Genomic DNA, 121,466 nt, shown 5'->3' with positions numbered 1-121,466 from the left:
ACCACCTCTGCGTATCAGACGTTGGGGACAAACAATGGGTCATTGTCTTCATGTCCTGCTTGTAGGCTTTCCTGAAGTATCTGGATAACTCAGAGGTGGGAAACTTGTGTGGCTCTCTGGATGCTGTTAGACTCCAGCTCCCATCGCCTCTGACCACTGGCCATGCTGACTGAGATTGTTGGGAGTTGAGAATTTATAATAACATCTGAAGGGTCACAGGTTCCCCATCTCTGGGATAGGCAGAAGACCTTTGGTCTGTTCCACTAAGACTAAGGGTATTGTGCTCTTGAAAATAAGTAGGAGATGCTTTTGAAGTAGTACTACATGCTATCTGCAGATCAAGCTGCTGCAAAAAAGTACAGGAGCAGGGCCAGATAAGAAAGGTGGCAACTCTTCACAGAAATTAATGACGGGAACCATGGAACACTAAGCAACATCATAATATAAGGTGGTTCATTGACTGATTGGTCCAATGTAGATGCAGGGCCTCTCCAATATTGACATGTCGAAAATGGCTAGCTGAGGATGTGCATTTTCATTTGTTTTGGCTTAAGAGGAAGGCATTTTGAGCCAAGTGGCTGGAAGTTCGGGAAAGGCAAATGTGTTGACACTGCAGCTGACTCAGTCAAGCTTCTTCACTGCTTCACTTTTCTTCGCTGGACACAAGCAGATCATTCCAGAACACCATTATGAATGCGCTCAGGTCTGTTGCATGACTAGCTAGCTGTCAGGTGCTGACCCATTCATTCCCTGTGTCAATGTCAGATTCCAATGCCATTCTGACCAAAAAATTGTATATGAAATGAAAGGAGGCGCCATCTTGTCCTTTGCCTGAGGCGCCAAAATGTGGCAAGCAGTTCCGCCACTGTGCTCGTTTTGCGTATAAAGTAAAATAATTATATAACAGCACGGGTTGTCACAAGAGACTGATGCATTCTATGAGCTGATATAGCAAAGTACCATATATGTTGATGACTGTCTAATGGTTCCATGTAAGAATGACCATGAAGGACAATTACCACGAAGTTCTGGCGAGATTCTAGTCTAGGAGCAGGAGCAGGGATCAGAGCCTACAAATGACAGCCTTCCTTGCAGTTCACTTGACTCACATACCATTCGCTTTCAGGCATCGGATTTACCTCACAGAGCACCATCGTGTTTTCACAGGTGTTCACTGGCATCACTCATCTATTCATCACAGCTGTCCAAGGTGTTCAATGTGACAGCAGTTTCCCCACTTCAATATGTAGGGACAGAGAAAGAGCAGTATGGGGAAAATAGGGTATAAAACCTGTGCTGTCACAAAGACCCCGCATTTATCAGGATTTAAGATTCCCCACATTTATCAGGATTTAATTCCAGTGTGGTGTAGGCAACTGATAGAACAGAGTCTGGGAAACTCAGGTCTGGGGGGTGGGGGGCAAATGAAGCTCTTGAAGCTTCTCTGTACAGTGGTACCTCGGGTTACATACGCTTCAGGTTACAGACTCCGCTAACCCAGAAATAGTACCTTGGGTTAAGAACTTTGCTTCAGGATGAGAACAGAAATCGTGCTCCAGTGGCACGGCAGCAGCAGGAGGCCCCATTAGCTAAAGTGGTGCTTCAGGTTAAGTACAATTTCAGGTTAAGAACGGACCTCCAGAACGAATTAAGTACTCAACCTGAGGTACCACTGTATGGGCGTAGCCAAGGGGATGCAGGGGGCAGCTGCCCCCTAGATCAAATAAAACAATAGGAATACTTAACTAACTGACCAATCATGACGGTTCTGCCCCCTAACAAAGTCCTATCCCCCCCCAATCCGGGCTATGCCCATGCTTCTCTGCTGGCCCTCAGGACTCCCCTCACTGGCCCTTCTTTCCAGCCTCTTTGCGTGTTCATGCCCAGCTAGAATGTGTCTCTGAACTTTAATCATTCCTCCTGCTTGCCTGGATGGAAGCTTAGAGAGGAGTATGTGAGTCTGTGTAGAAACCAGCCTACTGCACAGACTTTAGGATCACCAGGAGTTGAGGAAATATGCCTCTTTCCACCTGCACCAACCAGCGGTTTTTGTGTGACAGAAAGATATACACCATAATGCAAAGCAGTGATGAGACAGTATGCTTAGTGAACAGCATGTATGTCTTTGGTGACTCCCAGTATCACCAACCACACCCCCCATGATGCTCAACAGTACCCATTGCTTTGCTGAACTTTCTCCCCTCATCGAGTTGTTGAAGGCACAGCACCTTACCATAAATAAAAATAAAATAAATCCAGTTGGTAGAGCATGAGAGTCATGGATTCGAGCCCCATGTTGGGCAAAAGATTCCTGCATTTCAGGGGTTAGACTAGATGCCTCTTGTGGTCCCTTCCAACTCTACAATTCTATTATTCTAAATCTGACAGATCTCTGAAAAAATGGCCACAGTGGTTGGTTCAACAATAGCATTGAAGTATTTCTGCACAATAATATTTTCCTAAATTATCATTATATTCTGTTTTTCCTTTAGAAAGCTTAAGATTGCTTACATTGGGTTTTCATTTAAAGACTGCCCTGGTCCCCATTTCCTTAGCTTCGCCATTGTTACAAGGCTAGATGTTCCTGGACTGTACACTGGGACTTACATGCAACGACATTACCAGTTATAGCACATGACAGTAAATCTGAAAGTCAGCCTTAAGTTACCTCCGAGACTGGCTGTATCTTTTCCAGCTTCAGGGAACAATGCCAGAGGTTAGTCTCCGAGAGGGGTGCATGTATTACTCAGCAAAAGCAATGCCTTCCTTATAAGGGAACATCATGACACAGCAAAATGTGCTGCTAAAGCCTCAAAAGGAAATGCTGAATCAGAAAACAGAAAGTACAGCTGTGTGCAACAGGAAAAAACAACAGCTATTCTGAAAGCGGTAACAGATTTGTTTGTAGAGGCTGAAAGGCCTCCTTGTCAGTGCAAGGGAAATGCAAGAGGGAATGGACAAAGGTTAACAATTATTGAGTGAATTCAACAATTAAGAAAGCAAAACTAGTTTCACAAGTGTTTTGGTAGCACAATTACGTTTGCCCACAGCCAGGCAACTCACATGTTATACTCCTATGGGGCAGTCATTTGTTTTTCTACAGACAGATCAAACTTTGAGCTTGATGTTATGGTTCACATGCCAGGAAAACAGTGAGGAATTCCAAGGACATTTTCCATTAGACATTTGTGTAGCAGATTGTGCTGAAAATAAAAGCTGGAATTCAAAGCAATCAGCTTTCTAGCCATCATGATAATTAACAAATCTGCCAGAACTGCTGAGAAGAGCAGAGGTTACAACATACCCCACTTTACATGGCAAACTGTGTACTTACTCAGTGCTTGTCTATCTCCTCCAGTTCATGAGAAATCTACAAATGATCTTTAATGTAATAAAAAGGTAAAGTTACCCCTGCCCGTCAGGGCCAGTCGTGACCGACTCTAGGGTTGCGCACTCATCTCGCTCAAGAGGCCAGGAGCTGGCACTGTCCGAAGACACTTCCGGGTCACGTGGCCAGCGTGATGAAGCTGAATCTGGCGAGCCAGCACCAGTGCCGCACATGGAAACGCCGTTTACCTTCCCGCTAGAAAGTGGTCCCTATTTATCTACTTGCACTTAGGCGTGCTTTTGAACTGCTAGGTGGGCAGGAGCTGGGACCGAACGACGGGAGCTCACCCTGCCGTGGGGATACGAACTGCTGACCTTTCGATCAGCAAGTCCTAGGCTCTGCGGTTTAACCCACAGTGCCACCCGCGTCCCTTTAATGTAATGCATTCAGTCAAACATTAAACAATGCATTCCATGAAATATAGACCATTTGATAGAGTATGTTTGCTACTAGTTGTGGCTTTCTCTATCATGGCTGAAGTCCCAAACTCATCTACTTGAAAGTAAATTACAGGAAAATAAATTGGATTTATGAATAAACACGGTTATATCAGGGTGTAAGAGGCTGTACCTGATCTTTTATTCTCACAGTGTAGAGAGGAGCTGTGAAGTAATGATCATATATTTAAAATCAGGAAAGTTGTGGATTGCTCCAAGTCATCAAATCTTTGGGAAATGCTTGTATTAGTAATGGCCAATGGACCCCCAATTTGCACACTGGAAAGTTTTCCCTTCAGTCCCATACCACAGCAATAGTGCTTCCTGATGTGCTTCTCTCAGTCTCCCTTTCCATCATAGTCCTGTACTTTCGCACTTGTTCTAGACCCCCATTCAGCAAAATGTGTGAGGACACACAGTGTGTCAGCTTCACCCCAATGTCCTCCTGTACATTGGACCCATCTCTCTACTCCTGATCTTCACACATTCAGAGATTCTTAATGTTTTCAGCTAAGTGTACTGACGATCTATCTTCAGACCATCTGGAGACTGGAGTTGGCAAGGCTGATGTGCAAGGGGGTGTTCAGGATCAGACAGGTGTTCATGGTGCCAATCACCTGAACACACCTATAGTTTCAGTCATTATGGTCCATGTTCTAGTAGAACTGTAATTCCTGGGACCTTAGCAGAGCATCACGCACATCCTTGCAATGCCTTCCCTTGGTTTGTTTCATTTGCACAAAACCAGCAGCGTTTTCCCCTCAGGAAACTGTCCAGATTAATCTAGCCAAGCCATTTTGCAGCCTGCTGTAACATACACATGTGAAAAACAGCCACAAGAACATCTCCTGTTAAGATAGGAGCCAGCATCTCCACTTGCAAAAGTGGTTTGATGCCTTGACAATGAGTCTCCTGTTGGGGAGAAAAAGACCCAGGTGTGGCTCACTTGGTGGGTCAGAGCTGCATCAATAGTCTCCCAGCAGCAATGTTGCTGCGACTTAGTGAGAGGAAGCTGTGTGGATGCACTTGTGGGAGCAGCCAACAGGTTCTTCTAGTGCATCTTCTTAGCTTTGACCTTGCCACCAGCTCAGTCCTCCCTTCCTCGTTAAGTGCCAACAATACCACTGCTAGGAAGCGATTGTTGCTGTTCTGCACCATGGCATGAGCCACTCCTGGAGGGACCACATAGCTTAGTAGAGAGCTCATGTTTCTTTGCACACAGAGGGTTCCAGGTTCAGTCCCTGGCTTAGAAGGGTCAGGTAGCAGGGGACATGGAAGACTTTCCCCCTTAGCTGCCAGAGAGCTGTTACCAGTCAGAACAGAATAGTATTGCAACAGACCGAGTTGGCAGAATGAAATTGGCCAGATTGCTGGATCTGGCCTGAAACTGCAATGCATACACACTATGCATGCCCAAATGATTTTGATTACATATTGGTTCACCTGTATAATATTTGTCAATCACTAGATCATATAGGCTTCAGAGCGTCTGAATCAGCTTAGATGGGAGGGCATGTGGTTCTGGGCTAGACTCACAGCAGATGTGAATACAGAGCCTAAGACTGGATTCAAGTCAATCAGTCATTGGCTTGGAACTGCCACAGATCACAAAGGCAGCTTGATAGGCGAGGCTCATTTTTGTGTAGGTGTGAGATCAGGAAAGTCATTGGAACGGAAAGGAGCATAGTGAGTTCTAAAGGGCTCCAAGGGAGGCCAATAACCCTGCTCAGTTGGTCGAGCAGGAGACTCTTAATCTCAGGGTTGTGGGTTAGAGCCCCAAGTTGGGCAAAAGATTCCTGCATTGCAGGGAGCTGGCCTAGATTGCCCTTGTGGTCCCTTCCAACTCTACAATTATATGATTCTACAAAATCAGGAAGCTGTTCCACTGCAAGCTGGAGGTCAGGTCATTGTGACTCCTTTAACTACTGCTTGTCCTGCCATACCAAGGAACACTATCCTTAAAGGTAAAGGGACCCCTGTCCATTAGGTCCAGTCGTGACCGACTCTGGGGTTGCGCGCTCATCTCGCTCTATAGGCCAAGGGAGCCAGTGTTTGTCCACAGCTTCTGGGTCATGTGGCCAGCATGACTAAGCCACTTCTGGCAAACCAGAGCAGCGCACAGAAACGCTGTTTACCTTCCCACTGGTGCAGTACCTATTTATCTACTTGCACTTTGATGTGCTTTCGAACTGCTAGGTTGGCAGGAGCTGGGACCAAGCAACGGGAGCTCACCCTGTCGCGGGGATTCAAACCGCCGACCTTCTGATCAGCAAGTCCTAGGCCCTGGTTTAACCCACAGCGCCACCCGCATCCCTACACTATCCTTAAGCAGGCTCAAAAACAAAAAGCATCTCTGATATGACAGAAATGACCTTGATCCTAATGGCAGTATTAATGATGCATCTGGAGAGAAGAGAGCACACAATGTGTCCCAGGTAATTATTGCTTGTGTGATGCAGGTGCATATGAGACATCTCTGGAATGAGCTGATGTACACCTTGCTGATGTACACACACACACACACACACACACACACACACACACACACCAGTGACTCATCGTATTGACATATATGACAGAAGCTGGACCGACACACAATGCAGGAAACCGTCCTTCAGGGCTGTGCTCTGAAGATATAATAGGCATTGTTCTTGAAGACGGGGAATTCCTCTGGACATTTAGGCTCTAGCCGTATGGACTCTTACTCGGGACTTAAGCCCCACTGAACAGAACGTAACCAGGCAAAAGCCTTCGCTGTGAGCTGGAAAGTGGAAAAATGAACTGGGGCTAAGAGATCTGCCTTCTGTGCTTTTGAAATAGTAACATACACTTCTGGTTCTTACATTACAATCCTAAGCATGTTTACTAAGAAGTAAGCCCTACTGAGTTCAGTAGGACTCAGTCCCAGGTAAATGTGTATAGTATGGCTTTCTTGTCTTCTCAGATTAAAAACTTGGCTAAAAGCAGAGGTAAGACACGCAAGAATAAAATATGGTTATTTTTTTGTGGAGGAGGTTCGTTTGTCTTTTCTTGTTTCTTGAAAATTCTATTTGGTTTATATTTCATTTGTTCAAATTGCATTAGTTTTGAGTTCCATGAATTAGCATTTCATCTTAATATTTGTCTTGGAGTGTTTCTCCGCTAATTTCCCTTTTCAAAAGAAAATTGCTGCTCATGGACATCAGATACACACTTTAGTATATGTATTTTGCCAGAATAAAGTGCCAGTTTTGAAGAATGAGTGTGTTTAGGGTCATGCATTGTTTCAGAAAGGACAAATGAGGTAGATTCATGTTTAGATGTGAACTGAATTGAATTTCTAACCCAATCACTGGCTCTTTAATTACATCTGTTGAGAACACAGAATGAGCTATTGGTTTGCCTAGATGGCAATGGTAGCTGGATATAACGTTGCTGCAGATCTCTCACTCTTTCATGCCAGCTGAGCAAACATGTTCTTAAAAAAACAACCCTGTACTATTTGACTTGTCCTAAATTCAGGGAAATATTAGACATGACCTACTCAGAGTCACAAAAGTCATGACATTGTTAAGTAAATCTGTATAGCCGTCTTTCTTGACAAGTTCAGAATCCCTTAGAAAGCTTACTGTTCCTGCTCATGCTGCGTTGCATTAAGTGTGGAAGTCTGCCAGCTTATAAACCAATGCAACCCATCTCAGTTTTTTAAAAAAATAAATCTTTCAACAGAGGACACAACAGGGTAAAAACTCTGTATAAGAAATAGGTGTAGTTTTAAGGGCATGTATTATTCATACTTCCCCTGGAGCATTCATTAAGGAACAGAAAGAGTTAAAGGCACAGCAATCAGATCGCTTGGAAAAATAGTTGTTTCTAGATCATTCTGAAGGTATAAAAAAGAAGTAGGGATGTGAGCCAATGCATACAGCTGCAATCTCAGGAAAAGCAGCAGGAAACCATTTGATTCAATACAGGCTCACATGTTCTCACCACAGTGACTCAGCAAAAGTGGCCTCAAAACTGGAACAGCTTACTCAGCAAGTGCGGAGAGGTAAACAAAGCCTACCATGACACAGCAAGATGTAGAGACAGAGGCATGACTTGGAAGGTTCTTGAGAGGGTTAGTCAGCACAATTCAGACCATTAGCTCTTTCTCTGTACAGTGTGCTGTTGTTTTGTAGCTGGAACTCATAATGCAGAAAATATGGCTGAAGGGCTCCTCCAGATTGATGTGGGTTTTTTATGGGTCAGTAAAAAGGGACAGCAAATAGGAAGAGTTGGAACATGGGGATGAGTAGCAGAGCATCCATTTGTCCTAACTCCTTATTCCCCCGCCCCGACAGTAAGCCTGTACAATACATAAGGATCATGTTGTTACACCTCCCCTCTGGAGGAATCCTCTTTGGAAGTTGACTTGGAGCTCCTCAAGGCAGACAGCACAGAGGAGCAACCAGTGTCAAAGGGATTGTGAGGCACAGCAGGGGAATCGGGGACTTCAGGGGTCACAGCAGCTCAACCTCTTCCTCAAGACAAAGATAACCGCTTCACAGAATCAGCAGCAGAAGCTGAACAGCTGTCAAATCCTAAGGAGCTCAGGCACTTAAAGGTGAAGTCTCAGCCAGACACTAGAAGACCGAGTGTGTGCCTGAGGAGCAAGTCCTCCAGAGTAAATGTATATGTGAGTAAGCTTCACAGGTAAGATGAAATATGCAAGCCACATATTTCTTGTGTGTTCTGGGTGAAGCCTTGGAAGGTCAGGTTTCAAAGTCTTCTTCTTCCAGGCTCAGAGTGGTGGAACAACATCTCTGCACCTTGCCACCTTGATGGTCACTAGACCACCCCTTGTTTGGACCGTGGACTGTAAGAACATAAGGTGGGCCTTGCAGGGTTAGGCCAATGGCCCATCTAGTCCAGCATCCTGCTCTCACAGTGGCCAATCAGATGCCTATGGGAAGCCCCAAAGCAGAACCTGGGAGTAAAGCATTTTCCCTGTGATTCCCAGTGCCTGCCATTTAGTGGAGTTGGAACATAGCCATCCAAGCCAGTAGCCTCTGAGAGCTTTATCCTCTGGACCTCACTTCTTGTGTTAAAGAACTGCTTCTTGTTCTTCCTTCTTCTTTCGCCCTCCCATTTAGACTCCAGACTATGGAATGACTCTTATTCTTGGACTTTCTCTGTTAACTCTTAGCTGCTCACCTTGAGGCTTGGTCAACTAATCTTGGGCCATCATGAAATAATGATCCAGTTCTATGTGGATCATACAAGAGAAGAGGGGGAAATAACCTTCCTGTGGGTTAAAAACGGTCATGTGAACTCAGCCCTAAGAGTTCCACTGGCAAAAATAAGAAGAGGAAATAATTTCCGCTACAAGCAGCAGTTATGTGAAAACGCAAGGGAATATACTGATGGACATATCACAAAAGTTGATACTATCAGCAGTTTCTATTGAGTTCCAGTTCCACTCAGATATGCTCAGCACTTCTAACAGTGGCAGACCATGGCATCTCAGATGTCAGTGGCACTCTGTGCGGTGCCAAAATCTGCCCCCTCCCCAATGCCTCTTGCTTTCTATTGAAGTAATAGTGGCAAAGCTTGCTCTGGCGTCCCAGAAATTCCATGCCCAGTGCGATTGCATTGGCTGCACTCCCCAAGAGATGCCTCTGCTTCTGAAAAGCTAGGAGATAAATATCCAGTATTTAGGACTGCTGCAAAATGGGATAGTTGGAGTGCCTAGAGTAGACTGTTCCACTTTAGACTGCAGGGAAGTCGTAAGACCTGAAGTCTTAAATGGTGTAGACCATTCAACTCTTTTCAGATTGTTACCACCTCATTCTCTTGCATATGTAGGTAACGGTAAAGGACCCTTGTATGTTTAAGTCCAGTCAAAGGCAACTATGGGGTGAGGCGCTCATCTTGCTTTTCAGGCCGAGGGAGCCGATGTTTGTCCATAGATAGCTTTCCGGGTCATGTGGCCAGCATGACTAAACTGCTACTAGCACACGGAGGACTGTGACAAGTGCCAGAGCACATGGAAACCTTCCCTCCACAGCGGTACCTATTTATCTACTTGCACTGGTACGCTTTTGAACTGCTAGGTTGGCAGAAGCTGGGACAGAGCAACAGGAGCTCACCCTGTTGTGGGGATTTGAACTGCCGACCTTCCGACTGGCAAGCCCAAGAGGCTCAGTGGTTTAGACCACAGCATATGTAGAAGAGACTGAGATCGAATAAAATGCGTAACAGCTGGATGGAGGGAATAAATCAGAAAGAGCAGCAAACCAAAATGGAATAGGCTTGTCCCTGTCATTCGCATGCAAAATTTCTTAAGAGAAAAGGTCGTTTGAATTGGGGAAGTTCTGATTTCTCAACTAAAGCTGTTGTGTCTCTACTTGTCTGTTATATCTCTGAGAAGCCAGAAAATCAAAGGTTTTAGAAAAAAGGTCTTAGAAACCAGGATAATTTTTATTTTATATTAAATCAAAGTTCTGCGGAATGCTCTTCTTGGGAAGACATGTCTGGCACCTTTGTGGTCAGTCTTTACATGCCAGGCTAAGACCTTTATGCTTCCCCAGGTCTTCAATGTTGCCTCTTATGCTGGTCGCCACCTTTTAAGTTGGGTGTGTGTGCAGGACCCCCTCTCCCCCTCTGCTCACTGCTTTCCCCATTAGTTACTCTGAGCCAGAGAGGAGAGGTGTGATTTTGTGCCCTCTGACACACCCCTGCCCTCACTCAGGCCCGTGACAGTTTTATGTATTTTGTACTGTTACTGTTTGTTGTACAAACCATGAGATAACCATGAGTTATATCCCATAGACAAACCATGGCTTCTCTCCAAAATTTGGTTTCTTCTCCAGCTGCTAGTCTTGGGTGGTGTGTCTGGACAAAGCACAGCGAAGGAAGGATGCTGGGTTCACATGTATCATGAAGCCATAGTTAAAACAAACTAAAGCTCGTAAGCCACCAATGAGCCATGGCTTTTTATCATGGTTTGTTGCCAGTAAACGAAGCACAATTAAACCACTGGGCACATAACACTAAGTTATGATTTAATGAACCATGGTTTAGCATTGCGTGTGAAACGGACCATTGGATACAGCAGCAGCAGCAGTTCTAGCGACCCTGTAACAACACATCTCTGGTGCCAGAACAATGCAAGTATAGAATTGCTTTGCCCAATGTTTACAGAATCATAGAATTGTAGAGTTGGAAAGTAGCCCAACATTGGCACATCAACATTTAGGGTGAAACTTAACCGCTTTTTCATATTATCCCAATTACTGTAATCGTATATTTGTACCCGAAGTATTAAATGCAAAGCTCCTAAAGGATTGCCCCTTATGTGAATGCAGCCAGTGTTGCAAAACTGTAGTTACCCTCAAAATAATGAGCCAGCTTTGCTGTATTATAAAATTGCTTAATATTTTAAAATGACATTTGCAGTTTTGCTTCTGCTTTCTGAAACTTGCGCTGTGACACGTCAAGCATTGCTCAGCAGTCAAATAGGGTACTGCTGCCTCTATTTTCTGATAGAGCTCTTGTACCTTCACAAATTCTTTACAAGGCAGAAATAACACAGGAGCTGTTTTCCCCAGCTTGGAGAAGTAGTCTTAAACATTTTTAGAACATAAAAAGCCTGTAACAGCTTGCCTGAAATGCAAAATAGGCACACGATCATATGCAAGGTAATCCATAAGACGAGGAAGACAAAGAACCGTAAAGTAAGCTCTGCTGACCTCTGCTGGCCTGTTTGTTTTGGATGCAAGCTCTTTTACATGGACAAAGAACAAGATTTCTGCATAGAGAAAAAGTGCGAAACTTTTAAGTCTGTCACAAGAAGTGGCAATCTTACCCGGCTGTATTTCCCAGGACTTATGCAAGTGGATAGGTTGAGATTGGCCAATAGCTCCTAGCATATAGTGGCATGCCTACATGTACACTCTATGTAACTTTATGTACATGTAACTTTATGTACACTCTGTACACGGATTTATTGGGTTTCCTGCTCTAAACAGAAGTACTTTTTTGTGTGAGAAAAGTATAAAAGAGTGAAGCGGCTGCCTGTGAACATTGGCTTTCCCTGAGCCCTGAGCCACTGGCGATGGTGCCTGGTTGAATGGCTTAGTAGAAGACAATTTCCTAGAGACATTTTAAGAGGCACTGTGGCTTGGCCCTTCCATCCCCACTGCAGGGAACTAGTTCAGCAGTCATGAATGGAAAGCTCTGGCTGGACAGAGGAAGGACAGAAATCTTATGCTCTCCAGGCCTACAATTTTTTTGATCAGGAGTAATGGCTGATGAAAATCATTGAATACACAGAGATGGCAAAACTGATAGCGGTGATAAGAGCCACAGGTTTAGAATCTTTCAAGGAGGACTGGAAACCTTTTCCGGTCTATCTAAAATAAAACTTCTCATATGCAAAGTCCACAGTGGGGTTTGAAGTCTAAGAAAGAAAAAAAAAATAGCAGAACATATAAGAACTTTGTTTAAAAGAATGAAACTGGATATGATGGAATTTTAAAAACACAATTGCATGTAATTGCAATTATAAACACCGAGGTTGAGTGAGCGGGAATTCATCAATTTTGTAGACTAGGTGAGTGATGAAGTGTACCTTTGAAATGAAATGAAATATTAAAAGTGTGTGTGAGAGAAATTATTTTTAGTTTGGATGTGATGGCTCTAGTAGTAAATACAGATAGTGTCTGATACCAGCAAGAGCACCATTGTTCCTTTCCTTCCACTGCCTTCCCAGACAGGACTCTGTTGAGGATGCAGAGCCACCATCTCTTGCTCAGAAGCCCAGAATCTTCTCCTGCTCCTCCTCTTCCCCACCTTGCAAGGTGGCATTTTATGCCAGGAGGCAAGGCCCACACTTCAGTGAAAGCACGCACATCTCTAGTGAAGTCAAATATTGTCTTTAATAAGGAATATAAAAGGCAAGTCTCCCAGTTACATGGAATAATTCGGTATTTCACCCCAACAAGCTCCACCCATTAACACAGTGAACGCTGTTTCCTCGGTGTGTTTTCTGATAATGCACAAAAAGTGTCCAGCCTCTGCAGCAAAGAGGGATAGTTTGTGAGGAGGAGCTCTAAGGGAAGGTTATGGCAGGGATAGAGAGATCATGATCAATAGGGGCCGTATGAATTAATTTCAGAAGAGAGGCTGCCTCCTGGATGTTCCTGTTTAGGAGGCAGGAAGAACCCAGTTTTAGAAGGATTTGGTACCACTGAGAAGACATATGCCTCCTTCCCTGTGTTGCTTCATGAGAAGGTACCTGGGATGGCTACAGTGAACTTGGGTGTTCTCAAAGCAGTCCTTACACAACAGGCAGTGTTGTAACAGAGGCCCGCTGGGGTTGTTACCCTACTACCAACAGTGTTCTCTGGTCATACAAAGGGTTTCCATCGTTCCTGCTCAGCCAGGGGAGGGCAAAGGATGGAAAAGACACAGACGAGCTGCTCTGTTTTACAACGCAGTGCAGCTGCCTGTAGGGCTGGTAAGAAACTACAGAGCCCACTACCGATTTCCAGCATGGCTTCTTAATAGTCTCTTCATCACGAAAGGAACGACGAAACTGTCTTGCCCACAAAGGAGGAAACCCAAGCCCGTCGACTCACCAGGCGGCGACCCATTTAGCAGCTCTGCAAACCCTTCCCGCTTGTTTCTCTCTTGCGCCCCCAAATGCAGCAATGATTAATCTAACCCCAAAGCAGCCTAGAAAAGGAGGCAGGAGGAGAGGAAAGGGGTGGTGGGGGAAAGGTGTCTCTTCCCCAACACACTCTCCTTTTGCTTCCCTCCTCTCCTACCCCAAGAAAGAGGAGTGCAGTGCAGCACACAGGTCCTCTTGAAACCACAGCACACCAGTCCACAGTAGGGTTCATAAAGCAAACATCGCCTCCTCTTCTTTCTCCTTCTTCCGCGGAGGGCCAGAGCTGCTGTTGGAGGAAGGAGCTCCAGTTGGGGGACTGGGAAGCGTAGGCAGCCGTTCTGCCACTTTTGCTCGCTCTTCCAGGAACTTGTCAAACTCTGGCAAGGAAGAAAAAACGGAGAATGAGCAATCAAATCAAGAGTTGGAAAAGCCCCGACCATTGCTTCTTATGTAATCGTTTCCATGGACTGGACACATCTATAATTCCAGATATATTTGGAGATTGATAGTTCACATTCACTGTTCAGGGGTGCCAATTATAAACACAACGCCTTCATGCAGGACATTTCTACATGATTAAACATGGGAGCAACACATTCCAATAGACCTGTGCAAGGAGAGCCACATTTTGGGATTTTTTAAAAAATCCCATTTGCTGAAAAGCCATTTGCACAGATTGCTCATTCATAGAAAATGTTTTTTTATATATATAAATGTATAGACATGGAATCAATCAGCAGAAAACATCCCATGCCTGAAAGAATTCATTGGAAACGTAACCCTCAAAGGCAGGGCACAGGGTCTGTTAACAACTTGCCTTCGCTGGTGACACCCTTTGGATCCACCGTGTCGTTTCCCTGAGAAAAGAGAACACAAGGAAGTGTGGAAATTATGGCAGATCAAATGAAAGTGTGCAGGGCTTAATTACATGGACAGAAAATCCAATTTTTATTGGGACAGGGACCTAGTGTGTGCTTACTCACCTTGGTTTCCATCACCCATACCAGTAGAAACAGACAGCATTTTAAGGCAGAAACAGGATGACATGTGGATACCAAAAGTCTACTTCCCCAAACTACCATTTTAGTCAAACAACAGTCATTGCATTTCAGAAAGGATGAAATGCAGAGAAATTAGTTCTACACCAACATCAGAACAGACAAGACAGTGGAAAAAGCAGACCCTGTTTTAGCCACTAAGTGAGGAGGCTGATTCACACAACTAACTTTCCTGTGGCAGGCAGCTTCAGCTATGTTTTGCCTGCATTTGGTTCATGGCAAACTAGTTATTTGAGAATTGAAAACTCAGGTCATGTTTAGGGTTTACGATGATGTAATCCTGGACTGGGGTGTGTGGAAATGAAATGACCCAGGGCAGATAGTGTGGCAATGCAAGCCACACCTTAGCTCAATATACTGCAAGCAGCGGGTGCTTATAGTAGTTTGCAAAGTAATAAGAATGGGAAGGGGCATTAGAAGCAAAGGAAACTGCATAATGACATGCCAGACCAGTGATGCATGGAGCTCAGTGAAGTTGGCCGCAGAGGCAGGCACTGTAGTGCCTTCCAGATGTTATTGGACTCCAACTCCCATCAGCCCCAGCCAGCGTGGCCAATGATCAGAGATGATGTGAGTTTGAAGCAACATCTGGAGGGTATCACACTGGCTATTTCTGCAAAAGGGTTTCCGAACAGGCATCTTCCAGCCCCACATGAAGATGACAGGGATGTCAAACTGTGACCTTCTGATGTGCTTTACCCCTGAGCTAGGACCCCAACTCCAGAGACAGAACACCCAAAGGCTGATTCTAGGTAGCTCTGCCGAGCATCTATTAAAAAAGGTAAAGGGACGCCTGACCATTAGGTCCAGTCATGGCCAACTCTGGGGTTCCAGTGCTCATCTCGCTTTATTGGCCAAGGGAGCCAGTGCACAGCTTCTGGGTCATGTGGCCAGCATGACTAAGCCGCTTCTGGCGAACCAGAGCAGCGCACGGAAACACTGTTTACCTTCCTGCCAGAGCGGTACCTATTTATCTACTTGCACTTTGAGGTGCTTTCGAACTGCTGGCTGGCAGGAGCAGGGACCAAACAACAGGAGCTCACCCCGTCGCGGGGATTTGAACTGCCAACCTACTGATCGGCAAGTCCTAGGCTCTGTGGTTTAACCCACAGCGCCACCCGCGTCCCTGAGAATCTATTACAGATATTTAAAAATAGAAAACTGCCTCATACCATGTCAGACCACTGGTCCATTTAACTCAGTAATGTAGATATTGACTGGTGCAGCTCTTTGGGATTTTAGGCTCTACCACTCACCTAATAACTACATTCATAATCAGCCATCACTAATAAGTAAGTGCTTTGGCTATGTTACTTACCACATCAGTAGAGAGCCACTGCTCAATATCTTCCATGATGGCAGCTTGGGGGACGGGAACCTGGCAGAGAAAGGGAAAACAACAAAGGAAGGAAGGAAGGAAGGGAAGAGCATGAATGAAACCCATTCTTGCAAAAATGCTCTCTTAACTGACAGCCGCTTATTTTACTCAGCACTGTTTTTAGGACCAGTATCTGATGGGAATCCATTTCTTAGCTAATTCCAACATCACTTGAGAATGGTTAGATGATTCTCAGGTTCACCTTTCAAATGGCCTAGGCCTACACCTGACCATGAATGACACTGATAAACAGCTATGTCACGGACTGGGTCTCATGGGTGATATCAATTAAGTAGTAGTTTTAGTAGTGACCCTCAAAGATGGCAAAGTTGTTCAGCCATAAGATCTATCGTGCATACATAGTATTATCCAATATTATGCCACCTTGTGCAACTCTGGGGAAAAGGGCAGGATATAAATAAAATAAAATCAATTGGGAAGCCCTAGCTGATTTTTAGTCTTTATTAACACAACATGAAAAAAGTTCTTATTTTGATTCTTAGCATGAAACATTGTGAAGGGGCAAGCATTTTTTAAATCCAGGATTAGATTTTGGTGAATTGTGACAAGTTGCCTCTCTCAAGTTGCAATGTATTCCAATGAACTTCAAATACCACAGAGCAAACTCCCTGTAGCCATGGCATTTCAAAAATATCAATATTGCAGTCTTTTGCATTCCTGGTCAATTCAGGACACACCATCCTGTTTTTCAAGCTTTCCTCCATAAATCAAAGAGGACTGGAAACTTCTGATTTTATTGAATGAAAGCAGCGAATTTGCACATGCTGAACCACATTCTAGTGCCACAGGAAAGTGCCTCACTGGATTTAACATTTTGCCACCACTTCCTGATGTTAATGCCACTCAATGCTCTCTCTACCGCCACTGAAACAGGTACATCATTATTAGTCAATTGGGATGTGGCATGTCAGATCTGCTAAGGATTCTTCATTCACTTTCTCTCACCCTTCCTGTTCTTAAAGAGTTGGTTTCACTTTAAAGTAAAATTCAGTGAGATTGTTAAATGCAATGCTGTCTGGACCCCTGCCATTCATATTGTCACTTTAGAAAATTGCTGTGTTTACACCTCCAATTTGGAGCACATCTTGGGTCTGGTGGTAAGCCCAGAATTGGTGGACTGGCATGCAGAGTCTACCTGGCTTATCTGTGAACTCCTGGCTGTCTTCAATGGATGGCATGCATTGCAGGTTGCCTTCCTGCATGTCTCCATCTTGGGTACTTGAATGTGCCTGCCCATCTCCAGCATGCCACCTTCAAGTTGCTTAAAACAATTTCGTGGAAGATAATCAAAGAGCAGCTAATGGCCATGACCTTCATTTGCTCTGCTTGTGAACTGTCAGCAGCAGACGACTAGTTATGGCTAGAAACCAAATGCTGGATTATCACTTTATGGACCCTGGTGGGACCCAGGAAAGCATCTCATACAATCTTAACACCCATGGAAACATAAGGCCATGCTAAGACTATTGGACTTAGCTGAGAGGGTGAAGCTGACATGTGCAATTAAGAGAAAAATCATTGTCAATATTTATTAAAGATTGGAAACTCCTTTGAATGAAAAAGAATTGAAGTGGATTTGTATGAGGATTGAAGAAATTATTGGTTTATAGGAAGGAATTATTGGGTGTTATCCTGGAGTGGATGTCTTGAATATTTTTCTATATATAGCTGACAGACGAAGAATCAAGAGTTCTATTCTTTTCTTTTTTCCCTCTTCCTCCCCCGGCCTTTTTTCTTTCTTTTCTTTTCAATCTATTTTTGGATTGTGTTTTTATTTAGATTAGTTTCTTGGCTATTTGATATTAACCATTGTATACTTTTTTCAAACTTTAATAAAATCTATTGAAAAAAAGAAACAGAAGGCCATGCATAAATTCTTTGGTATTTTAGGGGAAGAGCTGAGCTATTGCTACTGAGCATATAACCTGCATATGCAGTCTAACAGAATTCTGTCTTCATCCTAAACAGAAAGGAAGAGCCTGCATGATACATTGGATTGTCTGGAATTATACTGCAATTCCAGGAAATGAGGAAGAGGTAGGTATGGCAAGGAGAAAGGCTAACTTCCTACAATGATTCCTTCCAAAATTGGACCCTGTGCTAACCCAAGTTATGGGAAACTGCTTAAGTGAAAAAAAGTGATCTCCATAATGATGAATTTTCAAAAGTGAGGTTTTCCCTTTCACTGTGAAGAACTTCTTCTCCCCCGCCCTTGTCAGCAATTAGATGATCTCCCAAATTCACAGATCCTTAAATGCAACGAGGAATTTCTGCTTAAAAGAGAGAGAGAGTGCAAGAGCACAGAAGAGAACTAGTAATTCCCATAGGTTACCTTAAGGAGAAGTAAAAGCAAGCGGTTTCTTGCTATTAAGTGTAGGAAAGTTTGCTTCCAAATCAAAGAAAAAGTGTAAAAGCAAAATGTCAGACTCTATCTCACCCAAGAAAGAAAAGATCCCTTTAAAGCCATTTCTCAAAAGCCTGAGCTATTCTTGCCTAACCTTCTTTCCTCTGCCAGGGTAAAAGCTCTCCATCAGACTGGTTAGCATAACTGGAGATGTGCTAAGGTTTGAGATGGAGTGGCACAATTTTAAAAAAAGAAACCAATATCTCCTTTATCCCTAGAAGAGCTTTCCAGGACAGGGGGAAGACAGGATTACACAAGCCAGTTGGTACAGTGTGTGGGCACACCTTGGACAAAGCATCTCAATGGGTCTTCTAATCCTGTAGCCATTTCCCTCCACCGGTTCAACTGTATATATTGAATTTGGAACCACAGAAATCAAAATGACAGACAGCCCAATACTGATCAAGTTACTAGTGTAAGTTCCCCTTGAGCTGGCTCTTATTGGGCATTGTCGAGAGAATAAGCGAAAGTGGCAGAAACCTGAAAGGGTTGGTGCTGCATGGAGGATATGGAAAATGGTGTGTCATTCATGAGTTCCCTTCTGTGATGTGGCAGCCTAAGAGCTGGCCAGTAGTACTAACCCCTCATCCCATAGATGTTCTCACCTAGTGGGAGAAACATCTCTAGTCTCCAGTGCAGGAGGAAAAGACAGCAACGGATCATGGATATTTCTTGTAAAATTATGGTACAGATCCCTGGATTGTGAAGCTAGCTGAAAAAGGCTGGGTGGGGGGAGGTTATGTTAATGGATTCAGAGATCAGTTTTTATCCCACTAAGGCAGGAATGGAAAATCTCTAGCCTGCCAGGCCTAGGGTTGCCAGATTTCAAAAAGTAAAATTCCTGACACCCGCAAAGTTGTTGAGCTTTTTTTTAGGAAGACCCCAAAATTGCTAAGCATTGTTGTTGAGCTTTTTAGGGGAGACCTCCCCCCCAAATAGTGATGTTAAGCTTTTGGACCTGTTTCTACTGCTTTTTCATATATCCAGGTTTTCCCTTACATTTTGACGCTTGGGCAAAATTTCCCCAATACCATTTTTACACCTGGAAGCCAGGACATGTCAGAGGAGTTTTCCTGACATATGGCAAACCTAGCCAGGCCTCTCTTTGCTTCTGGCACTCCATTATATGTCCCTATCCCAACCTGCATTGAACTGGCTTCATGGCCAGACTGCCATGTTTCAATTCTGTGTGCTGATAAAGGAGCTCTTTTCTCAGTGCACAACAAGGAAGGCAAAGTAGAGGCATGTGTGTCAGACATAAAGCATGTGATGTACCTAAATATGTATGCTTTAGCCCCATTCATTCTGTGTGCTGGCCCTGCCCACTTTGGGCATGAAGTCACAAACTACTTTCCTCCAAGGGAATCCCCTGAGGGGAAAATATTCTGCACTGTTGCACTATGTTGATGAGAATATAAGGCTTAAAAATGGTTCCTTGTTTTCTTTCATTGTGTTAAGATTTCTGCAGTCCACGAAGCCTTGTGGACGGTGGATTTTATTACTGGGAGAGGTTGCTTGACTTCCAGCCCAGCCACATTACTTTCTCTGATGTCTGTCCCCACACACTGTTCAGCCAACACCGCACCCTTGCATAGCAGCCTCTATTTTGCTCTTCCTTGGCAGCGACACATTCTCACCATTCCTTGGCGCATCATCCAGTTTGCGATTGGGGCTCCATCAGTGGAAGCACCTGGCTCCGGCTAGTTGAGAGAGAGTTTGCTTTCAAAGCAGCTGGAAAAGGTGGGAAATGTGGGGCAGGGTAGGGAGAAATGCAGATGCCTTCCAGGATAAAGGGCTCATGAGCTCAGAAGGGAGAGCAGCTCCCCCCTACAAATTAAAGAGAGATGGAAAATTTCCTACCTCCTTCCCATTTTTGTTGAACACAAACAGAGTGTGGGAGAACCCCCAAACTGAGCTCATAGCTTATGACCACAAAGATATAGTTGCATTGCCTCTGGGGACGGAAAGGTGTACAACCCCAAACCAGTTTCTTTCCCTATGGATGGGAAGGTCTGAGTTGAAGAAGGATGGCCTGCTAGCCTTCTAACCCAGACCTTGAAAGGAAGCAGGATTTTAAAGCCTGTGTGATCGTAGTTAGTCCAACCTCATATAGTTAACAATGCACTGGCCCAGGGGCTAATCTGGCTGCATTCCTTGCCAGACTGCTCCACACCCTTCTCAAGTGGCTTAATAATATCTCTTGACAGAGAGACAGAGAGACAAGAGAGAGAGACAAGAAACCTCTAATTTTGTGTGGCTGGAATGTAGCCTACAGTATGATGGCACAAGTCATATCCTTTGGTCTGCCCACCTTTGCCTCTGTGGCCCCTGGAAGGTTTCTTAGGATGGAATGTGGCCCTTGGACTGGAAAAGCCCCCCCCCCCGGGTGGATCCCCTAGAAATTACACCCCCAAACCTCTTTTTACTGATTTTTGTGATTTTAAAATGCTTATTTAGTTGCAGGCTTTTAAGGCTTTACATCTTGCATTTTGATAGCTGCTACTAACTTGTTACAGCTCAGAACCATTTTCAGCAGTAACTGAAAATGACTGGAGTATTACTGAATTATAATTATTTTTACTTTTTCGGCTTACTGATCGAGAATTGTTTCAACAGGTTACTAGTTCTCTGTATGTACTGAATTCTTAAATAAACTGCTTGATATGCTGATGCTTGCTTGTTGTTGTTGTTTTGTGCTGTGCAATTAGGTACTTATGATTTAATAGTGTGCAGTTGCATGTTCTGCCACTACCGCTGTGGGGACAGGGGAGATGTGTGAGTCCATGTTTAGGTGTTAATGAGAAAGGAAAATACACGAAACTATGTAATTAACCTCCAAAGTTGCTCTGATGAACTGAGTGAGCAATGACCTAGGTCCTACTCCCACTAGCTCTAGTCAGCATGGTCCATAGTCAGGAATTTTGGGAGTTGTAGTCCCCCTAAAAACCCCATACGGAGGGCACCATGGTATACATGGACCTACAGCTGATGTCTTGGGAAGGCAGGGGGCTCATCTTTTACACTGAGTGCTCATGGAATACTTTTATAGTTAGCAACTCACCGCTGCTGTGTTCTGTTGCCGGGCATCCAAGGCTCCAGCTAGTCCTTGCCTGGCCAGAGGGTCTTCATACTTCACCCTGGTAGAGAGAAACAGGTAAAAGAGAGAAAAACCAAGCGGAGAAGCTACTGAAGGTTATGCGCTGTGGCATATCTTTGAAACTAGATATAGAAAATGGATGTGCTTGGGGATCCTGCTTTCCCTACATACACAGGATTGTTTACATCCTTTGTCATAAGGAAGAATGACTGAAATCTGGTGAACGTCAACCCCACACTCTCTCATTGACAGAAGGCCAAGCTGGAATAATTTTTGTGAAAATGTTAATATCAAAAGGCCACTTACTAATCATTCAGCAATTTTTCAGGCTGAATGCACATGTGCTAGCAAGAGCCCTAATGGGCTAGGATAGTCTAAGTGATCATTATCTGAAGTACTGATTTATTTCTAAATGGACACTCTTTGCCCTTCGTGACATAAGCTCATAGCCCAATTGGATCAATCGCAGCACCGTGATGCCATTGGGTCTAATATGTGATGCTGATTAGGTGGGATCACTTGAGGAGGGAACGAAACAGAGAAAGAAACAAAGAGCACCAGGGCAAGAGCAGGGGAACGGTTGTGAATAGTCACAGACAACCATGGAAAAGTTTATAGCATTATAAAAGGTTTTCAGGTTCCAGGTGGTGGAACCTGGACATTGCCTGTTCTAAAGTAGGTCTGAACCAGTGGAACATGGCTCAGTTGTACTTAGGAATCCCAACAAATGTGACGATTATCTATTTGGCTGCCATGAGTGCTCAAATGCATGAAAGAGTGAGCAATGCAATTTATAAACAAATAATAAACAAATCCCTGCAAGGCAGGTTAGTCTGAGAACCAGTGACTTGCCCAAAAGGATGCCCTGTGAGCATTATGGCTGAACAGTGGATTTTAGCATGGCTCATCTATATCTATACCCAAAGCTTTTGCTATTATACTACCTTAGCTCACACATGTATATATGCCTAGTTAGAGATCCCACTAAAACAGGGACAAGCCCTAAAGTTGCACCAATAATCCATGAGTTTGGGGAGAGTTTATTGTGGGTTTTGCCAACAAGGCCTAGCGCTGTGAGTGTCAGCCTTGGTGCTGGTGTCAAACCCAAGCTCAGCCATGTACCAAATGGTTCTAGGCAAGTCCTTTCTCTCCATCCCAACCTGTAACATAAAGAGGGGCTGCCCTCAAGGGTTTGAAGGAAGGTAAAATGATATAAGGATATGTGTCTATCACGCACCTTAAGAGATAGGATATAAATAGAGATTATCCCTTATATGCATACTAGGATACTCAGACCATACACAACCCCTTCATTGCTAATATACACCACACATCTAGAGTTGTGTGTAGAAGTGGAACAACAATGACAACAACAACTTAAAAAGAACATTCTGTGTCCAGACCTTCCAAATTCTGGACCAAGAAAATTTCTGCACCCTATAGTGTTCAAATGAAGTACATATGCATAACTTCTCTTATTTTGTACAACAGATGCTGTGATCTTTACAATCTTGCATGGTTTAGTCTGGTATTGCTAATTATGAGCGGAGTCAAGGAAATATGGAGGACACCGAAGCTTTAACCCAACCACCACTCCACCTCCTGAGATTTCTACAAACACTGCCTCCATGCTTTCAAGCAGAGCTTTATAGACACAGGGACTAGAAAAGTGCCATTTATATATGAAAAATTGAAAAAAAGAGAAAGCTGGGATTCTCAGAAAACTAAATTCTGCACTCCTTATCACATTCTGCACTTTTTCTATGCTATTGCAGAACTGTGACATGCACAGAAACCTGAATGCACTTCTGTTCTACCTAAGCACATGCCCTTAAAATACATTCAACATCCCTCCACATTTCTATTTTGTTTCGGGAGACACGGTGGGCAAACTTATGTGGTGCAGATGGGCTTGGACAGACTTAACTGTTTCTTATTAATCAGTGCATGCACAGCTACAACAAGACCTCTGCAAATATCACGACTGCCCCATTTCCTGCAAGAAATACCTTCAGTTTCAAGACCACCCCGCCCACCCTTTGCCCTCACCCTCCAATCTATGCAGATTATTTCTTACACAGGAAGGCCAATGATTCCTTGGACGATGACATCCCAGTGGTGAGCTCCCCCAAGCCATGTCTCTGTCCCTCCCATGGTCACCGGGAACCGTTCCCTGCTGGGGCCAAGGGGTTGGGCCACTTTTGCTCAAACTTTTCAAAAAAGAGCTCGTCCGTGAAGGGCCCGCTGTGCACAATGGCGTCAAGGATGAAGTAGAGTGCCACCACCATGCCGCTGATGAGGCAGAAGGGCAAGAAGGGTTTGAGGTGCTGCCAGAAAGTCTGCAGACAGATGTTCATGGGGCTCTGGGAAGACACACGAGCCAGCTGTGGTGGTTGCCCACAAAAAGGGTCTCGGTCTGGAAGTGAAGCCGCAGGAAGGGAAGGGAAAAAAGGCACAGGAGAGCATGAGGGGCTGTAGAAGAGACAGTCCTGAGATGGCTTGCTGGCAAGAAAGTTAAAAGTAGGAGGCAGATAGTCCAGTTGGAGAAAGAGGAATAAATAGAAGGAGCCTCTTTATCGGAATGATCACACCCGTCACAGGAGGATCAGGTTTTGCTGGAGAAGTTAACAACGCTCAGTTCCAGGGTTGGGAGGAGAGTGGCCGGAGTGTGCGCCAAGAGGTTGGGTTTCAGTATAAGATCAGCTGCTTCCAGCCTTCTCGCTCTCTGCCTTGTTTCTTCAAAAATCGACTCCACTCCGCACTCAGCAAACTGTTTGCTGAGAACAACATTCGGACAGCATCCTTCTCCCTGTGTCTGGTGTGCTTGACTGGCGCTCTTTGGGAGGGCAATCTGTGAGTCAAGAATTATAAGCCCTTTCAGCGGCAGAAAGAGCTGCAGCAACGGCAATTAGAAGGATGCTGGCTCCCAGCCCGGTTTGCTAAGTGTTGGGGGTGGAGTGCATTTCGTGCTCAAGCGTAACCGCACATGCCCAAAACAAACATCTGTTTCTACAATCAGCAGGGGTCACTGAAAGGCTTCTTGCAGGTTTGCATTACCGAGCCTAGGACTTTTCCCTCAGACACATCTGTGGGTTTTGGAACTACAAGGCCGAATTTGCCGAGTACAATGGAAAAGACCAGATCTTCCACACCTAAGTCCTCTACAGAATAACCATGCTTAGCATTATATACTACTTCCTGAGCATGCAGAGTGCTCTGCATAATTCTAACCAGTAATCCTTCAGGCAGCCAACCTGAAAGATAGGTTGCAATTATAATTAACCCCATATTGCAGATTTGGGGTGGAGGGGGAAAGGGTGGCTGTGAGAATAGTGGCTGCCCTGAAGCCAACTGGTGAATTCATGGCTGAGGTGAAATTGGCCTCAGGAACTTTCTCGTAGTGTTTAGCTGAAGTGCCAGACTCAACCTATTTGTGGGAAGTAAAGGAGATGGGGAATGTTTCAAGGTAAGATCCACTCAGTAGTCACTGGCCATCAATTCCTCATCCCCTTGATGTTCCACCATGATGTCCTGTTGCACAGGGGAAGCGTTCTGGGGAAAACATTTGATGGCCCTTCTTCCCAGAAACCCCCACAGCTCAATGGTACATCACGGTATAGCATGTCAAGAGGCTTCTGGGGGAAAAGACTGTGGCTGTCAGAAGGAACACTGACTGCTTCAGCTGTTACTACCATGTGGTATCTGTGAAATAAGGCATAAGGATGTGAACAGAAGGATGTGAACCCTTGAAATTGTCGCCAAGTTGCTCAAAAAGTTTTCATTGGAGAACTTTTGGCCTACTCTTACATTTCAGCTCTCAAGAAATCTAGATCATTGTGGCTGGGACAGCAAGAGCAAACAAGGTATGTGACTTAAGATACAGATAATGTATGGTGCAGGGGAAAGCAAACCTCCTCTTTACAGGAATATTCATTCGCTGCTTTAAACTCCCCCTCCTCACATAGTTCAAGTCATTTTTGTATGTGTGAGATTTGTTTTCAAAATTAAGGAGGAAAGGGAAATTCCAAAAACTTGAAATTTTCACTCTAGGTTACCCCAGCGAATTTTTAAAAATGCATTTATTTACTTAGTACCACAATAGCTATTTCCCTCTGGGGACTGTACAACAAAATACTAAAGCAAAATATAAAAATTATATGAATTCTGTAATGGAAAGAAGCAATGCTAAGTAAAGTAGGTGTGCATCATGAGATGAGGTTTGTCTCCTTTTCCAGGCTACAAGCATGGGCAACCATAAGAAGCAAAATACAAGTACTGGGTATGGCTGGTGTTTACTCTCCTGGAGTATTATCTGCAGCACTGAAACACAGCTCTGCTCTCCATTTGGCCCACGCTGTTAACAATAAATTATCTATTTCACTGCTGCTAAAATTCCTGGAAGCCATTAGAGAATGACAACATAACAGACAAGGGGAAAAAAAGAGTAGTGGAGAGAGTTTAAGTGCTAATAAAAACTCAAGTCTGCCTTCATTAGTTCTGGTGGGGATGGACAACAACAGCAGCAATAAACAAAACCAAAACAAATCAGTCTCCTAAAAGACCAGGGTTTTAAACAATACAGACAGTCTGCTCTTGAACTCCACCACCAAAGAACATTCAGACTGGAAAATCAAAGATGGGTGTGACACTGGAAGATTCACTCCTGCACTACAAGCAACCCTGCAAAAGGGAAATGGAAGCTGGCGAAAGAGCAGGGACAAACATGTAGGCTTTTTCCTATCCAGAAAAACTGAGCATAAGCAGGGCTGAGCCAACACCGTTTGGAAAACAAAATATCTGACAGCAATTCACTGGAAATAGAAACTATTTGTCCCCAAAGGGCTCTGCACTGACACTCAAGTCCCTAGCGGGCTTCAGCTACACCTGCTGAGTACAAGCTTGTTTGTTTGGTATCTCTTATTAAACATACTATTCATCCTACAAGCACCCTTGATTTCAGTTTCTCCTTTTCCTACTTGTGATACACTAGAATTTAGGACTTATCTATTTGCTTAATCACATGGAAAAAATATCAAAGGGCAGAGGGCCATAGTTTCTAGCAAAACAAGTCCTGCTTTTGAAAAAAATAAATAAAAATTCTGCATGGATATAAACCATACTTTGCACCGAAAGCCAAATTCCTCTGTTTCTATACATTATGCAAACCTGCATAACTTCTCTTGTTTTGAGTATGAATGAATGAACGTTCATTATTAAGCCTGATCAGCCAGCATGCAACTCTTGTATACAACACCTAATTTGCTGCAGCAGGTGCTGTCACTTACTCTTTGCGCTGATCGGCCAAGTTGCTGCCTCGGGTGAGTGCAAACATGTCAAACTCTTCCTCCAGCTTGCCAGAATTGTTCAGGGACTGCAGTCCTGCACTGACGCTGCCGGAACCCAGATCTGAAAGGTGTAAAAAGTCAAGAGCAAGGTAACATCTAACACACGTTCAGATCAGCAAAGCATAATGTGGTATACTAAGATACCTGTCTGAAAATAGGATCACAGGAGGTTTCATTTCTTTTTGCCGGTAAGGATAATTTTATGAAGGGTTGCATGCGCCGTGCCTCCTCTGTAAACTACCTCTTCCCTCCCTCCAACCCACTCATCCTAAGTGCTGCTATCAGGGTAAGTTATGAACATCTGCATACATTTGCTGGCTCGGCATGATTGATTCTGCTACCTTATATTAAATTAATTCTGAAGTTTTTAAAGCAAGGACTGAGAGAACATAAAGAAGAAAAGATACAGCAGCTAGAAGACAGGTGAGCTAGTGGCTCCCAGAATCATGGGGCTGGGGTAGTGGGCAGACAAGGAAACCACACAGCAGAAGGGACACAAGTAAGTTACTCACTCATTTCTGCAAGCTGAGATGAGAGCGTGGAGGCGGCTTCTGGTTTTTTTTCTACTGCATTAGGTCCCACATCAATCAAATTGCTTGCATTTTCTGCATTGTTTAGCTGCTTAAAAGAGACAGAAAATTTGCTTCACTATTTTGAAAATGTTCTCACAGCATTTCTAACCAATCATCATCACCATCATTTATTACTTATATCCCACCCATCTGGCCAGGCTTCCCTAGCGTGGTTCTGCTTTGGGAGGCCACAAGTTTTGAATAATTGAGGAAATCTAAAACACCAATCATCTCCCAAAAAAGTCTGAGAAATTTGGAAATAATGGAATCAGCCCCACCAAGAATAAGACAAAATATCTGAATCCGCCACACTGAGGACTGTGCCCCTTGGTTCTAATGTGCTACTATCTTACCCTTCTAAGAAACATGAATAATAATAATAATAATAGTATTTTTTTATTTATACCCCAGCCACTCTGGAAGGCTTTCAACAGATCATTAAAAACCTTGTTAGCATGCATTAAAAGGAAGGAACACTCATTCACCTTAGCAGGCTGGCCAGATCGGAGCCGTTCGAACCTATGAGAAAGAGAGAGGTGAGCAGATGAGCTCAGGTGGAAGGTTTACACAAGCTGTTTTGCTTGCAAGGGGGTGTGGGCAGGGGAACGAGCAGGGGAGGGGCATGGGAATACCGTTCGTGGCGCAGGAAAATGTTGTTGAGGTTGTCATTGACAATGAGCAGCTCCTCTGTTAGCTGTTCATTGAGGATGCGGGGGATCAGCTCCAGCACACGCTGCTGCATCGCTTTACATGTCCGGTTCAGCTCCTACCCATGGCAAGAGAACGTACATTGTGAAAACTGAACCAAACAGCCTAGGTTAACAAGTGGCAGCTAGTAACCAGCTCGGGCTAAAAATCCGTTCCTACTGCTCGAGTCACTGGTGTGATGGGTTATTTTTGTTGGCATAGGCTAAGCCCACATCAGCACTTGCTGGCCCGAACCAAATTAAGTCCTAACTCACAGCAGCAGAGGCAAACTTGTGTTGCAGCCATTTCCTACCTGGAGCAGGTCAAGGTCGGAGGTTTCAGCTTGTCCTGGCACAAGCTCCGTGAGCATCTCAGACATCACTTTCACATTCCCATTCACCACTTCCAACTCGCTGCGGAGTTTCCCAATCTGAAAGCACAAATACACCCATTAAGTCCAGCTGGGCTTTCCACTCTTAGAGAAGGACGCAGGAAATTACCTTGTATTATCAGACTATTGATTGACCTAGCCCAGTATGATCTGATCTCTCCAAAGACAGGCTTTCCCCCATCCTGCTGCCTGTGATGTATATCTGTGTATACATACGTATGTGTGTTTGTGTTTGTGTGTGTGTGTGTATTAGGACCTGGCCATACCCTTGCTAAACAAATGAGACCTCTGACACTGCTCCTTCAGGCACATTTTCATTACTGTTGTAACTGTGGAACTTGCAACCATGGAAGAACCAGGGTTCCTTTTAATGAAATAGTCTCTTCTCCATATGAGGAATCGAATGACTTGTGGAACACCGGGGGAGGGGGACCCCCCAAGCTGGATGTATTGCAATAATATCACTACACTGTAGAGATGTAAAGGCCTAGAAAAAACCCGGAAAAATTGGAAAAGTGTGTGGAATATTCAAACTATATCAAACTGTGTTTTTTTCAATTTTCCCGGAAAAAAACAGCTTTGGGAAAAAACAGCCCCCCCCCCCAATTTTCCTGTTTCCCCCCAGGCTTTCCCATCTCTACTACGCTGAAGTTGAACCTACCTGCTCTGGTGTCGGTGTGATGGGGGCATCTGTGGCGGCCCCTGGAGAGACAGGGAGAGACACAGGATGCAGAATAGACTCTATTGCTTGAGGGGAGTCTGCTGCTGGTGAATTCACTCCGGTAGGGGAGCCTGAGGTATATACAGTCTAGAGAGGAATCCGTAAAATAAAAGAGAAAGTGATTCAGTAACAGCTCGAAAAAAGCAAAGGATATTCCCCCCCCCCCACACTCTATTAATTCACCCAGCAATGTTCTACGGTGTTTTCTGCTCTCTTTGGCGTTCCCCTGAGTAATTTGTTTATTAATTACATTTATATCCCACCTTTATCTTCCAAGGAGCTCAAGGGAGTGTACATGGTTCTCTTCCCCATTTCATTCATACAACAACCCTGTGAGGTGGATTAGGCCAAAAGATGGTGACTGGCCCAAGGTCACCCAGTGAGCTTCAGGGCTGAGTGTGGATTCGAACCCTGCTCTCCCAGGTCCTAGTCCAACACTCTAACCATTACGCCACACTGGCTCTCCAGTAACGAGCTGGACATGAAGCCCGCCAACCTCCTTACATTCTCTGGGCTGACCATTAATCCTCCTCTATGGCTTCCAAAACAGACTGCCCTCACTGAGATGCACCCCAGCCACAGGTCCCAATGAGCTGGCGGAAACTAGGTTTTTGTCTCCATATGTGCAGTGAGGACTCTAGTAAGCTTCAATGGACTGCTTGCTTTTTAAAACTGAAGAGACTGAATTAGGTCTTGTACTAATGGAGAAATGGCTGAAAATATACTAGGGGCAAACCTTTCAGGCCAGCTTTTCTTCACCATTGTGAAGTAGGAAACCACTTCAGACAAATATAAATGTTTCCAATAATCCAAATGTTGCTATAACTTATAACATAGCACAGAAACCTATCTGCATTATACCTGAATGCAACAGCAGTGCATACATTATTGCTGAAAATGATGGAAACATTCATAATTTCTACACTTTATCTTGAACACAGAATCTGGACTCTCAGTTTGTTCCTCCTTTGCTAATGCCTTTCTCTCTGGTTCCTCACTCTGCACATTAGACCGCCTTTGTATTTAAGCCCTCCCCTCGTCGCCATAGACCAGAAGCAACAGCATGCAGGAGAGTGCTTGGGATTCCATGCAGGCTTGTGAACTGGATGGCGGAGAAGGGGGAGCAGTAGCTCATTGCATCTCTTCCCCAAACATGAAAACTAAGTGGGCTGCCAAAGGTGAAAGAGAATCTCCCTCCTCTGTCCCTAGAACAGAACTGCAGCAGGCTGGTGCAAGAGGAATGGAGCTCTCTGCCTCTCTTCTGCCAGTCACTAGCAAACTAGTAAATATGTTTGCAGGCTAGTAACTTTTGTGGGGTTATTTGCAAGGCTGCATTATACTCTTCCAGGAGCTACGGGCTTAAAAAGACCCTCATGATGAAAGAAAACCTTACCCTTTGTGGTGTATGGATGGGTGAGAGCATATCCAGATCAGTCATGGGAAACTCCAAGCCTTTCCTCCTCAGGTCCTCATAAACAGCCACAACTCCTGTCAGGTCTGGTGTACTACGGAATGCATCTGCCCAGGACTGCAGAGACAGAAAACAGGTACCGCCTCACAGTCTCATAATCTGTCTTCCCTTTCTTAAATTCTCATGGGGGAGAAGAGCAGGGTGTGTTATTGCTAAGAATCTGTAAGAGCACAGAAAAATTGCATAATGTGGTATCGGGAGCAGGATTCAAGTTTCCTGAAAATCTCTGCTTTATTTATTTATTTAGCTTCTAGGCCTTATGGCTTCAAATATACGTATTAAAAAATGTGTCAGCTATGTCAGCTGAAACCTCAGCAGTGGCTGAATAATATGTTTGGTAGCTGAAAGCAGGCTTCAGTGCCTTGTCTGCCTTCTTCTTCCTCCTACCTTCCTTCCTCCGACACTGGGATACATTATGCAAAACAGCATATGCTGCAGAACACATTATGAAAATAAGATATTTTATTATGCAAATTGAATATATCTGTGTGTGTGTGTGTGTGTGTGTTGCAGAATTCAGCTTTTCTTGACTTGGGTTTTGGATTGTAAAGAGTGTCACTTTTTACTTTTTAAGAAACAGAATACACCCAGACCTGAAAAAAACCTGGGTGTGTGCCTCAGCCCAGGTTCAGACTCAAAATAACTATATATAGTGTGGGGGTCATGTTTTAATTCTGTGTCGCTGTTCGCGTGCAGCATGATAGGCAGCCCCTGAAGGGCAGACACAGTGCTAGAGAGATTAATGCACAAAGTAGCACCTTGCCATACTTACATTTGAACTGACTTCCTTTGCTCCCTTCTGTTTAATTTGCTGGGAGTTATTTACCCGCGAAAGAAGGCAACTGTGCACACTTATGCAACTCATCTCATGCACTCACCTGTATGAGGGTCAGCACCTTGTCGTGTACAATGGCCGGAGGATTGTTTTTGGGAAGAATGGTTCGCACCAGCACACCTTCTACAAAATCCTGGCTAGCAACCAGCGTGTGGAAGCGGTGGCCACAGTTTTTGACACATGTTTCAAGGACCTGTAGAACCAAATAAGAAGTCAGTGAAGGTGTTTTAGTTCCTCCTTCCCATGCAATCCCAACTGGAAATATCAGTATTTCCACTGCAAAAGTTCCAAATGGCAGGCAGGCATAAGGATATGTTTTGGTACCCAGGGTATTTCCACTTGCTTTTGATTAAATAAAACACGCACAACATATTTTTGTAGTCTTTTGGTGCTTTCCCACTACTTAATCCAAGATTTAACATTCCAACTCAAATGTTATGCCCCCTTTTTTGGATATACCTCTGAAAGCTTTTTTGGATATACCTCTCAAAGACTTCAGATTGATTTAGCTACTGAAGTAAACAGCATCAAATGATTATAATGGCACCCTTCCCTATAACTCCCCCTGCAATAGATGGCAAGAAGCAAATGCAGAAGACTGTTGGGTTGGGGGTGGGGTGGGAAGAAACTGATGGGTTCTTGTGCTTATTGAGAAAGGAGCATCATACTCACTGTCAAAGCCAGCATCACCTCATGGAAGTTCTTATTCCCTACAATCCTTTTCTTTATGGCTCGGAAAGCATCTTTGGGGCTAAGAACAGAAGAAACAAGATTACAAAAGAACTAGCATTGGAACAGAGACAAAATATGCAGCTGGAATTTGGCAGGCCATAAGGTTTCATCAGTTGTGTTCCTCAGTCGCTACTGTTAAGAACCCAATTCAACCAGCCAATCGAGTCTGCCAAGCTAGCCATTCCCACAATGTCAGTCTCTTATCCCCAAAGCGTATTTGCTTGAATTAGAGGCAGAAATGCAGATAGCAACAGGAACAAGAATTGCAAAGAATGCAAAGAGCAAGCTACAGATAGGTACATAAATTTAATAAAAAATAAGTAACAAAAAGATGTGCAAGGAAAAGTGTTATTTATGAAACATGTCCAAGTAAAGTCCTATATTGTTGTGTCCTTTGGAATGAAAGAGTCATATATAACATGCCAGAAAGGGACAGCTGTTGGGCAAAATCAGAGAAGAATATAAACAGCCCACCTACTGAAGAATATCCTGTTTCAAAGAGCACATTCATTCTGCAAGCTTGAGATCCATTCCACTGGTAGCTTTACAGGAGTAATAGTGAACATGCTATCTGTTGCCATGTTACGGAAGATGAAGAATTCAGAAAGCAAGACATACAAACCAAACGTTATTTATTTCGGCATGTCTTGCTTTCTTGATACTTTACAAGTTTTCTGGATGAAACCCGAAACTTTAGCAACACCTAACAAACTTTTCAATACCAAGGCAAGAAGCTAATTATCTTTGCCTGACTGTGTTGTGGGTGGTTTTCTTTGGCAGGGGTGGGGGGAGAAGGTGGAACAAGATACATTGCGGTATAGAGAAAGAGAAGCAGAAGACAAATGTAACCATGCTAGGAGGCAGTGGATTTTGAGAGCAGTTAATGATGATTGGGGGCTACCCAGTGGTAATCGAAGCCCAACTGCTGTGCTGTTGCCTGGTAGCAATGCCAGAGGACTCACAGATGTGGGTAAAGGGTGGACCAGCAGATGACAGCTTGCTGAGGGTCCCCTCAAACCTGGAGTTAGCCATGAATAGGATTACTAGCCTTCACCAGAGGGCCTTCTAGGTAGTGGCGCCCGCTCTGTGGAACACCCTCCCATCAGATGCTAAGGAAATAAACAACTATCTGACTTTTAGAAGACATCTGAAAGCAGCTCTGTTTAGAGAAGTTTTTAATGTTTGATGTTTTATTCTGTTTTTAATATTCTGTTGGGAGCTGCCCAGAGTGGCTGGGGAAACCCAGCCAGATTGGTGGGGTATAAATATCAAATTATTATTATTATTATTCACATCACCAATGACAGCATATTAAAAGGGCTTCATAATGTTTACTCTGCTAAAAAAAAATACACCAATGAGCCTTGCATCTCCTGAAAACAAATACAGTGGTGCCCCGCAAGACGAACACCTCGCAAGACGGAAAACCCGCTAGACGAAAGGGTTTTCCGTTTTGGAGGCGCTTTGCAAAACGAATTTCCCTATGGGTTTGCTTCGCAAGACGAAATGTCTTGCGAGTTCCTGCGGGTTTCCCCCCCTTTCCCTAAGCCGCTTATCAGCTGATCTGCTAAAAGCCGCTAAACCGCTAATAGCGCTAATCCGCTAAGCTGTCAATGGGCTTGCTTCGCAAGACGAAAAACCACTATATGAAGAGCCTCACGGAACGGATTAATTTCGTCTTGCGAGGCATCACTGTAAATAAAGGCAAACAACCGCCCATGGATTAGACCACACCATCAGATGCACATCTTTCACTCTCACAACAAATTCAGATGGGGAGCTCCTGAGTAGCCTCAGGTAGGTCCCAAGCCCACAGCTAAGCTAGGATGCAAACCCATTTTCCCCCAATGTCCAAGTAAAATATGGAACTTACTAGAACAGACCCAATGAGCCATGATGGTGTGTGAGAGAGATGCAGTCATGCTGAGCTCACGGTGGGACAAATGCCTAGGGTTGGAATAGACACAGGGGCTGCAAGGCAGGTGCAAGGAGATACAGCTGACAGGACAACGCAGCCTGAAGTCATACCACGTTGCAATAATGAAAAGAACAAGAAGGCTTCCTTTATTTTCTGTGTGGGGAGATATCTGCAGCCACGTAAGCACTGAGCTGCATTCCAGAGAGGCACCACTCCTATTGCATGTTGTTCTTGCCCTTCCTGAGGTCGCCAGCAAGCCCACTGAGAGTTATTTATAGTGTTCAGCATGGATGGGTTTGGCATTCCTCAGATTTCTGGATGCCTCAAGCTGGGTTGTTCAGGGTATGTGTATAAGAGAAGAAGAAGAAAAGATTGGCAGGGGGAAATTAAGGATTTGGATGGACTGGAAACTTCACACTTCTTCTTTGCCCCTCTCTGCTATTACTGTACTATCCGTATACCTGAGAGAACCTCAGTTGGAACTGCACTGAATGGGCCAGCTGAGATTTTTCCTGTCTCCGTAGTCACCAGCCTGGAGAGTATTAGACTCCCAGCGAGGGAAAAGAAGGCAGAGACAGAGAAAAAAAGAGAGAGAGAGAAACGGAGAAGGGAAAGGAGGACAATAAAGAAGGAACCCATCGAGCAGTAAGCTGTCCTTGTGAGAAAAGGAAAAGAACAAAAAAAGGAAATGCCAGTGAAAGAATGCAAGACAGAGTTTAATACTATGTGAAAAAATTACGGGAAAGGTCTAATGGCATATCTGGCAGCTGGTGGTACAAAAGGCGGCTTCAAGCAGAATGTTGCTCTGGCAGCATTCTCTTCTGAAGGTGTCAAGGGACTTGGGCTTTTAAGACTAATGACTTACAATGCCAACTCAAGAGATTTTTCTCTGAACACTTTTTCCACTCATACACATTAGCGTAGTAGACTGACGCAAGTCTGTCAGTGAGCATGTGGATAAGGCCACTTGTCTTGTAAGCAGCACTTGCTTCCTTACCCTTCTTCTGTCTCATTAATGATATCACAGATCTCCATGTTGAGGGCCCAGTTTTCGTTCTGTAGGGAGCCATCAGTAGCTTTCTCTGGAGGAGGAAGAAAACAGACAACATCCCTAGATCTGCTTTTGAAGTATAGAATCGTAGTTGGAAGGGACCATGAGGGTAATCTAGTCCAACCCTCTGCAATGCAGGAAACCTTTGCCCAATGTGGGGCTTGAACCCACAACACTGAGATTAAGAGTCTCTCTTTTTAAATTTTTATTTATCATTTTCAATTTCATAATTTAAACAATAACAATAATCCAAAAGTAAAACACACATTTTTTTTTTACTTCCCTTCCCCCTTCCCTAGTTCATTTTATTATTTTCTTCTCCACTACATATTCTATTTCTCCCCAATATCTTCTTTTTCACCGTTTTTTATCCCAGTAATTCTTACTGCTGAATGTACTCTATCACTGCTAACTTTTTAATATGTTTACAATAATTCTCAAAACAATCTATAAAACATTCTTCTTGAAATATTTTTTTCATCCTGATCTCTTATTCTGTTTGTTAATCTTTCCAGTTCTTTATTTCTCTACATTAATTTCGTCTGCCATTCTTCCTTCGTTGGTATTGTATCACCTTTCCACTTCTGAGCACATGCCATTTGTGCTGCTGTTGCATACATAACAGGAGATTTCTGATCTTTAAATACACTTACATCTATTATACCAAAAAGAAAAGCTTCTGGGTTTTTAACAAATTATCTTTTAAAACATTTTTTTTTTCAGCTCACTGTAATGAGATTAAAAGTCTCAGGCTTTATGAATGGCAGCTACAGCAGAACTGAGAATGGAAGAAAGGAAGAGGCAAGATTCCAAATATACACCCCCTGCCCAATAATCTTTTCCCACAACAGACCTAGAAATAGCCTCTATATGGTCAAAAGCACTGGCAGTCTGTGAGGTCACCATGACATCAGTAGCCTGTGCTGGCCACCGCGAGCCACTCAGCTGCCATGTACCTGAATGGTGGCAAACCCAGCAGCTGCTAAACCTTTGCATCACAACACTTTCTGGTACAGGCAACAGGTCCCCATCTCTCATGTCGCCAGATGCTGGTACAGTAGCCTATAAAACAACTGCCTCCTGAGCCACTGCTGTTCCCAGGTCTCCACCTAGCGACAGCTTCTGACTGTAACCAGCCAACACCTGAGCCCTATTCCAGCTTTCTCTTCATGCCGCTGGCTTCAGGCCACTCGCCCTCTGGCAGTGCAAGGATTCTCCTTGCAGTACAGCATCAAAGACACGGGAGGGAAGACAGTGACTTCCTTGTTCTTCTGTTGTGTTGCAAGGAGAATTGCAATGGTGCGCTGAAGTGAAGCAACAGGCAGCTAACATGGCCAGCAGCTAGGAGCAGAATCTCCATGCTGCAAGGCCAGAGAGTAGGGTAAACAACACGGGGGAAACACAGCAGCCTGTTTGTAAACTTCCAGAAATATCTACAGTGACTTTTGTCTTCTGGGTTTCTGGGGGTTTTCCTGTTGTTATTCTCTCTGTTGTTATTCTCTCCTGTTGTTATTCTCTCCTGTTGTTATTCTCTCACAGCTACAATAAACCTACCATTAAAATTATGGACTGGTCATTACTTCATCAGAGGGCAAATGGGCAAACTTTGGAGGGAATCAAATACTTTCCCCCCTCACTGTAGGTTCTTTCACATTCTTAAGGGCTCCCAAAGAGGCCCCATAAATCAAGCCAAATCAGGAGTAAATACGTGTGAATGTATAAGGAGGAGGGAAAATCAAGCTTCTTATTTCCATATGGATCTTGTCCTATGGGAGCCTTCTCATGAGAGGATAGCGGCTCGCCTTAAGACAGCAAATTCTGGGATACTCATTACAAGGCAAATTGTTACATAGTATTTTCATTATACAGTGGCACCTCGGGTTAAGTACTTAATTCATTCCGGAGGTCTGTTCTTAACCTGAAACTGTTCTTAACCTGAAGCACCACTTTAGCTAATGGGGCTTCCTGCTGCTGCCGCACCACCGGAGCATGATTTCTGTTCTCATCCTGAAGCAAAGTTCTTAACCTGAAGCACTATTTCTGGGTTAGCGGAGTCTGTAACCTGAAGCATATGTAACCTGAGGTACCACTGTATTTTTACTGGGGGGGGGTGGGATGGGGAAGAGACACACCAAAATGTCATAGATTAACTCTGGTCGTACAAAAATGGAGAAGCTGTTTAACTTCTTAGCAACCAAATGAGTGGGATGGGTAACAGAATGCAATGAGGGCAAACCCAGTCTTCGTCTGATGGTGTCTCTTTCAGTCGGTGTTACTCACAGCAGAATGTTGAACAGCAAGTTGTTATTACCAGCGTCTCCACCCTGTAATCAGCTCAGCCTTAACCCCTTATGGCAAGTGGGCCCAGTAAGTCTAGGCAGAAGCCTGGACTGTGTACAAAGAGAAAATGGATACCAGCCTAGCAGCAGTGGCACATGAAAGTCTGCAAAATATTAGGCTGAAAGAAAGAGGGAAACAGAGAACAACTCTATCTATTGTTCACAGTAGCATGTACCAGTGGCCAGTGGAGTAGTGGGACAACTAAGCATTATACTTAGAAGAACAGGTTAGGATGGCCATCAACTGTACATGGAAGTGCTCCTCTGCCTTTGACAGGTATAAGGTAAGCAGAACTTCCAACACTTGACTGCACTGCAAATATCAGAAAAAGCTTTCCTAGGAGAATTTCTGAAGCTCTGATGAAAGGGATGGAGAGGCAGACCTATCACTGCTGTCTAAGGAGTAGTCAAGGATGCCAATGAGATAAGGAGGGCTGGAAGTAATCTGCACGGAAAAGGCTTGGCAACAAGAGTCCTTGAAGGATGGTACAGTCGTACCTTGGTTTTCGAACAGCTTAGTTCTCGAACGTTTTGGCTCCTGAACTCCGCAAACCCGGACAGAGTGACTGTTCCGGTTTGTGAACTGTTTTTGGAAGCCGGACATCCGATGGGGCTTCCGTGGCTTCTGATTGGCTGCAGGAGCTTCCTGCAGCCAATCAGAAGCCGTGCTTTGGTTTACAAACGTTTTTGAAGTCGAACACACTTCCAGAATGGATTTCTTCCAAGGTACGACTGTAAATGATAGGTAAAATACATAGCTGCTAAAGTCATCAGATCTTGACGATACACTGAAATTCTCTGTATCAGAAGCTAGCAGTTTTAGTACCTTTTTAAAACAAAACAAAACAAAACAAAACAAAACCCAAAACACACGTGAGATAATTTTAATTCTATTTTCTGAGTATACCATACTCAAATTTCATTAGGTTATTAAAGTGAGGGATACCACTTTTGAATACCTCTCTGTGTAAAAAGACTCACTCACTGAGCTGCTGAAAAGGGGGATACTTTAATATTCCTCTTCATTACATTTCCCTCTGCCTCGGTTCACTTTGCTAACCTCTACCCCAATGTGAAGAGATCTATTCAAGGTCCCAAAATATTTACTTTCCAGAAAGGAATGCAAACAAACTGCACATACTCCTCTAGCTGCTCAGGAAAGAGGCTTACTAATAAGAAGAAAAGTCCAAAGGAGCAGAATTCAGCCAAACAACTAGATGACTATTAATCCACCAATTTAGAATCCAGTTTTATTATGGCCAACAGCAACAGCTTTGGAAGTTGAAACAATTCCTTGTATTTTGACGCATGTAAAGTGCACACGGAAATCGGAGCAGAGACCAACACCAGCCAGTACATGGTGAGACAGGAGTGAGATTAGCAAATAAATCCAAGGACAACGCGAGCAACAATATATAAGGAAGGCTGGGCATATGCTGCATATCCTAAGTAAAAAATAAACACAGAAAATCCAAACTGCTTTCAGAACTAAGGCTGCACATTTTCGCTATGCACAACGATTGTCGGACAGATAGATATAGAGAGATACAGATATATTGCAGTATTTCACCTATTTTAATGAAAGTAAATGTCCACATGTTAAATTCTACACAACTTTCCATGATGTGTTTGCTGGTCAGCACAGAACACACACAGGCAAGGTTTTACAGTGGGTGGCTAGCATTCAGTTCAGTGGGGTTTACTGCTAGGTTTATTGAAGCCCAAGAGCTTAACCATATTCTCACTAGGGACCATAGACTCATATTTTAGACTCAGCCGCATACCTGCAACACTGATATAATACTAGCATAGCTTATAGGATCGTTGGAAGAGTTGCTGTGGTAACAACTGGGAAGCATACTGAATCCAATTTTTCAAGTGTCCTGTAATAATAATTATTATGATGATTATTAAGTTCTGAAAGGAAGTAAATGTGATAGAACAGACATCTGTCTGTGAAGATATAGGCCTGGGACCTACACCTACGTACCTAGACCAGAAGTATATGGATGCCAGGATAGAACCTTTGCCACTGAAGGTGTTAGTGGTGTTAGGACATGCAAACTGGGGACAGAGCTCAGCTGCCATCTTGGGTATAGGAAGGCCTCCATGAGATCTTTGGGAGAAAGGGGCTGTTCTTCTCCAGCCTAGGTAAAGGTAAATGGACTCCTGACCGTTAAGACCAGTCGCGGACGACTCGGGGGTTGCGGCACTCATCTCACTTTACTGGCTGAGGGAGCCGGCGTTTGTCCGTAGTCAGCTTCCGGGTCATGTGGCCAGCATGACTAAGCTACTTCTGGCAAACCAGAGCAGCACATGGAAACGCTGTTTACCTTCCCGCTAGAGCAGAACCTATTTATCTACTTGCACTTGATGTGCTTTCAAACTGCTAGGTTGGCAGGAGCAGGGACTGAACAACAGGAACTCGCCCCATTGTGGGGATTTGAACCGCCAACCTTCTGATCAGCAAGCCCTAGGCTCTGTGGTTTAGACCACAGTGCCACCCGTGTCCCTCTTCTCCTACCTAGCATAAGACAAAGGTGGGCATCATGTAGATGTAGACCTACCACCCCACAAACCCCTTTAAATTAATTTTAAATAGCCTAAAATAGTTGACTGAAGTAAATTAACTCAACAAAATATAAAGTATATTATTAAGTCAAATTATTTTTCAGTAATCGATTATAAAGGAAAACAAATTAAAATCGTTATCAAACACACTTCTCTTCCAGACCCAAACAGAACATGCTGTTATTACTACTAATTCAACTTATCATCTGTTTTATGGAAACTGTCAGTGCCATTTCCAGCAATTAACAATCCCTCTGACAGACCACAGGCATTCAAGTGGAAGTGGTTGTGGGTGAGTGTGGGTGGGTGGTCCAATTCTGACACCTGACAATCTAGCTCAGAGGTTTTTTTTAACTGACTGATAGGGAGTCTCCTGAAATACCTATATGCAAAACCCTTCAACATTCAACTCAAATTGTATCATCTCATTGATCCCATCCTTCATCTGAGTGAATGTGGGATTATCAGATGAAAAAAGAAAGGAGGGAGCATTACCACATGGGACCTCTGGAATGACCTTAAAAACAGAGAATGAGCTACACACCCACTCAAACACTATCTACAAAAGAAGTGGGCCACAGGGCTGCTGACAGTGCTACAAACCTCTTCTGTCACTCTAACTGAGCATTTTAAAGAGCACCTTTTTAGACGGACGCTTCATACAGCTGGAATTTTAATCAGTTCCAGCTTCTTATTTGTAATAAATCCATGGGATGGATTTTGAGTTAGTGATGTTTTTTTTTAAAAAAGGGGGGGGGAGGAAATCCTGGATTTTACCGCTTTGATGAAGATTTACATAAATACAAAGGCTATTCATTGGTCACATGAAGGATCTGGATGCTGGGCTCTGCTTCAAGAGCTGTAATTAGAACCATCCACACCTTCTGAAAACTAACCCAGGGCAACACGGCTTCTGCAGAGAAGGGTGTATCAGACAGCAGACACAGGAGCACAAATCTCACTGACAACAAACATGCCAAATTGTAGGTTAGCAAATGGAGCACTCCAAGCTTCAGCTTGTGCAAGCATCTCTGGCTTACTTCAAAGTCAGTTCAGGAGGGTGTCAGTTTGCCTCCAGGGTGTGGCGACTGGCAATTTTGTCACACAACATTTAAGTGTTATGTTTTACAGGCTGGTCAGGTTATTTCAGATTTCAGGGGGCTCTGGTATGCTCTATAACTGAAGCATTTACTAGCTGTTCTCAAAATAAAGGCCCGGAAGGATGCATCAGTGAAAATTCTCAGTGCAACTATCAGATTAAGAATTTATTCTAAAGACAGGGTAGAACATCAAGGGCAAGATTATATTGTTAACACACAGCAGTGGCTGCAAATTTTGCAGTTGTAAAACATGGATTTTAAAATCGGACTTTAACCCTAGCTATTCTCTGTGATATGGTTCAATGCTGATTACATTGTTGTAAACAATACATGTGCCTCCCTTGAAAGAGGGCAAAGCTTTTAAGATGGTTTTGAAACTACAGAATAGGGATTTTAGAAATATTACCTAGAAAGAAATATTGCAGTATTTCATTCAGTTTCAAATCACTTTTACTCAAATGATTCATCGGGCACTACTTCACAATAATCCTAATTGGATAGATTTAGTCTTCATTCAGTATCTTATACATTGTTAAAGGTAAAGGTAAAGGGACCCCTGACCATTAGGTCCAGTCGCGGACAACTCTGGGATTGGGGCGCTCATCCTGCTTTATTGGCCGAGGGAGCCGGTGTACAGCTTCCGGGTCATGTGGCCAGCATGACTAAGCCGCTTCTGGTGAACCAGAGCAGCGCACGGAAACACTGTTTACCTTCCCGCTGGAGCGGTACCTATTTATCTACTTGCACTTTGACGTGCTTTTGAACTGCTAGGTTGGCAGGAGCTGGGACCAAGCAACGGGAGCTCACCCCGTTGTGGGGATTCGAACCGCCGACCTTCTGATCAGCAAGTCCTAGGCTCTGTGGTTTAATCCACAGCGCCACCCGCGTCCCTATACATTGTTACTAGGAGATATTTTCTGAAGACAGACATTCTCAGTACAGTACAGTACAGCCAAATCAGTGTGTGCCATGGGAATAAAATAAGTAACTACGAAGAGAACTGTCATTTTATGCTAGCTCTTCCTCATGTTTCAACTTCTGAATCATCCTTCATTAATCAGTCACAAACACATGACCAGTAACCATTTAAAGGGATTAAGTCTACACTGGACAGAAAATGCACGATTTTAACCACGTAATATCTCTATTGTCATCTTAACTTTTTTTAAAAAATAAAATAAAAAATACAGTAATCTCCACCTACTGGATCCTGACTCACCAGTGGGTCTGATAATCTCCAGAATCTTCCCATGCACTATGGAAGCTTCAAGTGAACATAGCATTGTCAGAAGATTGATATGAATGACAGAACAGAGCATTTAATTTCTGCCAACCTTTAGTGCATCCTTAACTAATGAAACCTGGAGAAAATATACAGGATTAGGCATCCCACTCCACTCCACCCCACCTTTTTGGTGTGGGGTGCAGTGGCAGCCAAAATTGTGGTACCCCAAAGCTCTGTGCACAGTGCAACCAAACTGATCACACTCCCCTAAATCTGCCTCTGTGGTGTTCCTGTTTATGTAGAGTTTACAAGGAATCCCGAGGGATTTATCTGACCTCAGCTTTATAATCACTTGTAGCACACCTCCTACAGATACCACTGGATTGCCTCAGAAATAAAAATTTCCCTGCCTTCCAACTCAGAGCCAGTATCAGCGATAGTCATCTGCTAAACATCCTAGCAGGCCCGCCACCAGGATCCACCACGGGCTCTCTTTTTGTGGCTAGACAACCCAAAGTGTCAGGCAGCTGGGTCTCACTGCTGTTTAAATTTCCCACAATACCCAGTGCAACACTGCCAGCTACCCAGTGCTGCTCCTGCCATCCCAGCACATGAGTGCATGGATGAAGGGCCACAACCTGTGCCTACCCCATCCATGTACACAGTACAGGATTTACATATAAGCTAAACAAGCTATAGCTTAAGGCCTCACTCTCTTGTGCCCCCCCCCAAAAAATTAAAGGAAAAAAACCCACTGGAAGTACATTTCCAATATATAAGATAAAAAACAAATAAAATAAAACCTACATATAAAAGGATGTCACATAGAGGAGGGAGAAAGATTGTTTTCTGCTGCTCCAGAGAAGCGGACACGGAGCAATGGATCCAAACTACAAGAAAGAAGATTCCACCTAAACATTAGGAAGAACTTCCTGACAGTAAGAGCTGTTCGACAGTGGAATTTGCTGCCAAGGAGTGTGGTGGAGTCTCCTTCTTTGGAGGTCTTTAAGCAGAGGCTTGACAACCATATGTCAGGAGTGCTCTGATGGTGTTTCCTGCTTGGCAGGGGGTTGGACTCGATGGCCCTTGTGGTCTCTTCCAACTCTATGATTCTATGATTCTACATACAGCAACAGTGTTTTGTGATGTGTATTACTTTGATAAAATACATATTTTGTTATGTGCAAATGGCTTTAGATACCTATTAGGTCCATAAATTACCATATAGCATATATTCAACACAAAAAACAGCGACAATTTGTTGTTGACAAAGGACAGCTGGACATATAAAGGGCCCCATCACCTTCAGTAGCTTAGGACCTCATCAAACAAATCTTGTTTTTATTATTGTTTGTAAGCCGCTCTGAGCCCAGCCTTGGCTGGGGAGGGCGGGGTATAAATAAAAAATTATTATTATTATTATTATTATTATTAAACCTAAATCCGGCCCTGCATGTACACATCTAGTGGTTCCCTGGAAAGAATATCAAGCCTGTTTCTCTGGAAAGGCGCTTTTCTCTTATGTCTCTCCTCCGAACAACCATATGTGACTAGCAACTTTTAGGACTGTCTTTTGAGATCTCTAGGTCAAAAACAAGCTTGCCTGGAATGTTGCAAGGAGGTGCAAACAGAAGGCCCGAAAGCAGCACCTGCTTAAAGTGGCCTGCCAACAAATGCCGTTGCGACACCCGCAGCTTCCTCCACGCCTCTACACAGAGCCACTAGGTTGGCAGCCGAGGAGGGCAGCGGGACTTTCCCCTCAGCCAGGTACCGGTACTTTACAACCTCTCCATATTGTCCTCAGGCAGCCCCCTGCTCCCCTCGCTTTGGGAAGGTGGCCGGGGCGAGCAGCAAAGAGGCTTTGGCTCCAGGGGGCGTGGCGCCCACTCGGAGAGGGGCGCGGCCCCTTTAAATGAGAAAACTTTTTATCTAGTGCGCGAGACTCCTCCCGTCTCCCCCCCCCCTCACCACAAGCCCCGATTGGCTTAGGAGGGCAGCCCCGAGAGCCCACCTACTAGCTCGCTCCCCATTGGCTAGCAGTCGTTGCCGATCAACATAATCCCGTCTTCTCATTGGCCCAGGTACCCTGAACCCCGCCTATTCACCGTAAAGGTAATTCCCCCCCCCCCCGCCTGAGGTAAGAACCTCGACGGGAGAGGGGGAAGGGAGGGAAATACGCGCAAACGCCACAGAAGCGAATTTGCGGAGTTGGTAAAAGGAGGGCCGCGGCGAGGTTTGGCGTTCTTACCGATGCGCTGCCCCACGGGAGAGCTGAAAGGGTTGCCCAGGAGAAACTCCATCGCCGCTGCCGCACAGCTCAGCAGAGATCAGCTGACATGGCCCGCGAGAGCGCGTCACGTGACCTCCTCGGGACCGAGAGAGGCGTGTCCGCGGACCTCCCTCCCACCCCCGCCCTCGTGACGTCAGCGCCCCGGCGCGTTCCAAGCTGAACTTCAAAGGCGATGTTGTTGGGGAGCTTTACGGAAGGGATGACTCAGCGCAACAAGGGAAAGAGCCCGATCCCAAACATGCTCGCCGGGAGAGCAAGCCTTAATGACTGTGGGACTTGCTTCTTTGCGAGCATGCTTGGGAGTAGAGGTTTTCAGCGGAGAGGTCGATTGGTTTATGACGGTGGCGGGTGACGTCACAGAGGATTGTTAACTGGGACACAAGCACGCCCACACTCTCTCCACCCTTCCCCTGTGGTCTAATATGTTCCTTAGGCAGTTGCTGCTTTTGTAATAGAAACGTGGCCAGTGCAGGTCTTTTGCAATCGTACCTGCGGGTTTCATGGATCGTTGTGGCGCCTGCCAAACGAAAAAATGTTTTTCCTCCGTTACCATCCAGACTAAAGCAGCACAGGAGCAAAAACCCCAGCAGCTGCTGAAACTGTAGCAAACTAGCTTGGAGCTAGTCTTGGATTAAGAACAGGATACAGATATGATTGGGAAAGACGATGGGCTTCATAGCCTGGTGCTTAGTTGGAGAGGCAGGTTTGTCTGTTAACACAGCAATTAAAAACACACATAGAAATTTTAAACTGCTTCCAGCATTCTCGGTCACTAGGACTTCCTTTGGGAGTGTGTTTAAATCCTGCCTAACCACAAAAAACCTCACAAACAAAAGAATCACGCACAGGAATGTTTGCTTGAAGAGTAAATGGTTTCCAGATTTGACAACATACAGTATATAGGTGAACCATTGTGTTCTTCAAATGAACACACTAGGATTCCTCATGGCTGTTTCATATCTAGGCAATTACAGCACTGGACAGTATTTCAACTTGGGCAGCATAGCAGGCACAAAGTCATTGGGAATCACAGAATTTGTAGAGTTGGAAAGGACCCTGAGGATCATTTAGTCCAACCCCCTGCAAAGCTGGAATATGCAGCTGTCACATACAGGGATCAAACCTGCAACTTTGGCATTATTTTAAAATATTTATATGCCACCTTTCTGAGTAGCACTCTTCCAGAGTAGTTTCAATATTAAATTTCAAAAATAGTATCGATGAAAATGTGTAACATAAAACAAAATAGTAGTTCCAGAGAACCAGCAATTCATGAAGAACAGGTTAGGAAAAAAGGTCTCCTAGCCAGTGTTGCTTATGTAAAGACACCTTCTGACACAGTCTTAAACCTTCTGACAAAGTCTTAAGAATTACACAGAAACCCAATTGCAATCAATGAGTTAACACAGTGACCGTTACTGGTAGATCATACTGCTTGCTTTCAATCTAAAGAAAACTGGTGGAATGAGTGAAAGTAGAAATATACTGAGGCATGTAAAAATTACCAAATAGAGAACTTATATAGTTGTAGACAGGGATGTTGTAAAACTGATTTTTTTAAAAAATAAGTAATTTGCCAAGACCAAACATCTCATAGATGAAATATTGGTGGTCATGAGGCATATGAAATTAATCAAGATTCAAGTTCCGATTTTTAAAAAAGTTTATATACATTAGCAAAACATTTATACAATGCAATTTGGACTAGATGGCAGGAAATAACAAATGTAAAAAAGTATGAGGGGTATATCCAAAGCTCTCCAGTACCAAATGTCACACAACACAGATTATACAAATGTTTACAAATTTTAAATAAAAATACATCAGTACATTTATCTTTTAAAAAGTCAAGTTTGCCATAGTGCAGATGGCAGAACTGAAGCAGAGCCCCTTCGACTGTTTGACTCAAAGGAAGTTTCTGACAATTATCTAGGTTTAAAGTGATTGCGCCAGGATTCTCTTCACCACTCAAATGTTACTTGAGACACAAAAGGCTCTGTAAAAATCAAGACGTTAGCTCCCAGCACATGGGCTTGTTTACAGAATAGCACCTAATACAGCTAGCCTGTCCCCCTTGGGATTAACTAGGGAAAACTTGTGAAGAAAGTGAGAACTTTTTTATTAAAACTTTGCCAAGAAGTTTGGAAAAAGTGGGCAGAAATAGTTTTCATACATTGAGCCTGTGATCCTAAAGTGGGTGGAATACGTGGAATGCAAAGGTGGTTCTATTGCCATTGTCAATTTCCTACTGGGCTTGAGCCAGCTGGGCGGAATGTGGGTAGGGGCTTTTAAACTGCCAAGACCACCCTAGGGGTCTGAAGACAGGGCATGGAATTTATTTATTTAATTTGCTAGTCCTGGAACCAAAATTATCCCACTGTCTGCTACTTTTAAGTTTTCTAAATAACAAGTGGCAAGGGAACTTAGGGCAGAATATAAAGTTTTCAATTTTTATTTCCATCCACCATCCAAATCCCACCACTACTATTTCCTTCATTGTCAGCCTATGCTTGAAAACGGCAGATAAAATGCAATTTTGGCAGGGTATCCAGGTAAAAACACATAGTTCTCATTTTCAATACATGGTTGGTGGAGGGAATTTTTGCTTTCATTATAGCTATATACAGAAATATACAATATAAATTAATCTACTACAGATGCAGTATATGAAAATGTAAATACACATGTTAAAAATGCCACACTTCATCCTAGGTGAGAGAGAAGTGCTTCCTCAAAGAGCAACAGGCACTCAAAGCGCTAAATCCTGTGGCTGGGATAAAGGACCTGCCCTCTCATTGTCTTCCTCTCAGCTAAAAGCCCTTAAATTTCAGCTTAATCACTGCCTCTACAACACACATTTCAGCACCATGAGAGGAGGACCACGTCAGTTCACTGCTGGTGATAAGCTATTATAAATCAGTATGTGAACTGTAAGGGAGCTGGAGGAGCCCCGGCCCTCAATCTTTTATGGTGTCACCTTAGGTACTAGTTTTTGAAGGGTACTGGGGGTGGGGGTAGAGAGATAGCAGAGAGGAAGAGAAATTAGCTAAAATCAGGAGGAGTTGAAGGTGGGGCTTGTGGATCCTCGTCTTTAGAATATCCCAGCACAGTTCTAAAATACCACAATCCATTGATTAGTTACAACCTGTGAAGAAATGATGCAGGCTTTCACTAGGATTTACTACTTATCCATATTAAAAAGCCCTTGTTTCTCCTAAGAATTTGAGAATTCACTCACCACACCTGAATCTGTATTTAGCAACCTACTTACAAGTGGAAGATTTAATGAGGATTCCTGGTGCCAGCACAAGCCCTCAGCAAAACACTATCCCCTCAACTTTCTTTCCCAGCATTATTTTAACAACATGCAAGCCAACCAAACTTCAACCAAACTTGCTTGACTTTTCCAAGTAAAACCAATTCATTAAAAAAACCACCAACCATATTAAGGCTAATCTATCAAAATATTTCCCAACTCTAATTGTAGAGACATCCAATCTGAGACAAAACTGATTCCCACAAATTACGGTTGAAACTTTTCGTAAAATCAAGCAAAATAGTTACAATTCTATTTGATATATTACAGATAGAAAAACTCAAAGCCCTATACATTGTCCTCTGGAAGAATACTAGGATAGTGTATCTGTACACACTTCAGTTACTTGGCAGCAGGTCACTTCCCATTATCCTTTTCCTGTCAGAGTCCAGGCATGATGTATGCAATGTTGTCCAATGTGTTTGACTGGAAAGGTAGCCAGGGGGAGAGAGAGAGAGAAATGCATATTAAATTGAATCAGTATCTTATTAAAAAAAAACCAAGCATGCTTTTGACATTAATGCAGCAGAACAAATGACTTAGGAAAAACCAAACACCTAAAGACATGACAAAGGTAGACAGAGTGCTTCCTCTGGAGATGCACAAAAGCCTGCAGATCTTTCAGAGGTACTGGGGAATATTTTCATTTACCCTGGGCTTTGATAGCTGTCACTAAGCCAATAAAGAAATCTTTCAGCACCAATGATTTTGTGGCACCCAATTCTGTAGAAGCCAGGGCCACAACATTTGGCTGGTCTTGGTAGCTGGACCAAAATCTGTGGTCCTCAGGACTTTCAGCACATGAGCAATAAGCTCCATGATGCTTGCAGGGGTTTACTCCCAGGAAACTAGCCCTAAGATTGCAGTAAGGTCCTATCTAATTCATGTCTGAGTAGACAGTAAGACTGGGTCACTGACTGTGTGTTTTATCTTTGCTACTCATTGCCAAAATGGTCACCTCACCCCCCAGAGCCAAAGGCTTTATACTGATCACAGAGACTCAAAATGGCAAGACTCAGCCCTCTGTGGAACTGGAAAGGGGAACAGATATCTTTCTGTACTTCTGTTGTAACCCCCAAAGCTCATTGCAAGTCTTAAGAGATGATCCCCACTGCTTCCTCAACTCCAAGATGGAGAAGAAAGGACAATGGAACATTCACCATGGTTAGCAAAACTGGACTGCTGCTCAAAATTAAGTTTTACTGATTTTCTGCTTTTTAGCACTGAACGTATTAGCTTGCTGCATTGTGCTTTAATTTTTAACATGGAAGGTGCCTTGAGCATCCTAGAAAAGGCAGGATATGAATATTTAAAATAAATTCAAGACATGTTTTTATAAAATTGCAGTTCTTACATAACACAGCTGCCTGCTGGTAGAAAATATTAACAGCAGGTTGCAGAAGGAACAGCCTTTAATAAATGTTTCAGCTGCCTGGGACAAATGAAGCAACTCTCCACATAATTAGGTGTGCTTCACAGCCAATGTGCTGTGATGGTTAAAGGGTTAGTTTAGAATGGGGGGGAGACTTGGGTTCAATTCTCATTAGGTGAACTTGAGCCTGCCACCACCTCTCAGGCTAACCTTTCCAACAGGGTTGATTTGGTATGTTGCCTTGTATTCATTGGAGAAAAAGTAGGATATGGATGCCATATTGTTTTCTATCCTCTATTGCACTATCCTTTTTTTTTTTTTAACTTTACACAAGCTTTCTTTCAATAACAAAATCATTATTTATTTATATCCCACCTCCTCCCCCCCATGAGCTCAAGGTGGCGTACATAGTTTTGCCCCTTCTCATTTAATCATCACAACAACATCCCTGAGAATTATGTTAGGCTGAGAGACAGTGGCTAGACAGTGGCTAGAAAGGGCTCAGGTCCTCTACAATTCTATGACTGGCCCAGGGTCACCCAGTGAGGTGCAGAGCAGGGTTGGGATTTGAACCCTGGTCTCCTAAGTCCTAGAGGGACGCGGGTGGCGCTGTAGGTTAAACCACGGAGTCTAGGACTTGCCGATCAGAAGGTTGGTGGTTCGAATCCCCGCGATGGGGTGAGCTCCCGTTGCTCGGTCCCAGCTCCTGCCAACCTACCAGTTCGAAAGCACGTCAAAGTGCAAGTAGATAAATACTACCTCCGACAGGAAGGTAAATGGCGTTTCCGTGCGCTGCTCTGGTTTGCCAGAAGCGGCTTAGTCATGCTGGCCACATGACCTGGAAGCTGTACGCCAGCTCCCTCGGCCAATAAAGCAAGATGAGCGCTGCAACCCCAGAGTCGGTCACGACTGGACCTAATGGTCAGGGGTCCCTTTGCCTTTTACTCCTAAGTCCTAGTCCAGCAGTTTAACCACTACACCACACTAGTCCTCTAAATATTCTATGCATATACAATGAATACAAAATCTGGTATGGAGTGTATATTGCATCATCTCACATACAAAAAAAGTGTGCTTTGAACACAGGAAAAGGTGGGACTGAAGTGCAACAAGGAAGACATGTGGACACCACCAACAAATTACATACAAACTGCATGTTCAACCCAGGCAATGGGTGCCAGTATTGCACCCTCCATATGTTGTAAAGAATACAACTCCCATTGTTACTGACCATTGACCATGCTTGCTAGGGCTGATGGGAGTTGGAGTCCAACCACAGCTCGAAGGCACCACACTGGCTACTCCAGGATTAAAAATACATGATTGTGCAGAAGGGCAGATGGAAAAAAAAATCACAACTTGAATCCTGCTAAGTTCAATCAGCATTTCCTTTCTAGAAATTCCTTAAGCTGTGAGAGAAGAGGGTACTAACACGGGAGTATCCTACATATAAAGCAAAGTGCTGAATGTGTGCTACAATCATGGCAAAAACCATGCCTTTCATGGGCAGAGGGAAGCGGTAAGAAATAGTATGAGACCTTGGCATTCCAAAACAACACAGAACTTACCAAAACGTGTTTGGGGCAGCCGTTTAGTTCAGGGAGCTGGGACGTCAGGCATGCCAAAGGGCCTAGAGCACAAATGATTGAATCTAGGAGCACTGATAAACTTCCTGATACAGCTACCATACCCTGGGAAGGAAAGAGATTTGTCATGATGTCAGTTTGTTATCTTTGTCTTAGGCCCAGCACGGATTCTCTCATTCTCATGGAGCTGGCAACCCTGATTTGCTTATTGAAGCGCTCTTCCCTTAGAAAAGATGAAGCTCAAATGCAGGAATGAACGATCAGAGATGGAAGTTATACTTTCTCATTTTTGAAGTTATTTCTGGCCACTTCTACTCAATACACCATGGCTGCAACCCTGCGCCCTATGCTTAAAGCACCAGGCAGAATGATAAATATGGGAACACAGGAGATGACAAAGCAGCTTTGCGCAAGATGCCAGTAAGGTGCTCCGACCCTGTACTTCCTTACTGTGATGCTTAAATGTTTGATGTGCTGCTGCTGTCCTGCTGTCCACTGTACCTGGAGCTTCCATATAGTCATCATGACTACAAGCCACAAATTAATGGCTATATGAGCGGTTGGAAAGCCTTTCCAGCTCAAGGGCTTCATTCTGTTCAGGGAAGCATATTCTAGTAAAGGGCAGAACAATGTAAATCTTATCTCTGTACAAGAGGTTGGTTTTTTTGACACCCCCCTCGAGTGCCCATCCAGGCAAGCAAAAGTCCTTCTCAGAGTCCAAGGACTCATTCCAGCCAGACAAAAACAAGCAAGAAGTCTATCAAGCAGGGCTGGTGAGAGGCATCACTGGGGAAGAGGGTGTATGGCTGGGGAGAGTCCCAAGATTCACGGACAGTACTGGAGGGTTGCATTTGGCCCCTGGGCTTAAGGATCCACACCCCTGGGCTGTTAAACATCCATGTTCAGAGGCAATAGATCTCAGTTTCATATCCTAGCAGGGTTTCCCAAACTTGGGTATCCAGCTGTTTGTTTGTTTGTTTTTTGGTCTACAACTCCCACCATCCCTAGCTAGCAGGACCAGTGATGATGAGAATTGTAGTCCAAAAACTGCTAGAGACCTAACTTTGGGGAAACCCTGTGTTATACTAAGAACATAAGAGGAGCCTAAGCAAAATAAAAAAATTCCTTCCAGTAGCACCTTAAAGACCAACTAAGTTAGTTCTTGGTATGAGCTTTCGTGTGCATGCACACTTCTTCAGATATCTGAAGAAGTATCTGAAGAAGTGTGCATGCACACAAAAGCTCATACCAAGAACTAACTTAGTTGGTCTTTAAAGTGCTACTGGAAGGAATTTTTTTATTTTGCTTTGACTATGGCAGACCAACACGGCTACCTATCTGTAATAAGAGGAGCCTGTTGAATCAGGCCATTCTGGTCTCTATTCAGGGTCCAACCACATACCCATGGGAAGCCCAGAAACAGAGCCTGACTGTAGCAGAAGTAAGTCATATAAACAAAGTTGGAAACAAAAAAATCACCTGAAAGCAAAAATAAATAAAGAATACGAATAAAGGGAAATGTACTCAGGAATTGTATACCCAGACACGAAATGTAGTTAAACTAGTAAATGAGGGTAAAATCAATTTGGGTGGATTGTTACTTCATGCTACTTTACAATGCAAGAGCTTTTCACTCTTAATGGATTCATCATTTCAGGGCAAACTGTTTGGTTAGCTGCCAAAATCCCCATTTGGGCATTTTAATTTAATGTCATTAGCAGTAATGCAGGGCGTGTCATCTTGTTCTGCGCAGGCAGTCATCCCAGAATGATGCCATGAAATGGCTGCGGGTAGTTTGTATAATAGACTAATGTGATCATCAGTTTCCATCTAATCCCTCAAACGCAGCAGTAGCCAAGCAAGAGCTGTGTCTTATATGTATTTTGGAAAACATTTATTCTGCTTTACATATATAAACCTTAGTTCAACCAAACATCTTGACATAGAATTGGAAACCATGAGATTTATTTTTTTTAAATGATAGCAACTCAGGAATGAAGCTTGCTTAAAGCTGCAAAAGTGGAGTCTTGATACAGTGGTACCTCTACTTATGAACACAATTCGTTTCGGGGTGCCGTTTGCACCCCGAAAAGTCTGTAAGTAGAGTGTCGCTACTACGCAATAGAGCACTTATGTACGAAGCGCACAGAACGCTTCTGCGCATACACGAAGATCACTTCTGCGCGTGCAGTGAACCCGGAAGTAAACACTTTCGGGTTTGCCGCATTGGTAACCTGAAAAGCCTCAACGTGAAGCAAACGTAACACGAGGTATGACTGTACACAAATAAGAGCCCTTGGAGCAAATAAAGTTCCAGCGAGTGGTGTACACACTTGTTCAATTTGGCACTGAATGCAGTATGCAGAACAGGCAAACTTGTTCAATTCAGCTTATTCCAATTACCGTATTTTTTGCTCTATAGGATGCACTTTTTCCCCTCCAAAAATGAAGGGGAAATGTGTGTGCGTCCTATGGAGCGAATGCAGGCTTTCGCTGAAGCCTGGAGAGCAAGAGGGGTCGGTGCGCACTGACCCCTCTCGCTCTCCAGGCAGCTATCCGCAAGCCTTCTGAGCCTGGTGGGAGTTCCCGCCGGGCTCAGAAGGTTTGCGGAAAGCAGCCTGTTCTGGGGGCTGGGGTCAGGGGAAGCTCGGGCTTCCCCCGTCCCAGCCCCACAGCTAAAAGCCCCAGGAGCAGCGACGAGGTTGCTCAGGCTTCCCTCATCCCAGCCCCGTGGCTAAAAGCCCCGGGAGCAGCGGTGAGGTTGTGTGCAATCTCGCCGCCACTCCTGGACCTGTTTTGGGGGCTGCGGTCGGGGGAAGCTGTCTTGGCTTCTTTGCTCTTTGGGGCTGGGGGGGGACATAATTTTTCCCCCTTTATTTCTCCCCCTAAAAACTAGGTGCGCCCTATGGTCCTGTGCACGCTATGGAGCGAAAAATACGGTAGTTATCTGAAGTTTGTGAATAAAATAGCTCTGTTGTTTAAAAATGAAATGACTACATTCACGTGCGAAGGTTCCTGCACCTACCTCTGTCTCCTGTAGCCTGTGGCCAATAAGACTTAGAGATTCACCCAGCAATTGCAGATGTGCAGCTACATCTATGGGATCCGTTTCAGGAACTTTGACAGGTGATGCAGATAGCACTACAGTGCTAGATGGAGACTTCTTATGGGGTGAAAGTGCCCCTGTTAGAGAAGCTGAAAACAGAAAGTAAAACACTTATTTCTGCATTTTCCATATTACGAAACTGCACAGTTTACATAGCCAAACTGTATGGCCATAGAAGTTCAGCCCACACTATTTCTTTAACTTTCTTTATTTTTAATGCAGTTTTATTTATTTATGAACCATCTCTTACATTTCGCTCTAGCTGATTCACAAACATACCACAAAACAGCTAAAAAATAGCTTTCAAAACAGTACAAAAAGCAAAAGATAGGTGTTCATTTTTTACTGTTTTTAAACCTTTTCATCCAGAGAGAGAAGCTTGTTGAAACAAAAATGTGTTCAATTGTTTTGCAGCTACAGTAGCAACAGCCTTAAGGAAACTGAGAATCAGTCTGTCCTTAATTATTCAGGTTTCACACTGTTGGCCTAATTTGTACAGATCTATTGGGAATTTGCTCCAATAGCATTTTTTTAGCAGCTTTATATTCTGTACCATATACCACACGTGGAATAACTTTCCCCAGAAAGATCTTTTAAGTGCAGATCTTAGATTATCTCCTCAAAGCAAGCATAGCTTAATATGACCTTACTTATAGGTTTGGAAGTCCTGTGGATACCCAGGTATGATTTTGATTAAACTGCATTCCTTAATATTTAAAGACCTTAAAGTATTCCAAATTACAGTGGTACCTCTTTTAAGAACTTAATTCATTCTGGAGGGCTGTTCTTAACATGAAAACGTTCTTAACCTGAGGTACCACTTTAGCTAATGGGGCCTCCTGCTGCCGCTGCACGATTTCTGTTCTCATCCTAGGGCAAAGTTCTTAACCCGAGGTACTACTTCCGGGTTAGCAGAGTTTGTAACCTGAAGTGTTTCTAACCCAAGGTACCACTGTAGTATTACTGTCTGTGTATGTGGCCTAGGCCTTCTATCAAACAAAGTAAGTTTTGTTTTAGCATAGTTCAAAGGTAGATGTTCTTTTTTTCCAAAATGAAAAGAATTCAAAATCTTAAAAGGGTCCCTCACACTAAGCATGGATGAAGATACAAAGGGCATGCCATCTGCATAAAGCAACATGGAGGGTCTGCCCTCAAAAACTGTGTGGGATAAATACTGAGGTTCTTTGAAGATCCTGGATTACACATACACACTCAAAATGGACTAACAGACACCCTCGTCTTACACTTGAACAGCCTCATTTTAAGAATGGCATGGAAGAAACAGTGGAATATAGAGGTTACCTTTCAGTTTTGGTGCACCCTCTGATGAGGTTGCTTTCCTCTTCACTGTTGTAGCCTCTGCTTTATTCTGCTTGTGTTGCAAATACTGTGCCTTCTGCTTCCAAACCTGAAAAGAATAGGGAAAACAAAACTAGTGTTAAAAAAGGCAACATCAGCTGTCCAACCATACAGATGGAGCAATTGTAAAACAGGATGTCTGGCCAAGTGTGTGTGTGTGTGTGTGTGTGTGTGTGTGTGTGAGAATATCAATACCAAACATTTCCCATTCGCAAGCAGGGGTAGGTGATATGCAATACACAGATTTGGAAGGTAATAAATACAAGAACCATGGTGGCAGTATTCCAGGACCATCTGCCTACACGTGTCATTTTCTGTACAAATGTTTATCAGATATTTACCAGCTTATCTTTCTCCGGAAGCTGCTTCCAAACTTCTGCCAGCTTTTTGCTCAGATCACCAAAATCTAACGGGAAAACAGGGAAAGTAAGCCATTCAGAGAAAAGCAGAGATTTTCTATGTACATTCAGTTAACTACTTGAACCGTTATAGGACTCATTGTTTACAATACATACGATGCTAAAATATCTCATTATTGTCTGCATACATGGAAAAACAATCCATGGAACAGTTCCAAAAACATCACAGCGAGGAATTTGAGCAAGAACATAAGAAGAGCCCTGCTGGAACATACCAGAGACCTAGCTAGCCCACCTCTTTCCCCCACAGGGGCCAACTACATGCCTATGGAAAGCCCACTAGGAGGACATAAGTACAGCACCACTCCCACTTTTGTTCCCCAATGAACAATATTTAGAGGTATACTGATTCTGGAGGTATCACACAGCCATCATGAAAAGTAGCCTTATTCTCTATGAATTTGTCTAATCCCCTTTTTTAAAGCTCTCTTACATTAGTGGCTGGTCTAGTCCATCCCACACAATGTTGTAATGCATGTTACATGGTCAGGATTTGGGACAAAAAGTGGAAAGGAGCAGGAGCCAAGAAATTCAGAATTCTATGCTTGGGAGGATATGTGACAGCAGAATGGAAGGTAATTTCTACCGCTATGCATATATGTGGCATTTAATCCTGTCATCTACCCAGAGAAAAAATATTGTACGCCTGCCTACCCTCCGAGTATTCACAATTTAAATGCTAACATGTTTGTTCCTAGCAAGGGTGCTAATCATTTTTGGTTTATGACATAAGCCACAATTGCCCATTTCTAACAGGGATCTGGAGGTCTGATATGGTTGTGTTTCTTAAGTTTGAAAAAACCCCACACCCTTCAGTCCCTTTACATGGGGTTCTGCAGAGGAGACAAGTATGCTGACCTAGACTCCCCAAGCTCCAAAAGTCATGTGCACAGAGCCATCTTGAATCCAAGGACTTTTGAATGCCCTACTTGATAATCACACCTTGACCAAGCAGTGAAAAATGGCATTTGCATTACAACCCTTAGTGCCATTTTTATTTCTGCTGCCACTTTAATACCAAAGAGACGGCCCAGAATGATTGGTTATATGCTTTCTGAAAAAGTGTATCACCCAGATTCATAATGGGAACACAGAGCCTTCGCTGGAGCAGACAGAGTTCTTTCAAACATTTAAACATTTCTTCTCCGCAGCTTGTGCTTTCGTTTTGCAGTGGCCCAATGGGCAGGATCCAACATCATGCCAGTAAAGATGCCAGGCATCCCCCTACCTATCTCTCCCCTGTCTCTCCTTTCCAAAAGGTCCCCCAATTCTCTGGAGCAGATTTTAGGGGTATACAGGTGGGCTGCAGGGGGAAAGAGAGAAAGTGAAGTGCAGTGTGTCCAAGCGGGATGCCACAACTGGATATCTCCCAAACCTTACCGGACACTTCTATTACCTATTCCTGGATGCTCAGCCACAATGTTCACACGATACTCTTTACAGAATACTTGGTAGGCAGACATATTCTTCTTCTTTGGCTAATCAGGAAGAGGCAAAAGAAAGCAAGACGTTTATGTTGGAATATGTTGTAAAATATTCAAGCTCCTTTAGAAATCCCCAAAGAAAATAATCTCCTGGTGCATTCTCTTAGACAAGTTAGAAGTGGGTTAATTTCAAGCTGACTTTTTGTATGATGTATGTTATCTAGCTTCTTATATTCATACTCAGTCCTTGAGGTCATTGTTGGAGACCTCTCTGAGTGGTAGTGCCAAATGAGACCCAGAGGATGGATATGAAAGAGAAGGGATTCTCTGTGGCAGCACTGCATCATCTTTTTCAGAAAGGCATGCCTGGTGCATACTTGGTAACCTTTTCAGTACCAGGCAAGTACTCTTTTATTTTCCCATGCTTTTTAATTGATTTTTAATCAGTAGATTACTTAGCATCAAGGTTATTTATACCAAAAAGAAAAAAAGTCAATGTAAGTCTGATTTAAATCAAGTTTCCTACGGATACTTCTTCCTATTTCCTAAACAATGGTGGGAATCTGACCATTAAAGCAGGTTAATTTACAACTAAGCAATACCATTTGTTGTTACTATTTTTAATGCAATTTTACAACTTATATATACATCATACAATATTCATAATTTATCTCTTATCTTCAGCCTTCCCAGTCTATCTCTCTCCATGGCATTCTAGGTAGTCTTTTGTCGGCTGCATATTCTATTATTCCACCCATTCCTTTAGTTAGTGTGTGTCTTCCTTTAATTAGTGTTATCTGCTGCTCATATGTTCATTCCTACTTGTAGGTCAAATTGACTATTATACCCTCTAAGATACTCTTCAAAGCACTTCCACACATCTTATCTGTGACTCATCCTTATTTCTTAATTTCAGTTACTAATTCTGTGTATTCTATCAATTTATTCTGCCAAATTTCCTTTGTGAGTATCTCTTTCTTTCATTTTTTTTTGGATATACTACTCTAGCTGCGGCAGTCATAAACAATACCATTTAAACCACTCTTTCTTACAACTAGGCCTTGCATCGCTTTGTTGCACTGTTCCTTCTCTACTGACAGCTAGAATGTATTTAACCCCTTCCCATATAGACCATCTTGGCTATGAGTCCTGGAAGACTTGCTCCCTGCCTTGCAGGTCTTTCTCTACCTGGCCTGGGAGGACAGGGTTGTGACTGACTTCTGCTATGAAAGCTGAGGCTGCTGAACAGAATATTGGGCTGAGGCACTGTTTAAGTGGTTTTGTGTGTGTGGGGGGGGGGGGTGTTGCTGTTAATTTTTTGTATCTTTATTTTGTATCTTATGAGTTATGTGGAAATGGTTCAATTTGGTGGTGTACTTTTTGATGTCTTGTTTATGGTTTATGACTACTTTTGCTAGTAATTTTTTATATGTTGTAAACCATGGCTTGAGTGTGGTTTAACTTTAGAAAGGCAGCGTACAAGTAAAATAACTGATTGACTGATATTGGGTCTTTCTTACAATAAGCCCCATAACAGCATACAAACAAAGTTAAGTATGGGGATATACTGCACAGTGGGCATTTTTGTTTGCTCTTCTTTCCAGTATGGATCTTCTCTGCTTCACTCTTACCTTGATAGGTAGACGTCTGAAAGGTACTGGGCAGACTACAGCAATTTATTTTCATTAGGTTAAATTGATATGCCTATGTTTGGCAGGTAGAGTATACATATCCATATTTCAGAAAGGATCCAATTGGTTTTTCATTTACATAAAAGCCTTTTTTCAAACTCAGTGTGGGCTATATCTCACTACACCATGACTTAGTATTATTAATTTCCGTGGGTATACTCTGCATAACTTAGATGGACAGCATCCTGTATCTGGTAGAGACATTGATTAAATTTAGACATTTACTGTAGGGCCAATGTTCGAAACTCCCATTGTTCTAGTTGCATTTTGTGACAGGGAATTTCATTTTTGGGGGCATTTTGAGGTTTTGATTTTAAAAGTTTCAATGCCTATTTGTATTTAACTTTTATTGATTTGTATCTGGTGTGCTGTGTTTTATATTGCAATTTTAAAGTTTCTTATTTTATTCCGTAATTGTTTTGCTATTCTCACTGTATTTTATCAATGTTTATATACATGACTCAAAGAGCTTCAGCTACTGGGCAGTACAGGGCTGCCATCAATGAATAAAATAGCTACTTCTGCCAGCTACTTTTACCTAAATATTTCTAAAGCAGAAACCAATTTGTTTCAATGTTAAACACATGGGGGGGGGGGAGAAGTGTACTCCTTTAGAGTGTTTCTGCTTATCTGCAGTTCAGAAAGACAACAATCAAGATAATTTATATATTTGGTTCCTATTTCTGAAGTTAACTAACAAAACTGCAAAGAACAGTCTAGAGCCCTCTATTTTGGGAACAACAGTCCTCAGCATTTCTAATCACCCACTTGTGCTGCCACTTTTTCCTTTTTACCTTTTCTTTGTCCATTTTTTCAACCTTCTCCTTTTCTTCTTTCTTCTTCTTCTTCTCACTCTGGCCATCTGTATGGAAAACAGGTGGCGGTGGAGGTGGCGGTGGTGGAGGGGCAGGAACAGCAAACTGCGCACTGGTTGGAGAGACTGGGAGTGGAGCTGTTACTTCTGCTACTGCCAGCGAAGAGGAAAGCCCAGAAAGCCCAGAACTCTTCTTGGATTTGGAATGCTTCTTTTCCTTGTGTTTCTCCTTGTCCTTCTTCTTTTTGCTCTTCTTTGATTTCTTCTTCTTCTTTATCTCCCGGTACGAATCATCAATTACTAGCTCTCCAGCTTCCAGTTCACCTCCAGAGGACGAACCTGATTCCGCTTGTGGTTCCAGGCCTGAAAGCTCAAATTCACTGCTTTGGCCTTCAGGGAAGAGGGGGGTGTCTGGGCTAAAGCTCTCAGCAGCTGGAGAGGGATGTAGATCCTTCTCCAGTGGTTTGTGCTTCTTTCGGGATGATTTCGAAAAGCCGTGTGAATCATGACTTGGGAGAAATGATCCCTGCTCGTCCCGAGCTGACTTCTTAGAGGATTTCTTTGTGGCTGACGGATGTGGAAAGGGCTCCTCCGTTGTGCTTCCCCCCTTCTCCTTCGGTGAGAGGATGAGTTTCATCTTTAAGCCATCAGGTTCACGCAAGGTCAACATTTCAGTGTTCACATAGGGGGGCTTCACCTTTTTGGACTTGTGGAAAGTACTTTCATCCAAGGACAGGTCACTGCTACTGCCACTCAGTTTTTTCTTGTGGTGTTCCTTCTTGCCTTCTGAATGGCCAGAGGCAGAGAGTGAAGAATGAGATGACTTTTCAGATGTTTTCTTCGAGGACTTGGAGCTTGTGGCCAAAGGCGAGGTGATGGCCTTAAGCAGATCCATGGCAGTGTCAGCAGAGGGTGGGCTTGTCACTACTTTTTTCCTCTTCTTTGCAGACGATTCCAAAGGCAGGGATAACTCAAATGAAGAAAGTTCTGAAAGAGTTCAGAGAAGAAGGATCAATGGAAGTATACCCAACAACAAGTGCATCTTCACTTCTACACCGTCATAACTTCGCAGCCTCATGTCCGGGTGAAGGTAGTCGGTCTTGAACAGCTAAGAGCTATCCTACAGTAAATCAATTTTGGTTTATAAATCAGTGAGGCCAATTGGTGAGGCTGAAATATAAGGACACATTGGTTTTTAAGAGGCTATTTTGTTTCTGGTGTATTCAGTAATGGTTGGCAGCTCTTACCTGACCTGTGAGTGGTGTCAATGCAATGTTCTGGGAGAGGGGAGGCGGCAGTGATAAACAAACACACTGACAGCTGATCTTGCCTCTTCTCCTATTGGTAAGCCAGTGACACCTGTGATGGGAGGCTAGGTATGAAAGTCGACTTACAAATAAGTTGGTGAGGCTTATTTGACAGCAATACAAAACCAAGCCTCGACCAAGCCCTGTGGAATACTCTGCCAATAGATTTATCAGCACCTTCCGTTTCAACCTTTAAATGCCTGCTGAAAACCTTTCTATTCAACAAGGCTTATTCAAGCAATTCAGAATGCCTATTTCCATAACAGTTAGCTGATTTCTGACTTTTAAATTTTATTTGTTGTTTATTGTATGGTTTTATGTGTGACTGTTGTAAGCTACTCTGATGCTATTTATGAACAGTGGTATATAAATATTTTTATAAGTAAATGAAAATAAATTAGCTGTCAAAGTGAATATGCAATATATACAGCTGCCTCCCTTTCACTGATTGGCCTCTCCCTTATCTATCTTTAGACTGGAAGCTTTGTGGAAAAAGACCTGGCCTCTCACTTTACCTCCAGGAAGCACAAAGCCTATTGGCAGAACCTTAGAAGTACAAATTTAACCTTAAAATCACCTCTCAACTTTTCTCCTTTGTCATATCCCTTCCTATGTTGCTTCCACTCTTACCTCTGTAATAGTACTCATTGGAGTGCTTCCTCTTCTTCTTATAAGCGTCTGTCCCCAGCAAGAAAATGTCACTTTCCTGCAAAAGAAGATAACAGCACTTTAGAAAGAAAAAGAACCAAGTAATGAAGGCATATACATATTAATTTCTAATACAGATGATCATAGACGTCACATTAGCTAACATATATGCTCTCTATGGCATGGCATTTCTGTGCTTTGAAACAGAAGATGGTCTGAGTTGCCATGTGAATTTTAGAAATGATATTCTCAAGAGAAAGCAGAACTTCCCTGTTTAAGAGCGGAAAACAACTTTTCCAAGCTGAAGATTTAGAAAACAAAACAAAAGCAAAGCTAAAATAATCACCTCTAGCCTAATAGGAGAGATTTCAGGTCAAAGGAAATGTTTTGAGGAGAGGCTATCTGTGTTAACATCTCCAGGGAATTGAATGAGATAAATCACACCTCATTATTTTTCAGGCTATCTGCAAAATCAGGCAAACAACAACATATCAGTTTGCATCCTGCAACAATATAATGATGACCTATGCATCCAAAAGAATAATTTCTATTCTGTAATGATCATTCAATCTCTAATTCAAACAGCAGTTTAAGATGAGTGGATGATAAAAAGTTACATTCATCTCACCCTAGTTTTTAGAAGAAGGGGATACCATTTTATTGAACTTTCTAAAATAGGGAAATAGTATGACTTCTACATCTGTTTCTATAACTCCAAGAATCCTCTTCTCTCATTTCTCTTAATGTGGCATTTAGTACCAACAGAGCAGTTCAAATTGGGCTGGGAGAGGCCAAGTTGGACTGGCAAGCTTTTCTCATTCTCTCTCAGACTCTCTCACCTTCAGCCTCTTCTGTGAATTCTTCCTGACCTGAGCAGCTATCTCCTCCTCTTCTCGAAGCAGGTCCTTGTAGGAACGTTTCTTTTCTCGCTGGGTTCTGCCAGCTACTAGTCCCACGCCATCAATTCGGTCACTCTCTAAGCAGTCTGAAGGAGGAAACACTGGCGTGGTCAGAAATAATCAAGGCACGCTCTCACAACTGTCACTGTGGCCAAAGATAAAACACAATGCACAAGAGGAAGCAAGCAGTCACATACACACACATACACACAATCTACGCACTACTGTAAAGCACTGCCCCAAACTTTTAGGGAAATGCTTTAGGCTGCCGTATCAAAGGCTGAAGTTTTATTCCTACTCTTGGGTTTTCCGCCCTTGGATAGCAAGAACTGAAAAGGCTTCTCAGCCAAAGGAGGAACTAGGCATCAGTGTTGTGCTGTGTTGAAGGTCTGGATCCAGTCCCCAATCCAATTATAATTCTACGGAGCTGACAAGGGTTAGGAAGTGTTGCTTGCTGCCAAGTCTGATAAAAATTAATCAGCGCTTTGGAGCTTGTGAGACTCGTGTTTCAATCCAGGTACACTTAACTTTCTGAGTACAAGGGAGGGATCTGGAATGCTGCAGAAACCCAATCCATGCAGGACACTGGCTTTCTTTCTTAGTCTCTCACTCCACGGACTGGGGGGTTTGTACTTTCCTCGTAACACCTCTCAGATTATGAAACAATCCTACCTTCTTTTTTCTTGGAGTCATCATAAGCCATGGTGGTCCTGCAGGGGCCTGGGAATGTGTTGCCACGCCTGGGCTCCTTCCCCCGTTCCCGTCTACAGGACAAGGTCTAAGAAACAGAGAATGAGAATAACCCTCCCATAAAGTGGAATCATAATGCAGAAAGGGACTGAATGAAGATTTTTTTTTAAAAAAAGAATGAAATGGGAAGCAGGAGGGTGAAGTGGTGTGCCTTCTCAGCAGTTTATCTTTATCCTCCAGACATTCCAGGGCTTGGAGAAAGATCCCAGATTCAGCAGGCAGTTTGGTTTAGCTGATTTTCATGTTAAAAAGCAGGAGAGGAATGTTTTTCAAGGTGAGAACCAAGCCTCTGTTCCACTAGTTTTAAACAGATTAACACCATGTGATCTTTTTCAATGAAACACAAGGACAGTGACCAAATAACTATATTGGGCTTTTGTATTGTTACAATATGTTCAGGTGAGTACTGTATTGAATCCTGCAGTTTTTAAAGGAAAGTGTGTAAGAGCCATGGAGGTGAGGGAATGAGAGTTTTATAATCTCTTATTCTAGGATAAAGTGAATTGACTGGAGAGAAGAATTTAATTTTTCAGTCCTGTGTGATGTTCAGTGATATCAAACTTTAGAGGCTAGTGATGGTGCAGCAATAGTAGGCATTAGTCCTATTATTCCCACAGGTGTTGTTCAGAGTACCAAACTGGGGAAGGAAAAGGGAAGGAAAAGGAGGAGAAAGAGAGAAGACTGAAAGAAGCAGTCCTTTTTCCAGGGCCTCTGCAGCATTTCCAGTCTCTGTCACCTCAGATGCTCAGGATTTCCCCAACCTGCCTCAGGAAGGATACTGATTCAGGAAGTGGGGCACTTGCTATTTCTGTTCTTGAATAATGCTTTATCCCCCTTAAAATGACAGACATGCAATATCTCTCAAAGCATAGTTGTGCAGTTTTTATTTTGAGTCTCACAATAATTTTAAAAGATTCAGCTCCTGAATAAACATGATTTCCCCTGTATAAACCATTTGAATTTTGAATGCATTTATACACAGCTGTCATAAAAAAGGCTTAATTAAAGCATCGGTTCTTTAAAAGGGGAGTTTTGACCTCCTTATAGTAATGTATTTTACAAATAATACAAAAATACAAGATGTTAACCAATGTCAGCTGTTAGAGATATTAATGTAAACTAGTGGGTTAAGTTCCTGAAGAATATTTCAACCTGTGAATGGAATATTTCATCTGGTGAAGAAGACTTTGAAGAAAAGTTATCTGCATATTAGAATTCCCTCAATAATTGTTTATGATACATTCATAACAAATTCACTAACAGAATAAAGGGAGCTCAGAAACCTTGCTTTTGCATATAAGCTAGAAAACAAGCCTCTGCTTCTTCATGTACCGTACTTAAAAGGTCAGGCCTCACACAGACAATCATACAATAAGCTGTAACTCAGCGGTACAAAGCAGGGCTCCCTGGTTATAGGCAGAAAGGACTGGACGATTTACAAGATTGACCACTCAATTCTATAGACACTTATTTAGCAGTAGGTGGGCTTGAACAAAGTAGGATTTACTTCTGAGTAAACACTTGGAGGAGGACGCCGCAAGTCCTGTAAAAATGGGTGTTCACAACCAGCGCTTGCAAGTTACTTCTCAAGTGATTTTAACAACCTCAGCAATTTAATTTTGTTACGTCATGCAGCCATCTTTCATAGGAATACTTCTGAGGCTTCCAACTTGCCAGTAGTGGATAGGCTATCAAGCATTTAACTACAATGGTTATCAGCAACAGTTTTAAATGACATGGTGCCTGGAAGAGTGGTATACCACAAGCGGTACGGGAACAGTATCGCCCATACCATGAAGTCTACACAGGCATTGGTTATTTATGTGAAGAAAGGCATCCACCCATTACTCTACTGCAAGGGACTTACGAAGTCGCATGCTTTTATAAGATCAGAAAAGGGCAACTTATGTTTCCAGCATTATTCTCCTACTAACAGCTCTATTTGTTCATACGTCTGGGTTAGCTCAGTTGGCAGAGCATGAGACTCTTAATCTCGGGGACATGGGTTCAAGCCCCAGCTGGGCAAAAGATTCCTGCATTGGAGGGCTGTTGGACTCTTGGTCCCTTCCAACTCTACAATTCTACTAGCAAGCGCCTGAATATTAGGGCCAGCAGATGCCTCTCATTTCCTGACACCCAAGCCCTTGTGGAGCACCACAGCCCCATGCAGCAAGTCCTGGGCCAGCTCTTTACCCTTGACCTGGAGCCCAACCATGCCCCGCTGCTTCCTTCTGGCCGGCTCAATGCCTGCATTTCTCCCCCATTCAGCACCAGCCTGCCACCATCCCATTCATTCATTCATTCTGGGCATCCAATCGAAGCTCCACAAAGGCCACCGAGTTCGGAGCCCGGCAGCGGAGCACATTCCGGCTTGACACAAGTCACCGCAAAAGGATGCCAGAGATCCAGGAGCAACAACACCCCTTTTGTCTGGGGAAATCAAATCAAATAGTTTTAAGAAGTAGGGAGGATCGTTTCCATCGCTCCCGACAAAGGACAATGCCTCGATTATTATCGCTCCAGTGGCCGGAAAACAGCAGCGGGTGGAGCCTGCGGGCCGCTGCACGGAGCAGCATCCGAACCCAGAGCTGGTAAGCAGCGGCCAAGCCCGCGTCGCCGGCCGCTTCCTCACCTGCGGCTGCTGCTGCTGCTGCTGCCCATTTCTGAACTGCACCTGGTCCAAGCGGCGCAGCGACGCCCTCTGTCGGCAACTCCCGCTCGCCCCCGGGATGCCCAGGCGCTACGCCCACTGCGCATGCTCACCCGCCCTCGAGGGGGTGGGGGCAAGGACCCCGCGCGACCCCTTTCCCGCCTCCTCAGTTTGAACTGGCCCCGGCCGTTGGCCGCCCTGTGGCCCCTCGCCCTTCGCGCGCTCACCCCAGGCGGGCTTCAGAAGCCTCCGGAACGGGGAGGAGGGATTTGTCGACGCAGCGAGTGGCGGCGGGCAGATAACGGAGCGACCTGCCCCCTCCCGGCAGAAGGTTGCCTTCCCTCCCCCGCGGCGGAAGGGGGTGGGGGAGCGGCCAGCCTCAGATCGCCTCGCCGCTTCGAGCGGCCGCCATCTTGGTGTGGGAAAGGGACACCCGCCAGTTTCAGCCGCTAAGGCGAAGCAGCCGAGCGCCGAGCTCCTCGGCTCTCGACGGCGTTAAGAGAGCAGAGGCTGGAACCTGGCGCCGAGTGCATCGATTTGCCAGGTGTTTGGGCTTCTGCGATGCTATCGAGCGGCGGTTCTAGGACCCTTTTGAGTTGCGATTTTTATTCTTGTTCAGAAAATAATAAAAGCAAATGTATATCAGAATCTGGGGAGCCTGCAGTTCAATCCTAGGCATCCGGAATCAAGTCCCCGTATATGTACAGAAATGGGACTTTCCCCCCTAGGTTTTGTGCAGAATTTCGGTAACTACAGTTGAATACAGTGGAATTTGCTTCCTAGTAAACCTGTGTAGCGTTGCCCGTTCTTAAATACGTGAATACAAAGAGGCATTTGCTAGTGATTTGTCTTTTTGTTTAATTAAAGGCTTCCTCGTGTACCTAGACGGCAGTTGGCGGTGTGGCATAGGTCTCACTACGAGTCTCAAAGGAGGTTTAAGCAGTTATGTATAGGGGAAAACAGGGAACTCAACCTTAGTCCAATTTGTGATCAGCTCTTAATTGGATCAGGACGTGGCGCAGGTATGGGAAAATAAGAGGAAGGAATAATTTAACCTGAACTCTCAGGCATACTACGCTTCCCTTGGTGTCCAATAAGAGAATGTTAGCGCCCCCTTTTTTCAATCAAGTGTTCACCCAGTGTTTACACTCTGTTGGGGTTCACCACTGTTGTTACTCAAAACTGAAAAATGTTTACAAAAAGATGAAATGTGTTAGCAAAAAAGAAAAAAAGGGAGAGCACAAATTTGCACATCCTGATTTATATATATCAATGCACTTCTCAAAACAAGTACTGTACTACAATTTATATTGAAATGCAATACATTTCACCATAGTGGAGAAGACTGTGACCTAGGAGCATGCTTAGCCTGTTGTCCAGCTTCTAACATTCAATGGGCAACTTCAGGACCCCTCCCTCCTTTCTGATAGTTCTTTATCTTTAATCTGAGTTGGACGAAATAGTCCTTTAAATAGAGGACTCATCAAATGGAGGACTGGCCTGAAAGTCATTCATTGCCTACTATCTCTTCTGAGCACAACCCTGAAGGACAGTTTTCATAGGGGCGGTTTTTAGGGAAATGATGTCATGGGCCAAATTTGGCACCCTCGAAGGCCAAAACTGACCCATGGGCTATTGTTTACCTGTCAGTTTTCCCCTTAAAACCACTTCTGCCTTTGTTTATCATGTAAACAAATCCAGAACTGCTTCAAATTACAAGGGCTATGTAGACAAGCTCTCAATAAACACAAGTGCAGGAAGCAATTCTATCATTAGAGGCTGAAGGAAGTGTATTTTGTATCACATTTGAAAACCAGGATGATGATGACATAGAATAGATAAGACAGACATATGATTAGTGAATAGGGACAGGGAATGTGTAGAAAGCTTTTCTCTCTGCTTCCAAGAATTAGGCATAAATGTACTTCCTTTGAAGGTTAGTTATTATAGCAAATGCTTTAGAGGCATGGTTAGGTTGCGTTCCAGATTGTATGTGGGTGTGAGAAAGCATATGTTTTCCTTTCAGTCTCAATCATAGAAATGTCTCATTTCTTTGAAGGAAATGAATTTTAGTCATTAGAATTCAAATCACTTTGCTACATGAAGTTACTGAAATGCTGTCTATACCACACACAAAGCTTACACGATGAGCTCACTTTTTGCTCCTCTAGCTTCACAGAAGTGTTTTGAAAATTCTATTATGTGTCTTCCAAGCCAAATTATGAAAATGAGTGACACAGGCTATGTCACTATTGCAGCAACATCACAGAGAGTGGCTTCCTACATTTAGCAACTCTACGTTGCAATTCTGTTGCAAATACATAATGAAAGGTTGTTTCCAAATAAAATGCACATAGACACATGCTGACGTATGTGACTTCAGAAAGTCTTTGGATAACTAATACCGTTTTGTAACTAAGCCAAAGTACACGTAATTGAAATAATCACATATCCTCCCCCCAACGCTTATATCCACTTCTCTTCTCTTGCTTCTCTATGTCTGTTTTTCTCCTGGGGTGGGGATCTGACCTGTTCTTTATGTATGTATGGATGCCACTAAATAGATTATATGGCAGGTATATCTGTACCTGCAAAAGGACAATTTTGAGCATTATAGTGTGCTCCCAGTTGATCCTCTGTAAGTAGGAGTTGAATTCAGCACCTTTTAAATTTGTCACCAAATACAAGCTCTGCCAGGTGTTTAGGAGCTCCTGATCAGGGCTTCTAAATGCATCTTATCCCAGCCACAAGTTGGATTTGCTCAAGGTGCTGAATTTAAGTTTAGCACTGCATACAAGCCATGCTGGACTTAGCTGCATGCAGGAAATTGCACATTTCCCACACGCAGCTGATTGAGGGCCTTTCACAAGCAATAGTTTGCCCTTTTGGTTTATGCACTGCTATTTTAAGTTCCAGTGTCAGTTAATGAAAGGTAAATCCCTTGGCCATCGTAGGTTTGAGAACCAGAACAGAGTCCAGCTTAAGTTTCAATAACATTCGTAGATGATTACTGAGGGAAGTTCCATTGAATTCAGTCAAATTTACTTCTGAGTAAATATACATAGAATAGGGCTGCTAGCTAGCATGATACACTTGCATCCAAACTTGTACCTTCACTGTAAAACTGGTATATCAATTTCTATCTGTGTAAAGCCATATTTTATTATGTGCTGCAGCAAAACAGTTTTACACTCTTCCACAAGTATTAAATCAGCTTGAGAGGCTTTTGGATCTGCTCCTTCAATAACACTGCTCCTTCTCTCTTATTCCACCACAATAATAGTCCTTTTTTATTCTATGGACATGAACAAACAAATAAAGAAATCAGAAAGTCTCCCACACACTGCCTATTTTGGTCGTCGTTAGTTTGCTTATTTATTTTCCATTCTGTAATTGTTTCTGGTTGAATAAACCTGAAGAAAAGATTATGATGACTAATAGATTTGCACATTATCAATGCTCAAACACCCCCATAAACTGCTCTAGTAAAATTAGTAGGATGAGCAGCTGTTGTCATGCTTTTATTCCAATGACAACTGTAAATGAATTTTAAGGCTTTGTTCACATAGAATTTGTCTATAATATTCAGAGAGGCGGGCAGCTGACTGAGCACAAGAACAGCAAATCTTAGGAAGAGGAGGAGGCAGAAAGAAGGAAAACAGATTTTCCCTTCCATTCTCGGTATGTACATCTCTACTTGAGATAAAGCAGCACAGCACCTGTTACCTTATCAATATACAGCTATCATGATATTTTCTTAATTTGCATTCTTCATTCTTACCTGAAAAAATTAATTTTAAAGAAATCATTCACAAATGTTCCCTGGGCTCAGTAGCCAGTTGCTTCTAGTACCCAATGAAACTAGACTTTCTCACTTTCTATATATTTTATTTCCTTCATCTACATATTCCCTTCCCATAGACCATTTTAAAATAATGCTTACAGCCCAAGATCTGTGATATAAGAAGGAAAAGAAAAAAGCAAATTCATGTTCCAACTTTTTCATAATACATCATCATGGACTGGGCATCATGCGGGTGGGCTGGGGAAACCCAGCCAGATGGGTGGGGTATAAATAATAAATTATTATTATTATTATTATTATTATTATTATTATTATGGGCAGCCAAATGGCAATTGGGCCCAGCTGAGCCAGTGGAGAGGTCCTTGCATAAGGAGCTGCCTTATAACACATCACACCATTGGTCATTCTAGCTCAGTATTGTCTACACTGACTGGAAGTGGGTTTCCCTTGTTTCAGACAAGAATATTTACCATATCCACTTGGAGATGCTGGGGATTGACTTTGCGCTTTTCTGCAGGCAAATCATGCACTCTGCTGCAGAGCTATAGTCTTTCTCGGTGTTTCACCTCTTGCTCTGATGCAGGAAGATTGAAGAAGAACTGCTGACATTCTGTAGCAGCAAAGTAAGGCTGACAACAGAGGTGTTGTACAATCTCACCCCTCCAATCTGTGACTGTTACTGCATTTTCTTACAAGGCACAGTTGTATTGGCTGAGTGAGCTTCGGAACAGATTTAGGATAGGTTTAAAGCTTGCAACCCACCAAGCCAAATGCAGCCTAACCTTGCACTGTGGTCTGCTAATTGCTTGAAGGTTCCCAGTGTCTACATCAAAAATGGCATTTTCTAGGCCCAGCGAGAAGGTGTATGCAGGAAGTGTATATGTGTACAGTACGCACATACCTATTTGGAGGACCTAGTAATATGAGAGTGCTGTCTCTGAAATATAACAATCAAATTCTACCTTTGGAAATAGACAAAGTGGTAGTCTAATGCCCTGTGAAAACCAATGAATCCATTTTGCACTGGAAGTTGACTGGTACTGTCTACTGGTAATTATGGCAATGTATATGCAGTGTTTCTGGTTATCTCTGTTCTTGATCAATGCCACATTCAGCTCCTTAAGGGCAACTTGGAATAGATTTAATCGTGCCTAGATTTTCTTATTTTACTCATGTCATAAAATGCATATATTGCTTGATTGTAAAAACTCAGCGTGGTTTATAAAGAGAAAAAAGTGAAAAGCAAATATTTAAATAATTCAAAAAATTAGTATCAGCAATAAACAAAAAAAAGATGCACATGCCATCTTAATTGGCGGGCACAACGGAAATGGCCTTTTTGCAGTGGCCCTACATTTCTGGAATACTTTACCAGCTGTGCTTTGGTAGACCCTATCACTTCAAGATTTTATGATAATCCTTGCTTATGTGTGCTTTTTCAACTGTGTTCGTGCTTTTTTAAAATAGTTTTTAAAAATATTATTTGGGCTGGTTGGTTTATTTTCCCTGACTTCTAATTATTGTATTGTATTGCATTTGAACTTTACAGCATCTTGGGTCATTTTTTAAACCTTAAAGGTGGCATACAAATATTTTAAAGGGGGGAAAAATCATGCTTATGCACATGGCCCGTTGGTGGTGCTGTTAACCAAGGTTTCCACTCCTCTGTCTCTTACACTGCAGTTCTGATTAGACTCACACACTTTCTTCCCTGCCACAGTTGCCTAACGTATAATCACAGCAAGACACGAACGCCCTTCCAAACACTCAAAGTCTGCATTAAACATGAAAGTGTGCATTAAACATGAACCAGCCCTACTGAGTAAAGATTCCTCTTTAAGCAAATATATGTTTCCCCACTATATTACTGTGATATTGGTCTTTCTTCCTCAATTTCCTCGTTTAACTAGATTTCAGATACTGGGAAATTAGAACAACAGCACTAAGGGGCACAGAATGTTGCTCTACCTGTATGCCAGGAACTCAATTTTTCACTAGGCTATACTTAACATGATTATGTTATGAGAGGCCAGCTATACTGAGAGGTCAGTATATTTGGCCCATAGACCAGAGGTTTTCTACCATTGCTGTAGACTACATTTGGAGCAAGATTTGGAAGCACTTGGCCACAGCAGTCTGAGTGTGCTCCAGTAGGCCTCTCTTGTTAAAGAATAATAATAATTTTAATAATGTTTATAAAATTTATATCCTGCCCACCTTGCCAGGTTTCCCCAGCATCTTTGGGAACTTACAACATAAATAAAAGCACAACAAAGCATCAAACATTAAAAAACAAACTAGCCTATACAAGCAGCAAACAAACCAATAAATCAATGGAAACCAATAATAACAACAATAATAACAGTAATAAACACTTTACAGTTATACCCAAATTAAGATAATCGCCAACCCCAACTAAACGTTTAACCAACATCAACATCAATAAACAGATGACTCTCTGGGCCGAATTATAAAGCATATCATAAATGTGCAACTACTGTCCAAAATGGTGCCCATGCAACTTGTTCATAACTTTTACTCAATAGTCCCAGCATCAGGATGATCTTCTAGAAGATCTTATCTGATGCATTCTTCAGTTCCCCATCCCCACTATATATGACTGCTGTTGCTTGGAAGGGAAGGGAAGGGAGGGAAGTGTCAGGTGTCAGGGAATCTGACCCCCCCACAGTAGGCTGCCAGGAATAGGCTGACAGGGAAAGTTCTTACCAATGTCTTTTATTCCATATTCACAGAGAGAGGCTTAGACATGCAGCCTCTTGGAGTAATGGTGTTGCTCCAAGTAATTCACCCCCCTCCATTCCTCAATCGTCAACAGCACCACCCACCTTATTGTGGACATTTAGGGTCATTTGTCTCTAAGCCCTTTGCTCTCCTACTTTCAACGCCTACTGGGTTCTGGGAGAGGGGGCTAGGTCTGGAATGCTAATGTGTCAGCCAACTGCTCTGGCTCTGCCTCCTCCTCCTCTCCCATTATTTCCCAACTTTGCCCTTCATCTGCCTCTGTGCTATGACCTCCCACAAACCACTGTTGTAAATCTATACTCTTTTCCTCTTCTCTGGAAGGTTCAGGCTGGGGAGGTGGTCTCCACCACTCCTCCTCTGTCCTGTCTCTGACATGACGTGAAACGAGTTCTGTTAAAAGTTATAGAGGAAGAAAAGGAACTAGATGAGAAGACACTACATCTTCACTGTCCCTAAAGTTTTGCACTGTTCAGTTCAAGTGCTATGTAGTTGGACTTTCTCCCCTTAATATAACTTTCTAAAAAACTTAGGCCTTTTCCAACTCACACACCTTTGTACCTGAAAACCTATTCACTCTGGTGGTTGAAATTGACAAGATATGTACAAGTTCCCCCCTTCTAATAACTGGTTTTAGGCTTTCTAATCATTGAACATTACTAAGAAATTAAATTATTCAGCCATTATTGGTCTAAATGCACTGAGTACCATCAGATTTTGTTTTCCTTTAACTAAATAAAACTTTATTATTATAATAAATAAGCCTGCCTAATATGTCGTATCATCTAGCCTTCAGGGCTGTATCCAAGTTCATCAAGAGGAATCAGACTAGATGAAAATTTTCTCCCCTTGAGGCTTCTGAATGAAAAGAGGAACTAAAATGAGATACGAACATTAATGGAGACTCATCAGCATCAGAATAAACTCAAAAATAGACATGACATCTTGCATTTGCATAACGCTGTCAGCTGCTACTATAGAGACAGGGATCTATTACCTCTGTTTATGCTGCTGCTAACATAATTTATAGCAATTTATTCTATAAAAGTAGATTGTAACTGTTGGCTGGGAGGGGAAAAAGAAATCACCTTAGCTGCTCTGAAAATAAAAATGGTAATGTGTATAATAGATTTCTGATAAAGTAATTTGCATGGTGAGCTAATATCTAGGCTTGGCTAAATGCATTTTAGTGAACCTCATCACAACCCAGCAGCTAATCTAGATGCATTTATAGACAGAAAGATAATTCCGTCTCCTGACCCATGCAACTTTTGTTGAATGGGACATGATATCATTCCACCCACAATAGCATATTCTCTAGAATTCCGGAGAGCAGCTCACATCTGAAGAAAGAGAAAGTGCTAGGATAGAGTCAAGTTTCATTTCATTTCATGTACGCCAGCTATAAAACAAACTTCATTCTTATTCATTTATACAGTTGTTGAAGCATGATTCAAACTGCCTTAGAGGTTAGGTGCTACTGGGAGCTATCCAGGGTGCTGCCCACTATACTTGTTCATCTTTTGGTCTTTTACATTTGCTTTCCTTGGCCTTGCTTATCTGGGCCTGCCTTTTGCTTTGCTTGACCTTGCCTTGCTGAAGCCTGGCCTTTGCTTGACTTTGCTTTCTGGATCCTGAAATAGTGGTATGTGACCTGGTGCCCCAAGATTACGGACTCAGATATACAGCTGCAAATAAAATGTTTTAAGTGTGTTCTAATATAAGGGACACGGGTGGCGCTGTGGGTTAAACCACAGAGCCTAGGACTTGCCGATCAGAAGGTCGGTGGTTTGAATCCCCGCGATGGGGTGAGCTCCCATTGCTCGGTCCCTGCTCCTGCCAACCTAGCAGTTCAAAAGCACATCAAAGTGCAAGTAAATAAATAGGTACTTCTCCGGCAGGAAGGTAAACGGCATTTCCATGCGCTGCTCTGGTTCGCCAGAAGTCACTTAGTCATGCTGGCCACATGACCCAGAAGCTGTACACCGGCTCCCTCGGCCAATAAACCGAGATGAGCTCCACAACCCCAGAGTAATACGCGACTGGACCTAATGGTAAGTGCAATATACCATGTGGCATTAGATGGTGATGGTGAGCCTTAGAGAAATTTAATATATTTTTAAAAACGCTTAAAAAAACAACAAACCCATTTACAGAATGGGTTTTTTTAAATATGTGTGTAGAGTCCACTTGAGTCTACTACATGCTCCCACTTGGGCTGGAATCCCATAGAAGAGTGACTAGTGGGGTGCCACAGGGTTCTGTCTTGGGCCCGGTCTTATTCAACATCTTTATCAACGACTTGGATGATGGACTCAAGGGCATCCTGAGGACAGGATCACACTTCAAAACGACCTTGACAGATTAGAGAACTGGGCCAAAACAAACAAGATGAATTTTAACAGGGAGAAATGTAAAGTATTGCACTTGGGCAAAAAAAATGAGAGGCACAAATACAAGATGGGTGACACCTGGCTTGAGAGCAGTACATGTGAAAAGGATCTAGGAGTCTTGGTTGACCACAAACTTGACATGAGCCAACAGTGTGACGCGGCAGCTAAAAAAGCCAATGCAATTCTGGGCTGCATCAATAGGAGTATAGCATCTAGATCAAGGGAAGTAATAGTGCCACTGTATTCTGCTCTGGTCAGACCTCACCTGGAGTACTGTGTCCAGTTCTGGGCACCACAGTTCAAGAAGGACACTGACAAACTGGAACGTGTCCAGAGGAGGGCAACCAAAATGGTCAAAGGCCTGGAAACGATGCCTTATGAGGAACGGCTAAGGGAGCTGGGCATGTTTAGCCTGGAGAAGAGGAGATTAAGGGGTGATATGATAGCCATGTTCAAATATATAAAAGGATGTCACATAGAGGAGGGAGAAAGGTTGTTTTCTGCTGCTCCAGAGAAGCGGACACGGAGCAATGGTTCCAAACTACAAGAAAGAAGATTCCACCTAAACATTAGGAATAACTTCCTGACAGTAAGAGCTGTTCAACAGTGGAATTTGCTGCCAAGGAGTGTGGTGGAGTCTCCTTTTTTGGAGGTCTTTAAGCAGAGGCTTGACAACCATATGTCAGGAGTGCTCTGATGGTGTTTCCTGCTTGGCAGGGGGTTGGACTCGATGGCCCTTGTGGTCTCTTCCAACTCTATGATTCTATGATTCTATGATTCTATGATCCTGTCCCAAGGGTGGGACCACTTCTGGGGCAGAATGCTAACTAGTTTCCAAAAGCTCATTTACCATGATGCAGTTAGACTCCTCAGAGATCTGGGATTGGCTGCACCTCTAGTTAACAAGTTAGTGGCTAACCTGAATTTGTTGCCATGTAATGTGTGGAATGGCTCTTACGCCTTTCCTGTTTTTACAAATCATTTCAGCACAGCTGTGTTGTACCATGCTGCAAAGCATCCCCAGTCCCATTGAAGAGGGTTTGCTATTACTGATCTAAGCTGGAGACTTTTTAGCTTTGCAAAGTTAATACTTCTCTAGCCCCCACTCCCCTCCCAAAAGGTCATCGACACCAGGAACACCCAATCTAAGGGTGGGACCAAAAATGTATTTATGGCAAGACAACATGGAGCAGTTGCCCAGAGTGATACATCTGAGGAATAGGCATTGCACCATCAGACATGCCTTTTAATTGGAGCTCTTTCCCAACCATTGCTCTTGCGGGGGGAGGGGTGCACACACAAAATGCAATATGAAGGTCACACTGCCAGTTCCTCCTTGGTCAGAGTGACAGAGAGAAAGCAGGAGGGGCAGCAGGAGAGAATGTGTGTGCATGGGGTGGTGTGTGTTTGTGCTTTGAAAAAATGGTAGGAGGGAGACAGATAAGAGACTTTGAGCTAACTCACAGGACATAGAGAATGTGAAATGAGTGATGGGCTCTGTGCTCACACCAGTCAGAAATAAATGCTACATATATAAGGCAAGTAGGCTTATGGTGTGTGTGAGAGAGTGTGTATATCATTGCTCTCCTTAATCCTATTTAATTTATTACTTAGCCAGCAGAGTAAACAGTGGAGTTAAAAGTTCCTTTTTTTCTCCCCTGCCTTCTAAAACAACCAGCTGGATGATATGCGATACAGTCCACAAGATGGGGAGTGAAGTGTCCAGCCTGCCAAGATCAGGCTGGCAGCACCAGCCCTGAAACTGACTCATTCCAAAGCAACTCTAGAGAAGCTGTTTGTTGGCTTCACAGTGGCAGCTAAGTCCTGCACAGGAGGGAAAGTCTGAAAATTGGATCTGTGCCTTGTGTGAGGGATTCCTCTCCTTGCAGGCTGAGCTCAAGTCACAATACAGCAGGAGCACAGAGTTGGGGAAGCTGGTTCCTCAGAAAAGTCATGGCCAAGAACAATTCCCAATTAAGCTGACACGGCACTGCCACCATGGTTTGCAATAAAGCTGTGACACTATTGGGAATTGAGAGAGGAGAAGATTTTGAGTATTTAGGAAACTAACAAAAGAGTAAATGTTAAGTTGGGCTTGTATGCAGGAGGAAGGGAAAGGTGTATGTTTGAGAATGCTGGATGTGAAAGAGAGATGGGTCAGAGTAAAGGACTCAGGGTGGGGGTAGGTGGGGGGTCATATACCATCGAAACAAGGTGGATGTTGATTTGATTTTTTTATATATTTTAGTCCATGTATTTAGTCCACTTCCTATGAAACATCTCTAAGTGATTAGCAACAATATTCTCCTCAGAGGAGAGTGCGTTAGAGCCAGCATCTGACATGTGCTTTAAGGTGCCATTAGGACACCAATATTCTAAGTTTAAGTGGCTTCATTATGGGTCATGTTGGCCATCCCTGCCCTTAAATATCAACCACCTAATCTGTCCCGTAAAGATGCAGGGCTCTTACAATACACTTTCTCACTAAGGACTTCGAATAGTCTTAACCAATAAGAGACACGATTTCTGCCCTGTTGACACAATGTGCTACTACAGTTCAAGTAAGAAAGACAATCTTGCTTGACTGTACGTGGAGCATTGCTTTAAAAATACAGGCTGGCTCCTTTCGAACAGCCTTAGCTTCACGGCTCCTATAGTGAGCTGTTTTGTGCCTGACTTGCTCAGCTGAGCTGCTTTGCAAAAACGAACTAATATTGATACTTGTTTCTGAGCTGAAGGGATAATGCTTTAATCCTCTTAGGGTGGGATTCTGACTCCACTGAAATCAACAGCCAGATTCCCAATGGTTTCCGTGGGAGATTAGGTTTTTGAGGAGGGATTTGAATGGGGTAACTTGACAGAGAGAGGCTTTTCTAAGCAGTGGACACAACGTGGACACAGGCACAAAGGAGGTCTGTAGGGCAATGAATCTCTTTAACCTCAAAGGCAATTTTTTTATGACCTGAAAATATTCATTTCCCTCATTATTCTTACTGCCTTCATAGTCCAAAATGTTATTAGCAAACATATAAAATTAGCCAACCCTCTTTAAAATCTAGCTCCAGTGTTGGGTTGGAGTGACCTCTTGGGGCAATGAATTCTATAGGTTAATGCTATGCTGCACCAAGAATTATTTCTTGTCTTATTGGTTCACAACCTGTTACCCTTTAAAGTCAGCAAGTGGCTGCTGCTTCTCGTAATGTTGGGGCACGAGGTAAAGAGAGAGAATCAATCTATTTTGCAGCAAACCTTTGATCATCCTGAATGCCTCAGACATGCCACCTTGTAACCATTCACCCTTGCAGGCTAAATGGCTCTCATCCTGCAGTCCTTCATCTTATGCAAATTCATCTGCGTTGCTCTGTTGACCTTCACCAGACCTTCCCAATGACTTCTACATATCTTTCCTTCACTAAACACCCTCCTGAAAAGCAAACTATTCTGACCCACAACTTCTTGTGTTATTCAAAAGGTCAATTCCTATATCTGCACTGATTCATGATGATGAATGTGACGCCCCCCACATTCCTATTAATTGCCCCCTAATCTTCAAAGAGATGCAGATGCTCAGCTTCTTTAAATTCAACGCAGATGCACCAACTTCTGTTTTTTAAGTAAAGGGATTTCATTTTGTTTGTTTGTTTATAAAATCATTTGGCCCTAGTATCACACTGTGGTCTTGAAGTGTGCCCGCAAACTGGCTCACAATAAGAGAAGCACAATAATATCCAGTTACAATACTATAAAACTGTGCTGAAGATAATCAACCAAAACACTATCTGCAAGAAGACAAGACATTCAAAGCCTGATTAAAAGCTAGGTAGAATAAGATCATCTTAGCTGATTGCCTAAGCTTAAAAGAGAAGGAGGCAGCTGAACCTGTTGAGGGTGTTCTAGCTCTGAATTTCCTCCTCTGAGCAGGAGATTGGACTACCTGGACCACCAGCAACACTCTAGGAACCTCTTTATGGTGGAAGTTCCACAGCTTGGGTGCTGCAACTAAAAAGGCCATACTCCAACCAACCATATTTCATAGATGGTGGGTCATAGAGCAAGGCTTCTGATGATGACTGCTTTGAGCACATTGTAAGCAGACACCTGTTAAACTTTGGTTGCCTTTCAGGATCCCCTCTAACCCCAGAGTTCCCTCTCCTCCCTTCAGCTGGAAGGATCATCTCATCCAAGCTCTGATGATGCATTCAAACACATCAAGGGATTTCTGATAGAATCTTCTCCTTAGCATAATTAACTTGTGGTCCTCCAGGTATTGTTGGAATCCAGTTCCCATCAACTCAAAGATTAATTAATTTAAAGGAATGTTATTCCACTTTTCAGCCAAAAAGGCTTTCAACACAACTTTCAGGATCACTAAAAAAAAAGTCCTGTCAGTCTTAACATCTAAAAAGACACAACCTAAGTGGAAAATGGATTGGGAGGGAGGAGGAAATGAGCAAACTCAGCTATGAGTTTTAATTACCAGTTCTTCTAATGACCAGCTAGGTGGAAAAGTTCATGGAGAGAATGTGCTAAAAACACAGTTAATTCCAGTGCAGTCTCCCTGTCCAAAGATTTTCAGATGACAGCACCTCTGAAACTCCTAACCCACAATAATACACAATAAACCAGCACCTCTGAAACTCCTAACCCACAATAATACTACAACCAGACCTAACACGGACACTGGCACCAGAGCCTGCAATAAACCCAGATGCCAACTTTGCTGCCACATACACCCGGACAACACCATTACTGGCCCCAACAACATCACACATACCATCTCGGGACTATTTAATTGCTCATCGTCTAACATTGTGTATGCCATAAAATGCCAACAGTGTCCTTCAGCTCTCTATATTGGACAAACAGGCCAGACCTTACGCCAAAGAATAAACGGACATAAATCGGACATCAGGAATCACAAGACAGAGAAACCAGTAGGAGAACACTTCAATCTCCCAGGACATTCTATACAAGATCTCAAAGTAGCTGTTTTACTACAAAGGAATTTCAGAAATAGACTGGAAAGAGAAGCTGCTGAATTACAACTTATCACCAAACTTAAAACCATGGAGAAACCTGGTCTGAACAAAGACCTTGGATTCTTATCTCATTATACATGACAAAGCCATTTTTCACCTTTTCACCCCTTGCTTTTTCCTGTAAGACCTATTGCAGTCGTTAAGAGTCGTCAACAGGCTCATCACAGCTATCTGCCAATCACCCATTCCCACCACCCTTCTGAGTAATACCCCTCCCCACCTTCTCACTATATAGAAGGGTCTGGAAACTTCTGTTTCAGTGTATCTGAAGAAGTGTGCATGCACACGAAAGCTCATACCAAGAACTGACTTGGTTGGTCTTTAAGGTGCTACTGGAAGGAATTTGTTTTGTTTTGACTATGGCAGACCAACACGGCTACCTATCTGTAACTGGAACTATGGAAGGCACCACATTGAGCCGCATGAAATGGAAGTCCATCAACCTCACCAAGAAACTTGCACAGGTACAGACTGATATCTTCTTTCTTACTAAATGCAAGAACCTGGACATTATACCCAAGGGTCTTAGAATTAAGAACCCTCTACAATCCACGTATCCCACTGAATATGCAAGAAAACTATGCAACACTTTCTCTAAGAAGCTGCTCAAACATCTGATCAGCGTTCTCTACTCTAAACAGAAGCTAATAAAGGAGGAACTTCTTGTATTGGACAACTCTATCAGGAACCACCAAGCTTGGCAAGAGTTCCAAAAGGAAAAACAAAACATTTACCACTCTCAACTGGAGCTACTGAAAAAACAGAAAAACAAGAAACTCTCTAACCTTTCCAACCTACAGGCTACAAATCAAAACAAGATCAACAATATTGTCAATCTCTCACAGCAAGCACTCAGCCCAGCTGAGGAATCAGTCCTTTCACGTGGACTGTCATTCTGCCCTGCCAAATCCCCACACATGATCCAGTTCTGCGGGGACTTGGAAGCATTTTTCCGCTGTTTATGCCTGAAGGAGTATTTTCAACACACACAACAACAAGACAAAGCAGAACAAGCAACAACTTCACAACACAACACCTCTCAACCCACTGGAGAACAACAACCACCCTCTCAACAGAACACTGACCACCAACTACCACCGAAAAAGTGTTACACAAAAAGGGACTCCACATGGACCCCTCCTGATGGACGCAATACCACACTGGACTTGTACATTGACTGCTTCCGCCACAGAATCCAAACAGATGTGACCAGAAAACACCATCGCTTACAACAAAATCTAAACCATGCTGAAAGGAGAGCCATAGATAATCTCAGAAACAACCCAGACATTATAATTAAAGAAGCAGACAAAGGTGGAGCTGTCGTCATCATGAACAAAACTGACTACATTCAGGAGGCTCACAGACAACTTTCCAATACCGCCTTTTACATAAAATTGGACTCAGACCCCACACAAGAATACAAAAAAGAACTGAACAAGATTGTTAAGGAGCTACCCCCACACATCCAAGAACAGATCCTCACTAACACACCAACAGAACCTCGACCAGGAATTTTCTATCTTCTACCTAAAATACACAAACCAGGAAATCCAGGACGCCCCATCATTTCAGGTATTGGCACTATTACAGTGGGTGTCTCCGGTTATATGGACTCTGTTCTGAAACCATATGCCATCAGTGCTCCCAGCTATGTACGTGACACCACAGACTTTCTGAGGAAAATACAATCTTTAAATAATCTTCCCAACAATACTATACTAGCTACTATGGATGTGGAATCTCTGTATACCAACATCCCACACAACAATGGTTTACAAGCTATAAGGAACACCATTTCAGATAAAACCACAGCGGACCTTGCCACCAAACTCTGCCAATTTGTCCTTACCCACAACAACTTCAAATTCGGTGATGACCTGTTCCTTCAGATCAGCGGCACAGCAATGGGCACCCGCATGGCCCCACAGTATGCCAACATCTTCATGGCAGATTTAGAACAACATTTCCTAAACTCCTACCCACTCAAACCTCTCTTGTACCTGCGATACTTTGACGATATTTTTTATCATCTGGACACATGGTCAACAGACCCTGAACACCTTCCACCAGAAATTCAATGATTTTCACCCCACAATCAACCTAACAATGAATCAATCTATGCAAGAAATACATTTTTTGGACACTACTATAAAAATACAGGATGGGCACATAGACACCACCTTATACCGTAAACTAACTGACCGACAAACATATCTACATGCCTCTAGCTACCATCCCAAACATACCAAACAGTCCATTGTATATAGCCAGGCACTACGTTACAGCCGCATCTGTTCCAATTCTACAGACAGAGACTCTCACCTAAGAGATCTACAGCAAACCTTTTTAGAACTAAAATACCCAACAGATGAAGTTAGACAACAGATCAACAGAGCCAGACTGATACCCAGAGAGAACTTGCTACAAGACAGACCCAAAAAAGAAAATAACAGAACACCTCTAGTCATCACATACAGCTCCCAAGTTAAAACAGTACAACACATCATCAGAGATCTACAACCTCTCCTGGACAATGACAGTTCTCTTTCTCAAGCTCTGGGAGGAAGACCTTTCATTGCCTACAGACAGCCACCCAGTCTTAAACAACTCCTAACCCACAATAATACTACAACCAGACCTAACACGGACACTGGCACCAGAGCCTGCAATAAACCCAGATGCCAACTTTGCTGCCACATACACCCGGACAACACCATTACTGGCCCCAACAACATCACACATACCATCTCGGGACTATTTAATTGCTCATCGTCTAACATTGTGTATGCCATAAAATGCCAACAGTGTCCTTCAGCTCTCTATATTGGACAAACAGGCCAGACCTTACGCCAAAGAATAAATGGACATAAATCGGACATCAGGAATCACAAGACAGAGAAACCAGTAGGAGAACACTTCAATCTCCCAGGACATTCTATACAAGATCTCAAAGTAGCTGTTTTACTACAAAGGAATTTCAGAAATAGACTGGAAAGAGAAGCTGCTGAATTACAACTTATCACCAAACTTAAAACCATGGAGAAACCTGGTCTGAACAAAGACCTTGGATTCTTATCTCATTATACATGACAAAGCCATTTTTCACCTTTTCACCCCTTGCTTTTTCCTGTAAGACCTATTGCAGTCGTTAAGAGTCGTCAACAGGCTCATCACAGCTATCTGCCAATCACCCATTCCCACCACCCTTCTGAGTAATACCCCTCCCCACCTTCTCACTATATAGAAGGGTCTGGAAACTTCTGTTTCAGTGTATCTGAAGAAGTGTGCATGCACACGAAAGCTCATACCAAGAACTGACTTGGTTGGTCTTTAAGGTGCTACTGGAAGGAATTTGTTTTGTTTTGACTATGGCAGACCAACACGGCTACCTATCTGTAACTAGCACCTCTGAAAGTGCAGCTTACGTTTTAGAACATGAAATAGGAATACAAGCTTTTTAATCTCAACCAGTTCATATATGAGTTAACACTTATTTCCCTCCTCTCTCTCCATTGAGTGGTATTTGCATTCAAATTTCACAAAAAAAAACCACCCCAATCAAAATCTAACACAGAGAAAACACACAAACCAATTTCCTCCCATTTAAAACCTAATTGCAGGGGAACAGCTGAAAGAAGAGACTGACATAACTTTCTTCTTCAGGGAGAGAGGCGTTTTCTTGTATTCATTCATGAATGTCAGACAAGCAATTGGTAAGCTGTTCAATTGCACAAATCTCCATTAAATGCAGATGTCAGTCTGAGAAAATATAAATGTTCTGAAGTTTTTTAAAAATGCAAGAGAACAATTTCTGCCCCAAACGGTCAATGGCTCAGGGATTCATAAATTCAGCTGCACAGATGCCAGTGGTGATTTAAAAAATTGTGTCTGGCAAATAACACTCCTGAAAAGGCAGAAAATAGACTTCCATTTCTTCCATGTGTGCAAGACCTGGCAACTTTTAATATGATTTCCCCACCCAATTGTCTTCCTTGTCATCTTTTCTAACCCTGTGTCACTTTGCCATCCTTTATCATCTCTGCAACCATTTTGCTTATTCTTTTTTGCTCTACTTTGAGACTCAAACTGCCGTTTCCCTCTTTTCTCCTAGTTCCCAGTCAAAGCTATAGCCACTGTAGGCTCAGTCTTGGAGTTGGGTGTATATGTGTACAATCAGAAGATACAAACATGTTGGGGAAATGGTGGGTGCAGCTGCATTGTCAACCAAGGAAATGTAGCCAGACTCTCAACTGGGGAGCCAACATAATGCTCCATGGACACAGAGGGAACCAATGTGCCCATGGAATTGGGGGTGGGGTGGGGGGAGTGCATTCTGCAACACTGGATTCACCCAACATGGAGAACCAGGTAGAAACACCAGTTGCAGCCAGAGGAAAATCTGAGCTACCCTCTGTTGTAGTGGCCCTCCACACATGGTCATAGGATGGCTAGCTTGAATCCCCTTGTGACAAATGTGACAGACTCTCTCACTAAAGATGGGTAATGAAAATGACTGGGTGTGCAACAGGTTCAACTCTCCCTGTTAACAACGCTAGAGAGGTCTGTTTTATCTATTTGTGGTAGTGTTTTATTAAACCACAATCAGGTGTTTTACTTCTGTGAAGGATGCCCTGTGTCCACTTATTCCCCATTCAGAGGTTCATAATAATGAGAAGGCATTTCTGGAACAAAACTAGATTAATAATAATTAATAATAATAATAGTATTTTTGTACCCTGCCCACTCTGGACAGCTTCCAGCATAATATACAGAAATAACAGAACAATACACATTAAAGGCATTCTGCTACAGAGCTGCCTTCAGATGTTTACTGAAGGTTGTATAATGATTTTTCGCTTTGACATCTGATGGGAGGGCATTCCCCAGGGTGGACTCAACTGCTGAGAAGGCCCTCTGCCTGATTCCCTTCTCGTAGTGAGGGAACTGCCAGAGAGCCCTTGGAGCTGGACCTCAGTGTCCGGGCTGAACGATGGGAGCTTTATATTTATTTACACTCAAGGAGGGTTTTTAGCTTGATGACTACTCATGCAAGGCACAATTCTTCGTTTCAGGCGAACACTATTTTCAGAGAACTTTTAAACCTTAATCAGCACTATTATTTAAAGTTTATTTCTGGATGGATTATTTCCACCTAGAATGGGTGCCCCCAGGCTGCCACTATTTTGCGGAAGAAAAGAAGAAGAAGAAGAAGAAGAAGAAGAAGAAGAAGAAGAAGAAGAAGAAGAAGAAGAAGAAAAACCCTGACTTTTGCAGTTAGGAAAGTGATGAGATAATGAACCAAAAATTGTAAATAATATTATAAAATCTATAAAATTATAAAATTTACACTGTTGTAGAACATCCCTGAAAACAAATCAGGATGAATACTTAATAAAGACTGGACTAAAGGTGCTTTCAGATGGCCACTATTTTCAGGTGCAGAGGACGAGATGGTTGGACAGTGTTCTCAAAGCTACCAGCATTAGTTTGACCAAACTGCAGGAGGCAGTGGAAGACAGGAGTGCCTGGTATGCTCTGGTCCATGGGGTCACAAAGAGTCTGACACGACTAAATGACTAAACAACAACAAATTTTCAGGTGAGATTCAACCACAGCCCGACAAATTCAGACAGCACAATTAAAGCTGATTTAGGGCTCTGGCAAAAAAACAAAAACAAAAACCCCACTCCCCCAATATCAGACTTTTTGCAATTAGAAAAACTATGGGAAAATGTGAGATACCTCTGGCTTTGAAAGGTCATCTAAACTCCCCACAAACAAATGGGTATGACTGCTCATTAAACAGGCAATGCCGTCTAATCTCTCTGCAAACAAACCAGGTTGAATGCTCATGAAGCAAGTCATCTGGAAGCAAACATAGCCTCACCTTTGTGTCAGCTTTGTGCAATGAGATCAGGATGAATGCTCAATAAAACAGGTTGTCTGGAAGGGGCTAGAGGAGGAGGAGGAGGAAGCTGAATGTGTCAAAGGAGAGCTCAAACCCAGGCAGGGTTTGCCAAGGCAATGCACCACCACCATCTGGGCTAGAAAGCACACAGGAGCATATTACATCTCTTCTGATAGCTGGAATGGGAATGAAGTGGTAATGAGCAAGATGCATATGCATGCAGGTGCAGGTAATGACATACAGGCAGGAAGGCAGTGCATATGCCACTCGAGAAACAAGTCACTGTATGCAATCCAGTGGGCATGGGGAGGCAGCCAACTCCACCTTGCCTGAACCCAAGGGGTTCTGTGGATGTTTTTGTCATGGCAATGGTTTATCTGGAGTTCTGCTGCTCCTGTAACCCCTGAGTTGAGGGGTATTTGGTACACGGTTTCCCTGATTAGATAGCAAGACTCTTGGGGTGAAATTATTATTTTGCAGCATCTTTGATTTCCGTGGTAGTTCTCAGTGCACTCTTGGTTTTCCTTGTCACTTACGCAGGGCACCCCACCCCCCGCTATTCCAAATGAAACAAAATAGTCCTCAAGGAAAATAGTTTATTCTGTGGAAAATCACAGTCTGCCAGCAGTGCACACATTATAGAGATTACAGCATTAAAAATTTAATTTGAGAAATTCTAAAGCACTTCATATTAAAAACTCCCTGAGATATACTTAAGAGAAAATGCTTGTAGAACTCATAAGCTAAGCAATGCTTTAGTTATGAAACGTTAAACTATGCTTTAATTTATCAAGATCAAGTTTGTGTCACGAATATTACATTTCCATTAATGCAGGATATAATTTTCTGTTCTTTTACTTTCGTCTTTTTTGGCAGCACCCTGCTGTAATTTTTTTTCTTGGGGGGGGAGGTTAAGGGAAAATATATACATGCTTCAATTATATTAATGTACCATTGTATGTTTTTTGGAGAATCAGTGATTCCCTGGGTCCCTTCCAAACCTGTGATCCTGTATCTGTGAGGATACAAGGGAACCTGGTGAACCAGTCAAACTAGTTCCTTTGTTAAGGTAATGGCCCAAGCCAGTCAGTTGTATTCATCATTCACATCTTAAACAGTGGGCTCTGTTGTGATGGAGACAAATGGGTGGGCCTTTTCCCACCTCACCTGCCTGGATGCCACATCATCCCAGAATGAAGAAGAGGCCAAGATGGGGAGGGCTATATATGTGAAAGCTGTATGAGTCTGGCTCATGCTGGAAGCTGGACACACGGAGAAAAGTGTGCTCTGTGCTGAACCCCAACTGTCTGGGGTCTGCCCTGGAAACCTAACAGGGATGCAAAATCTGCTGGTGTGTTAAAAACTGTGAGCCCTTCCATCGTATGCCCAGGTTGTATTTATGTGTAAAGAAAACCATATGTCCTAAAGACACCGCAGTCTCTGCTGACCTTCATTCCAAGGAAACTGAACACTTGGCAATGGCGGGAAGCCTTGCTTGCAGATTGGGGTGACACTCAAAAGTATTAATGCTCAACTCAGTGAAGACTGATTCATAATGAAGTTCTGCCTCAGTCTGCCCCCATCTGCCTGCCTTCTATTTACAACTGGTCCAGTGGGCAGAACTGCCTGTCAGCTTTCTTCTCCTGCTTAGTCTCAGAGTTGACCTTGTAGAACTCCGCAGAAAGGAGGATGGGGACAAAGCAAGAATGAGTTGGTTCTGCCTGTCATTGGCTCTTGGCTCCTCCTACTGTTGGCCTCTGCCTTCCTCCCTACTAGTCCCAATGTTGAGATAACGATCTTTGGACCCCGATCATTGAGCCGTGGCCTCTGATTGCTTTACGATCCCAATCAGTCATTTACAGCGTCCGGCACACTTCCTTCCTAGCTGCGCAACAAATTCTGCTGTCTCTTTAGCCACGGCTTAGCAGAGTAGCATACAGCGGTGTAAAGCAGTCTTTTTCTCCTTTTCTCCATGCAAGCATACACAGACAGGTTTGTCTATTTACAGCTCTTTATTGGAACATTTCAGCCCATCGCTGCTTGCAGCCATCTCTCTCTCAAACACACAGAGAGAAAACATGTCCGTCTCTCTCAAACACACAGAGAGAACAACAAGAAAGTACAGTCTCCTCCCAGACTCCTCCCAGCTTCCAAGCTGACGTCAGAAAGTGACGCACATCTCAGAACACTTAACCAGTTAAGTTCTGAACTCTCACACCAGCCACCAATGCAACTTGCCTATGAGCAAGTTACAGGTATGCATGTGGTGTGTGTGTGTTTGTTGTAAACAGTGGGATCAAAGAGAAATGTTGATGGGTTACACGGACATCCCAACCTTTGTGAGCTTATCAACATAAACATTTCAAGCCATGGATGATAGAGCTAGACCTCTTGATGAACTAAAGTTCCTTTGTTCGATGATAGCCACTTTCAAGGTCAGTTACAGAGTGTCCTGGGAGGCTGAAATGTTTCTTTAAAAAATGTCCCCCCCCCCGATGCCAGTTAAAAGTCCATTTATTCATTTGCATAGAGACTGGCCTTTCTGTTCTATGTAGAACACAAAAAGGCAGTGCTGGCAGATAATGGTGTGTAACACATTGCAAGATGAACACTGCTAATTATATAATTATCAGTTCTGCATATTAATTCCCTCTGAGCTTACTATTCACAAGTCCACCCAGGAAAACCCATGTGTATGTGTTTGTGTGCATCTACTTGTAACAAAGGATAACACTTTCTGCAACTGATGAAATGCAATGTGTAGTTGTGCCATAATTTGTGGAAGATGCCCAAGACTCTTTGCTGTACAAAAAATATCTCTCACTCCTGCCTTGAGCCAGTCCTTGAGAATTCTAAGAACTGCCTCCTTGCACAATTTCCCCAGTTCTCTTGATCTCCAAAGACCACTAGCTCTTTCCAAGTCCGTAGAGAGCCTGGGTGACTAAGGACCAGTTCCAGCCATCTTTGTGACGCTTCCCTCCCTAAGGTAGCTAGTAGCTGGATCAATTAACCAAATGTGAACATAACAGGAGAAAATCAACCTGCCTACACCTTCCACAAACAGGATTCTGCTTGTGCAGGCCACCGCAATCATTTGGGTGAGGGTAACAAGGGAAAAACGAATATAAAGTGGGCTGAACAATAAATAAATCTGGCATATTCCTTCTCACTTGTCAGTCAGGAGGGAATGAAGCTATATTTAAAGCTATCTGATTGCTGTGCCTAGAGCCAGATGCTATGACTGCTTTTGTTTGGTGGCAGGTTTCAATGCCCCAAACCCCCTAAGTGGGTTTGTGTGTTCTCTGCAATTTCCCCCTGAGGAAATCAAAGCCAATGCCAATTATTCAGATGAGAATATATTTAGGGCTGGCAATGTTCCTGTCATGGGTTGCCAATGAAGCACCCAGGGATGCACAGCAGCCTTGGAGGCCTTCCCAGGTGCCCACAGGGCCCTATCCTCCTCTCCCCCTGAAATTGGGCTTGAAAGAAGCCTAATGTAGCTAAGACAAGGCATCTTCCATACCCTCCAACATTTTTCCAATGAAAATAGGTACATCCCATTCCATAATTATAATTTTACTATTTATACCCCACACATCTTACTGGGTTGCCCCAGCCACTCTGGGCGGCTTCCAACATATATAAAAACATAATAAAACATTAAACATTTTTTTTAAAAAAACGCTTCCCTATACAGGATTGCCTTCAGACATCTCAGGGGTCAGATAACTCCATACCCTCCAACATTTCTCTAATAAAAATAGGGACATCCTAAGGAAAAGTGGGACATTCTGGGATTAAATCAGAAATTGGGACGGCTTCTCTAAATCAGGGACGTTCCTGGAAAATAAGGACACTTGGAGGGCCTGGTCTTCAAGCTTAGATACAACAGGGGAGGGACAATTTCTGGGTGAAGTTATAGCTGTGGAGGGAAGTAGTAAGCCTTCCCTCCCCAATGGTGACCCCTTACACCAAAACATGTCCCACCCTCTTGCAATTAACATTCTTGCAGCAGCGTTCCCTCCCAAGCCTCATTGTGACAAAGGGAGGGGGTGAACATCCTAGGTGTCCATAGTCCCAGTCAGTAGAACGAGCAGGAAGGATCCCAAATGCAGCAGGGCTGAACCACCCCATTTGGAAGGAACACGGTACCTTCTAAAGAACAAGACCCACAAGACCATTAAGAGTAGAGCAAAAATTACATAACAGTACTGTTGAATTAGCTCAGATGCTGTCTGGTATGAGCTTAATTTATAGAGAAGGAGAAAACAGCAACTTCTGGAACCAGTGGCGTAGCGTGGGTTGTCAGCACCCGGGGCAAGGCAAATAATTTGCACCCCCTAACCCGTGGATTTGCGCCCCCTAACCCTAACCCCCAGATGTTGCGCCCGGTGCGGCCGGCCACCCCTGCACCCCCCACGCTACGCCACTGTCTGGAACTGCTGATCTGGTACGTTCCTTGAGTGCTAAAACACATGTGCCATTATTAGGGTTTTGGGGAAAAGATGTCTGAGAACAGCGTGATCATTTCTATTATTTTAAAAATAGCTTTTGGATTATGCCCTTTATTGAGTTGGTGGCACACCAGCCTGATGGCCATTGCATTTGAATTTCCCGTTACATCCATTTTGTGCCATCAAGGCAAACTCATATTTGCTGATTAATGCTATAAGCCGAGAGATTTGCTCTTCCCTTTTGTTTCGTTATTTTTCTAAATTGAATTTAGCACTGGCAAACGGCTGCACAATAATGGATTTAGAGTTGGAAATATTTTTCTTAATCTCTAGCACACAATGTCTGTGTGTTTACAAGATATGCAAATTTCTTTACCACTTCTCTCCCCACCCCCCAAATACCTTTCCATAATATGAGTCACAAGAACATCCCTCCGAGTTAACTGCAAGTTAACTCAGAGAGATGCACATTGAATTACATAACTGGAATGAACCCCCAGGTTATTTAGCCTAAACCATTGAATTGAGGCACTGGGATGTAACATTTTAACAGCACTGCCTCTAACACCCAAACACAAGAATATCTTTCCCTGCCCTGGGCAGTAGTATAGTGGTAGATTTTGAAGTGCAAGGCATCCAAAAAGAGTCCCAAAAAAATGCAGACCGCAGATTATATGCATAATCTTACATGCATTATACAGTACAATGGTACCTCAGGTTAAGAACTTAATTCATTCTGGAGGTCCGTTCTTAACCTGAAACTGTTCCTGAGGTACCACTTTAGCTAATGGGGCCTCTCGCTGTTGCTGCACTGCCGCCGTGCAATTTCTGTTCTCATCCTGAAGTAAAGTTCTTAACCCGAGGTGCTATTTTTGGGTTAGTGGAGTCTGTAACCTGAAGCGTCTGTAATCTGAAGCATCTGTAACCCGAGGTACCACTGTACCTGTTATGTATTGAAGTTATCACCCTGGCCACCAGGGGTATCATGTGTATAGTTTTCACTCAGGTCCACGTCAGTTAATTTAGGCGGGAAACCCTGGGTTGTTGTTGTTACAATGTTGACAGCCGGCTGCCTATAAAAGCAGGCCGGCTGAGCTGTTTGCTGTTCAGTTCAGTTCCAGCTTACAATAAAGAACCACTTGGATAAATATCTGTGTCACCTGCTTTGTCAACCCACTACTTAATAGTACCCCCCCTCTCTCTACACACACACACACACACACACACACACACACACACAGGGCTGTAGCCAATGAACTCATCCTGTTAGTGCAAGGACTTTCTCTTGCACAATGGAACTTTTCCTTAACTCTCCCAACATGCCCTCATCCACTCCAGAGGGTTAGCCCCCCCCCCCAAAAAAAACAGATAAGTGTGTGTTTGCCTGGGGGGCAGGGCAGGGAGAGGAAGCGGAAGTTCCATTGCACAAGCAGCATTCCTTGTGATAATGGGATGGCTCTGCTGGCTATAACCCATTACAACCCTCTGTTCCCCCGAGCAATGGTACCTAGCACAATACCAAGTTTATTAGGATCAGCCAAAAGTCATTGGATATTATGCTGGCAAAGAGTTGTTAGCAGTTAGCCTGTTGGATTTGGGCTGGGTGACCTGGGACTGATGGGAGCTGTAGTTCTTATAATGCAGTAGCTCTCATTTTTATATATAATGCTTGGTTATACCTGAGTCCCATGTGCTCCATAACTGGACATGTTTCTGCTGCTGCGACTGATGCTGACTCTGTTGAAAAGTCTGATCACCCATCAAGCTATGTGCAAGGTGCACTGCATTCAGAGCATCTGATACCTGTAAACTTACAGAGCACCTGTGCCTATACTCATGGTAGTGTTTGCTGATCCAAACAGCAGACTGGAGTGAAAACAGAAGCAACGATTTAAGATTCAACAATTTATGAGTGGAGGTGGTATGATAGCTCCTCTTCTGCTCTGTAAACAAACATGTGAGGTGGTGGAATGATTCTGCAGTGTCTCAGCCCAAATAGGGAAAAGTTAGCAGTGAAGGCAACCTAACTGGCTAGTCCCTGCAGCATCACCAACATACCTCCATTCTCCCCAAACCCTGGAGAAGATTTGCATCTATTTTAAAACATATTTCTGAGGGATGAGCATAAATGTACAAGTGATGTTCATAAAGGTGGCAGACAGCCCCAACAGCTGCATGAATCATAGAATCATAGAATCATAGAATCATAGAGTTGGAAGAGACCACAAGGGCCATCGAGTCCAACCCCCTGCCAAGCAGGAAACACCATCAGAGCACTCCTGACATATGGTTGTCAAGCCTCTGCTTAAAGACCTCCAAAAAAGGAGACTCCACCACACTCCTTGGCAGCAAATTCCACTGTCGAACAGCTCTTACTGTCAGGAAGTTATTCCTAATGTTTAGGTGGAATCTTCTTTCTTGTAGTTTGGAACCATTGCTCCATGTCCGCTTCTCTGGAGCAGCAGAAAACAACCTTTCTCCCTCCTCTATGTGACATCCTTTTATATATTTGAACATGGCTATCATATCACCCCTTAATCTCCTCTTCTCCAGGCTAAACATGCCCAGCTCCCTTAGCCGTTCCTCATAAGGCATCGTTTCCAGGCCTTTGACCATTTTGGTTGCCCTTCTCTGGACACGTTCCAGTTTGTCAGTTTCCTTCTTGAACTGTGGTGCCCAGAACTGGACACAGTACTCCAGGTGAGGTCTGACCAGAGCAGAATACAGTGGCACTATTACTTCCCTTGATCTAGATGCTATACTCCTATTGATGCAGCCCAGAATTGCATTGGCTTTTTTAGCTGCCGCGTCACACTGTTGGCTCATGTCAAGTTTGTGGTCAACCAAGACTCCTAGATCCTTTTCACATGTACTGCTCTCAAGCCAGGCGTCACCCATCTTGTATTTGTGCCTCTCATTTTTTTTGCCCAAGTGCAATACTTTACATTTCTCCCTGTTAAAATTCATCTTGTTTGTTTTGGCCCAGTTCTCTAATCTGTCAAGGTTGTTTTGAAGTGTGATCCTGTCCTCTGGGGTGTTAGCCACCCCTCCCAGTTTGGTGTCATCTGCAATGACACCAAATGACACCCAAATGGGGAGGGGCAAGACTGAAGGCCAGTGTGCATTCTATAACTAAAGTTGCAAAACTAGTTTGTGGATAAGTATTCATTGAGGGGCACTGGCTAGCGTAATCCATTGCCAGAATCCTATCCAATTTTGTATTTCTTTATAGTTACTATTTTCAGCATTTGTGCTACAAAACTGCACCAGGCCACCGGAAATGAAGAAATCAGTTGTGTGGGTACACTCTCAGCTATTTTCTGCTCCTGCTTCTATAAGCAGGAAAGAGCAAGCAAAAGAACACAGGAATTTGTCTTGTAGTGATTCAGACTACTAGTCCAATCACTACACTGACTGGCAGCAGTCTCCCCCAGTTTTCTGACAGGATATTCCCAGCCCAAGCTGGATAATTCCAGGGATTGAATCTGGGACCTTTTGCACGCAAAATGTGTGCTCTTATCACTGAGTTACAGAAAAGTATATTGCGCCTAGGGCATGTGATGATGTTCAAGGAGTAAGATTCCTAGGGGCGGGGAGGAAGAAATTGCAGGGCAGAGTTTACAAAAAGAAATGCTAGTGATTTCATGTCCCTCCTCATACATTAGTGACATTTTGTTATCACAAGTATTATTTCAAAGGTTCTGGAGTATAATCAACAGTCGCCATTCCCACAAATGTGCAGAATAAAATGTGTCTAGCACAAGTAAGAATCCATTTATTGCCTCCGAGTTGCAGGAAACTGAAATTACTGCTTAAATAGCCTCTCAGTTCAAGCGAGGGTAAATCGATGCTGACCGCGGAGAACAAACAGTCCAGATTTTCCCAAAGCTGCAGACCATCATAATTAATCTATTCTTGTCGAATGAATATGGAGGTGTTATCTCCTTTTCCCCTGCTTGCATCTCTTTGATCGTGTACGGTAGGCATTATACTGTACTTGGGAGGTTTGTCAAGTTTTTATTATTTGGGTAATTTCATATTAAAAAGGGAAGGTGAAGAACCTTGATGGCAATTTGGCTGCAGGGCTAGAATGAATTCTTGCAAGCAAATCACTGCGGAGTCATTACTCCTGCCTGCTAAATATCTGGATCAGCTGATACGCAAATCGTACTTCCAGTCATGCCTGTACAAGATTACACTGAAAAGATTCTGAATCACTCGCTGGCACTTGTGACATAACATCTGCAGCAACTCTGTGTATCCTCATTTGGCATGCACATCCACTGTGGTTGAAGCCCAAGTAGGGAACCAATGTGGGCCATTTTTGAAGTACTCAGACCTCCAAAAAGAGTAAGCTGAAACAGTCTAAAGCAGGGGTCAGCAAACTTTTTCAGCAGGGGGCCAGTCCACTGTCCCTCAGACCTTGTGGGGGGCCGGACTATATTTTGAAGGGGGAACAATGAACGAATAATAAGGAATGAATTCCTATGCCCCACAAATAACCCAGAGAAATAAAAGCATACATTCTACTCATGTAAAAACATGCTGATTGCTGATTCCTGGATCATCCGCAGGCCTGATTGAGAAGGCGATTGGGCCACATCCGGCCCCCGGGCCTTAGTTTGCCTACCCATGGTCTAAAGCAAAGTAGCCCACTATCTGAAGCAGTGAAGAGGGTTCTGGACCCTGGGGCCTTCTCATATGAGAAGCAAAGGTAGCAGAACTCTCCATAAGATATCCACACTGCCAATAAGCCTGTGAAACCATCAGATCTGTACATCCTGCCTCAGTACATAAGGTTCCTCACACCCGTGGCCTGGGTTCTTGGGCACTCTCTGATATCTCCTCCAGAGCTACAGGAGCATTTATCTCCGAAGTGTAACCACCAAAGTGGCTGGCTAACTGTAAATTAAGCTTCTCTGGGGCATGGGGCAGTGAATAGGAACCGCTGCCCAGATCAGTGCCTGATACAGTCCCAGTCTGAGCTGCTCTATTGCTTGAAGCAGCAGCTTTCATCCTGGCTTCAGGTTCCAGCCTTCCCAACCTGAGGAATAGGGCTTAGCTTCAGCAAGGTGGTAGCCTCATATCCCTCCAGATTGTATCCCAATGCTTTCCCTCTCAGTGCTTTTCATTCCCCCTAAAAAATGTTTAGGGGTACTCTTATTTTGACTCAAGAAAATCACCATTTTACTGTTCAAATCATGAAAAATAAATACACTAAATTGACAAAAGTACAACGATTTGCAAAATGTTTAGGGGTATGCGTACTGCTATGTCCCCCCCAGAAAAAAAGCACTGGTCCCTCACATTTGAGAACTGCCACAATTGCAAGAAGCTATTGAACAGCCTTCAGTGTTTGAACTCCTCAGATGCTAGTTTGTAACATTATTCCTATTCATTGTCCATTTTCATCCCTTCTCCTCTTTCTTCTAGATTTGCCACTGGTTCCTATGTATGCCTTATTGTGGTTGAGCCAGTACATGCATAATTGAAACCAGCACATATTTCCCCCTTGCCATTTCCCCCTTCCTCTGTGGTTGATTTTGGATTGCGAACTGCTTGGGGGCACAGAGGTGTCATGCCTGCTTGCTTGTTGCTTATTTATTTATTTATAATATTTATTTTCAATATTTTTAGTGTTCCCTTCTCCTGTGTATATAGATGGCTCTATATAAATAAGAGATGCCATTACAAATTATTTATACATGGTGATACATAACAATAATGAAATAATACAACCAAAGTCAAGCACCTTTAGACCCCATTGATTTTGATGGGAGAGTTAAGCATGTTGTCGTTGTTTGGATAATCCTGTGCTATATACATCTTCCATGGTTTATACAGACTTATCCATCCATCTGATCTTTCTAAATAGTTGTGGACTAATATTCCTTTCCTGCTGCAATATTTCTAGGGCTGTCACCCTATTAAAGAAACTATCAGTGGATCATCTACATGAGTTTCTGCTGATCTACCGGTAAGTGATCCATCAAGTTGGAATATGCATAAAACCAATAATCCACAAGCAAATAATGCTTTCTTTATTTATAGATGATGTATGCATGTTGTAGTGAGCATCATGACAGAAAAAGGCAATGCCTCATGTCAGTGTGAGAATGCTTGCCACCTGCAGCTTTTTTATATGCTTAAGATGATGATGATGATGATGATGATGATGATTATCTCCTGAATTTATCAAAACAGCCATTTAGTTTTGAAATAAATTAATCTAACCAATTAGTCAATTAAGGCTGCAGTTCTATGCACTGACTAGGGAATAAAAGTCATTGAACTTGAAGGGGCCTTATTCCTTAGTAAACAAGTATATGATTGTGCTGTATCAGTTACAGCCCTAAATATTTCCATAGGCAAGTTTCAGTTTAATTAATATATGCAGCACAGCAATGGCTAAACTCCTGCTTTTGCTGCTTTGCCCCATGGAAGTTTGAATGGGTAGCAAATTCTTTTGGGGGAAGAGGGAATAGCCCCTTGCTACATTTTTAAAAATAATAATTATGATGAGTACTAGACACATACCTGTCCCCATATATGCATCTTGAATACAGAAAACAAAATCAATTTTCAGGCTGGTGGATGATCCTAATTAAATAAAATGAATAATTTATTCAAATAAAATGAGACGTGCTGAGACTCTCCAGGGAAGCTATAAAAATGATAATGCCTTCTGTTAGGAAAGAAATGTGCCAATGCTTGCCTTACACTCAGGCCTTTTTATTTCCATGGGCAACTTAAGACCCTTTAGATGATGGAGCATCAATATTGTGTGTTTTGGACTGTGCCAATTTTTGATGTATAATTATGGGTGTTTTTTGCATGAGACACATAATCATGAACACCTTTTTTTCTTTTCTTTTTTACACTTGTTTTCTTTCCCCCACAAACAGGAAACTTCCACCTCCCCCATGCCCAACTTTTGAGATTCTGTTTGCAGCCAGGAAGTCAGCGATGCCAAGAGGATAATTTTTCCGTGACATGTGCTGAGCGATTCTTGCATAAAATTGCTAAGCACTTGACAAAGTCATAATCGCTAGTTAATGATCCATTATGCAATTGCCATAATTAGCATTCTTATTGATATTACCTTACTGGAATAATTGGACTAGTATAACCTTTATTTGCAGAAAGGGAAAATGGTCCATCAGTGCTGTCAAAAGACTAGCATCATTTGGACATTGTCTCTTTTGAATGGCTTGTGCAAACAGCTTAGATAATAACATGACGGCAACTTGGAATTTATTGCTAAGCACATATACAAAAAGAAAGAAGACAATGCACAAAACATTCTAAGTAGATTTCATTTTAACATTCCCAAGCCAATTCCTGGTCTTGTGACTGTGATTTGTTTTAAAAGTTTTTAATACTGAATGTTAAATTGTTGGAACCTGCCCCAGGACTTGCTGGTAAAGGGCAGGTGAAAATGATTATGATAATACTTAAGGCCAAAAAGGACCATCATTACCAGGAGCTCTGAACTTCGGTTAAGAAATTTCCATGACCTGGAAAAGAATAAATTCTGCAAACCTGGTAAATTATTATCATTTCAATCAGGAATATTTTTTCATTGTAGTTTTTGACTTTCTTATCTGCAGGGGGACAGAGAGGGAAGCAATGGTGTGCAGGAGCACATGGAGGGAGAAAGCAGCCGTCAGAGGAAGGCATGGAAAGTTGCACCAAATGACAAAGCCCTGCTTCTTACATGCTACAAATGCTCCCATACTGGGGCTTCTCTGTGAAACCATCTTGCCAATGTGTGCAGCCTGTACCTGCCATTGGTATCAGGTGAGTTCCGTGATAGTGACTGAAAGCAGACCAGCTTCTTCACTTGCTAAAAAGCTGTGATGTGAAGTGCTGCAAACTGAGCTCACGGGCTTCTACCTTTCAGCAAGTGCTCAACACACACGACCCATTCTCACTTTTTGTAGCGGTGGACATCAATGACCTGTCCACCACCGTTCTCATAAGGCATGTGTGCTGCCACGAAAGAGAATGCAAGGTCGCGGCCCCATCTGCACCATACACTTGAAGCAATATCATACCACTTTAAGCAGCCATGAGCCATGACTTCCCCCAAGGAATCCTGGGAACTGTAGTTTCTAAAGGGTGCTGAGAGTTGTTAGGAGAAAAAAACAAACCCATTCTCCTCACAAAGCTACAATTCCCAGAGTTTCCTGGGAAGAGGGATTGATAAATCACTCCAAATTGTAGCTCGGTGAGGGGCTGCTGGGAGTTGTAGTCCAAATCCTGGGCACCAGGTTGGGAAAGCCTGACATATAGAGAAGTAATTCTGTATCTACGGTGCATAATATATAGGCAAGCCCCAAGTGATACCCATCTCTTGTCTTCTCATGGGACTGAATTTCCCTGAGAAGAGTAAATCAGCAAGCAGACAGACCGTGCTCCTTGCCCAGCCAATCCACTGCTTTGCTGTATGATATATGCTCCCCTGGCTTTCCTTATATTAGGATAATGAGCCAGCACTGACATTTCTGTCTCTGCTGTCAGGCCAGCAGAAGGCCTAGATTGGTCCTATTCCAATATTATCAGGCAATTAACCTTGACATAAGTCTTTTCTTTCCAGAAGCCTGTTAGTGCTCTTGGAAATTCAATTTTTTTTCTTGATAAGGGGGATTCAGAGAAGGGGTGAAAATTTATCACCTACTGCGAAGGATGTTAGTCTCTTAAATAAGGAGAGTGCAGGTATCGTTAAGCCACTCTTATCCTCACCAACGCAGGGGTGTGGGGAACTGCTAAATGGAGGACGTTTTTGCCCTTTTATTACAGAATCTATTTAGATTAATATCTACAAAGGGAAGATCCCAGTTATTTGTGTCCTGGTAACTTTCTGGTAACTACTGCAATGTGTTGTATGTGGTGCTGCCCTTGAAGATGGCCCAGAAATGTCTGCTTGCACAGAAGGCAGTTGCTGTGATATTGGCCAGTGGCTGGGAACATATCTCCAGATGTTCAGAAAGAACTCCACTGGAGAGCCAGTGTGGTGTAGTGGTTAAGAGTTGTGGACTCGTAATCAGGTGAACCGGGTTCTCGTCTCCGCTCCTCCACATGCAGCTGCTGGGTGACCTTGGGCTAGTCACACTTCTCTGAAGTCTCTCAGCCCCACTCACCTCACAGAGTGTTTGTTGTGGGGGAGGAAGGGAAAGGAGAATGTTAGAAGAAAAAAGAAAGAACTCCACTGACTTCCTGTTCACGACTGAGCTCCATTCAAGGTTCTCTCTTACCCATAAAGCCCTTCATGACTTGGTCTACTGCTCCCACATCAACATGTCCATGCTTTAAGGCAAGCTTCCCTAACCTGGTGCCCTCCAGGTCCTAGCTACAGCATACATTTAAAACACATGGCTTCCTCCAAAGAATTCTGGCAACTGCAGTTTCTTTAGGATGCTGGAAATTGTAGCTGTGCGACAGGAAAACTAGAAATTGCAGTTAACTTGAAATCCAGCATGTAGGAACTTTACATGGACTAGGACTTGACATTGGTCAGGGCTTAAAAAGCACCAAAGGCTTCCAGTCCATTTTGGAGCACAATTCAAAGTATGGATGCTTATATTTAAAGCCCTACATAACCTGGGACCTAGGAAAATGTGGGAACACCAATCTGCCTTTTCAGAGGCTACATTTCTGGGAGAGCACCTGGACCTTCCAAGTGTCCCTATTTTCCAGGGACAGTCTGGGACTTACAGAAGCCGCCCCAGTTTCTAATTTGATCCTGGAATGTCCTGCTTTTCCTTAGGATGTCCCTATTTTCATCGAAGAAATGCTGGAGGGTATTGGAGTTATGTGACCCCCAAGCTGATAAGTAACTATACAACCTTTAGAGGACATCTGAAGGCAACCATGTACAGGGAAGTTTTTAATGTTTAATTTGTTTATGTTTTTTTATATGTTGGAAGCCTTCCAGAATAGCTGGGGCAACTCAGTGAAATGGGTGGAGTTTAACAACAACAACAACAACAACAACAACAACAACAACAACAACAACTGAATAGGGCATCTCTATTTTCATTGGAGAAATGTTGGAGGGCATGCGTTTCCTCTGAGCACACCCGCAACAATCCTTTGCATCTGTGAATCAGAGGGCAGATCAGCAGTGACAGGCAAACTGTCTCATCTGCTGTGACAAGCTTCGATCTAAAGGAAACCTATAACTTCCTGGAACAAAGCTTGAAAACCACCACTACAGAACAGAAAGACCATGGGGTAGGCAATAGCATCATGATTTGTGTTTGCATTTGTCTGTACAAATTCCACTTTAATCAGGGTCACCAACTCTCCAACTGATGGAAGAAGACTTCATTTGGGCACTCACTCAGTTGCACAAGCCTAATTGATAATCCAGCGTGATATAATAATACTGCTGCTGACGTCCCACTGGAATGCTACCATGGTGCTGGATCCAATAAATCACTGCAATCTTTAAAAGGAGTGTTAAATGAGCACTGCATTATAAACCACAAAGCACATTAATCACCCTGCTACAAACCGTAAATATGACAAGTACATCCATCAACCCAGCACCTTTCTTTCAGGTCCACGTACAAGCATGTTAGCAAGTTAATGGCTTTAGAAAGCCCGCCTTTCTTTAATATACACCCTTGGCATACAGAGTCTTTTATTAATCATGGTTATGGGAATTAAGGTCTTGGCTCAGCTTTTCACAAGTACTACTCAGGCACTAAAGTAATTTGTGGGCTCCTTTTTCTGAATCAAGGCCATCTATGAGAAACCTCTGCCCATCTAAGGGTGATTTGGCTTATCGATTTGGCTCAAGTGCTCAGAATTGGGATAAGTTTGTTCCCTTGTCAGCCGCATTAGCCTGAGTCAATAGTCTGGTGTCAGAGCTGCTTCCTAGCCTGTTAGACGCAAATCCGAGCTAATGTAGGAAAAACACTTAAAATTGTTCTGCACGGCTGCTGTCCCATGGTCGGCCACAACAGTGGGCCACCCCCATTCCAAAGCATATGGTATTTAAGAAAGTCTGTGGCTGGACTTGTATGTTTGTCTCATGTCCGGAACAAAAATCAATCCAGCAAATACAATCAGCATTCACTGTTTCATTCCTGTCAGTTCACCAACAATAAGGAATTTATTATGCCCCTCCCGCAACTTTGAAAAAAGATCTCAAAGTAGCTGTTCTATTACAAAGGAATTTCAGAAATAGACTGGAAAGAGAAGCTGCTGAATTGCAGCTTATCACCAAACTTAAAACCATGGAGAGACCTGGTCTGAACAGAGACATTGGATTCTTATCTCATTATACATGACAAAGCCATTTTTCACCTTCTCACCCCTTGCTTTTTCCTGTAAGACCTATTGCAGTCGTTAAGAGTCGTCAACAGGCTCATCACAGCTATCTGCCAATCACCCATTCCCACCACCCTTCTGAGTAATACCCCTCCCCACCTTCTCACTATATAGAAAGGTCTGGTGACTTCTGTTTCAGTGTATCTGAAGAAGTGTGCATGCACACGAAAGCTCATACCTAGAACTAACTTAGTTGGTCTTTAAGGTGCTACTGGAAGGAATTTTTTTATTTTATTTTGTTTTGACTATGGCAGACCAACACGGCTACCTATCTGTAACTGTTTCCTCTGTGCTGAGAAGAGCAGGGTGGAATAAGGTAATGGCAAGGCAATTCACGTAATTAATTACATAAATTAGGTAAGTTATGTCATTTCAGCACAGGGGACAGTGAGACAAAGAAAGGTGTTTTTGGCGGATGCTGAACTGCAGCAGGACGGAAGCAGCGCTGCATGCGATGGATACAGAGTGGAGCAGGAAATGGTGCATTTTTACAACCCTGGCCTCCACTCCCAGCTCGCATTCCTGGCAAAATATTATGGCAAGTCAGCAGTGAAAAAAAGGGAGATCCCAGGATGCTAAAAATACTACAGAGTAGCTCCTTAACTGCTCATCCACAACAGGAGGCAGGCCTGCATTTCCCTGTCTTTGCCTGCATCCCACTATCTCCCTGAACTATGCTGTCAGGGACTAGCTGGAAAATGAGGAGTGGTGGGAAGCCCCAGAAGAGGAAGGCTCAGAGCCAGGGGAGGAGTGCTGGTGGAGCACTGAAGAGGATGAAGCGGGGTGGGGAAAGAATGGTTGGATGCTGAAGAAGCAACAGGCTTGAGCGAGAAAGAGGAAGAAGAGGCAGAAAGCACTGCAGATGTAGGACAGGTGGCTGAGGGGTGGAGGGGGCTGAGTTAAGCACCAGATTCACAGGACCCTGCCAGTCCTACTGTATTCAGCTCTCCTCCTCCCTTGTCTCCAAGAGCAAGAAGGGCTTTGCATGTAGCAGAGCAAATAGCACAGAGAACACAGGGAGCCCCTCCCAGAAGGAGTTAAAGACTGCAGAGGAAACAGCTGGTTGGGAAGGAGACATTAGGGGAAAGTGGGAGGCACAGATTAATTCTGGCAACTGCTTTACTGAGGCCAGCCTTGCCCGTAGGTTTCTCTGTTTGTAGTCTGTTTCCTCGAATAAAGAATCAACTTTATTGCCTGTCTCTGAGTCTCTGTGCTGACCTGCAGCTGAACCAGCCCTGACAGATGCCAACTTTGCTCCTTCCACCCTCTTCCATAGGAAAAGCAACTGGTTTTTTTCTCCCTAGTTTGCAGTGAAGAGATGGAGGCAGCTGGAAAATGCTGTTACTAGACTAGAGGTGGGAAGCACAGGGAACATATATTTTTCTCTCTGTTCAGAGCCACGTTGTCTTGGGGGATAATGTGTGTTGGGAGTCACATGTGGGCAGGGCTAGAGTATGGGACCAACACTAGTAATGGGGGGGGGCAGACAGGGGCAGTGCTCAAAAGTGGGCATGCCACATCCTTTCCACTCTCTTCACACACTGTCTCGGATTGCTTTCAGAGGGCCTTCCCCCCCCCCTTCCATCCATTTTGGTTTGCCCTCTTGCCACTCTCCTTCTCTGGGCTGCCCTTGCCTACCTGAAATCAAGCTACAGGTTTTGCATCCCCTGCCTGGACTCATTAGTCTCATCACAGGCAGATGCTCTGGCACAGTGGGAAGATATCAGGGAGGGTGATCTTACAGCCCCAGCTAACTCCAATTTCTGTGAAAAATACCCTGCATTAAGCAGAAGTGAAACCTCAAAATGAAATGTCAAAGGGAAAGTACAGCTCTTGATCTCACACTTCGTAGCTCAGGCCAGCATTCAGAGAACACCTGCTGAAAATGGGGAATAATTAGAGAAAATTCATGTCAATAATTACAGAACCCAGCAGCTCGCGCGTGCTGTAACAGAGTCCAGAGGAAAAAACACACACACAACCACAACCACTGTCCTGAGAAGTGAACCAATTCTTGCATATCTTAATTGGCCTTCGTGGACTGGAGGAAGAGAGAGTTGTATGTGGGGGTTACTTTGCTTATCCTGAAATTATCTGACCAGAAATAGTTGTCTCTGAGTGCCTGACCTGCCAACATTATATGCATTCCAGAGGGCCACATTCTAAACTATAACAGACATTGCTGAACACAACCTGACAAAATGTAATAACCCTTAAGCAGCTTTGCAGGGCAAAGCCAGCCATTCTTCCGGGATGAGGCAACCCGGTTAATGAATTGTAATGTTTGGTGGCAGATGGGAGCAGAGCAGGTTGGAGTCTTGTTAGCCCACCTCCGATCTGTCTTCCTGAAATATCTTGGCACACTTTTCACACCAACAAGGTTTCTCATATTCAGGATGGAATCTGACTTTTCTCTCTTTTAGTCCTCTAAAAAAACAACACATTTTCCTTTCAGTGTACTTGAACATATTACTGTACAGCATGGAGCCTGGAACTAACCCCAAAGTATTCCTATGTGAAAAGCTATTTCTTGGCTTTCTATCATATCCTGGTCCAGAGAAGGGAAGAGCAGGGAGGAAGGGTGGGTCAAATAGAGAGAGGGAGGGAAAGGAAAGGAAAGGAAAGGAAAGGAAAGGAAAGGAAAGGAAAGGAAAGGGGGCTGTCTAAGAGAGAGAGAAGGAGGTGTCAGAGAGAGAGAGAGAGAGAATAAGGAGTGGCAGAAAGAGACAGCAAGACAAAGAAAAGGTTACCACACCTATTTTTGGTTCTGGACACACCTACTGCCAGTATGAAATTCCTGACAGATTGCCCCCAAGGAAATGTGTCCCTCAACAGTAAAAGTTTGCCTACAGTTGCTCTGGTGTAACAACCTGGCATAAAGCAAGGAACAAAACTCAGCTGAAGGCTATGTGGATAAAAAAGCCCAGAAGAGATATTATTTGTAAGTGACTCCCAAGGATGTGCTTCTTTAAGACAGGCTGAAGTCTGGGACTAGTATTGGGCCAGGAAGAAAGACCTAGGAGCAGGCAGTGGCAAACTTGGGGCTTTCAAATTTCAGCAGCGCCCTGTGAGACACCAACATTCTGTGCCTCTTGCCTTCCATTCTACATTGTTGTTGCAGTGCCCCCTGTGGCTCCCTCTTGGCTCAGCGCCCAGTGTAGGCAAATCAGTCACACACACCCAAATCTGCCTTTGGAAGGGGCAATATCTGGCCACCACACCTGATGTATGCCATACTGAGCTACATGATTTTGTGATCCTCCTTGGTGGAAGGTAGCCTAATATACCTCACAGGGTTGTTATGACTGGGAGGATTACACTGGGGTGTGTGAGAGATCTGTGTCTTCCACCCTCAGCTCCTTGGAGGAAGGACAGGCTAAAAATATAATAATAATTGAAGGAAAAAAAATCACTCTAGGGATCAAATGGGCAAAATGAACTTTTCCCAATATAGCTGCACTTTAAACACCCAATAGCACCAAATGAGAAGTGTGCAGGGGAGCCTGATTCCTACTGTAAAGTCAGTGCGTGGGGAGAGGAGGCCTAACTCTTCACACACCCCCTTCCCAACTCATGATCAGAATGGAGAGTTTGCGACTACAAAAAAATGTCTGCTCTGGCACCAATAGAGACACCACCTCTCAGGCTGCTAGCTATGCCAGGGAGCTAATCATCTTGGTGCTTATCATGATGGGGGAACTGAAGAGATATACCTCCCATCTGCTGCCTTCACAGTAAGAGTTGGGTTCCTCATGCTTGTAATTATTTACATAAAAACCCAAGGTGTGTTCTTGCCACTGCATACTAAGCAAGTGCCCAGATCGGCAACAGGGAGCTACTACTGCCTCTGGGGAAGGGCTTCTCTGCCGCCGCCCTGAGTATGAGCAATGGCAAGGAAGATGGCATCCTCAATTTATCAAGCACCCTAATAAGACGTCATGTCAAAAGGAAATGGAGAAAATTGCATTTGGTCTTTGTGGAGCGAGACGGCAGAGAGGCCACCGGGCTATGTAACAACCTGCCATCAGACCCAGAATTGAAATGGATGACAAATGGGCTCAGGAGATCAAACCCCAAAATGAGTGCATGTGACCCCCCCATCCTGGATAGGCTTTGCACACCCTTGACAGAGACCTAAGGGGATGTCCTTTTCTGAGACTTTTGCTTGTCAGGGCAACAGAAGGATGATTGAATTAAATTAAACTGAATTGCTTCTGTCAGTCTCATGTCACTGACACTTCCTGCTATTCAGTCAAGGCTCTCCTCAGGTTCCCAGAAGCTTCTTTTGACCAACTAAACTAGGTGACAAGGTTCACAAGTGGGAATGTCACTCCCAGGAGATGGCATCAGCACTGCAGATTGTCTGGTTAGCCTCTTATGGAGTCAAATCCACAATCGGGCCTGCAGTTATGACAGGAATGCACGACATGGTCTCACACTTCTGTATATTGTTCTACTAAGTGAAGCCCCAGCCATGAAATAGACAGATGGGGCTCATTGCTCTATAGTGTATTCCATCTATACCTTGCTCCCTTAAGCCCTTTTCTGAACCAACCTTAAATGATGAATTTTTTTCATGAGGACTTCTCTTTTTTGTTTTAAATCAGAATCTGAAGCAGGAATGTGGTAAACTGAATTTAAGATTGGGAAAATGAGAAAGCAAGAGAAACTGAATTGGACAGATTTGTCTCTCCCTAGAAACATGTCCCTCAAAAATGACAGCACACATTCCATATTCTCATGTGATTTACATCAAGAAATACAATCCAAATATAAAATCACACACAAATTAAACATCTTAAAAAGAAATTAAAAGTTATTGTACAATAAAACCCCAACCTCCCCACGACACCAGCACAATCACAACAAACTACCAAGCAGCAGGAAAACAGAAATGACGGGGAGAAAAGCAAAGTATTGGCCTGGGGCTAAAAGGAGGATAATGTCAACACCAGGTAAACCTCTTTAGGGAGAGTTTCCACAGGCTGAGAAGGACCACTGGTATAAAGGCCCTGTCTCATCAAGGCCTACCCTCCACACATCTACAGGAGATTGACAGGCTGACAGGGAGAGAAGCGAAATCAGACTCTTTGGATAACTCATCATTGTAATGTTTCTGCCGTAAAACTGCTGTATCACTCATGTAAATAGCTGTGCTATCTGTCTCCCATATGGCTGATAGGAAGGGTCATGCCCTCTGTTACTTAGGCTGACAAGCCTACCACCAGTTTGCAAACACAGTTCCAGATTTCTCTCTCTCTCTCTCTCTCTCTCTCTCTCTCTCTCTCTCTCTCTCTCTCCACCCCTACCGCAGCTGATCTTAACGCGGTAGTAAGGCGGCAAGGAGGGTCAAGTTTATAAATGACTATGGAAAGTTGGTTTCCATGGCTGCCAGCAATTACTGTGCAGCCTTAGATGAGTGGCGATTACAGCCCAGAGATGGTTTTTTTTTTTTATGCACATCAGTGAGGCAAAATAACACATGACAGATTTAATTCAGTGCTGCAGAAAGGTGGAGACAGCTCACTTCCGGAACTGAAGACTTCTCTATCAGAAATGTTCAAACAGATGCCTTTGGTCAGATGCTCTCGTCTCCACTGCAATGCTGAACGTCTTATGTTTAGACTCTTGAACTCTATTTGGGCCTTCTAACCCTTGTACAAGGAAAATAATGTGAGTGCAAAGAACCACTTTCCACGGCCACCCATTGACCTCCATGTGTTGGAGGGCAAAGGTCTGCAGTGAAGAGGGAATAGTTTTCCCAGATGATGTAGAACCTCAACTGCACAGAGCAGGCAAAGCAACTGGTAAGCAGAGCCAACTTCTCCTGGTTTTGGTCCCCATCCTCCTCCCTGTTGAGTTCTGCAAGGGTAACTCTGAAACTAAGGAGGAAGCTGACAAAGTACCATTCTTTGGATTGGTTGTAAGTAGGGGGCTGTCTGAGGCTGGTGGGGGCACTGCTTTCTTTGTCCTAATGAACCAACCTGCTGTGGCTAAAATTGCAGAATGGGCTCATGCCATTCTTAGAAAGGTGTGTACAAATGGGAATGCAATAAATTCGTGGAGAATGGGGCAGAATCACCTCTGCTGGCCATGGCCATAATTTTCATGTATTTATTGTGGGTTATATTCAATGCTAGTCATACTTAGAGTAGGCAAGACTAACTTTTACTCTAAGTAGAACTTAGTTGGATGCAACCCTATGTTGTGTCAGTAGACCCAATCTGTGTACAAAATACACATATCCAGCAGAAATGTTGGTTACAGGTTATGTAGACAGACTGGGGCCAGCAGGTGCATCCACATCAGTAGTGGTCTTATGCTCTGATGTTCTTAGTACCAGGCCAGGGCTCCTTGCTGATCAGCTAGGTAAGCCTAGCCAAAGATGATGTGTGAGTTCTGCTTCCTCTTCCATTCCTGGTTTAGGAATATAGGATGCCTGCCTTATATTCACTCAGACTATTGGTCCATCTAGCTCAGTATTGCTGGCAGTAGCTCTCCAGGATTTCAGGCTGGGTTCTCTCCCAGTCCTACCTGGAGTTGAGGGAGGTTGAACCTGAGACCTTGTGCATGACCCTTCCCAAGGTGGGCCTGCCCCTTCTGTCCCTGCCTCTCCCTATGATGAGCCTATTCTATGTAGATGCAGGGACGGCACAGCACACACATCTTCCTAGTGAGGTTGATGGTGGTAGGAGATGCACGGACTCAGCTTTGACTACTTAAGACACCCTTGTGCTTGTTCAATTCTCTCTTGCATTGGACACCAAAGCCACCACGGCTGTGAAGAATGAAAGGAGGCATGCAAGTGGAAGATCAGCCCTTCTCACTCCAAAAGGGGCAAATGCTCTCTCTCTCTCTCTCTCTCTCTCTCTCTCTCTCTCTCTCTCTGTGTGTGTGTGTGTTTAAACTGTGGGCTAAATGATAGCCCCTTTCATGGTCCTGGGTGCCAGCTTGCAGGTCATGTGGTCAGGGAGCAATGCTCCCACCAGAACATTTCCGCGTGCTGCCTGCCATTAATATAGTTGTCAGATGCTTTATTTATAACATTATAAACCCATATTGCAGGGCCATTCATTACTATTAGCAATCAATTAATAACAGATTACCATCTGTGCTGGTGCAACTTGGTATTGCTATTTAAACCACAGTAAAGGTTACCCAATTAAGCAATGTATAGTGATTAATACTCCTAGCTGTGGGACTTTACTAGGGCATTTCAAACTACCTTCACGCCATCTGTGCCTCACTGAAATGAAAGAGAGAGAGAGAGAGAGAGAGAGAGGCAGTTCTGCTGTTGTAGGAAGAAAAGCATTATGAAGACTGAGAGCTGAAATATGCCGAATAATAGCAGAACTTTACAAGCACCAAGGTGGCAGTTCTACATGGGATTTAGCCTAGATTTAGCTTCAGGCACCCTACCACGAATGCTGAAAGAATGTCTTTGCTGTGGCATGGTGAAAGATGGAGGCTATGCCTGGCAGATGCACACAACTGGCATGCTACAGATTGATGCAGGCGAGAGCCAAGAGGCTAGTCTTATCCCACGGCCACAATGTGATGCAATGGCCATGAGAATAGTTATGTCACTGGGCGGTATCAGTGTCTTCACATACTGTATCCATCCAGAGCCTTCACAAGCAAGTAGGCTGAAACTTAAAATATAAATAAATGCATCCTCATAAGCAAAACAGGGAACTCAAAAACCAGTCCATGATCACAGAGATATTACTGAAATATGAAATTAAAGGATGGATATTAGAGTATCTAAGATTGCAGACCCTGGGGAGGTCACTTCGGTGCTGCATATGCAGCAGTTTGACTTCACCCCCAGAGGCGCACTCCATTGCCTCTGAAGAAAGATGGATGCCAACAAAGCTTACCTTTGGATATGATGCTCCATCATGGCAATTTTTATCACACAAGTGCAAAGGGATGGATGAATCTGTCAATTTCAGTTTCTCATTTTTCCAATTTTAAGTTTCCAACTTTCCAGTTTCCACATCATTTTGCAAATTTCTATTTTTAAATAGTCCTCATGAAGATTCACAAGCCTTTTCGCTTGAATTTCTCCCAATACACACATTGTTGTATCCAATTTTGCCAGATACACACATTCTTGCAAAGCGTATTTTCCCTAATATTTATATTTTCCCTAATACAAAGCATTTTGTGTGATATTCACACTAATACATGCATTTTTATGCACACTTTACTTTAGTACATACTAAAGAACTTCACTGCAAAACTTCATTGCAAAATTCAGAGAATGTGCAATTTCCAAAGGACTGCTGTGTTTTAGTTTGCATATTGCTTTGGAAAGTGTAGATTAGATTGCACAGAATTGTACTAAGGGAAGGGGCATCAGTAACTGGAGGTAGGTCTGGGCTCATTTTGTTAAGGTAAACCCCTCTGTGTCTGCAGCACTGGAGATACTTCTACACGCTGATGCCTTTGAGTCTCAGTGGAGGGGATTGCCTTCCTCTGGGAAGTGGGCTCCATGTAACTGCTTAAATGGCAATATAGAATGGAGGGTAATTTCAGGGCACACACAAAATGTCAGCACTCACACTGCTTGTTTTAATGCAGGCATTTCAAAAAGGCAAAAGAAAAGATCAAGACATTGATTTCCTTTCTTCAGGAGGAACTCGAAAGCACAGAAAGGCAGTTGCTTGCAATTTATGATGCTTCCTCTCTAGTGGCAAAATAGATGATACAAAGAGAAGCATCATGGTTATTGCATAAGCATCAGTGCATCTCCACTAGTGAAATCTGTACTGGGACTAATGGCATAATGGACCTTAGGGAAGGATGGTGATGTTGCTGGACTCCAACTTCCATCTCCGCTTATTTTTAGCCATGCTGGCAGGGCCATTGGAAGTTGGAGTCCAGCTACTTCTGCAGGGCCAGAGGTTCCCCATTCCCCCCTCCAATTCTTCAGCACAGGTAATCTCTGCTTGCTTAATCCCAAAGCAGATGGCTAGAAAGAAAAATTAGATTGCAATCCTGGGTATACTCATCTGGGAATAAACATAACTGAGTGCAGTGGGATTTGAATAAACACAATAGGATTGTTCTGCATATCTCTCACGGTATTAGGATATGGAGTTAATAATCTCCAGGATCTATTTTAGCTTTCAGGTAGCTAAAATTTAGAGTTATATTCCATATAAAGAAAGTGGGGAGAGACAAAAAGCAAAACAATCTTGCCAGTGGCATGATCTGTAAACCTGGAGCATGACAGAACCATTTGACTCAAAAGTTTTAACTGTTTCTCAGATTACCTATGTGGAAATGGTCAAGTACGTACCTGAGGAATGGTACAGGGCAAATCTAATAGGAAGGGGATGTTGAAACAAGTTCATTTCACCATTAGCTGCAGCCACTTCATCATTTCTAGAAGAACTAAAGGAGTTTAGCTCAATTAATAAAAACGCATTCCTTTGCATTTAAAGCAGAGCAAAATGCCAAGAAGTATATCTTCATTTTAATGGCACTTTATTGTGGGACTACAAAGGATGTCAAGGAAGCCCATTTTGAAATCTGACTCCAGCAGCGGAGGAAAGTGGTTCTTGTGGTACTGTGGCTGAAGTAGCCCTAATCCCTACTTAGTCACCCTCAAAGTGTTTATTTCCCCATTACTACTGGGTTGGAGTACCTTAGAGTACCCTCCAGACCTCTCTCTATGGCTCTTTGAGTCCTCCTGAGGCATGCGGGGAGGCAGCTGCTCCCCTAAATCAAGTAAATCAATAAGAATAATTAACTGAGGTTCTGCCCTCACTAACATGAAGCCCGCCCCGCCCCACCCCCCGACATAAATCCTGCTGGATGAAGGCTAGAAAAGTGTGTTTGTAGAAATGATCCAACTGTAGGAAACCAATACATTCATTGTTTATCTCCTCACTTTTTGCCTCTCGCTCTTCCCACCACCAGCAGGCAGCATGTGGCCCCTCACAAAGTTGTCCAGAAGGGAATGCAGCCCTTGGGGTGATAAAAGGTTTATTCAGCCTTCTTTCACTAATACATGTGAGATACTTACCCTCCAACGTGTCCTAGCAGAAAACTGGGACACTCGTTTTCTGGGGCTTTGCTCCTTCGCAAGTCATATGACCCGCAAGAGAGCACGGCACCCCAAAATGTATGTTTTGGGGTACTGTGCTCTCACGCAAGAGCACACCAAAAATGGGATGTCCTGATTTAATTGGGACAGTAGAGGGGTATGGAGATATAGACTCTAGACACATGACTGGATCAAAGCACAGCTAGATCGTTCTTTTTCTCAATTCAGATTGAAGCTGTTTGGAGGGGGGAGGGGAACACATCATGAAAAACATTGGGATAGATATGGATTGCAGCTAACATCCCCAAACAGCATTGTATACGAGTAAATGGGAGTATGTATACAGACTCTATCTCTGAGGAAATAAACCCTGCATTAATCTTAGCTTTCTGATATTCAAAGGGTGCACTAGACAGGAGAATTTCTCTGCGTAGCTTAGCGTAGCCTGTGTGTATATTCTGAGATGCCAGGGCAATTACTTCCTCCCATCAGCTGGCATTCTTGTTCTGAGGCTGGTTCCAGTGAATCAAGGACACTGTGACATGCGCAGGGAGCACTGCTCTACAATTGCCAATTGCGTTAAAGATTTAAAGTGCTGTATAAGTGCTCAGTTTTATCATCACCATCACCTCCACTGTTTCCCACCCTGCGTCGTCTCTGTTTATTGATGTTTGCATGCTTCCCTCTGCCAAAATGTGCTGTTTCTTTACACCATGGATTAGGGAGACTCAAGGAACATGAATTATTCTTGCTGTTCAGATAGTTCCTGTTTGGTATTCTGGTGACTGTAAAGAAAATGGATTTGTCATGTAGCTAATATAAACAGTGAGAGGGGGGATTTTTTACTTTGAAAAAATTATGAGAACTACCTTGATGCTGTCTCTTTAATTATAAAATGTCAGTGCTGCAACGCTGTCTAGGAGGGAGAAGGGATGGCTCATTTCAAGCGTGCAACGCCATAGCTCAGAAAGGAATGCTCTTGATCAGTGCGCATTGCGGGATGCCAGCAGCTCATTAGGCAATTGCATGTTCCTGCAGACCCAGAGGTACTTTGATTTCCATAATCATATTGTTTTCATCTTTTAATTATTGATAACGTTCTTAGATGAACATAGACTTTCAAATATATATTAAGCCATGTGGCCTTTTTCCAGGAACGCAAACAAACTTTGGAGGGACCAGAGCTTTTTTTCCTGGCGGAATTCATCAGAACTGCGTTCTGGCACCTCTCAGGTGGGTGCCATTGCCATTATAAGAGAACAAGGGAGGCATCCCTGGTGAGTTCTGGACCTCTTTTTCTAGAAAAATAGCATTGGGAGGGACCCAGCGCAGATGAGATACAGTGTCTGTAGACTGATCTTGCCCTTTCTCAGTAGCACCCTCATTGAATGATCTGCATTGGCTGCCAGTGTGCTACAGGGGCAAGTTTAACATTCTGATGTTAGTATACAAAGCCCTTAGCAATTCCAGAACCAAATACTTGTGAGATTGCTCCCTAGTTGGGAATAATTGTCTGGTAGAACAATGATTCCCATCCCTGCTCTACACCACTTTCCATGTTAGGTGGTGACTAAATGCAAAACCAATAGCCCACCAGGGCTTGATCTATAACCTTCTCTGTCTCTGTCTCTCTCTCTCTCTCCACCTTCCTCACTCTTGGCAGGACTGATATGCTTTTAACAATTGTGTGGGAAGGGATGTGAGTGTTGGGATGTGTCCGGGGAGATGGAGGCATTTGGCAGGCCCCCACCTGGCTCTAGCCACCGGCCGGTAGCTGGGTGAACTCCAGTTCTCAGAACAGCATCAATCAGTGACTCAAGCCTGAGAAGCCTTCAGAGAGTGAGCACGCTCTAATCAGCAGAGTGAATAACTTTTCACAATGGAAGTGGCGGACAGAGACATGTGTAAGCATATTTACAGCAGCAGGACAAAAGAAAAACATGTCTGCTTCCCTTCGTGTCCAAGCAAACAGCAGTATAGCCAAAACAATATACAGCGGAAGTTCCCAGCAGACTGTGCTGGAAGTAAACAGACATGTGGCATACAACAATCCACACATCTGTTCTAAAGGTGGAATGGAACTATATACTAACAGTGCGTTCTCTCAACATCAGCCTGCACTAACAGAAGAACACTCTTCACCAGCTGAATTGCTGACTGCCGTGCAGCCCTTAGGCACAAGAGCCTGGCCTGATTCTGAAGGAATAGACTTTCCGAACAGAGTGTGTGCCATCCTCTCAGCCTCGAGCCACATTTAATTAACGAAGCACTGGGGAAATGACAGTTTCTCAACATCTATGTGCTAATGTGTAGCCTTTTGCATTTTGTTTGTTGATTGCATTGTTTAAAGAGCGACAACAAATGAGCTCTAAATCAATTCCAGCAATCATAAGAGGAGCCTGCTGGATTAGACCAATAGCTCCTCTAGCCTAGTATTCTGTTCTCACAGTGGCCAACCAGATGCTCATGGGAAACCCACAAGCAAGACATGAAGACAAGAGCATTCTCCCCCTAACCCCTACAAAACCCCTACAGAAAAAGTCCTTAGTTATGCTGCCCCTAAGGAGTCCAAAAATTCAGGCAGCTGTGTTGATACATTATATACCCTCAAATTCCAGCAGGTTTTTGACTAAATATTGCTACATAATGACAATAGTTCAACGGGGCTCCTTCACTATATCCCCAAGGAAATCAGTTCCATGTCACTAAATACTATCTCAAACATAATTTAATACTGTTTGCTTTCCCAGTCCCCACGACAGCATTCTGTTTCACCTGCAGGCATCATGCGGCCTCCACAAACTGCACCCTGGACTGGAAGGGTGCATCGCTTAAGAAAACAGCCTCCAAAGCTAATCTGATTATTCCTTTAAAAAATATGCAAAGGAAAAGCAATAATCCTTTATGGCAATTAAGTGCTTTAGATCAGGCAGGGCCTAAGTGGTTCAATCTTTGGACAAGGATGCCTGAAGACCAGTGTCAGAAAGTGACCACTAGGTGTTGCTATTGTCTGAAGGTGGGCAGTATGGACAAAGCATGAATTATGCAAACCATTCTCTCATCTTGTTGCATTTTCAGTAAAAACGAAACAAAGCAAGACTGTCTAATAATTTAAATTAACATTTTTTAATAAAAAAAAATCTCAATCAAGATGATTGCAAAATGGTCAAGTTTGCACATAATTCAAAGCCAAACCATGACATAGCTTGAAAGAGCAAACATGCAAGCGCTGGGAAAGGACCATAACCAGTGGTAGACCATCTGCTTTGCATACAGAATGCCCCGGGTCCAGTCCCCAATAGCATCTCCAGGTGGAACTGGGAATGTATCCAATCTGAAACCCTAGAGAGCCACTGCCTCTTTGTGTAGACTAGGCAGTGCCGGTCCTCTCATGAGGCAAGGGGAGGCAACTGCCTCAGGTGGCAGGATCCACAGGGGCAGCAGATCTTGATGAAGATCTTTACTCCTCCCTTGTTCCTGATGTAGATCTTCACTGACCCCTTCTTCCATGGCAGGGAGCTAGATGCCATTTTGTGGTTCGCCTCAGGTGCCAAAATGTCTTGGGCAGGCCCTGAGACCAGGGCTGGCCCACCCATTAGCCTTGATGAGGCAATTACCTCAGGTGGCAGGCTGGGGACAGCTGGGAGGGGACAGAAGATCAGGACTCCTGAGGAATGTGGCTCCTCCTCCTGATCCTCCTTTTTTCTCCCCTGATACCTTCAGAGCACCAGGGCTTCCCCAGGTGTCCTGCGACCACATCGGGTGGTAGTGGGGAGACAGTGCCATTTTCAGTTTCGCCTCAAGCAGCAGAGCATCTTGAACCAGCCTTGGTGTAGCTAATACTGAACTAGATGGACCAAGTGTCTAATTCAGTATAAGTCAGCTCCCCATGTTCCTTTATGAAGGAAATTTCAGCTGTTTTGTTCCTCCTTTGTGCTAGTTGGAGAGAACAAATGTTTCCTCTCCGAGGCCTGGGTGTTTCTGCGCTTTGGTGAATTACCTTTCCTCCCTATGTCTGTCTCCAGGGTCAATAAGATGTACCTTCCTGTTGAGGTTCCCCTTTGAGGATTGTTTGGTCTTTGGTGTAATTGTGGCAATAAACTCATAACATGGAAAGATAATGTAATTGGGACAATAAGGCGTAGAGATATACTTAGCTGTAATGAACGCTAGTTGCCATGAATGCAAGAGGGGTGTGGTGGGAAGGCTTGTTCATATATTTGTGCTCCTGGCAACAAAAAGGCCTTAGTGTTTGCAAAAGCCACTTTAGTTCTGCATGAGGAGATGGGCTCTTTCTCATCAACAACTGACCTATGACCACAGAGTCCTGCAACGCCAGGACTGAGATCAGGATGAAACAGGGCCAAATGCTGTCAAATAGTCCCAATTCCCTTATACTATGGAAATGAGGTTCTGGTACTGATCTGTTTTCTGGTAGAACACCAATACATCTGCAAGTTCTAAAGCGATCTTCTACCACCACCTGGTTTAATTTCCCACAGTGCCTCAGAGTAACACTAAGCAGTGCTATGTTTCTAGGAATAAAAGGTGCCAGAACTCTCCATGAACTCCTCCCTTGTTCTCCTGAGAGGTGCTGGAACTGAGTTTGGGTGAATTATAATAATAATAATAATAATTTATTATTTATACCCCACCCATCTGGCTGAGTTTCCCCAGCCACTCTGGGCGGCTCCCAATCAGTGTTAAAGACAGTACAGCATTACATATTAAAAACTTCCCTGAACAGGGCTGCCTTAAGATGTCTTCTGAACATCAGGTAATTCTTTATCTCTTTGACATCTGATGGGAGGGCGTTCTGGCTGGGAAAAGGCCCTGGCGCTATGTCGGCATCATTCTGAGAAGAGAGCATGCATGATGTCGTGGTTAAAATGTTGGAATAGGACCTGGGAACTTCAAACCTCCACTCAGCCAGGAAGCTGACTTGGGTCAGTCACTGTCTCTTCAGCTGGGAGTTGAATTCAGCAGGACTTACTTCTGCATACATATGTGCTGTTAACTGCCCAGTCCTAGCATTTGAATACTCTCTCTTTCTTTTCAGGCTGAGTTTTCAGTAAAAGCAGCCTTGTGCATTCCAGCCTACTAATCGACAAGGAAGGGATTTAGCACCGATGCAATCTCATCAAAGTAAATAGCTTCCATCTCTGAAAGTGCACAGCCAAAAATGTCTCCTTTAATCACTGGCTTGTGCGCTTTTATTTTCTTCTTCTTCTTCCAAAAATCAAGCTAAATCACAACACGTGTAAAAACCTGATTGCTCTTAAGTAGTACATGCAATCCCGTGCCAGGTTGTCTAAAGAAGGGCATTGGTTGTAAAGTCCTTGATGTCTTCATATTAATTTTGGTTCTGCACTGGCTAGTCTGTGCTTTTAGGGAATCATAAGAATATTGGAACTTGCCGTATACTGGGTCAGCTCTGCAAAATATCACTGGAAATCTCTTCCCCTGGCACTTCAGAATACAAAGTGTATTCTATTTACCGGTACTTCTCACATTTATCTACCACCTTTTCTCCAAGGTGTCAGGTATTCTCCCATTCTAGCCTTATAGCATCCCTGTGAGAGAAGCTATGCTGAGAAAGAGTGCAAACCCTCCAAGTGCCCCTATTTTCTAGGGACAGTCCTGGATTTACAGAAGCCTACCCGGTTTCTCATTTGATTCTGGAATGTCCTGCTTTTCCTTAGGACATCCCTATTTTCATCTGAGAAATGTTGGAGGGTATTGTCAGGGAACTGCCATAGGAGCCAGAGGGAGAGGGAGGGCTCCAGAGGGATTCCGGAGAGCGTCCCGGGATGGGGAGAAGCAGCCCATCTTCTGGGGAAGGAAATCAGCATAGCACCAGTGGAGAAGGGGGGCAGATGGGGGAATCGGCGAGGCGGTCCCATGACTCCTCACCGGGGACCAGCGGGAAGAGCACGGGTCCTCCGCTGCCCACACCCTCCTTGCGCAGAAGGCTTCCGCGCAGGGAGACTAGGCGTCAAAGAGCTTCTTTGCTGGAAGAAGTTCAAGAAACGCCCACTGACGGATTCTGCCAGCGATTGAGACAGCCACGGGTGAGTGGCTGTCTGGACGGAAAAGGTTCACTCAGGCAACCCACCCAGGTGTGGCGCCAGTTTACGCACGAGCAACCCCTAGAACCATTACAGGTATGCAATAGGAAGTCCCTGTTTTCATTGGAGAAATGTTGGAGAGCATGAAGTGACTAGCCCATCTTGGTCACATTCACAGAGTGGTGATCTCTCTCCACAGGAAACTCTGGGATTTGTAGCTTTGTGAGATGAGTTGAGGTCTCCTAACAACTCTCAGCACCCTTAACAAACTACAGCTCTTTGGGGGAAGCCCAAAGGGTGTTTTAAATGTATGGTGTGGCTGTGGACTTAGTGAACTTGGCTGAATAGGGATTAAAACCCAGTTTTCCCCAGCTCCAGGATGCGGGTGGTGCTGTGGGTTAAACTGCAGAGCCTAGGACTTGCCGATCAGAAGGTCGGAGGTTCAAATCCCCGTGACGGGGTTAGCTCCTGTTGCTCGGTCCCTGCTCCTGCCAACCTAGCAGTTCGAAAGCACGTCAAAGTGCAAGTAGATAAATAGATACCGCTCCGGCGGGAAGGTAAACGGCATTTCTGTGCGCTGCTCTGATTCGCCAGAAGTGGCTTAGTCATGCTGGCCACATGACCCGGAAGCTGTACGCCGGCTCCCTTGGCCAGTAAAGCGAGATGAGTGCCGCAACCCCAGAGTCGGTCACGACTGGACGCAATGGTAAGGGGTCCCTTTACCTTTACCTTTTCCCCCCAGCCCTAGTCTGACACTTTAATCATTCTGTGAGTGCCTGCAGAGTCATCCCTGGGCAAGGTTCCAAGCCCCAAGCACAGGGCGGATTTCAGGTCCTCCTGCTCTCAGCTCCTGCATAGTTTTGCAGATATTTGTCATGAATAATTCATGGCCGGAAGCAGCAAAGTGAATTATGTTCAGTATACAAATAGAGTTCAGACGTTTGTGCTGTTGAATTCATCCTAGAATCCAAAGGGTTGCTTCTGAATGGGAGAGGTGGTGGAGATTTCAAGATGTCTATCAGAGTTATATGTGCTCAAAGCAGGGGGCAGATAAGAACATCTGCCTGGGAAAGGAATATTAATGGCTCAAAACCAGAAAGTTACATTTCTCCCTTCTTGGACAGAATGGCTTAATAAAGTTGGAGATTTGGCTATATTGGCCAAAATAATGTGTCTAAGAGAGAGAACTGCAAATGAATCTAGAAGTAAATTATGGAAAAAAACTGCTTGCTCCTTATACAATATTGTAAAGAAAATGACTACCTCCTGTGAAAGCAAATTCAAGCAGGTTTTTGAGTTTTCCTAGATGAAATGTTCTAATTTTATGTTGTCATATTTTCCTGCAGAATATTATGATCTTAACATTTCCTGGCTCTCTCTAGCACTATCTTCGTTACTAGTAATTTACAGCTAGCATTTGTCGACATTTTTCTGGAGCAGTTTTGTTGATTATTGTTAATAATTGTGAAATCCTGAGAATGCATAGAATCAGGCCCAGTGATAAGACACAGAATACCTCCAGCCCTGGGCAGCTGCAAGGACCCGACGCTGCCATTAAAATTTCCCACAATGGCCTTGAGTGGTGCTAGCCACCCTGTGCTGAGAACAAATATCAAAAGCATGCCACCAACAATCTGAAATATTTGGATACATGGTCAATCTTTGTCTGTGCCATTGACTATTTCTAGCAGAACCAGAAATGCAATGTAACTGACATCAGGTCATTATTGTGATCATAGAATCATAGAATCATAGAGTTGGAAGAGACCACAAGGGCCATCGAGTCCAACCCCCTGCCAAGCAGGAAACACCATCAGAGCACTCCTGACATATGGTTGTCAAGCCTCTGCTTAAAGACCTCCAAAGAAGGAGACTCCACCACACTCCTTGGCAGCAAATTCCACTGTCGAACAGCTCTTACTGTCAGGAAGTTATTCCTAATGTTTAGGTGGAATCTTCTTTCTTGTAGTTTGGAACCATTGCTCCGTGTCCGCTTCTCTGGAGCAGCAGAAAACAACCTTTCTCCCTCCTCTATGTGACATCCTTTTATATATTTGAACATGGCTATCATATCACCCCTTAACCTCCTCTTCTCCAGGCTAAACATGCCCAGCTCCCTTAGCTGTTCTTCATAAGGCATCGTTTCCAGGCCTTTGACCATTTTGGTTGCCCTCCTCTGGACACGTTCCAGTTTGTCAGTGTCCTTCTTGAACTGTGGTGCCCAGAAAGTGATGTCTTCATGTTTCTTATTTGGACATTTGCAGACCTCCGGCATCTACCGTGATCCAGATGGGCAGGATGACAAACATATGAAGGGCAATGGCCTTCGATGCAGTAACAAAAGCCAAAACACTCCTTTTTCATCAGCAGCATTAAGCTTGGACTCAGAAGCTTATGTAGAATTTGGCCGGCACAGAATATGTAACCATATTATACAAGCATTCCAGATGCAGTTGTGGACATGTGGCAGATGCTGATCAGTCATTCCCGGAAGCAATGACAAGTGGGGAATAGGGAAAGAGGGAGGGAATGATTTGCATCGACTTGTTCCAAGAATTAGACTAGCCACCTAGAAAATCATTTCTGTTTTCTCCCGTCATTTTACCCTGCAACACACCTAATTGAAAAATCTTAGGTTTGACATTTTGAAATAGCTTTTGCATTATTTCACCTGATTATTTTTAAATCCGTTCAAATCTTATATTTGTATTTGGCCTGCCCGAGGCAGCACTCAGGTGTAGTGGCTGCAAACTAATATGCTATCACTGCTTCAAAGGGAGGTGTTGTCAGCTCACTTCAATATATGTAAGACAAGAAACAAAAATACTGACTATTTGTTGCAATCGTTGTCTCAGTTTCTTGTGGAAGAACAATCCTTTGACTTCTGAACAGTCCAGATCTTTATGTTGAAATCTGTTCTTTAGCAGGAGAATCATCATATAAATAATTTCCCCAACTGCCCAGTAGCCAACACCAGGGCTGGGGAGAAATTTAGTTCAGTTCACATTTTAACACAAGTCTAGATAATTTGCACCTCTCCAAAACAATATATGAACAAAAACAGAGCTACAGTATACTTTGCAATTGACAGCTCTATGAATTTTGCAATGCAGTTCTCCAATAACCCCCCCCAAACCCCCCATAATGTGTATATTAATGGGAAGTGTGTAGAAAAATATTAGTGAACACAACAAAAATGCATTATATTAGGCAAAATTGCTTTGTTAAAAAAATGTGCATTAGGCAAAATTGCATACCAAAATATTAGAAGAAATGTGCACTAAACTGCTGATGAATTTTCATGAGGACTTCTAAAAAAAAATAAAAATAAAACTGATGTGAAAATGTAATGAACTGGGCTTGAGATTGGAAAAAAATAAAGAAGAAAATGCAATGGACAGATTAGTTTATCCCTAGAGATCAAGTGTAAGTGCTCTCATTTTGCACTATAAAAATCTGCATAATGTCAAGTGTTAACCGCTTTTATTTGATTCTTCTTCCAAGGAGCTTGGGGTGATGTCTTTCACTTGCATGATTCACCTACCCTATGCACATGACAAAAAATAGATAGGCACATTTTGTTCTGATAATGTCTATTACGCACATGGCAACAGAGTTCTTCTCATTTGGTGA

General features: G+C 43.5%; 2 protein-coding genes across 8 annotated transcripts; both read right to left on the bottom strand.

Annotated features, from left to right (window-relative positions):
• Positions 1-12,706: 12,706 nt before the first annotated feature.
• TOM1 (target of myb1 membrane trafficking protein) lies at positions 12,707-44,783 on the bottom strand. 4 transcript variants are annotated; one of them, XM_081879483.1, is made up of 16 exons: positions 44,624-44,783; positions 35,087-35,171; positions 32,112-32,190; positions 31,483-31,632; positions 30,527-30,661; positions 29,074-29,220; positions 28,335-28,451; positions 27,967-28,100; positions 27,820-27,853; positions 27,275-27,383; positions 26,703-26,823; positions 21,382-21,457; positions 19,958-20,020; positions 15,836-15,895; positions 14,277-14,316; positions 12,707-13,836 (listed from the first exon to the last, which is right to left on the bottom strand). In XM_081879483.1, the coding sequence occupies exons 1-16, from the start codon at positions 44,673-44,675 to the stop codon at positions 13,688-13,690; spliced, it is 1,551 nt and encodes a 516-aa protein (XP_081735609.1). In that variant the 5' UTR covers positions 44,676-44,783; the 3' UTR covers positions 12,707-13,687. The 4 variants fall into 4 exon arrangements, with proteins under 4 accessions (XP_081735609.1, XP_081735610.1, XP_081735612.1 ...); XM_081879484.1 differs by having other exon boundaries at positions 27,275-27,380; XM_081879486.1 differs by lacking the exon at positions 44,624-44,783 and adding an exon at positions 44,025-44,150.
• Positions 44,784-46,314: 1,531 nt separating this feature from the next.
• Positions 46,315-66,475, bottom strand: HMGXB4 (HMG-box containing 4). 4 transcript variants are annotated; one of them, XM_081879469.1, is made up of 11 exons: positions 66,234-66,354; positions 63,279-63,384; positions 62,547-62,692; positions 61,690-61,765; positions 59,733-60,739; positions 57,220-57,301; positions 55,746-55,810; positions 55,348-55,453; positions 53,965-54,134; positions 50,922-51,044; positions 46,315-48,407 (listed from the first exon to the last, which is right to left on the bottom strand). In XM_081879469.1, the coding sequence occupies exons 2-11, from the start codon at positions 63,307-63,309 to the stop codon at positions 48,363-48,365; spliced, it is 1,851 nt and encodes a 616-aa protein (XP_081735595.1). In that variant the 5' UTR covers positions 63,310-63,384; positions 66,234-66,354; the 3' UTR covers positions 46,315-48,362. The 4 variants fall into 4 exon arrangements, with proteins under 4 accessions (XP_081735595.1, XP_081735598.1, XP_081735596.1 ...); XM_081879472.1 differs by lacking the exon at positions 63,279-63,384 and having other exon boundaries at positions 66,234-66,475; XM_081879470.1 differs by lacking the exons at positions 62,547-62,692; positions 63,279-63,384; positions 66,234-66,354 and adding an exon at positions 62,054-62,170.
• Between the last annotated feature and the right edge of the window lie 54,991 nt (positions 66,476-121,466).

This window comes from Podarcis erhardii (assembly GCF_964252035.2).
Source record: "Podarcis erhardii genome assembly, chromosome: 10".
NCBI lineage: Eukaryota > Metazoa > Chordata > Lepidosauria > Squamata > Lacertidae > Podarcis > Podarcis erhardii.
The sequence above is the reverse complement of the archived record's forward strand: the minus strand, read 5'-3'. Positions and strand labels throughout refer to the sequence as shown.

What these genes read in the sequence shown, in the direction of transcription:
- HMGXB4 (XM_081879469.1), bottom strand. Translation starts at nt 63,309, where the DNA reads ATGGCTTATGATGACTCCAAGAAAAAAGAAG. An exon ending in TGACTCCAAGAAAAAAGAAG is followed by an intron (nt 62,693 to 63,278) that starts GTAGGATTGTTT and finishes TTCCTCCTTCAG; the next exon opens with ACTGCTTAGAGAGTGACCGA. An exon ending in ACAGGCTACAGGAGACAGAG is followed by an intron (nt 51,045 to 53,964) that starts GTAGGTGCAGGA and finishes TTTCCTTCCCAG; the next exon opens with GGTATGGTAGCTGTATCAGG.
- TOM1 (XM_081879483.1), bottom strand. Translation starts at nt 44,675, where the DNA reads ATGGAGTTTCTCCTGGGCAACCCTTTCAGCTCTCCCGTGGGGCAGCGC. An exon ending in GATCTGGCCAGCCTGCTAAG is followed by an intron (nt 27,384 to 27,819) that starts GTGAATGAGTGT and finishes GTCTCTTTTAAG; the next exon opens with CAGCTAAACAATGCAGAAAA. An exon ending in AAAGGGTGTCACCAGCGAAG is followed by an intron (nt 13,837 to 14,276) that starts GCAAGTTGTTAA and finishes CTTCCTTGCCAG; the next exon opens with AGTTTGACAAGTTCCTGGAA.